The sequence below is a fragment of the Lepidochelys kempii genome, chromosome 1 (assembly GCF_965140285.1).
Source record: "Lepidochelys kempii isolate rLepKem1 chromosome 1, rLepKem1.hap1, whole genome shotgun sequence".
In the NCBI taxonomy this organism is placed as follows: Eukaryota; Metazoa; Chordata; order Testudines; family Cheloniidae; genus Lepidochelys; species Lepidochelys kempii.
In genome coordinates this window covers 243698095-243817040 of record NC_136380.1, presented here as the reverse complement: position 1 = coordinate 243817040, position 118946 = coordinate 243698095, and the positions used below count along the sequence as shown (strand labels likewise).

Sequence of the window (118946 nt, the reverse complement as noted above, 5' to 3'; positions counted from 1 at the left end):
CACACTGAAAGGTGTGCAGGGGCCATGTTACTAGCTGACTCAGACAGACTATCCTCTGGTGTTCCCTAGGTGCACTTGCTGGAACAGCACCCCTACAACCCATAGAGAGGGTGCCAGCTGTTCCTCATTCCATGCTGGTCAGTGCTAGGGAAGGAGTTGAGACCATAGCCTGAGTCTCACCTTACCTCTCCCTCAATGCCTTAAAGGCAGTTAGCACTCACAGTTGGTGCTAGTAAGAAGCAGGTGTTGTGCTCCTCAATGGGAACCTGTGCGACCCTTTCATAAGGGTGCAAAGACAGAGATGTTCCTTGCATTCTTCCCCCCTGTGCAGAATCTGGCCCTCTGAGACCACAGGGGAACGGGATTCCTTCCTGACCCCAACAGCCCCGAACATGAAATCTGACCACCTATTACCTTAGCATGCAGAGCGCCGAAGGTTATTAATACTAGCCCCCTTTGAGCTCTATCTCCAATAGCAGCTCTCCAGTGCCTTTCGCACTGCGGACTGCTTCAGGCCAGGAGACGCTTGTAAGATGCACTGCACTGCATGACTGGCGCTATATAAATAACTAAAGCGATGGCTGGCTACATCAGACAGATTTTGAGAAGCGTTCCACGCTGTGAAAAAGGCTGAGATCGACTCCCTCCCAATCCTGATTCTGCACTTTCCCTGAAGCAACTTCAGTGCTCGGTTACATGAAAAATTAACATTAGCACAGTATTAAGGAGACAAGATGTAAATAAACTTGCTTTAATATGACAGGTGCAGCTGTTTTGTTTCTCTCCATCTCCTCCTCCCATTCCATTCCCCCCCTCCCCATTTTGTATCTGCACAGTTTATTCTCTCTCTCTCTCTGGGTCTCAGTCCTGACATTGCTTATTACCCAACCTCCTTCTGTTATCTGCAGCCCCCAACTGCTCTAATCTCTCTAGGTCACTTTGCTATTTAGCTCCACCTTCAAGTTGGTTTGCTGACCCTCCAATGTTAGTGTCATGCTCTCATTTGATACTGGTCAAATTTATTCCAAAGAAAACACCCGGCTAAGAAAGAGAGGGAGGGTGCAGAGAAGTGGCGGTGGTTTAAGTTTAGTCAGGCAAACAAATCATCAAGAAATTCTAAGAGAAGCCTGCTATAGGACTGACTGATGCTAATTGAAGCAGATCCGGGTACATGTAAAACGCAATGCCACAGCTCACCTGGGTCAGCTGACTCTGGCTTTCAGGGCTTGGGCTGCATGGCTAAAAATTGCAGTGTAGATGTTTGGGCTCAGGCTCACACCCCTCACTTGTGGGGAGTGTCTCAGAGCCTGGGCTCTGGCCTGAGCTAGAACTACTACAGTGCTATTTTTAACTCTGTAGCCTGAGCCCCCTGAGCCCAAGTCAATTGACCCAGGCTCTGAGACTCGGTACTGTGGGGTTTTCTATTGCCATGTAGATGCACCCTACCTGGAAGTGCTACTGGGGCTGCCAGTGGCCCAGAGAAGACAGCCCAAGAACCACAGAACTATCATTTTTGACTCCAGGATGTCCTGTGGGAGTCTCAGAATTCCACAGGATGATGTACCGTGGGAGGACTAACCGTTAATCCTTTGTTCTAAGTTCACCGCCCAGTAACTGCATAAAGTGATTCCCTAATTCTCATATTACGTAAAAAGAAGGAACTTCTCTTTAGACCCTCCATATTTTTGTACATCATTCAAATCCCTACAAACTCTTCTCCTTTCAGGGGAGACACCCTGGGCAGACACCTTCATTGACCCTACATCTTTTTCCTTCAGAGAATCGTCAGGTTCAGAATCCAGCGGCATACAGGAGATGTGGAGGCTACCATTCCCGAGGGTGTTACCTTGCCTTTCTCTAGGGGAATGCACCAGACTTGGTAAACATAAACCATATTACTCAAGTATCAGGGTTCAGGAGTGTCACTGGCAGGGCATGGTCATTTTCAGGGAAGGGTCACTCACTGCATACTTGCAAAGACTCCCAATGGCAACAGTAGTATGTGGTAGGCACAGCTGCACTAGGATTATAAAAGACCTTTCTGGCAATGTAAGAAACATCTCTCACTGTAAAACAACATTACCAGAATGTTGACTTTTTTTTAAAATAAAAAGGGGGGGGTAAATGAAGAAATTGAGCAGTAAGATTTTTAAAATATAAATGTCTGACAGGAAATTAGAAGCTTGTAGACATTAAAAGGCTGGGAATAGCTAAGATTCCAACACCAACCTTAACTCTGCCCCCTTGACTTTACTTAATCTTCCCATGCTGGTGGGAGAATGTAGGAGTTGTCAGTTGAATGAAACACGGGCATTCCCTAAGGTATACTGGAACTACAATAGTATAGTCTTGTTGCCTTAGCATAATCTGCACCCTTGATTCCAGTCTATGTAAAGTAAATTGGGAGTGTCTTAAGTCTATCCGACTATGGTTTGTAGGGTAGTGTGTGCCTCTAGCTTTAGTGGCCTGTACGCTTAGGGATGAAATGGGAAAAATTGATCTGTACCTTATATCTAGAGAATGGAATTGTCTGTTAAATGCTGGGAGGGTGAATGGGTGCAGAGGGTATCCAGACCATAGTGCGGCTGTGGCTAAGGTCATGTCATGGACCACAACCTTTTCGTAGCATTATCTATAGAAGAGATGGGTCCAGTGAAGGTCTGTAGCCAGGTCTACCCTTAAGGTCTTTAATGAAGGGAGATACCCATACCTGTGAACAATCAGTCCAGATCGCCTCAGGTTCCCCTACCCACCAAAACAAACACACCACCAAAACCCTCATCTCTCCAAAGATTACACAAGAGAAATTTCAGACAGAAAGATTTTTTTTGAGGAAGCTAAAGGACAGGTGGCAGATCAAAATTGGGGTTGTAGTGGAAAATTACAACCTTAACTGTTGTGGTTTAATAATGGAACAGTGAAGGATCAGAGACTTCACGGGGAAAATGACAACTAGAAGAAAGAAAGGCTGGAAAAGTGGGAGGTGACAACCCAAAGATTGATCCATGATGGTTAAAGCCTCAAGGAAGTGAGTTCTTCTTCCCTTACATGGCACAAGAATAAACGTAATGGCTGATATTTATCTCCCAAAGGGTTCCATAAAACTTTACGTACAGGGATCACTTTGCCCACCACTGGGATGAGGCAATTGTTTAGCAGTATACAGGATCACTGCATCACTGTTCAGGGTGGGGAGGGAAGAACACTGGATGAAGTTTGCAAAGCAGCACAGTTAATTTAGCCTCACAACGTCCGTCTCTTTCCATGGAAGGTGTGTGGCTATATCTCCTGCACTGCCTTGAAAGGCCTAACCACTGAAACGGCAAGGTGGAATTTAGGGAGGCAGAATGTAATTGCCTCGGAATTTGGGCTTAATATTCTGTCTCTCACAAAAAGGTCTATGGAATTTTTAATAACCACGCATAGGACCAGGATCTCATTCAAATGATAAAACCGACTTATACCATATGAGTGCATTGATTCAGTTCTGAGTATAAGTGAAGCCTACTGAATTCTGTAGCTATAGCCCTGGACAGGCACTGAGGGGACTTGTATTCTCCTTTCAGCCACAAATTGCTTCATTCTCCTCCTCTGTGAAATGGAGGTGATGATGATTCTCCTCCCTCCTCAGGGTCTTGTGAGGCTTCATTTACTCCTGTTTTGAAAGCTCTTTGGAAGAACGAAATGCCCCAGCACAAAGCACAGTTCCTCTGCAGGAATCACAAGTGAACAGTGCTAGATAGTGGTGCCTCTGTTATGTGCAAGCCAGAGAGATGGATCCCTTGGTCAGAGATTTCCCTTGACTGTCTCAGGAAAAGCTTTCATTCACACATATCCAAAAGGGCAACATTTCGCACTGTCTGGGACTTGCCTGTAAGTGTCAAGATATTAAATGAATTATTATTTCTATTCCTGTAGCACCAAGAGGCTTCCACTGAGAAAGGGCCCTTGTTTTGCTAGGCACTGTACACACACAGTGAGAAACAGCACCTGCTCCAAAGAGTTTACAATCTAACCAGATAAGACAGGCAAAAGGTGGGGGAAAGGAAGGATTATCATTCCCAGTTCACTGCTAGGGAAGAGAGACACAGAGAGACGTGACCAAAGTCACACAAGCAGTCTGTAACAGAGCCAGGAACTGCACTCGGATCTCAGGAGTCTAAGTCCAGGGCCTTCACCATGAGATCATCTCCCGCAGGGGTGTCACTGCAGACCTTGAATCACTGGCTCTCTGCTTCTCCAATGTATGGGTCCTGGCTCTGTGAGATGATGAGAGGAGTGCGCAGGTCGGCATTCCGTAATGGGAAATCAGACATTAGCTCCTGGTATCCATTAAGTTGCTCAAGAAAAAAAATGTATTTGTAGGTAGATAGAGTGGTGACGTTTGCCCCTGGCTCCGTGACAAAAGGAGTCTCAAAGTGTGCCAGACCTTTGGAGCGGGGGTATTTAACACAGGTCAGAGAGCTGCACCAAACACGGATACAATCTGAGCAAGGACCCCAGTGGAATGAAAAGCAACCACCAGGACTTTAGAGCAACTATTAGTGGCCAGAGAAAGGCAGCAGAGAGATCTAGGGATGGAGCTGTCCTCAGTCATACCCCACTCGTGGGGGTGGAGGGTGGAAAGGGGGGTAGGAAAGGAGGATCAGGAAACTAAAGGACTTTACCTGCAGAGCGATAAATCTCCCGGGGGGATGGCTCTCTCTCAGACTGTGGGGTGGGGTGCCATGAGGGTGGATTTGTACATTTGGCAGAGACAACCCCTCAAAATGCACATCCTGCAAACCCAGTGGCTGAGGTAGAGACTGTCAGAGCCATGGAAAGTTTGTGGAGGCTTCTCTTCCCTCACCAAAAGGTCTTGAGAGGCAGGGAAAGGCCACAGTGCATCTCCTCACTGGGAGTCCAAAGGAGGACAGCCACCTTTAAGTAAGGTTTGTTTCTGCTCCCCCTCTCCTCTACCCCTTTTCCTCTCACTCTCTCTGTCTTACAATGATCAGGTTCCTGAGGGGAACAGTGGTAACTCAGTTACTGAGCACAGGAGGGCAGGGAGCGGAGACCCCAAGCGCCCACTGGCCATCGATGCTGCAGCATTGGCAGGAAGTGAGAGACCATGGCCTGAGCCCCCTGCTGAGCGAGCTCCTGTGACAAGATAATCCCAAGGGTGTGTTCTGAGTGTGTCACGGGTTTTCTCAAAGGACAGAATGTTGCAAAGGCCCAAAGAGAAATGCTACCATTGAGAAAAGGCCTGGACCCTAAATCCCTGAATAAGGACCCCAGATCTCCCACCGAACCTTTCCAAATATTTGTCCCTGCTCTCTGCCCAGCTCCCCCATTTCCAACCCTTCTGCTGTATTATTCCACTTCTCACCAGGTATCCATTTAATTATAGTTCTTCACTACAGCAGGGATTTTTTTTCTCACTGCCTTTAGCTGCCGTTTGCAGAGGATTTTTGGGGCAATGGGATGATATCAGTTTGGGAGAGGTGCTTTCTTTCCAGTGAGACCAGCCGGCTGTCTCCTTCCTTCCCCGGGGGGCGCTCACAGTCAGAATGGCAAATGGGTGAGGAAATGTCAACTGAACACTGTTGGAGACCAGAGTCCGTCCCTTCCTTCCTGGTCCCGTGGGTGCAGAGCACTTTCAGCTCCCATCAAGTTCAACAAGAGTTAAGGCTGCTCAGTACCCAGCAGCCCTGGGCCCTCACATGACCCCAGCCCAGATTTGTTTTACTGCTCTTTAGCTAATCTTGGATAGGCAGCTGTTCCCTCTTCTCTGCTCAAATGCCCTCTTTGCTGTCGGATCCCAGAGGTCTGTACCCCTGCTGTAGACCATCACCACACCAGAAGGTCCCTGGGACTCACACTCACATACCAGAAGAGAAACCTACCTCATGGAGCTTCTTGGTCCTTAAGGATGGCTGCAACCCTCGGAGCAGCTCAAGGGGACACTGGACCAGAAGAGCACATACTGGAAAGCCCCGGCGCTGACAGGAGAGCTTTGAGCCCCTCCTGCCACATGCCCTCCTCCCTATGACTTGCCCCGCACAACTTCTCATTACCAATATTGACAAGTGGCTAATGAGCTTTGAGCTCACGTCTGATCAAATCAACTCTCCGCATGTCGGGGGGCTTAGATGCCGCTGGAAAAACACATGTTCCCATGGAAGTAGCCTGGAGAGAAAAGGATTCAAGGACATGGACACATGGGATGGGGGTGGGGAGGGAGAGCAAGCCAGTGCCCAGGGCTCATCGTTCTAACAGGCAGGGAGCTGGTAGATCCATGATAAGAAGGAGGTGGGTGAATGGAATGCAAAGGGATCCCCAAAGACACTGGTGCTGAGGCAGCCCTGGTGGGCTGGCTGTAGCATAGCTGGAGAGGAGGTGGGGGTGAGATCAACAATGCAGGCACTCTAGCTAGTGTTGGCTCTAGGCACTTGCGTGCCCTGTGGTTAGAGTGGTGCTCTTCAGATATCTGGGGCCCTCGGAGGATGTGGAGCTCAAGGTGGATGTAGTTCTCGTGGTCTTGTGGATGATGCGACGCCCAGCATGGAGCACACATGAGGGCAGTTCTCTGCTCAGTAGCCTTCCCCTGCTCTGGATTGCCTCTCCTGTTTTGTGACAGTGGACATATCTTGGGCTTTGAGACATAAACTGATCACTGCAGGGGTTAGGAAGGAGTGTGCCCTAATGTACAACATTGCAGGTAGCCAACGGCATTGTTGGCTCTTGGTTTGATTTTGTATTTGGGGGAGGAGAGGGAGAGTATTGCTTTTCACTGGAGCATCATGTATTGGCCACTGCCAGAGGTAGGGCTGGTGGATGTAAAAGACCAGTTGTCTGATATTGCAGATCCAATGTTTCTCCCAGTGGGGATAGCCAGAAATCATGATTTTTCCTTTTTCAGGACCTGCAACAATTGGCATCTACTGGGAATGCTGAGTTGTCTCTCAAAGGAATTGTAAGCAACTGACTGCAGTGCAAATGCCTCCTCCTCATTAGGGATGGTATTTTCAGAGACACAGACGCACTCAAGGGAGTTAACATGATTCTACTCAGAAAGTGCCCGTAAAAATGACACCTTTTTACTTAGCTGATCTGCTCCTTGTGGGAATGCAGAGCTGCATAGGCTCAAATTAGTGACAAAAATACACTTAACAGCTCTTGCCCTGCAATAGGCACAGCTAAAATTGACCTGGATTTGATTCTTTCTGGTGCATCATCAACAGAATGGTTTGCTTCGTTCCAATCCGTTACACCTGTGCAAACCCACTTGAGGTAATGGGGCTGCACTGGTGCTGCTGAGGGCATACCATGGCTTTGAGACACTTTATAACTGCTGATGATACCCAAGAAGGAAAGAACTAAGATCTCAGGTTGAGTTCGCAGAGCGGACAGCTAGGGGGAAAAGAAATCTTTCCCCAGGTGAGTGCAGCACCTCTGATCTGGAGTCACCCAGACACAAACATGGAGTCCCAGGATGCCGTATTAAGTGCGATTTTCAGAGTAGAACCACACTTGAACGCGCACCACTACATAACTGAGAGGAGCATGTCAAAGGCTATATGAACCCTCCTTAGCGCCTCCTTTATTAAAGGAAAGCTGTGCTAGCCCCATTCCACTGAGCTATGTTCAATGACAATTCATGCCCAGAAGGGCCCATCCGTATAAATAAGTGTTTTACTAAATCATAACACGGACTAAGAGAGGTCAGGGAAGTGCAGAAGAGATAACAGGCCATTCGTGGCCACTGGGCAAAGGAGACAGATGCCAGTGTCAGAGCTGATATAAGGAGCTGGCCAGGCTGAAAATAGGGAACCCACTGCCTGCCTGTGCGGAGAATGGGAAAGGGGAGAAGAGCCCACAGATGTGTGGGTATGGTCCAGCCTCTGCGAGCCAAATGCCAAAGCTTAATGTGCAGCATTTGCTGTTGAAGCAATATGCTGGATCTGAGGCCCTGGCTCACCTGCAGGGCATCCTGAGGTAATGGCACTTGATCTGAGCTGAGGTAGGCCCTGAGACTCCGAGCTGCACCCCCGCCCTCGCACCACACAAACCAGCAAGAGTTCTCCGGGGCTTCCCGCTGGGAGTAGGCAGGTGACAGTCATGTCTCTGCTCGCCAGCCTGGCCTCCCTTAGGACACTGACTGATTCTCCCCCCAGATGCTGATCGTCTCCTTTCCCTGCCCAGGAGCAGTATCATGCCTCCTTACCAGCTCCTCTCTTACCACCAGCTTCACACGTAAGGAGAGAGGTGGAGCTGGTAGGAGAGCAAGCTGCTTTCTGCTGACAGGCTCCTGCCAGTCAGCCCATCCCAGGGTCATTCAGGGGATTAGACACCATCTCCCTGCTTTGAGCGGCTCTAAAAGCAGTTGCCCAACCAGTCGTCCTCCTCCTTCCCTCATCGTCTCTTCTTGCTTTGCCTAAGCAATTCCCTCATGCCACCTGCCCTGACTACTGCAGACACACAGCCCCTCTCCCTCTGGCATGGAGTCTCTGCATCAGTCACCCGTCCACCCTCCTGGCCTCTTTATAGGGATAGGGGCAGTTGAGAAACATTTCTTTTACCTTGTGCAGGGTGTCCCAGCCGAGCAACAGGGATACTGTCTGCTCTGTCCTGCTGGTGGTGTGGTCAGAGGAGTGATACCAACTCTTCCTTTCAACCAGGAAATGGAGATGGACCAGCATTGCAGAAAGCCAATCTAAAATGTAAGCAGTTATTTCAGAGAGGACTCTTTAAAACACATGCACACAGACACACACACACACTTGAGGGTTTGCTCTACAAGACCTGCCAATGGTCGCTATGTTGGTTTGGGATGGGACATGCCTACCCCTTAATTAGATTGGCACTTGATAAGATTAAAGGAAAAGAATACTACACATAATGTCCTGGAGATCTCTCCTCTGGACTCCAACCAGGACTTTGAAACAACCAACAAGGAGTCTGTGTTCCCTACCGTCTAAGGAATCCATCTCAAGTTTTAGAGTGAGCCCAGTACAGGCTAGCTCAGAACTGTGGGCATTTAGTTAGTACAGTATGGATACAAGCAGAGCAGAAAAGGGGAATAGTTCTTCTCTCACACTGGGATAACTCCGCTGGAATTATTCCTAGTTTGTACTGGCATAGGGGAGATCGGAATTTGGCCCCACTAGACTGGGACTCAGGACACCTGGGTTCTAGTCCCAGCTCCACTGAGTGACTTTGATCAAGTCACATCCCTCCCTGTACCTCGGTTTCCCCACCTGTAAAATGGTGATAATGAGACTGACCCCATTTGTAAAGTGCTTGGGGATGTACGACTGAAAAGCTCGATGTAAGAGCTAGGTGCTGTTATTATCTTTGAATCTCATCACTTATACACCTTGCTGTCAAGTCTCAGTGTCTTGATTTAAGGAGATCCCTAGTCACCTGGGAGGTCATACTGTGTTAGGTAGGCAAGGTTTACTTGGGCAAAACCAGGTTGGCAGAGAAGTGGCCAATGGCTGCAGTTCACAGTGCGTGCAAATAGCATGTTTGGTGGGAAGCTTGTACCCAGCCCCTAGTCCTCCAGCTCTCAAATCAAAAATTAACATAAAGCCAACTCTGCAGCAAGGCTTCAGGCTCACCGACTTCATGAATACTCCATTCCTGGTGACAGTTCATTGCAGTTCCCTCTCTGTCTTCAGATCTCTCCTCAAGACCATCTCTGACGAGACTCCTATAACAATGAAATCAGATAGTCAGTGGTGGCTGGTGTGAGGGGCAGATGGGAATAGCCTCCCTTGACTTTGTCTAGTTATAATAATGTCCAAAAAACAAATGTATCCAGGCATATATAAACTGTATATATTTATTGGCCCCCTCTCTCCTGACCCATGTCACTTGCCCTCTCAGCCCTAGTTCAGCAAGATGTTTAAGCATGCGTCTAACTTTAAGCCCACGGGTAGTCCCACTTAAGTCAATGTGAGTACTCACATGTTTCAAGGTAGGCAGGTGCTTAAGTACCTTGGTGAACTGAAGCTGTAGATTGTAAACACTTTGGGGCATGGCCCATGTCTTTCTGTGTATTTGTACAGCTCCTTGCACAATCCCAATTGGGGCCTCTGGGTGCTACCACAATATAAATATTAAACAACACTAACAGAAATGGCAATGACATGTGCGCTGTGCGAACTTCATGGGAGAGGCAGTCCCTTTACTGGGAACGGCACAGGCATCCGTCCAAGCAATATTCTTCACAGACGTGCAGAGAAAGCAGAGCACAAAGCAGCTGCTCTTGCTGAAGGAATGAGAAAGGAGCTTGAGATGAACTCCTGTGTTATAACAAAAATTAACACACTGTGGATGTCCAGACACTGGATTCCACAGTACCAAGGACTCTCCACAACATGGCATCAAACTGGGTAAATTCTATATTGTCCAACCCAAAGGAAAGTGGGATCGAGAAGAAAAGAGGGCAGGGGAGGAATGTGCCGTGCCAGGTTATGACTAGGCCAGCGCCAATAATACAGAATGCATTTGGGAACATGCCTGAGAGCAAGACTTGAGAATTTACTTTGATGGATGGCACTTGGAACCCCTTTATTGGTTGTCCTCCACAGACATTCATGTAAGTGAATTTTCATTCACTAAAGCACTTGCCAAAAGTGTTGCAAAGACTCACGCAAGTGTGTATTTGCAACAGACGTGCTCAGGTAGCCACCTGCAAAGCTCTTTGTGGCTTGGGGAGTTACCCAACCTGGGAGCAATAACATACTACATGATCTGGGTGACCAATCACACAGTGTAGAGAGCAAGTTATGAATAAATCGACATTCGATGCAGTAATAATGGTAAAAGAGTTTGTGAGCAACCTATTAGTTTGAAATTCATTTGCATAAACAATTAGTTAAATGGTTTTAAAATAATAAAAAGGCATACAAATTTAAGCCTCGTCATGGATAATTTGGGAACAATAGAAAGGGTTATGTGCCTTGAATGAATTGGTTGCTGCTGTTAGCATGACCAGCTCTAGAGCTGATTGACACTGAAAACTTGCTTTGACATAGCTATATCTCTCAGGGGTGTGAAAAATCCACACACCCCGAGGCCTGGTCTACACTAGAAAATGAAAAACCCACACCCCCGAGTGACGTAGCTAAGCCGACCTAAATCCCCGAATACACAGTGCTAGGTCACTGGAAGAATTCTTCCATCCACCAAGCTACTGCCTCTGGGGGAGGTGAGAGGGGATTACCAACACAGACAGGAAAATCCCTCCCGACAGCATGGGTAGTATGGACACTGAAGCGGTGCAGCTGTGCCCCTGTAGCATTTCAAGTGCAGACATATCCCACAAACTTCAGAGGCTGGGGCATTAAGCACCACGCACCTGGCAGCAATTGCCTTAGACAAAAGACTTCCTAAGGTTTTCAGCTCAGCTCAGAGCCAAGCTGGCTACATTGTTCACCATGATTAGACCAGCTGGGCTTGATTACCAGCTCATCCCAAGCTCTGCTCAGCACAAGAATGGAGGTGGGGGCCCAGGGTGGGTTTGTGCCAACCTTTGTGTTTCTCCTGTTCTTAGAGTTTGCTCAGCCATACGCATGAATTAGAGAAGTCTCAGAGCTATCAGCGTACGCCTACTCTACGAGCACTGCAGCTGCACTGCTGTAGCATAGACACTTGCGACAGTGACAGAAGGGGTTTTGCCAGAGCTATAGTTAGTCCACCCCCTCAAGAGGTGGCAGCATAGGCATTGACTTTTGTTTTTGCCAGTGGGTGCCTGTAGCGAGGCAGTTGCCCCGCTCCTGAAAAAGGTAGGCTGATTGGGTGTGGCTGCAGCTGTGACCGCTTCACCAATCAGGCCACAGCTGGCCCTGATAAAAGGGCTGAGGGCAGAGCTGGGTCAGAGTCTCTTTTGCCCTCTGGAGAGAGAAGGACCTAGCTCTCTGAAGAGCAAGGGTACCTGAGTCCGAGCAGTGCTGGGGAAGGGCAAAGGAGCTAGGGAGCTCCAGCCTGGCAACTCCCCAGGCTGAGGCCTTGGTTAAGGCTTAAGACGGTACCGGGGCCCTAGAGGGGCAGCCCGGGGATACGCAGAGGCAGCTGGTCCAACCCCCTTGCCAATGATGAGTGGCCATTACAGACTGGAGTCTGCCCCAGTGAGCAGGGGCTAGATGACAACTGGCAGTAGCCACTGAGGCACGGTGGGGATAGAGGGTTGGGGGTTCTGCAGGGAGGGGAGACCCAGAGAGTGGGAGTACTGCAGTGGGCAGAACCCCAGGATAAGGGGCACCAGGGTCCAGAAGGGACACAGGGGGCCTGAGGCAGGTGAGACCTGGCAGAAGAGGGCACTCCAAAGCTGAAGAAGAGCTAATTCCCAAGACGACCAGCAGGAGGTGCTGTGCCAGTGAGTGCTTGATCTGCTACAGTGCCCCACACCAGCTCTGCCCCCTCCCCTGAGACCCCCACTCCAACTCTTCCTGCCCCAGCTCTGCACACTTTCCCCAAGACCTCCCTCCTCCTCCCCTGAGCACCTCCCACCCACTGCCCACTCCTTTCTGCCCCATCCTGCCTTAAGGGCAGTGAGGAGAGGAGCGAGTAGCAGGGCAGCCCTGCTCAACACCTGATGGGTGGGGCAGCCACTGAAGAGCTGATGGGGGCGCAGGGCCAGCTTCTGAACAACTGATTGGTGGCCAGCTCCAGGGACGCCAGAGTAGCAGCTCCATACAGCCCCGGGGGTGCTGAGCACCCCTATTTTTTCTCTGTGGGTGCTTGAGCCCTTGAGCACCCACATCTATGGCAGTAGCAAGGTCAATGGAAGAATTCTTCCCTCAATCTAGCAGTGACTAAACTGGGGGTTAAGTCACCTTACCTGCATCTCTTGGCAGGGGGATTTTTCACACCCGAGCGACATAGCTAAAGCGTTTTAGGTGTAAACCAGGCCTCAGTTTCTTAGGCCCCCTTGCATCTGCTCTCCTGAGCTGTGCTGTGCAGTCCTTGGCAGTCAACAGGAATCTGGGTCTCAGCTCTACTAACACTTAGTGCTTATTTTGTCCACAAATCTTAAAGCACTTCACAAAGGTGGACAAGTATCATTAATACCAGTTTACAGACAGGAACATTTAGTACAGAGACAGTCTTGCCCGAAGTCACACAGTAAGCTACTGCCAGGCTCCTAATTTCCACTGGACCCTGCTGCCCTCTTGTCTTTTCAGAGATTCTCAGAGTCTGGGTTCCTTTCTATCCCTACCACAGGACATCTCCTATAATCTTCACCTATCTACTTGGCCTCGGGGGTTAATACAGTGCATGGCCAGGTTCTGCCCTCTCATTTTCAGTCACTCACAAATTTCCAACCACACTGCAAGGCCCCACACAGAGCTTCCAAACAAAGCCTGTCAAAAAGATCAGCAGCCAGCAATTTTATCTTCAGTCACCCACTACTCTCAACACACAATTGATGCTATTTGCCCATGCAGCTCCTCTGAGCCCTGGGGAACAATTCTCGCAGGAAATTATCTGTGTCAAAGAGTGGGCGTTCTTAAGCACCTTCACGTCACTGTCAGCAGCACAAACAGAATGGCGCAAAGTGAAAGGCAAGGCAAGGAAAGAAAAGACAGTCCAATAACAAAAGAGACAGGTTTCAGAGTAGCAGCCGTGTTAGTCTGTATTTGCAAAAAGAAAAGGAGTACTTGTGGTACCTCAGAGACTTCCAACCTGGATCAAGGTTAAATGTGACCTGCAAAAGAAAAAAGATAGGGATGGTGCCCTTTGATTGCTCCTTTTATGATGTATAAAGGAAGTCTGAAAGGTTTTGCTCAATTAAAGTTTTTTCCCTGCTTGTTTTTTACACCAGAAATTTGGGGCTTGTCTACTCTATTTATCCTGAAGGACTCGAGGGATGACTGGAGAACCAGTGAGTTAATCACTTCAGAGACACTGTGCAAGTGAAACTTTTTCAGCTGAAAAAAAGTCAGACTGTTTAAAACTTGGTGCATATTTCGGTGTGGTTGGTTGGTTTTGTTAACAGCAATTTCACAAGTGTGCCTGAGAATCACTTGGGAGAAGAGAGATCTTTGCTGAAGATTCAATGTCTTTCCCCTTCAGGTAAAGGCTGAGAACATTCATAATCCACATCCGAGATCTCCAAGACTCCTCCAGCAAAACTGATAAAAACTAGACTTGACATTCCTGATATTTCTAGATGCAGGGAAGAGGGGAGAAAAAAAACTTAAAAAAAAAATCCTTGACCTTCTCTATGTATCCAAAAAGGACACAATGACCGCTTTTTCCCTTCTCTGCACAACTCTATCTTTCTTTTCTTTGAATGAAAGCCTCATCCCATCCTTTGGCATGATACTTCTGGGTGAGTTCTTTTACCCTTAAAAAGCAAAGGAGTACTTGTGGCACCCTAGAGACTAACCAATTTATTTGAGTATAAGCTTTCGTGAGCTACAGCTCACTTCATCGGATGCTCCCAAAAGCTTATGCTCAAATAAATTGGTTAGTCTCTAAGGTGCCACAAGTCCTCCTTTGCTTTTTGCAAATACAGACTAACAGGGCTGCTCCTCTGAAACCTGTCCTTCTACCCTTACTCATTCCTGTTGATGATATGGGTGAGACACTCTGAAAGGAGGAAAATAGACATTGATACATGATAATTGCTGCAAAAGTAACAACTTGCAGCCTATGGACTCTATTAATGGTTGATTGGAGGAGGAACACATGGACGTCAGGAGGACCAAGACAGTGTCCTTTTGCTAATGGGAGCATAACCTGGCAGAATTGCATATGAGGATGGCACTAAAGTAAGGATGTCCCAAGCTATTGGTACAACGTAGTTAGTGACTGAGAGGCTACTTACCCAGTTTGCCATAAGGGCATAGTCAGATGCTTTGGTTTCATGCTGATCAAGGAAGGACCCATGTTGCATTTCAAAAGCAGCAAAGCCAAATAGCTGCAGCCAGTAAAGTGTGAAATTTAATTATCGATGCCTGCCCTCCATGAACTGCCAGAAAGCTTTGTAACTGTCACTTGGTTAATTCCAAGTAAGAGCTGGCCGTTGCAGGTCACCCGAGTGTGAGAATTTAACTTCTGCCAAGAAGGATGTTTGTTAATGCAGCAGCCCCAAGAGACTGTGCGTCTGGGATACAGTGTGGTTTTAGCATCCCCATGGAGAATACGGCACTTGAACATCCTACTACCTAGAGTACAGGGAGCCTGCAGATGTGCTTTCTGTTTACCCCCTGTATAATACCCCCCACCATCCGTCCCTAGTGCCTGTCACAGTTGTGCGTGACTTGGGACATCAGAGTATGGGTTTCAGAGTAACAGCCGTGTTAGTCTGTATTCGCAAAAAGAAAAGGAGGACTTGTGGCACCTTAGAGACTAACCAATTTATTTGAGCATGAGCTTTCGTGAGCTACAGCTCACTTCATCGGATGCATACCGTGGAAACTGCAGCAGACATTATATACACACAGAGATCATGAAACAATACCTCCTCCCACCCCACTGTCCTGCTGGTAATAGCTTATCTAAAGTGATCATCAAGTTGGGCCATTTCCAGCACAAATCCAGGTTTTCTCACCCTCCGCCCCCCCACACACAAACTCACTCTCCTGCTGGTAATAGCTCATCCAAAGTGAACACTCTCCCTACAATGTGCATGATAATCAAGGTGGGCCATTTCCAGCACAAATCCAGGTTTTCTCACCCCCCAACCCCCATACACACACAAACTCACTCTCCTGCTGGTAATAGCTCATCCAAAGTGACCACTCTCCCTACAATGTGCATGGTAATCAAGGTGGGCCATTTCCAGCACAAATCCAGGCTCTCTCACCCCCCCACCCTTTCCCGGGGACACACACACACAAACTCACTCTCCTGCTGGCAATAGCTCATCCAAACTGACCACTCTCCAAGTTTAAATCCAAGTTTAACCAGAACGTTGGGGGCGGGGGTAGGAAAAAACAAGGGGAAATAGGCTACCTTGCATAATGACTTAGCCACTCCCAGTCTCTATTTAAGCCTAAATTAATAGTATCCAATTTGCAAATGAATTCCAATTCAGCAGTTTCTCGCTGGAGTCTGGATTTGAAGTTCAGAACAGATCAGTGGCACTGCTATGGGTACCCGCATGACCCCACAGTATGCCAACATTTTTATGGCTGATTTAGAACAACGCTTCCTCAGCTCTTGTCCCCTAAAGCCCCTACTCTACTTGCGCTATATTGATGACATCTTCATCATCTGGACCCATGGAAAAGAAGCCCTTGAGGAATTCCACCATGATTTCAACAACTTCCATCCCACCATCAACCTCAGCCTGGTCCAGTCCACACAAGAGATCCACTTCCTGGACACTACAGTGCTAATAAACAATGGTCACATAAACACCACCCTATACCGGAAATCTACTGACTGCTATTCCTATCTACATGCCTCCAGCTTTCACCCTGACCACACCACACGATCCATCGTCTACAGCCAAGCTCTGCGATACAACCGCATTTGCTCCAACCCCTCAGACAGAGACAAACACCTACAAGATCTCTGTCAAGCTTTCTTACAACTACAATACCCACCTGCGGAAGTGAAGAAACAGATTGATAGAGCCAGAAGAGTTCCCAGAAGTCACCTACTACAGGACAGGCCTAACAAAGAAAATAACATAAAATACATAAAAAAACAAAGAAAATAAAGAAAAGAACGCCACTAGCCGTCACCTTCAGCCCCCAACTAAAACCCCTCCAACGCATTATTAAGGATCTACAACCTATCCTGAAGGATGACCCAACACTCTCACAAATCTTGGGAGACAGGCCAGTCCTTGCCTACAGACAGGCCCGCAACCTGAAGCAAATACTCACCAACAACCACATACCACACATCAGAACCACTAACCCAGGAACTTATCCTTGCAACAAAGCCCGTTGCCAACTGTGCCCACATATCTATTCAGGGGACACCATCACAGGGCCTAATAACATCAGCCACACTATCAGAGGCTCGTTCACCTGCACATCCACCAATGTGATATATGCCATCATGTGCCAGCAATGCCCCTCTGCCATTTACATTGGTCAAACTGGACAGTCTCTACGTAAAAGAATAAATGGACACAAATCAGATGTCAAGAATTATAACATTCATAAACCAGTCAGAGAACACTTCAATCTCTCTGGTCACGCAATCACAGACATGAAGGTCGCTATCTTAAAACAAAAAAACTTCAAATCCAGACTCCAGCGAGAAACTGCTGAATTGGAATTCATTTGCAAATTGGATACTATTAATTTAGGCTTAAATAGAGACTGGGAGTGGCTAAGTCATTATGCAAGGTAGCCTATTTCCCCTTGTTTTTTCCTACCCCCCCTCCCCAGACGTTCTGGTTAAACTTGGATTTAAACTTGGAGAGTGGTCAGTTTGGATGAGCTATTGCCAGCAGGAGAGTGAGTTTGTGTGTGTGTGTGTGTGTGTGTCCCCGGGAAAGGGGGGGGGGGTGAGAAAGCCTGGATTTGTGCTGGAAATGGCCCAACTTGATTATCATGCCCATTGTAGGGAGAGTGGTCACTTTGGATAAGCTATTACCAGCAGGAGAGAGAGTTTGTGTGTGTGGTTTTTGGAGGTGGGTGAGAGAACCTGGATTTGTGCAGAAAATGGCCCACCTTGATTATCATACACATTGTGAAGAGAGTTGTCACTTTGGATGGGCTATTACCAGCAGGAGAGTGAGTTTGTGTGTGGGGGGGCAGAGGGTGAGAAAACCTGGATTTGTGCTGGAAATGGCCCAACTTGATGATCACTTTAGATAAGCTATTACCAGTAGGACAGTGGGGTGGGAGGAGGTATTGTTTCATGATCTCTGTGTGTATATAATGTCTGCTGCAGTTTCCACAGTATGCATCCGATGAAGTGAGCTGTAGCTCACGAAAGCTCATGCTCAGAGTATGGGGTTTCTCTAACTGTACTACTGTGATGGCTACCATCCTGGCTGAATCACCGGGGACTGACTCAGGTGCCTCCAGAGCTAAACACAGAAACTGCTACAGCTTGAGCTAAAGAGGCAAAGTTCCCTAGCAGAGGCTATAACAGACTCAAATCCTTTGTGGATTGGGCACAGAGGACCTGTAACACACACTCACCAGTGGATTACATTACTCACAAATTGTGTTAAACCAGATTAGTTAATCCAGTACAAACCTCTAGTGCAGACACTCTTATTCTGCTTTAAGACTATTTCAGGGATGGTCTACACACCATCTCTGCACCGATTTATAGCAATATAATTAAATCAGGGCAATCCCTAGCGTGGGTGCAGTTTATCAATATAAAGGAGTTCCTATCAGAATGCATCCGATGAAGTTATGCCAGGATGGGGTGTGATTTTTATTTTTTTAAACAAATGCAACTATGCTGGTAAAAGATCTAGCGAAGATGCTGTTTTACTGGTATAAGTATGGTTATATTGGTATAACTCAGGGCCGGGGTTCTCAAAGTGGGGGTTGGGACCCCTCAGGGGGTCATGAAGTTACTACATGGGGGGGGGGTCATGAGCTGTCAGCCTCCACTCCAAACCCCACTTTGCCTCCAGCATTTATAATGGTGTAAAATATATAAAAATGTGTTTTTAATTTATAAGTGGGGGGTCGCACTTAGAAGCTTGCTATGTGAAAGGGGTCAGCAGTACAAACGTTTGAGAACCACTGGTATAACTTGTGCTGGTTCCCTGGGTATAACCATCCTGGCAAAACCCTCATAGTGTAGAGAAGGCCTGAGTGTGAGACACTTGAACTGGCTGTTGGAATCTAACCTTGTGAGCACTTGGGTGTGGGAAAAGAGGATGGGAGAGGGGAATAGTGGGGGAAAAAGAATAGCAGATTTGGGGAGGAAACATGAGGAGGACAATGGCTATGCAAAGTGGAGAGGAGAGATATTACAGGAGGAATAATAATCCATCTGAGATGCCACCGTGATGATGGTGGTATCTGAACCTGAAGAACAAAGAAGAGACAGAGACACAGCAAAAGAGATAAAAATGTAACACAAACACATGATGCCTGTCAATCACAGATCAGACACACTGCCTCCTCCTGAGGGAAGAGTAACGAGGAAGAGCCAAACCTTTTGATGTAAAGGAAGAAAAATAGTGGGGCATGACCCTCATTTTTAATTTTTTGAACCTTACTTTTTGTTATTGGGAGGGCACTCTCCCACTGGCACACATTTCTGGCTATTTTTACACTGAGTGACTGTGGCAAAAAGTCTAGTTCCCCAGAAAAATTATATCCTTGAAAGAGTAATACTACTTCTACCACTACTGCTAATATTGCCTTTGAGAGGCTGGTATCTTCAACTACAGGTTTCCTAAGGGTGTGGCCTTTTGGAAATGGCCCTTAGTGCAAGTTGTGAGTGAGCAAGTGAGGAAAAGAAGAAAACCAGAGCTACCTCAGAACCTGGGAAGGGCAAAGACCTGAATCTGCCTTGAAATCTACGTTCGATTGGACAGTGCCAGGCAGATGCAACTTACCAGTTTAGTGCTTGGACACTGCAGTGGTGGGATGGATAGATAGATCTGTTTGTGTCTGTGCATGAGAGAAAGAAAAACTGTGTGAGAGAGAAAATGTATCCTGCTACTGTTTGCTCATGTGACATGCTGGCAGGAAATGAGCTCTTGGTTTCATTAATAGGGTTTCGTCCCCGGTGGGGGAGTTGCTGCTGTCAATAGAATTGGACAGTTTGAAATTGTTTTACAGTCGTTCGATGGGCCGTACGTCAGCCCTTTGGCAGGACTCTTGCCAGAATGACCTGAAAGTGCTGCTGACAAGTCTGCCCAGGGTAAATGCAGCACACATCGCCTCCCTCTCCTCCAAAAAGGGAGGGAGACTTCAGAAAGGTTTGCCAAGGTTATAAACACCTCTATTTATAGCTGTGAACCAGTCTCACAAACTAGAATCCCAGCAGTGATGTATTTATTCAAAAGGATTCTGTCAGTACTCTGAAACCGTACATCAGATTGGCGCTATTAAAATATTGAAAATAAAAGGGCATAATTCTCTCTCAGGCTATCTGACTTACACACACACACACCAGTGAATGCTAAAACTTACCACAGAGGTGGATACACAGAATTTTGATCACACATAACTAACTAAATAGGTGTTAACTCTGCATGCTTAATAACAGTCAGTGAAAGAGAGAGGCACAAAAATCTACCTGGGGAAAAGCAAGAGACAATTCTTTTAGAAACAATGCACATTATTTATAGCTCAGCATCCATGTCTGCAAGCTGAAGGTAGATGAATTCAGACTAGAATTAATGTCCTAATTTTTAACAATGAAGGCAGTTAACCATCGGAACAACTTACCATGGGTGGTGGATTCTCCATCACTGACCATTTTTAAAGCCAGTTTGGATGTATTTCTATAAGATATGCCCTAGTTCATTAGCTCTCAACCATTCCAGACTACTGTACCCCTTTCAGGAGTCTGATTTGTGTTGCGTACCCCAAGTTTCACCTCACTTATGTCTGATTTTGTAAGCAAGTAGTTTTTAAAAATACAAGTGTCACTGCACACTATTACTGAAAAATTGCTTATGTTCTCATTTTTATCATATAATTATAAAATAAATCAATTGGAATATAAATATTGTACATACATTTCAGTGTACATTACTTAGAGCAGTATAAACAAGTCATTGTATTTATGATATTTTAGTTTGTACTGACTGCTCGTGCTTTCTATGTAGCCTGTTGTACATCTAGGTAAATATCTAGATGAGTTGACATACCCCCTGGAAGACCTCTGCTCTAGTTCAGCCACAGCTATTGGACTTGGAGCAGGAATTAATTCAGGGACAGCCTATGGCCTGCGTTATCTAGAGGATCAGACAACACAATCACAATGGTCCCTTCTGATCTTAAAAATTTGTGAACAGGAGCCCCGCTCATGGAGGCTGCCGGGGTGCTGTGCTGAATGAGCTCATTACTTAGCCACACTCCATTCCTGGGCAGCATCAGCCTCTGTTTTTGGTCTGCTCTGGAGTCTTATGCCCCAACTCACAATTGAAAGGGAGGTTGCAGTCAGAATGCTCTGCCCCACATCCCTGAAGACTTTGTGCCAGACTTATAGAGGCATTTAAGCACTAAAGATGCTCAGAGGTGCCTAATAGAACTTTTAAAAGCACCTTACATGCTTTTGAAAATCTTTAGGCACCTAAATACCTTATAAAATCGGGCCCTTTCTGCCACCATACAGGCTCCCCAGGCCTCAGCATATAGCAGTGAAAACCTGCCTAGACGGGGTTACCATCTTTTGTGATTTTGTTGTGTCTCATGAGATTTGGAGTTTTTATTGATGCCCCAGCTGTATGAATCAAGAGAGAGCATGAAATCTCAGCTTCCATTTAAAAGAAATAGAGCGAGAGTCTAACCCTCCTGGTTGCAGAGAAAAGCTTGAAAACATTCAGAGGCTGCACCACAAAGACTCTCAGACCAGAAGCAAAGAAAAAGAATCCCAATGTGTTGGGTTTTTTTTTAAATCATGCTTTTGTGGGGAGGAATACATGATTTTTGTAATGGCAATGCTGTAAATGCAGGTTCAATTTAGTTCCCAGCCCATCAATCACCCATGTGTGAAAAGGCCCAGTGCCTATTAAAAGGGTCATTTTTGCAGACCCCTACTGATTAGGCTTTGGAGGTTGTCAGCATAGAAATGTTAGAAGTAACCATTTTAAAATAGTTTTCCCCCTCATCTATGAAATCTTCTTACTTTCTGGTCTGCTAAAGGTATCTGAGCATCCATCATTCCATGACATTACAAATAACATGGTTTGCAATGGTATTTCTAGGGATATCTGTAATGAGCGAAAAACTATGATATGCAATGTGTTTTCAGAGGGAGACTTATATTTTTAAAAAAATAATAGGTTTGTTAAAGTGCATTTGTGTGTTGGATTCTGCCGGCAGCCTGGACAAGGAAGTGTTCAGCATAGACGTTATCAAGGTTCCTTCCCCACTCTGAACTCTAGAGTACAGATGTGGGGACCTGCATGAAAGACCCCCTAAGCTTATTCTTACCAGCTTAGGTTAAAAACTTCCTCAAGGTACAAACTTTGCCTTGTCCTTGAATCCTATGCTGCCACCACCAAGCATGTTAAATAAAGAACAGGGAAAGAGCCCACTTGGAGACGTCTCCCCCCCCTCAAAATATCCCTCCAAGCCCTACACCCCCTTTCCTGGGGAAGGCTTGATAAAAATCCTCACCAATTTGCATAGGTGAACACAGACCCAAACCCTTGGATCTTAAGAACAATGAAAAAAACAATCAGGATCTTAAAAGAAGAATTTTAATTAAAGAAAAAAAGTAAAAGAATCACCTATGTAAAATCAGGATGGTAAATACCTTACAGGGTAATCAGATTCAAAACATAGAGAATCCCTCTAGGCAAAACCTTAAGTTTCAAAAAGACACAAAAACAGGAATATACATTCCATTCAGCACAGCTTATTTACCAGCCATTTAAACAAAAGGAAATCTAACACATTTCTAGCTATATTGCTTACTAACTTTGTACAAAGAAAAGGAGTACTTGTGGCACCTTAGAGACTAACCAATTTATTTGAGCATGAGCTTTCGTGAGCTACAGCTCACTTCATCCGATGAAGTGAGCTCATGAAAGCTCATGCTCAAATAAATTGGTTAGTCTCTAAGGTGCCACAAGTACTCCTTCTCTTTTTGCGAATACAGACTAACACGGCTGTTACTCTGAAACCTAACTTTGTACAGGAGTTCTGAAGAGCATTCCTGATCTGTTCCTGGCAAAAGCATCACACAGACAGACAGACCCTTTGTTCCCCCCCTGCCCCCTGCAGCTTTGAAAGTATCTTGTCTCCTCATTGGTCATTTTGGTCAGGTGCCTGCGAGGTTATCTTAGCTTCTTAACCCTTTACAGGTGAAAGGGTTTTGCCTCTGGCCAGGAGGGATTTTATAGCACTGTATACAGAAAGGTGGTTACCCTTCCCTTTATATTTATGACAGATGTGTATGCTTAGCTCACATTTCATGCTCGCTTTGCAGTTCTTTATTAGTTGGGCCTTAAGCACAACTGTAATAAAGGTGATTAAAAATAACACTGCCTGCCTGGACCACAGAGATCCCATTTCCTCCACTAATACTCAGGCCTCATCTACTCTAGAGATATTTGGTGCATTGATCAACATGTGGCTTCCTTTGAACACCTGGAACACAGCTCATGTCCACACACAAGGGATAGCAGTGGTGCCCATGGTGGGGGCAGTCACAGTGTAAATTAGACTTGCTTCCAGCAAATTCCCAACATGGACCATTAAAACAGGTCTTGAGTCCCTCCCATTATCTAGATTCACCCCAAAATGGGGATATTTTTCTGGTTTATTTTTTAAAATTTAATTAATGTGATGTTAATTTTTTTCAAACTTGATAAGAGCAATCTGGAGGGGGAAAGAATAGGGCTGGCTGAGAAATCACAGAGAATATTCTTGGGTTTCACTATTTTTCTGTGTGGGTAGTTTTGACTGTTGCCTGCCATCAGCACCCATCTGTCTCTCTAGGAGTCCACCTCAGTTTCAAGCAGCTGCTGAATGACTCAGCAAAAAGGGAAAGGAATCCCACAGAGATGTCCCCCGCTCCTTGCTTCATAAATACAAATACCAATGCAAATGCTGTTCCAAAGCACCTTCTGAATACCCTGCCAAGCGCTTGGCATCCACACATGGAGCTCAGAGCCCCTTATAAAAAAGAAACAAGAAATCTCTCACACATACACACACACACCCTTACCCTCCCATCTGTGGATATCACAGCTCCTTGGAACTGGTGGTTTATCAACAGCAACATTGAAATGCCAATAGTGATTCTGTGGAACCCTTTGCTCCCTTGCTTCATCAAGTCATACTTTGGCCACCTCAGTAGCACCGAGGGAAGATTCGACAACCAAGCTGGTGCAGAATGACAGATTGATGTGCTTTTGGTAGATTGAAGGGATGCTGGCAGTGTTTAGTTACTAGACTGCATCTCAGTGAGAAAAATATCTGTGATCAGGTGCCTGGAATGGACCTCACAGAGAATGCCACACTCAGGGCAGACTGCAAGAAACAGGGCAAACAATCCCTCAAAACTGGAGGTTAATTCTATAATTAGATTCACCAAACCAGTAACAAAGCACTTCTGTAGTACCCACTGGTTAACAAGAAGCCATACACAGTCCCCTTTAAGCACTCCAGCCCTTGGCTCCCATCCAGACAAACTGGTCTAATAGAGTGAGAAGTTACTGTGAGGTTCTACCATTCCCAAAGGATCAGACACTTACCATCTGGTCAATATATATCTTGGGTTTTACCCAATTTTCGTGCTGTCAGCCAATCTTTAATAAACTAACTCAGAATTTATTAATTAAGGGAAAGAATAAAGTTATAAATTGTTAAAAGATCATATACTCACCAATGTTTGTGAAGTCCTTAAATCAGGTTTGTAGCAGTGAAGGAATAGTCTGCTGGTTTTCAAAAGTCCCTCTGGTAACTTTCAAAAGATTGGAAGGTCCTCAGTCCATAGTTCAAAACACTCCTTTAAGTTGTAAATCCAGTCCAGAGAACTGGAGCAGGAAAGAGGCAAAATGGAGATATCTCAGGTGTCTTTTATATTCTCTGCCATGTGCATGGAAATTTAACTATCCCAAACAAAGCCCACAGCCCTTGTATATGGAAAGTTACTAACAAAGAGGGAGTCTGAAGTCACATGTCCACATCAAATGCCCCTATATGTTTTGCTAAATCATAGGGGTGGCTATTGGCTCCTTGCTGTCTGAGACGTCCTCAGGAACAGCTATCTGGAGAGCTGATTCTTTTTAGTGGCCCATCAAGCTTTACTAGTCCATTCACAATGGACTGGTGAGACTGGATATAGACTACCCTGTGGGTGTCACCCCAAGAACAAACACATCTGAGACACAAATACATCACCAATAGTCAGAACGTCAGATTCAGTGATGATACATGGATTTAACCAGAATAATCATACTTGACAGACTAACTTTTCCATTGATACCTTACATGATATACTTTGTACAAGATTTGTTGCAATTATATAATAAAGAGATCAATAATATTATAAATGGTCACCTATCTTTTATACAGTGTCACAATATCCCCACGGTTATAGCTGCCTGTTGTGTCCTGCATAATATCTGTGAGGCAAAGCGGGGAAAGTTGCTGCCAGTGGGGAAGTGGTGCAGCTTTTGGCTGACTCTGAACAGCCAGGCACAAAGGCCATTACAAGAGCCCAACATGAAGCTATGCAACTAAGGGAGGCTTTGAATGAGCACTTTAAGGTCATTCTCAGCAGTGTGCACTCTTGGAGTGTTCACATGTCTGAATATTAGGGTGCTGTTAGGAATTGTCTGTGCTGTACTTTTATAAATAGGACTAGGTATTTTAGTAAGCCTGTGAATTATGTGGCGCTTGCTGTACGTTTACAAGTACTCTTTGCTTCCTCAAAGGAAATCTGCGCAACCCTCAAAAGGCTAGCCTGGGAATTAAATTCATAATGTTGCTAGACACTTAAAACCATGGACTCAACAGGGACACCAGTTCTATGGCTCATTATAACAATTTGTAACATACCCCACTGCTTGCTAACCTTTAATTGCCTACTTCAAACCCCTTATGCATAACAATGTAACCCTCAATTGCCCACTTCTTTTCAAGTGGCCTCCTACAACTTGCATTACCCCTTTTACTTCTCAATCTGTTCCAACTTGTATTTAGCTCAGGCACTCTAATTTCCTTCCCCACACCTGAAGAGCACCTCTGTGGAGCTTGAATGCTTGTACTTTCCATCAACAGATGATGGTCCAATAAAAGATATTACCCTACCTACCTTGTATCTTCAATAGCTGTGTTTTGTTAACGTGTGGATGAGCTGGGTGCCATGATTACATGTAAAGACTGTAGGGAAAATGCATGTACACACTTACCCAAATTCTCTTCCTCATCCTCAGGCTCATTCATGTTTACCTGGCAGGACTGTCTTCTGTGATGGAGTCTCAAACAAGTCCTGGCTCACAGCCTCGCTGGAGTTCCTTGCTAAGTCTCTCCACTCCTTCTCCTCACTTTTCACGGGTGGGGTCTCTATCTCAAGGTCCTCTGAGGTATCCACAGTGGCCTATGGGTTTCTGGTGGGGTCTATTTCAAGTATGACAGGCAGTTCAATAAAAAAGCAGCAGATCTGCAGGGCACCACCAGATCTATTATTGGCCTCTCTGGCCTTTTGGTATTCCTGGCAAAGTTCCTTTGTTCTCACGCGGCACTGCTGCTGATCCCTGTAATACCCCTTCATCCCCTGTGCAATCTGCTTGTAGATGTCCATGGTGCTATGGCTGTGCTTGCAAAGCCTCTTCTTCCTACAGGCCCAGGAGATCCACCGTCTCTTGTCTACTCCATGCAGGATTGCGTCTAGTGTGTGGAGCCAGCATGGTTGGTTGTGCCATTGCACACAACCAGGGGGAGCTGCTAGGTGTGTTCACCAAGGTGGGCAAACAGGAAAAGGCATTTCAAAAACACACAGGGAACTTCCAGGTGGGGGGCATTGGAGTTTAAAATTGTGATCAGAATGCTCCCTGTCACAGTGGAGCTTTGTGGGACAGTTGCTGGGGGACTATTAGGGTTGACACAGATCATACAGTTTACACTTGCACTGCATTGACCTAAGCAGGTCAACCATGGCTGCACGCTGTTGGGGGAGGTAATTTTACTGAATCAACCAGAGACAAATTTGAGCATGGACACAAGTATAAAGAGATCAATGCAAGACAACTTACATCAACCTCACTTTGTAATACAGACCAGGCCTGGGACACAGAAAGGAGAGGTAGCCTCAGAAGAGACCAATGAGAGCGTAACTGGCACCTTCAACAAAGCATGGGAGTTCAGATTTTTGGACATTTAATTGCTAGAGCTAAAACTTTGTGTCAGCTACTAATAAAGCATGAGCTTGCAAACACGACCAAACTGAATCTACTCAGTAGCTAGCTGACCCATTGCAGCCAGTGGCACTGAGTTTAGTCAGAGCAGTGGTGTGCCATGCTCTCACATACTACAATACATCTTCTCTGTAGCATCTGGTGCTGGTCACTGTCAGAGACTGGCTCATGGACTAGATGGACCACTGTTCTGCTCCAGCCTGGAAATTTCTATGTTCCTAAAAGGTGGTAACCCCGCACATGCACACACTTTCCCCTGCATTGGATGCAACCAAGCCTTATAGTGGAAACTACTGTAGTTCTGAGAGTCTGCAGGAGGGGAAAGTACAGCGACTGCCTTTCATAAGCACGTTCACAGCTTCTACAGAAGTGGTCACCAACCAGTAGATCGCGATCAACTGGTTGATCCTGGAGCCTCTGACAGTCTATCGTGATCTCCAACCACTAAAAGTCCAGCAGTGCAGCGGGGCTAAGGCAGGCTCCCTGCCTGCCCCCAGCCCCACACTGCTCCCAGAACTGGCCAGCACGTCCCTGCAGCCCTTGGTGGGGGCAGGGGTCTCCGCGTGCTGCTCCTGCCTGCAAGCACCAGCCCTGCAGCTCTCATTGGCTGGGAAGGGAGAACTGCGGCCAATGGGAGCTGTGGGGGCTGTGCTTGCAGGCAGGAGCAGTGCGCTGAGCCATGTGCCCCCACTCCAGGGGCTGCTGGGACATGCTGGCCACTTCCGGGAGTGACATGGGGCCAGGGCAAGCAGGGAGCCTGCCTTAGCCCCACTGCACCCCCGACCAGGAGCTGCCTGAGGTAAGTGCCTCCAGGCGGGACCCCGCACCTTTCCCAAACCCCAGCCCCTCCAGGACCCAGCACCCCGTACCCCCTCCTGTACCCCAAACTCCCTCCTGCACTCCTCCCCCTGCCCCAGCCCTGAGCCCCCTCCCAGACCCAGCATCCCATACCCCCTCCTTCACTCCAACACTCTGCCCCATCCCAGAGCCCCCTCCTGCACCCAACCCCCCTCCCAGAGCTTCCACCTCACCCCCTCCTGCACTCCAACCCCTTGCCCCAGGCTCAGCCCAGAGCCCCCTCCCAAACTCCAAACCCCTTGGCCCCAGCCCAGAGCCTGCACCCCCTCCAAAACCCCAACCCCTTGCCCCAGCCCAGTGAAAGTGAGTGAGGGAGAAGAGCGAGCAATGGAGGGAGGGGGGGATTGAGTGAGTGGGACGGGCCCTCGGGGAAGGGGTGGGGCAGATCCTAGGTTGCACTTAAATTCAAAAAGTGATATTGTGCATAAAAAGGTTGGAGACTAACCTTCTACAGCATGTCACAAGGGAGGGTAACACTGAGCAGCCCATGGCTGACTCTGCATGGGAACTGCATCCATATCTCTGGGGGAATTCCTTTTCTTTCTACATGACTCTCCATGCTGAGGCTTGACAAACCAGAACAGACAGCTCCCAAAATAAATGTCCTCCTTTGCAGAAAAGGCTTGCAGGTAGGGGATACAGAATGGTGCCAGTACTCCAAAGTAATTGAGGGTTTAGGATATATTGGTTTATTTTTTTAAAAAAGTGTTGCAAGAATTGGTCCTGCTGCCCCCTTCTCCCCAGGGTGAATTCTGCTTCCTTGACAACTGGCACTATGGCAAACGAAGCATAAAATGACAGAAAAATTCAGTAGGAAACCAGAAACAGGAATTAGTAAAAGGTCACACCTCCTTCCAGTGCCCAGGACAATGAACTGCAGGTTTCTTCATAGGCTGAGGAGAGAAGTCTCATCTATAGGTTGTCCCCTATGGCCAGTGAAGAGTGGCTAATAAAAACGAACTTAAAACTCAACCAATCAGGCATTTCACCAACTGGAGATTAACCTTAACCCCTCTGATTGTCACTCAGGGGTTGCACCAACTACGGGTATTGAGCCCAGGCCTCCCGGCTAACTCCTGGTGCCGGATCAGCTAGGGACTGAACTCAGCTCCCCACCCATCTCCATCGAGTTCTATCAGCAGGGCATCCAGCTGGATTACCGAACAGGAGCTCCACTAGCTGGAGATTAAACCCTTCCACTCACCTACCTATTGGCACAGACAAGAACAGGCTGACGAAACACCTTTATTTTTTAAGAGTATTGTTCAGTACAAAGTCTTCCAAAATATACACACGTCTATGAGAAACAAGTAAAAATATTGCACATGGGGGCGTATTCTGTGCATACAAGTGCTGTAAACCAACTTTTAAGGAGGGAACTTACTGCTAACAAACACCCCTCCCTCCGAACTCTGAAATTAGGGCACTTTCCCCAACACTTCTGAAGTAACTGGATGGAAAGGAGGAGTAGCCAGCTTCCTGATGGGTGGATCCCTACCAAACAGCCTGCTCTGTCACTGTGTTCCTCTCTCTCCATGGTCCCCTCCGACAGCAGAGCACAGTAATTTGTGCTGATGGACTCGGAACTCCCTACATTCAACAGAGGATATGTCAAATGTACAGCTGAGTGTCCACCTCTCCCTCTGCTGCCCCTGCCAATGGATCCTTGCCTTCTGCTGCAGAATACCCTGTTAGCTGGGTCCCTAGACTTACAGGATCCATCTTTACAGTAGGAAGAAAGGTGTTAACTCAAGTCAGCTAACAGGTGATAACTAACACATGGTAATAGCCTGGTGAATGCAAGCCAGTTTGCAGTTTTCACACGAGTCAGAAGGTCTAGGTAAAGACTATAGGGGAGGTTAGTTTTTAACTTAACCTGCTAGCTCATGGGAATACCACAGACTTCTTTGTCCACACTAGGATTTTACCTTGAGTTAGTTCACTCGAGTTAAGAACACACCTTTTTCTCATGGTGAAGACAAGACCCCAGATGTAACCTCATAACAGATCTCCCATGAACAGATGAATGTGTGAGGATGCTGGCTGAGGGAAGTTTTTCCAATCCTATAAAAGCCCATCCCCTTTTCTGATTCAGTACCCATCTCTACTAATGCAGGGGAAATGGGGCGTTAACTCCTTCCAGCACTGCCACAAAGTAGATCTGGTCAACAAACAAACAAAACACTTTTGAAAATTTCACTAACATTTTAGTTTAGAAGTTGGGTGTATTGTTTGTGGGGTTGGTTTGGTTTTAGAAGAACTGTTTTTGGTTTTTTGTTTATTTCTTGAAAATGTTGGTGAATTTTTTTAAGCAAAAATTTATGGGGTTTGGCTTTTCAGTTTCTCTTTTAACCCCCGTTTCACCTCCTTTCCTTCCTCTTTTCCATTTTGCCACTGGAATGGGAAAAGGAGGGGGAAAGAGAAATAAAGGATGAAAAAGGAAGGAAAGGGGAAAAGGAAAAACTAAACACTTTTTGGTTTTAATAAAAAAATCAAAATTTTATTTAAACACAAAAGAGATCATTTTCATTTCACCCTCTGACTTCTTAAACCGGAGCTGCCTGAACTTGAAAGTGGAGCACCAAGGTCTGCCTACTGGTGAGCAGAGAAGAACCATTTCCTCACAGGTGATATTTCTGTTAATACAACCCCACACTTATGCCAACAAGACTCAGCTCAGAATCTGACCCTTGGTCTCTGTGCAAAGATGATCATTTATCAAGTGTTTCCACAGCCCCCTCACCATGGGATCTGAGCACCTCACATACATGAATGAATTTATCCTCCCAACACACCAGGGAGATTGTAAGTATTATTATCCCTAGTATTTTACAAAATGAAGCACAGAGACTTTTAAGTGACTTCCCCCCGGACACAGAAGGAGTCTGTGTCACAGCCTGGAAGTGAACTCCAATAGCCTGAGTCTCACCCCAGTGCCTGAGCTACAAAACCAACCTTCTCCTTCTGCCACTTGAATTAGTGGCGAGAGAGTAAAATACACGCTACCCTCTCTAAAACTGTACCACAGTCTTTCAAGCAAGGATGCAAGAAAAACTGCTGAAGCCTAAAACTTGGAATTAAAAAACAAATCTGTCCTAGGGATAATCCTGCGAGCACTTGTGCTCTGCTGGGAGGGGGCGGGAGAGAGGTAGTAGTGGAAATAACAATAGAGCCGTTATAAGCAATTGAAACGTTCACTTCTGAGCATGCTCAGTGGGCATCTGCTCAAATTTTAGCAGTCTGATAAAGCTCTGCTGCCTTTGACATTGCACATTGGCACAGTCTTCCAGGCTGGCCACAGCTGCTGCGCTCAGACTGTTGTTAGGGCAATCTGTATGAGGAACATTTGTCTTATTGAAACTCACACAGCAACCCTGCAAGTAAAAGCCAAATCAGTATAAACACAAGGGAAGGAGAAAATAATGAACACAGGAAACAACTGATCTCATAATTTTCAGGCCATTCCACAACTTTCCTGCCTTCTGCACATTCTAAAGTTTCTTTTTTACAAAAACCTGCTTTCATTGCAAAAAGTACAGCCATCACAATGACCCAGATGTGATGCTGGCCTGCTGTCCACCCGGACTTGCCAAAAATTGTCTCCAACCAAATTTCCACATCTTCCAACCACTCATCTCTATGAAGTGTGAATGTTGACACTTAACTGGGGCCATTTAAATGTTACTTGCACCAGCAATCAATCTTTCTTTCTTTTTTAAAAGAAAGGAAACTAAACACAAAAAACTCTGCTAATTCAGCAATAAGGCTGCACAGTGACATTCACAAGAAAAGCAAAAGCTAAGGCCCCAACGGCAATATAAATGTAACTGCATTGCACACAAGAGGCATGGATTTTCCACTCACATTCATCAGTGTTAGTGTTTTACGCCCACTCAGCACAGGTGTCGATGACTACACAGGTTATGTCTACGTGGTTGCTGGGAGTGAACCTCCCAGACAGACCTCATACTAGAGCATTAAAAATAGCAGTGTGGATGTTACTGCACGGGCAGAGACTCAGGCTAGCCAGCCAAGCTTGGGCAGGAATGAAATAGGATCCAAGGTTGGCTGGCTAGCCTGAGCCTCCGCCAGTACAGCAATGTCCACACTGCTATTTTTAGCGCACTAGCTTCAGCCCCACCAGCATGAGGTCTCTCCCCTTGGGCTGTGAGCCTCGCTCCCAGCTGCAGTGTAGACATATTCACAAAGTGCAGTGCAATGGAGAACCAGTCCCACAGTGTGTAGTATTTGCTCTTCTTTTTCCGGTTAAGTGTGTGCTTCAGTTTAATAGGCTATTATGTCACACGGTCTATATACCAATATTCATGCCATGGAGCTGAAGTAATGTGGCTGATGGGCCCTTAGCTTCAGCTTTTCCTGTGATTTTAGCTGTGCAGCCTTGATATACAACTATGTAGTTTTTGGCATTTCAGTTTATAGCTGTTCCGTTTGAATTCACAGTATCCATAGGAGACGGTCATGTGAAACTGTATCAAATGCCTTATTCAAGTTGAAATACCTCCAGTCCCCTGCATTCCCTTTGGGCATTATCTTGTCAAAGAAAGAGATTAAGATACTTTGGTATTACTTTTTTCTGATTAATTCATCTTGGCTATTTGTCACCTTACTATTTATCATGTATTTGCCTGGAGGCGCTCAGGTTTTGAGCCTGATCGTACTTTGTGCAGTCATTTACACCAGGGCAAAGTGGTGTAAAAGGCTGTCATTCTGATGTGGTATCACTTGCCCTGGTGTAAATGATGCCACAAAGTGCAGTATAGCAGGGAATCAGGCTTCTATTCATTCTTCTAGCCAGCTGCAGGTAATGCAGTTTAAACCTTCTCGTGTGTAATTCCTGGAGCCCCTTTTGGCCCCTATGTGCTATGTTTACTCTCGATCAGTATTGTGGGACCTCCCCTGCACTCCAGGCTCTCCCCAAAAGAATTGTCAGCTCTCTGCTAGCCTCACACTCTTTAGTATGAATTTCACCAGCCCATTTCAATTTGAATTAGCACGAGTTACCCAGATATCCTTCAGCCTGTTCCATCCTGAGTCTGCCTTGTGGTCTCTCCCTTTCCTCATTAACTATGATTATGTTAAGTATCCTGTCACTCACCCTTTGAGTGACAGCTGAAGCCAAATACCTACTCAGCACTGCAGCCTCTTTAGTATGTGATTGGCTCTCTCTCCCTGGTATGTAGGTGACTTACCGGCGCACTTTCCTATGTCAGCCTCCTGCTTTTCATGTACTTATAAACCATTTTACTTGTTCCTTTTGCTCACACCCCCTCATTTTGGGCCTTTGCCTTCCTGACTTTACTTCTGAACCTCTCTACTGCTTGCAATTTCTTTTCCCCATTATTTTATATCTACTGTTCCTTTTTTTAGTGTCAGGGCTCTAAAGCGCCTCTGGTGAAGCCACATTGCTCTTTCCCAGGTGCAAAAGGAGAGAGCTGTCCTAGGGGTGTCAAAAGAACTGCCATCCCAAGTCTGTGTAGTTAACTACCTGATAAACTTGGGGAAGGTGAAGGATGTCCCAGAATCACTGACTAGGATGGCTCTGTCTCAGGTGTGCAGGGGAGAAATGAAGAGTACATTGTCCCAGGTGTGAAGAGAAGCCATCTCAGGAATGAGAGGGGGAATCACTCCAGAATGCAAAGGCGAAATCATTTCCCATATTCTTTACAAGTGGGCTTCCTTCTCTGTGGTTATGAGCACTTCCTTCGCTGACGGGGATGAGATCCTGTATTCTGCTTTGGGGCTCTCCCATGGTTCAGACACACTAGCCCGGTGCTTCTTTGGCTGAGGCAAGTCCTCTGCTGGGGAAGTGAGTTGCTTTAGCCTCTGCAGAGAGACAGGCAGACAGAGGGAATCTCTGTTAATTAAACTGGTAAACAAACTGACACCCAATAGGAATCCACAGTAATTGCTGTGGGCAAAGGCATTTTAGAGAGCTAATCCTCTCCACTTTCCATTCGTCTCCTCCATCTTCTCTCTCTCTCACAAACACACACAACTTTTCTGATCTTTAGCCATTTCTCATCTATGATTATTCAACCTCCAGGCTTACAATGTTGCTCTTTGTTTACATTTTGGGACACGTATCACAAGATGCACTAGAGGTATATTTATGGGAGGAGGAACGGTCTTCTGTTTAAGGCACAGGAATGGGAATCAGTACACAAGGGTTCTATTCCTGGTTCTGTCTCACATCTTCAGTGGCCTCAGACAAGCCCCTTATGACTTAATTTTTCTGTGGTGCTGAGTAGTCACACCTTACGCTGACTGCAGTGGGAGTTGTGGCTCCTCTGAACTCATCCAATTCTGAGGGCTGATAATAAAGAAGTGCTGCTCAGTCAAAGATCCAGTTCAAATCAATAGAAAATCAACATCTTCCACTCTTTGTAACCATGTCATCAACTGTAAAACAGGGTTACTAATACTACCCTCCTTTCAGGGGTCCTGGGAGGCTTTCATTAGAGGCTGTGCCATGCTTTGCGATGATTGGACAGAAGACACTAGGTAATATCATCCCACTGCACATACCTACCCACAGAGCAGTTCCATAAAGGTTATGCTTTTAGTTATTGATCTCCCCCAGTCCATGTTTCTAGCATTCGTCTCACACCCTATACCCTCCTGAGACCCTGAACTCCCTGGGACTACCACAAAGAAGTGTTTCTCAGTGGTTTCCACAGACTCATTGAGCATCAAAACATTTCTCTAACAGATACTGATATTCATAGCTACATGTATCTTTCTACTCAGACTGACTGGCTCAGCACACACCACTCATCTGATCACATACTTACAGACCATACCACAAACAGGGCTGAGCAATTAACTCATTTATGTAACTAATTTTGATGCTCTCTCTGTTTGTGAATTGCCTGCCAACAGATTGTTATTTTCTCTAATTTATTCAAAAATATTCATCCAGTAATTTCTGGCATAGTTCTTGGCCTGTAGCTTGTTTGTGATTCCATGTTTTGAGCTGTTTTTAACTGGACACATAATGTAACAATGTGTTCCCCGATTGGCCCAGTGGAACTCTGGGGGTCAGCTTGCTGGTGTGAATAGTCACAATTACCAATTAGAAATTTGCTTTCCATGAATATACTGCAATATTCACTTTAAATAGAGTATGCTGTTCCTTGGAGCTCTGCTGCCAGTACATTCATTTCTTAAAATATTCATAGGCAGTGAATTAAAGAGGGGCACAAACACAGTCAGGTAGACTCCATTTCAAAATTGGAACAAATATTCATAGAGGATTTTTCTTTCTCTCTTTTATTGGGAGGTGTGGGAAAGGAGGTTGACAGAATATGCTCAGTTTTAATCACAGACCCCTTCCTGCATTTCCAAACCATGTCCTTGGAAGCTTCTTTATAAAGATGCAGTTAAAAAGTCCATGGAAGTTATATCTGACATTATATAAAGTGAGAGGTAAACAAAAAATCCCTCATCTGTACTTGACTAAATCAGTCACCTGAGCACATCATTAATTAGCACTAATGCATCATAATAAAATACTTGGCACCTACAGGAACCTTTTGGCTGTAGATTTCAAAATGCTTACTAAAGGGGGGTAAGTATCATTTCCATTTTACATCTGGGGAAGTTAAGGCACAAAGGCCCCATCTACCTTTAATATCAGACAGTTTAACATCTTTCATGTGTAAGCTGGTTGTGTTGTAGACTAGGTAGCTGAAGTCTTGTCTATACACAAGTTTTACCACTTTAATTATATCGGTCTCATTAATGCAATAACCACCCCTCAAGTGTGAGGACAGCTATAGTTTCCACAGGGATTGCACCTTGATGTGGTGCATATGCTTGTGTGCTCCAGGTACCCTGAGAGCTATGCTGGCAGGTGCAGAACTCCTGGTAGGGTCATCCAAGATAGAAAGATGAAAGGGTATGAGCCAAACTAAAATCAATCCACTGGTCCTCACCAAAAATGCTCTCTGTTACAGAAACAGCCTGAAGACAAGATGAATCTGTCACAGATTTGCAAATACACATATCAACTGTGGAGAACCATGATGTGCTGGATGTAAGACAAAATAGTACTGATCAACCAGCAAATCCGGCTGACATTCTGATGCTGGAGAATCAAATCTGCAAGGGAGTTTTTAAACTGAAATGGGGTATCTTCACAGCTAAAACTAAGTCAAGAATTGGGAGCTGGAATGTTAGATCACTTCGGAGCACAGGTAGACTGACACAAGTTATCAGGGAAATGAAAATCTTTGGCCTAAGTATACCTGGACTAACTGAGATGAGGTGGACTGGACCTATCTAATTATCATTGGAAAGCATGATTGAAGAGATGATAAACATTGGGAAGGTTAAGTTTAGCAAGGAAGCTTCTACAGCACGGAAGGAATGGGTACCTGCATATTCAAGAATACTGGCCGCTCGCTTTATGACAAACCAAGCAAAAGTCACACTTGTTCAGTGTTATGCACCTAACAAATGATTGCGATGAACAAAGCAAAGATTGTTTCTGTGAAAGGTTGCAGAGCATCCTTGGCAAGATCAATAAATACGATATTGTTATCTCTATGGAAGATCTAAATACACAGGTTGGTGATGATAATACTGGATCTGAGCATGTTATGGGCAGACATGGCATATTAGAACAGGACTGATAATGGAAATTTTTTTTTAGTTCTGTGCATTCAATCTATGCATTTTCACACAAGGAAAGAAAAACTGATGTGGAGATGAAATGATAGCTTCACCCAGAAACAGCTTGATCATGGTTCCTTTAGTAGGTGCTAGAGATCATAGTTGGACACCAGGCTGTATATGAGTGCTAGTATCAGAAGTGACCACCATCTTGTTATTGGGACAATCAAAATGAAACCAAAGAAAGTAGCACCACTCAAGGCAGAAGGTATGTATGATACTAGAAAGTTAGTATATCCAACAGTGAAGGCACATTTCAAGATGCAATTTAGCAATAGATTTGAAGAGTTAAAGACACAGATGGATGACACAGAAAAACAATGGCAGTTTTTCGAAGAAGCAAGTGAGGATGCATCCAGGACTACCATGCGGGATGAGACTATCTAAGAAAGAAGAATGGCTCCAACTAAATACATGGAAGCTAGTTGAACAGAGGAAAGAATTAAAGAAGAGAAATTAACAATGAGACAGCAGTAAAAGAACTATTCTACAACAAGAATATGCGGACAAGAGACAAGGAAGATTAGCCAGAAGAGATCATAGAGAATGGATGGAAAATAATGCAAGAGACACTGAGGAGGCACATAGGAGAGAAAAAATAATGAGGAGTCCTTGTGGCACCTTAGAGACTAACAAATTTATTTGGGCATAAGCTTTCGTGGGTTAGAACCCACTTCATCAGGTGCAGAATGGTCTGGAGAAAGGACACCCGTCCAAAAATTGGAGAAGAGGTGTTATCTGCAAAATCCCTGAAAAGGTAGAACAGCTTATTTGCGATAAGTAGAGAAGGGTGACACTCCTAGCTGTACCTGGGAAAGTGTTTTGTATTATCATTTTGAATAAGATGAAAACTGCTATTGATAAAGTACTCAGGGAAGAACAGGTTGGATTTCAATCTGGTAGGTCATGTTTGGAACAGATTTTCACCTTGAGAAGACTCATTGCGAAAGGCTTAGAATACCAGAAGATGATACTTTTTAACATCCTTGATTTTATGAAAGTATTTGATAGCATGCACAGGGAAGCCCTCTGGAAGATCTTGAGACACTATGAAATTCCAGCAAAGACTGTTAATTTGATAAAAGCTTTGTATGACGAGGCTGCATCAGGACTGAAAGTAGAGAGACAGAATGGTTTAAGAGTGTTACTGACAGGTTGCATATTAATACTGCATATTAAGGCCAGGTTGCATATTTTCCCCAATTGTCTTCTGTATTGTCATAGACTTTGTGATGATAAGACTAACAGCTACTGACGAGAACACTGGTATTGTTTAGGCAAGAAATAGGCTGCAAGACTTAGATTTTGCAGACAATATAGTCATGCTGGATACCAACTGGGATAGAATGAAAAGACTCTTTATGAACCTAAAAGCAGAAGCAGCCAAAGTGGGACTTCATATCTGTATGCAGAAGACCAAAATCATGGAGATAGGTGAGAATGCTACCAACACAGGCAGATGTCAGAGTAGCAGCCATGTTAGTCTGTATTCGCAAAAAGAAAAGGAGTACTTGTGGCACCTTACAGACTAACCAATTTATTTGAGCATAAGCTTTCGTGAGCTACAGCTCACTTCATCAGCTGCATGAAGATGCAGGCAGATGTGTGATTGATGGAGAAGAAGAGTTAATGACTTAATCTATTTTGGAAGTACAATATCTGCTAATGGCCATCTCACTACAGATGTGAAGGCAACAATCTGCAAAGCCAGTGGATCATTTTCCCATGTGTCCAACATCTGGAAGAGTAAGACACATCTACACACGAAAATGAGATTGTACAATTCTATTGTGCACCCAGAAACATGGCAGATTGCAGAAGTACACAAGAGGATGCTGAAAGCACTCCACAAACATTGCTTAAAAAGAATCTAAGGAACTCACTAGAAAGATCATGTAACCAATGTGGAAGTATTGCATCGCATGGGTCAGCAGACTGAGGACTCAGTGATTCATGGATGCTAAGGCCAGAAGGGACCATTATGACCATCTAGTCTGACCTCCTGTATAACACAGGCCATAGAACTTCCTAGAATTTATATTTTAGAAAAACATTCAATCTTGAATTAAAAATTATCAGTGATGGAGAATCCACCAGGACCTTTGTGATCAGACAGAGACCGCTGTGGTGGTTTGGCCATACCATCAAGCTACCCCATGGCAGAAGCACAAGGTATGTCTTAAATTGGATTCTTTCTGGGGGGGGAAAGAAGGCATGTAGGACAATGAATGACTTATTGCAGGATGACTGAAAATGATGTTGCCATCATGGAGACTACACATGATTGAGTCAAATATCTTGCTCTGGACAGAAGGCAGTGGGGAAAATGGCTTGCCTCCTGTGCCACTTGGCTCAGGTGTTAAAGCTAAAAGCCAAGAATAGTTACACGAGTATAAGAGTGCTTATACAGTCTAGCTTATTTCCGTGTGGGAAGGGGATCAAGGTATACCCACAAAAGGCACCTTTATACCAATATAACTGCATTCACATTAAGGGTTGTACCAGTATAACAACCCTAACCGAAATAGCTATACTGCTATAAAATCAGCGTAGACTAGGCCCAGGCGTTAAGGGCCTTTCCAACTGCATAAAGCTGGTTCAGCAGATAAAAGCACCCCTGTGCAGAGAGGGCCAGTAAAGCCAAGGCACTTGCCTAAGAACACAGATGTAGTCAATACTGGAAGGCAGGTCTCCTGACTCCCAGTGCTGTTTCCAATCCAGGAGGCTGCATTCCTTGACTGTCTTCTCTGCCTTCCTCCCTTCCCCATTTGCTCAAGGCTTTTCCCCCCTTCTCCTCTGAACAGGGCTTTGCCTTGTAACTCATTAGGCACTTGAGGGGGGCACTAATCAGCACTGCCACACAGCCTGTCACTTCTAATTAAGTTACAGTTCCTAGCCAGTAAATAAGAGCCTCATGGGCACAGATTCACCTTCCCTGAGGTGACAGAGCTGGAAAGGACATTGTGAGCCCAGTTTTTTCCCTGATGCAATAGTACTGCAGGGTTCTCCTCTCCACTCATCTCATGTAGCGAGATTTGAATAACTCCCCCCAGCTCCCTGGAGTTACATTCCATCCTCCCCAATTCATTTACGTTTCCATCAGCCTGAGCTGTCATTCAAACTGGGACAAACAGGGGGAGAGATTGTGGTTCCCCTGGTCTACACAAGGAAGTAACCCAGTGTGTATGGACCTTGGAATAGGGGGTGGCCGTCTCCATGGCCCCATTCCCCTGACACATGCACATCTTAGAACCTTGCATAAGGCTCTCCACAGGCTCAGGATCCCTGTGTTGGAAGAAGAGGGGATTGGGCAGGGAAAAGGCAGCTTTGTATAGACTGGGAACAAGTCATATATCCTGCCCATACTGACCCTGGAGAGACTGCAAGCTAGGGCAGGGTTAGGTAATATACCTTGTGAAGAATTATCTGGGGCAGCCTTGGCCAAGGGAGACACTGGTAAGGAGTAAGGGGGAGATCAGAGGTAAAGAGCCAGAGTCTGGTCCAGGACTTGCACTTGGCACAGCTCAGGAGCGTGCTCTATGCCACCTTCACTCCCCCTGATCCTGTGGCCAGCTGATCTCCAGTGGAAATTAAGCCCAGAAGCCTGTGTCCTCAGGGGGCCTTTCTGGGAGCCAGGGATTGACGGATTATAGAGTTGCCTCAGTCAAACTCCCTTTTCCATCGACATTCTCTGCACCAGGGAATGGGAGGGGTAGAGATAGATGCTACTATGACAGCTCTGTGCCACACTGGGGGAATCCTCCATGAGCCGGTTAAGTCAGCATTATGGTTGCCTTGCACCACCATAGTCATGCATATCAGTTGCACATAGAACTGTGGATCTGGCCCCCTCCAGGAAGGCCAGAGTGCTTGTTGGTCCCCTGGGAGCTGAGCAAATTCATGAGAACCTTCCCAGTGTAGAGACAGCCGCTGCAGGCCATTCTGTAGTAGGCAAACGCCAGGCCACCCAGACTGAATGATCAGAGGAGGACTTAGCCAAGGAGGTCCTCGCTGAGATGTCCTCTGAGCCCCACCTTGTGAGTTTTACCATAGGAGGTGGGAGGCGATCCTGACCATTGTTTTGTGTATCGCCCATTGATCATGGACCCATAACTCCTTATACAGGCAAATCTTCCAATGAAGTCACCGTGAGTAAGGGCTTCAAGATTTGGACTCCTATAAACTGGCAGCTACCAAACAGTACCGGGTTTTCAATGGTGCCATGCCGCCGGGCCCAGGCTCCAAAGGGGCCACGGCCTGGCCCACTCTGCTTGAGCTGCAGTCTAAGGCCCCGCCAGCTCTTCTCCGCCCCCCCGCCTCTGTCCCGCACCCACCAGCAGCCAAGCTCCCTCCTCCCCCACCTCTTCTCCACCTCCTCCCTCAGCGTGCCATGTTCCTTCTCCTCCGTACCAAATTAAAGTACCTATGTCCCATGGAGCCTGACCACATCACCTTCAGCCTCAACGTCAAATGACCCTGCTGCTTCCCCACTTTCTCCAGCATCCGGTCCAAAATGTTCCTCTTTCTTTTTAAAACTCTCTATAGACTTTTTCCAGCCAAATGCACAATTCTGGTTTCTCTCTGCACCCCTTCCCAATCCCTCCATTCATCTACACTGGCCTCTTCCCTGTCCTTTCATGGTCTCAAATGATATTGGCAAGAGAGCCTTCTCTTACACAGCTCCTTTCATTCTCATCACATTACAACACTCAGCTAGAGAACCAAAGAGCTGACAGGAAAAGGGATGCATTGGAAAGAACTGACAGATATGGTCACATGCCTAGAGAGGAGATGTAGCTGTTAGGAGACATTTCAACTTGGTCACCCCATTGATTCACTATATTCTTTTTGAAGCACTTCCAAACACTTCGGGCCAGATTCTCCTTTTCCCCACATCTCGTGTCATCATTTTACACTAGTGCAAATTGCTCCCATTCTGACTTATGCCCACTTTACACAGATGTAACCAGTGAATACAGTGCAAGGCCTCAGTGAACCAGACCCTCCTCTATGTCTATCCCTTTAAAGAAATGTTATGCACTGAATTGTTTGAATGACATTCACCATCATGAAAACTGCGGTACTGACAGCGCCACAGATTAAGGACAGGCAGCAGAAGGGCTAACTTCATCCCCGCTGTCCCACTCATGTGTCTCAAATGTGATCCACAGTGACCACCTCTGGGAGCAGGAGGGTACTTTACTCCCCACACCTCTATTCATCCATGGCCTCTCTTCTAAGCCTGTCAACAAGAGGTTCAATTAGGGCCAGTTGCCAAGATGGTTTCGTACTAGTACAGTAGAACCTCAGAATTACAAACATCAGAGTTATGAACTGACCCATCAGCCACACACCTCATTTGGAACTGGAAGTACACAACCAGGCAGCAGCAGAGACAAAAAAACCGAAAACCCAAATACAGTACAGTTCTGTGTTAAACGTAAACTACTAAAAAATAAAGGGAAAGCAGCATTCTTCTTCTGCATAGTAAACTTTCAAAGTTGTATTAAGTCAATGCTCAGTTGTAATCTTTTGAAAAAACCACCACAATGTTTTGTTCAGAGTTACGAACATTTCAGAATTACGAACAACCTCCATTCCTAAGGGTTCATAACTCTGAGGTTTTATTGTACTGGATGGAGACCATCTATTCATTTCACACAAGCCAATGGGAAGTACTCACAGTCTTTATTCACTGCTGACCTGGGCTGGATTTGAATCTGGGACCTAGAAGTTCTAGACCTTCTTTTACCTTCTTTAGTGATCCTCTGGTCTTCAGCAGGATGAAAATGACGAAGAGTGGAATGCAGATCATGGAAGAGAGAGCCATCAACCAGCCCAGAGCATAGCCCCAGGGAGGGTACATGTAGGAGTTGTTGTATTTGAGGGGAGTGTACTTGATCAGTGAAAATAGGAAGGTCACCTGAGGAATGAAGAACATAGAAGTCAGAACAGCAGGTGGGTACATGGTGAGTCAGAAACAGGTGGTGAGAGATTGTTCCTGACAAGGGATATATAAGCAGTGGAAGATTTGTGACCTCCTTACCTAGTTATATCCTTGTTCCTAAGTGTTTGGGAGTTGGAAGTATTGTGATGGGTATGTACACTGCTGTTACTTACCAGCCTTAACTGAGTTTTGAAACATTTTTTGGTTTTGGAATTTTCCCTCTCCCTTTGTGCTGTTTTCCATTCACCAGCCCCTCCCCTCCCCTGGGATGTGAGTATCAACGCTCTTCTACCTCCTATCCTCCATCTTTCCAGCCCCTACCAAAATCCTTGCCTCTCCCTCTCTAACATGGATCCTCTAAACCTCCAGGAAATTCCCTCTCTCTCCAATGTATGTGTAGGAGGAAGGTCTTTATTTGTAAGCTCCCTGTAGTCAGGGTGCAGAAACTCTGGAACAGCCAGCCAGGGGCTGCAGTTTGGGCACCTTCTCTGGTGACTCCTGGCTTAGTCATGCCTCTGACAGGACTGACTTTTGAGCTCTGAGAACAGCCCTGGGGCACCCAAGGCTGTCTCTGAAAATACTCTTTGAAAGATGATCTCTCAGCCTGCACCCAGACTTATAGAGCACTCAAACCATTCAGCTTTCAGAAACTCATGCATGACCAAGCAGCAGCTCTGAAAACTCCCTGATGGTTTTCAGCTCCCACTGGAGCCCTCAGGTGGCAGCTCCACAGGCTATTTGTGCCTACCCAAGCTGTTGAAGATTTTGGCCATAGTGTCTGATCCTGAGGTCACTGACAAACAAATGCCATGACGTTCACGGGAGCAGGATTAGACCCATACCTTCTGTTGAAATCAATGGAAACAGAACTGGGCATGAGACAAAAATAGTTAATATTTTCCTTAATTATAAACTGTTTTCTTCAAACATAGTCAGTGGGTGCATTTTCAAGGTGATTTGACTTTATGGAAAGCGAGGGGCAGGAACAAGATTTTTTGAACTAGAGGGAGTCATAGAAATGGAGACAGAAGAGAACATTTCATAACAAGGTAATTCTTTAATGGGCTGAAATTCAAAAATGATTTGATCAATTCCCTTAAGCCTTTGCAGATACATTCTCCTTTGCCTGAAGAATAAATATGCCAATTTTCAGGCTAAATGAAATTTCCAGACCTAAGACAAGGCTTTACAATGGAAATTGATTCCAGCTTCAACTACAGAGAAGCTACTGCTCCTCCACAGCAATTCTATAAAACAATAGTGCCCCTCTCAAATTCTCTTCTTCACTCAGATTCTAGGATCCCTGTACAAACATGCCTTACCATAGTTTGTACCTACCACGCAAACACCAGGGGTGACAACCTTCCAGCACATCTTAATCAGCGGCGACGGCCGATAACCAATCATGTCCTCGATGTTGTCATAGAAATGGTCTGCACCTTGACCACCAGAGGAAGGGACAGAGAAAGAGAGAGGTAAGGGGGGTGAGAATTTTTGTTCTTTAGAAATTACTCATGCCAAGTCCAGGTTAGTTATGTTTTACTAAAATGGAAGCTCTAATTCCATACAGCAGGGATGTATTTGGTCCTTCAGGTGCTCAGAATTTCTGGAATTCAGGCCACTTATTTAGATGCCTAAATATGGAGTTAGGTGCAGGGGCGTTATTTGGTATGGGGCAAGAGGGACAGTTGTCCCTTGCTAGACCTTGGTTTGCACCCTCATCCATGCTCCATTATGTCTTTCACTTTTTGCTCTCCCCTTTATGCTTATTCATAAAATCATAGATATGTGGGGCGGGAAGGGACCTCAAGAGGTAATAGAGTTCAGCCCCTGATCAGAGGCAGTACCAAGCGAACCTAGACCATCCCTGACAGGTGTTTGTCTAACCTGTTCTTAAAAACCTCCAGTGATGGGGATTCCACAACCTCCCTTGGAAGCCTATTCCAGTGCTTAACTACTATTTATAGTTAAGGAGGACTTGTGGCACCTTAGAGACTAACAAATTTATTTGAGCATAAGCTTTCATGAGCTACAGCTCACTTCATCGGATGCATTCAGCTCACAAAAGCTTATGCTCAAATAAATTTGTTAGTCTCTAAGGTGCCACAAGTACTCCTTTTCTTTTTGCGACTACAGACTAACACGGCTGCTACTCTGAAACCTATTTATAGTTAGAAAGTTTTCCTCATATCTAACCTAAATCTTCCTTATTTTACATTAAGCCAATTACGTCTTGTCTGACCTTCAGTGGACCTGGATTACAATTGATCCCCGACTTCTTTAGAACAGCCCTTAATATATTTGAAGACTGTTCTCATCCCTCCCAATCTTCTTTTCTTAAGACTAAACATACCTAGTTTTGTTTTGGTTTTTTAACATTTTCTCATAGGTCAGGTCAGGACAATACATGTTGTGATTGTAACGGCTTTACTCTAATTTGCACTTGCTGGCTTCATTTCTGAGAGTGTTGAAATGGAGTCAGTAGAAAAAAATGGGGGAGTTAGTTAAAAAAAAATGTGACTAATGCCAGTTAATGGGTTTTCCCATGCCTATGGGTTGGCAGCACCGATTCCTTGGCTTACACTGCAAAGTATTACAGCAGTGGCGTTAACACAAACACACATTCCAAGCGTGCCTATTGCCAGCAATTATGATGCCATCCACCACTAGGTAGCTTCCTCCTGCCTGTCAGCCCGGCACTGTTACAAGGATCTGAGATTTCCGGTGCACAGCTTTATTGCTGTAAACAGACCAGGCTGCGTCAAACCCACTGATGGCATTTGTCAAAGGGGAAACACTAATGTAATTTTTTCCCAGCTCTGAAAACCGAGCGCAGAATAAGTTGATACGTTTTTGGAGCTCTGGATTTGAAGGCTGAGGCCACAACAACATGCTGCAGGGAGCATTCTCCAAACAATATAGTGTACACACTGGGATTAACTGTTCCAGAAGAGAGCTCACATACAGTCCTGTCGCTGCATCAGCGCTGAGACTGAAACCATGAGGACTGTTTTAGATAACCAGAGCAGGCACGAAGTGTGATGGCCTAAGGCAGCATTTTGGGTGGTCCTGCAATGAATGCTCTGTTTTCTGCATGTGTATAAATCTCTCTCACACAGACACATGCACACACAGAAGGAGCAGGCACAAGAAATTTGTGCTTTTGGAGTCCAACCTTGCTCCTCTTGAAGTCATTGGCAGATTTGCTATCGATTTCACTGGGCACTACATCAGACCTTTAATTTCATTTGTAACTGTGGCCAGATACTCTGCAAATGAGTTTTATGCATGCTAATTTACAGTGTGTGTGTCTATGGAATTTCAGATTAAATAAACTGTCAGGATTAAATTAACAGAAAGACATAGGGAGATCGCATAACAGGTCAGCCATAAAATGGCAGCCACTGCCACTCCTACGTGGAGAATCCTCTTCTGCTCTAAGTAAGTATAGTCTGTGTCAGCTAGAAAGGCCTAGAGGTCCACTGGCAGACCAGCACAGAGCATGGGAGACAGAACCTATGCCTGAATGAGCAGGAAGACTGAATTCACTTCTTTTCCTGGGAAAATCCCTTTCAGAGCAGAGATAAGAATCATTCCAACACTAAGTGTATGGGGACTGAGGAATCCCATGGGTGAACAGATTAAATCAGAAGCACGAGGCACTCCTGCTTTTCCCTGGGGCTGACACGGCTATTCCCATCCCTCCACAACAGCCTGCATCCTTGTGTTACACTTACCATACACCCAGCCAATAGAGATGACTTCAAAAATGGCCAGGAACAGTAGGCACATACCGCTGGCAGCATAATAATCAAACAGCTGGAAGATGTACATTCCACCCTGTGTCAGGCAGAGAAAGAGGAGACATGGAGGGTTCAGCAAAAGGGAATGTGCAAGAGAAAATGGCTTGAATGGAATTTGTACAAATATAAAAATAAGGCTGAGGGACAGGGGAACTGCGCACAGAGCAAAGGGGCATAGGAGGAGGTTTCTGTCTCTCAGCCTGTCCACACTAGGAAACTAACTATGCTAGGTACCACCATGCCCTAATGATCGTCAGGCATGAGTCCAGAATGAGGTTTCCCAATCATTTCATAGCATGATTTCAGTATCCACAGAGAACAGGGGTTTGGATGTTTTTAAACACTGCTATAGACCATTCTCCCTGGCAAGTTTCTAGCACTGTTTCTGAATGTGGTCCTTGGCTATGTTGAGCTTCAGGCATACGCCATAAAGTTTAGATCCAGGTATGAACTACTCTGAAGTTCAGTATGTTTAGATGCCAGGTTTCTAGTTTGAGCCCATCTCTACATGTTGCAAGGGTCCCAAGCACAGTTGGAAGCCCTGTGGGGGCAACGGCCTCTGGCTCTCTGTTGTGCAATGACAGTATGGTGGCCTGAGCCCTTGTTCTACTCCCAGGAGAACTATTTGTAGCATCTGACTCTCTCTCATATTCTCACACCTTGTCTTGACAAGAAAATAGCACCTCCAATAAAAGAAAAACGTGGAGCAGATACATTCAAAAATTATCAACCCCTTGAATGGCCACTGAGACAGAAAAAAAGCTTTCCTATTAATCCCACCGAACACTGGGCCACCTTTGTGCAATGTTTAGATTATCCCTCAGTGATGGGCACTGTGTAAAAGCCTCAGGGAAGTTAGATAGGTCCTGAAGTCCTGATGCAGTTTTCACCCAGTCCTTACTCAGGCAAAGCTCCTATTGCCTTCTGCGAGAATTCTCCCAAGTAAAATCTCAGCAAGGACCTCTGACTTTTCAGATGACTGCAGGAATGCCATCTAAGAGAGATTACGGGTTGTATCAAATAGCAAGATCCTGGTGTCTCCAGAGTGTGGGGAGCAGCTATCAGTGACTTCTTTCCTCTAAATCAGTGGTTCTCAACCAGGGGTACACTTACCTCTGGGGATACTCTGAGGTTTTCCAGGGGGTACATCAACTCATCTAGATATTTGCCTAGTTTTACAACAGGCTACATATAAAAGCACTTGCGAAGTCAGTACAAACTAAAATTTCACACAGACAATGACTTGTTTATACTGCTCTATATACTATACACTGAAATGTAAGTATAATATTTATATTCCAATTGATTTATTTTATAATTGTATGGTAAAAATGAGAACGTAAGCTATTTTTCAGTAACAGCATGCTGTGACACTTGTGTATTTTTATGTCTGATTTTGTAAGCAAGTAGTTTTTAAGTGAGGTGAAACTTGTGGGTAGGTAAGACAAATCAGACTCCTGAAAGGGGTACAGTGGTCTGGAAAAGTTGAGCGCCATTGCTCTAACTTAGTCTAGGACCTGCTATCAACAGCCTTCGTACCCTCAGTCCTGTTTTCCACAGATGATGGCCAGCCAACTGTGCCTTCCCTTGGAAGACCTCCATCATGGCAAAGACTGGCAGCATTCACATCTCATGTGTAGCTCATCTACTTTTGATCTGAGAGCCATCAGGACTGGAGTTTGGATACAAAGTTCCTTTCAGGTGGCCCTTCCCTGGTGCTAGGTTATCTCTGAGACATACTCCAGAGGAAGGCTCAGCTATAGAGTAGGACAACATCTCAACTGGCACTATATAAGAAAGAAGAACTACTGGTTCTGATATGCACCAGCTAATAAACTAAGCTAAAGAGAGAGAGAATAACTAACAGTGTGAAATACAAACTTACTGCACATAATACTGTTCCAGACAAGTCCACATCCCTCTTCCCCCACCATGTACTTCCCTTCTTACCTCAGTGACTAGCATCAGGCCAAGCAGGTAGCATATGACTGCAACGGCCAGGATCAGCAACTCCCGGTGCCCTTTCTTCTGGAGAACTTCTGGGTAAATGTCAACAATGGCTGTCACCAGGCTCTCAACACAGACGAACTGCAGAAGAATTCATGTCAAGAAACCAAAGACCTAAATGTCTCTCTTTCCCCACCCATCCTTTTCCCACTTCTATTCTTCCACTCAGTTAGTCTCTCTCCTCTTTTTCCTACACCTGAAGCATGAACTTCTTGGAAACAGGGAGGCATAGCTGTGTCTGAGTCCCAAAGGAAGTGGAATTACCACAGGTGCAACATCAGGAATTGAGCACCCCAGAGGAATGACAGGAACCACATCTGGAATTGAGTGAGATTATCACAAGCCTTGCACCTGGAGTAGAGAGGATGTTGAGGTACAACAGAAATGACACACGGAACATGGAGACAAGAAGGGAATTGCACCTCGCTACAAAGGGTTATCAAGAAATGAATTATGTGTCACAAGGAACCACTGTGGTAGAAAAGAAGTTACTGCCAGGAACCAGCTACTCCGGAGCCAGGAGACAGTACTGCAGGTCACAAGTCACACCTGGAATCGAGAACACTCGTCGTACAGTCGGAGCTGCCATCAAACTACAGTTACCGAACGGGATTGTCACAGTACAAAAGGAGGCCTCGTGAACTTAGAGGATATTTATGCAAAATTTGTAGTAAAGTGCCTGGTTCATGAGGGATGACTGCTATCCCCTAAGGGCAGACTTGGTGGGAAGGACAAAGAAGTGCGGCTGCTGATTGTCACTGGATTGTCAGAGGCTTATGCTGGAAGGTTCAGGTGCTGCAGGTCACTGTTAAGGAGTAACACCTGACACCAGCTGGCTGCTGGGATGTACTGGTCAGCTCTAGGTATTATCCTTCTGAAGTAGTAACATGGATGTGTGACAGGTGTTTCAGATGGCTGAGAGACACATCACCATTTCCCACCCACGAGCTATGAACTACACAAGGCTCTTAAATATGTGACAGACACTTTGGAGTTAGAGGGAAAGAGGAGGGTTATTTACTGTACCTGGCTGTCCAGTCCCAGGAAGATCAGCATCAGGAAGAATAGGCAGGACCAGAGCTGAGGCCCAGGCATCAGCGTTACAGCCTTTGGATACGCAATGAATGCTAGGCCGGGACCTGCCAATCAGACAGCTGAGTAAGAATGAGGTTTCCCCAACAATACAACCCAGCAACACAGAGACCAGTTTGATGTGCTGTTTAAAAAACTTAGCCTGCCAAGACCTCACCTCCCCAGCATGTATTGTGCAATGGTCACTGACACACAGGATAATGACTGCTGACACGGGTTGAGCGGCTGGTTTTGGAAAGAAGAATCAAGGATTTCAAAACAACAGGGAATGCAGCTCTGGCTCTGGACAGGGGAACTAAGTGCATCAGGATAGCAGAGAATAAAGCAGTGGTTCTGGACGACAGAAGCCAGGGCCTCTGAGTCTGCAGAATAGGCAGAGGCTCTTTCTGGGCAACTGGACTGGGGACACTAGCAATTACAGAGGATTTAGGGTTGGTTCAAGGTAGCAGCACTGATAACCTCATGGGTTGGCTTCATATTCAAAGATGTCAGTTCCTAAAAAGTCCACTCATGCTTTAAGTTTTCCTTTTGGCCCTGCCACATTTAGAAAGCACCTACCTGACTCGGCCACTTCTGAAATGGGCACGCCCTGTTCTTGTGCCATGAAGCCCAGCACAGAAAAGATAGCAAAGCCAGCCACAAAGCTGGTGGCGCTATTTAGGAAACATAGCATGAAGCAGTCCCTGTTGGAGAAGAACCAAAGAGAGACACAGAGACGGCATTGTTTTCCTCTGCAAATTTACCACTTTGGGCAATTGCTTTTGTGCTCAGCTTTCTGAATGGGACAGGAATCCATTCATTTGCTTACACTAACACTAGCCTGAGACTCCTCCAGAGGCCAACAGCCCAAAACAGAACTTGACAGCCTACAGCCTTGACCCATGGCACTACAAGAGCTATATGATTATACTTGGCAATAAAAATGACAGAAGGCTGCAGCAAGATATTGTAAGCTGGATGTCCCAGTGAAGTCACTAGGGACTTGGCACAACAAGGGGCAACAGGAATCATCATATGAGGGTAGAGCAATGGAACAAATATTGAGAGAAAAAAGATCCTTAAATAACAAGGGTCCCGATCCAAAGCCCTCTGAAACCAATGGAAAGACTCCCATTGACTTGAATGGGCTGGGGATCAGGCCCGAGAGGAAAAGGGAACTAGGAGCAATAAGCACTGGATGAAAAAGAACCTGTCATCCCAGACAAGCCTTTCTGTTGCTCTTTCTGATAGAATTAAAACACACACAGGGCACACTAAAGGGCCCGGGATTTTAATAAGGCATTTGATGCCATGGGCCAGATTCTCCTCTTCTTTAGACCACTGTGAATTTGGTGTGATTCCCCCGAGATCAGACCCAGACCCAAACTGAACTGAATTTGGCCACATGCATCACTAAATCTTATTTCCATATCAGGTAACATTTTACAATACCCATATCAACACAACAATGGCACCTCCAGGAGCCCCGTGCCCTCTGTCCCTGACCCAGATGGAAGAGTGCCACCAGCAGAGCCACCAAAGGCATTTCTTGTAGCCCCTGGGTTTTCCTGGGTAGTCTCCTATCCAGTCGCTTAGCCCTGCCTAGCTTGTGAGAGCTGACAAGAGCATAGGACGAAATGGCCTAGGCCCCACCCTTGATTGTGCCACAGCTCCAACTACAGTCTGCTCAGCTGCCCACAGGGCCCTCAGCTGGATGTGAGAGGGAGAGAAAGGGGCACAGGCTGCTCCTACCTGTAACAGTTGTTATTGTACTTATTGTAGCTGCCCAAGGCTGTCAGGCACCCCTGGCAGATAGCATAAGAGAAGAAGATCTGAGTGCCTGCATCCATCCACACCTAGAACAGAAATGGACAGGGATTTCCAGCCATGGCTAAGGAAATAAATGGTTAAGTCCTATCAGAGTACACACACTTTGGGGAATCACCCTGTCAGACATGGAGAAATCCACATCAGGCAGAGAAGGGAAGAATCCATACGAGGTGTGACATGTCTCTGGATTGATCGTCCCAGCTTGGGAGACTGGAATGAAGGTTTCACCATGAAAAGGGAGGATTTTCCTTCTGGACCCCAACAGCTTCTCTCAAATAGTCCAAGGAAGAATGGATTTGAGTAGGGAACGGAGAGTGATTTTTAAGCCCTCAGGCTGGGGTAGTCAATAGACAGACCATGGGCCAAATCTGGACTGCCAGACACTTTTGAACAGACAACATATTTTTATTTACTTATTATCATCATTATTGTTATTGAGGTGTGAAAATATTTCTCTGGAGTCTGGACCTTGACCAAGAAATTTGGACCTTGACAAAAAATAATTGACTACCCTTGGGTGTCTGTTGCATAATCTGTCCTTCACCAGCTACCCTGACAGAGGGCATATTCCAAGAGGGCTGTCATCATCCATTCCCCCAGAGGCACTGATTCAGGGGGCTAGATCACCATTCATTTTTTCTAAGCTAAAGTGCCCACAGACTGTACAGAGAGGGTGTGTGGGGATGTGGCATGGTATGAAGTCTGTACCAGCACAAGTTGGAGGTCACTTAGCTGCTTGGGAGTGAAAAAACCATGAGTAGCTCACAAAGCCATCCCAAACAAGTGCCAATAGAACCTTTATATGACACCACACCACCGGGGGTATTCACTACACATCAGGGTGGAGGAAGATCAGGACAACGGGAGCAGCCAGGAGATGTTGGGTTCATAGTATCTCATCACCACCATGGTTTTCATTAACTCATCCTGGCACCCAACGAGAGCAGCAGAGTTTGTCGTTTATTTCAGCCTTCAGCCACTGGCTCCTCCTCCACTATCACTGTATTGATAGCACTTTCTCTCACTTTGTGTGATGCTAGTACACAGAGCCACAAAAGATGGGCTGCAGTGCTCAGCATCTTCCAAACAGCCAGGGAAGGACCTTAATAGCAAGTTAACAGCCAGGAAAGAAAACCTTGTCCAGTATCCTTGCTGTCCCCTAAACGGTAGGGGGCAGTTGGGCCTTTTGCCATCCTGGAAGAGGCGGAAGGCAGTTTGAGATTGTGGGAAAAGCACATTAGCTGAATGCTTCTGCTACAATGATCAGCAGTGAAATAAATAACATTTAAATACTCACCGTTAGGTCTCAGAATTAACATCCCATTGGGATGCATTGGGCAGTTCACACTTCTCGAAACTATCATTTCAGGCTATCTGCAAACTCGGGGAACTAACACTGAATGCAAGTTACACAGTTTCAAGTTTTTTTCCCCCAATACGGATCAGGATTAGAAACATAATGTTTTTTTTAAATTAAAGCAGAGATTCCGGAGCACAATTCTGCAAGAAGGTGCTGATTTCACAGCAAATGCCAGAAATGCCAAATCTCAGAATAAAGGGACTCCTGTTTATAAAAACCAACCATTTATAGCTCTGATAGTTACCTACACACCTACTGCAGTTTCTCTTATACTAAGAAGCTGGTCTCCCTGAGAAAGCTCCAGCCTCTTACAAGAAAAGCTCAAGCTGAGCCAGAGAGAATGAAGAGAGAGATTTTTTCCCCTTTTGTTCATCATCATTTCACTTAAGGCTCAACAAAACCATCTGTCATACACTGAATATTTAATAGATGCTTCTGCATTTGCCAGGCCCCTAAATGGCAATGACCTAACACATCCATATGTTTAAAATACACTGACAAAAAGGCAGTATTTGTGCTGGGCCGAGATTCCCCCATCAACCCTTTTAAAGAGGCCTCAATATTTTGTCAGTCCAACCTGATCTAGATAGCCATCAATTAAGGCCTGATCCTGCAAGGTGCTGGACCCCTGCTTTTCCCATCACTACCACTTTGTTGGAGTCTCTCCACACCCTACTTTATCAGGCTGTATTCACTCACCTGCGGGTCTGCAAGCCTGGAAATGTCTGGCTTCAGATAGAACATGATCCCCTCAGCAGCACCAGGCAGGCTGACCCCTCGAATCAGCAAGACAAAAAGCATCAAGTAGGGAAATGTGGCGGTGAAGTAAACAACCTGGAAGCAGAGAGAAGGATAAAAAGGGGACCTTGTCACCCTATAGGTTATACATCCAAAGCAAATCCCCTAACTCTATTATTAACAACACCTGAGCTTTTAAAAACCCAAAGCTTCTGCTGTCACTGAATTCTAATTAAAGGCCATGAAAATATTTTTATTCGTGGCCAAGATTTCCAAAAGTGAGCAGTGAATTTGAGGGGCGCAGGGCAGGAATTTGAGACACCCGGCAGAGGCCTGATTTTCAAAGAGTGATTGCTCACTACACTGAAAAATTGAGCCTCTTTAAGGCATCTCAACTTGAATCTGACAGCCCCCAAAATCTTGACGTGTTTTTGAAAGCCTTGACCACAGTTTTTGTAAAGCCCTCCTGTCCCCTTTTTTGTTTTGAAAATGAAATGGATTGGTTTTGAGAACTGTTGGAGTCATTCATCATTAAGCTAAGCCCCTTTTTCTGCTTGTGGAACTGAATATCAGTGAGCAAGCTGCAATTTCCCTAAATGTATTCATTATTCAGATTCACTCAAATAATATCCTTTTGAATTTTTGTTTATGCTATGGATTGATAGCAAATATTCAAACGTCAAACTATGTTATTTGACTGTGATTGGTCAAATAAGTCAGATGGTACTGTTTCTGTTCCCTAATTGGAGGAACATACAAGAACTGCTGGCACTGAAATTTGTCTCTGAAATTCACTTTTTGTGAACATTTATGCTAGTAAACCAGATTTATTCCAAGTATGAGGAAAGTAAACACAAAAGGAAAACAAATGTGGCCAAAGTGAACTGGTTTTAAAAAAACTACTCATTCAGACTTTTCATATGAATTATTCTCCCACCTCTAGTAACCATTAAGGTACTGGTACCGGGCCTTTAAGTATTGACTATTAAAAATGAACTTTCAGTCAAGAGTTGACTTTCTGTTGACTACAAAGTTCTGTAGGTGATCTCTGCAAATAATCTTACACCACTGCAAATATTAAACCAAGGTATGTACTTTTGAAGAGATTCTGTGAACTCTCCACTGCTTGTTCATAATATGCCAACGCACAACTTTTTCTGACAGTGAGAAACAGAGCAGAACAGTTAAATTACTTGACAGCATCCCATCAGATTAGTAGATTTTAAGGCAAAGGGACCATTACAATCATCTAGTCTGACCTCGTGCATAGCACAGGTCATAGAATTTCACACAGTAATTTCTTCATTAAGCTCATAACTTCTGACTGAGGTAGAACATTTATTGTAGAAAAACACCTAGTCTTGATTTAAAGACTTGGAATGATGGAGAATCCACCACATTCCTCTAGGTATATTGCTCCAATGGTTAATTACTCTCACTGTTAAACATTTGCACCTTATTTCTTGTCTGAATTGGTCAAACTTCAGCTGACAACCGTGGGATCTTGCTATGGCTTTGCTAGATTAAGGAGCCATCTCCTGTCAGAAATATTCTGCCCATGTAAATACTTATGACTGATCAAGTCACCTCTTAACATTCTCTTTGTTAAGATAAATAGCTTGAGCTTTTTTTAGTCTTTCACTGTCAATAGATATGGTTGGAAATTTTTTGATCAAACTATTTTTGCCCATCAAAATATGCGGATTTGCCAAAACCAAAACTTTTCATGGAAAAGGGTCGGTTTCCACAAATCTCTACTCAAAATGTTTTTTTATATAAAAAGTATCAAAATTGCCAACATGACAAATTCTGGCTTACCAGTTCAAAACAATTTTCGGGTTAGAAAGCTAAACTAATGGAAGTAAAAAAAAAATTTGAAAACTTGTAATAGAAATGAAACATTGCAAAATTATTGAAACTAGTGTTTCAATTGACCCAAATTGAATTTTTTTTTCTCAGTTTGTGAAAATTTTTACTATTTTGATCTTTTGTCCTGATTCAGGATGGGAAAAGTTTTTTGAAATCTCAAAAATTGTCACAGGACAGGAAAACCGTTTCCTGGTCAGCTTTAACTGTAAGACAGATTTTCCAGGCACCAGATCATTCTTGTAGCTCTTCTGAAACCTTTCCAATTTTTCAACATCATTTTAAATCTGTATATTTATACTTCACTATTTGATTGTTTTCTTAAGTGCAAAGAGAGACGAGTGGGCAGGAGACATGGATTTTAATTGAGTTCTCTGTGTCTCCACACATATGCAGCAAGCAGGAGAGAGCAATTCAGTACATTTCCATTAAAGGCAAAGAGTCTTGCAGGCTCCACACGTTCCCATATGAAAGTTGAGCCAAGGAGCACAGTGGTAAAAAGATTGTAAATATGGGAGATGAAGACAGCCCTGTGGACTCAGCAGCTCACTGATGCAGAACTAAAGAGATGTGTCTATTGTGAAGGATGTGTCCCAATACCTGTACCGGCAAAAAAGGTGAGAGTGATGGGAGCTTCGTGGATGGAGAGAGAGCAAATAGTGGGAAACATCTTTTATGGAAGAAGGGGATTGAAGAAACTGGTCACTCACACCTCAGTGATTGTCACACGTCCTCTAGAAATGTGCAAGACCAACCCTCAGTAGTATAACCCTCACCACTGCTCAGGGGGTTATATTCCAGCCCTGCACCATTAAAGCCCAAGTGGCTTCTTTAGGCCTCCCATGTGAAATATGTTATGCTCATCCAATCCAGGAATAGAAACAATAACATGTGACTTATGCAATCACAACCAGCCAGGCCAGCTCAAATTTTCAATATCGAGTGTGGAATGCTCACAGCAGCACCCTGTTTGTGAGCAATCCATTGAGTTAAAGAAAAAAAAAAGACAAAAAACCCCAAACTGAGCAATTACAAATAATGAGGAAATGGGAAGTAACTGAGTAGAATCCCCTAAGGAGATTATTTCTAGTGGGTTATTCACTCAGCTCTGGTATTTATTATTGGTGATTGGAGATTTGACAGTAAAACAAGCTAATGTTGCAAAAGCCACCAGACCACTTGGGAACTGTGCATCAGCAACTGGATGATTGTGTGTTGCGAATGGTGAAGCAGCATCTTTCATAAAATTTCACCTTTACAGTGGACAGTGCTGGTCTAGGATTTCACCATTTCTTCTAAGCACTTTCCCTTGTCTCCTCTCTGTTTGATTGACTTTCTTTGCTCTTCTCATAATGGAGTAAATTCAGACCCAGCATAAGCAGCTGTGACTTCAATGCAGTTGCACCCACCCATGCCAATCTGAGTATGGCCCTATGTCTTGTGTGGTCCCTGCCTCCTTTCTTCTTCTCTCTCTGTATCATGGAGAAGGCTAAGAAGGTGGAGAAGAGATATAATGGCAGCTAGGAGGAGGTTTAGGGACTAAGGGGACAGAGTTTGCTCTTACTTTGCCTGTGGACTTGACTCCTTTCCAGATGCAGAAGTAGCAGATGACCCAGGCGAGCAAGAGGCAGAGAGCCAGCTCCCAGCGCAGAGTGCCCAGATTGTGAATACCGTCTGAGAGTCCCAGGACTCGATTCCTGCCAGTGCAGGAGGAGAGAGAAAGGTTAACATCCCAGACTTGACTCTTCCAACAGCCTCCAGCCCAGAATTTTCATACACATCCCATAGCACGGCTGCCCAATCTCCCCCATCACTGCTGCTTCCAATCACCCTAGTCCTCACAGCAAGACTGTATTCTTGGTCACCATAATGCCTCAGGTCTCTCTGGAATCCCCAAGGAGCCTGGCCCCCGCAGTCCCACCTCCCCTTTAGTCAGCCTGGGCTCTCCAACTCTCCCAAAGCCCTCAATAGCCCCATTGCAGCCCCCAAGCATTCACAGCACAGTCACTCCCATTCTCACATCACTGCAATCCCTTTGGCTGCCTCGCAGGACACACTCCATCAGCAGCCTCCCCTGCAGCCCCCCGGTATCATCAATGGCTCCCATTCACCTGCTGGCTACTTTGTTTCCTCCAACCACCCCATGTTCTGTGGCTCCCTCTAGGAACACTTATGGTTATGGCCTATGCTACCATGGCTACACTACTATTTTAAGCATGCTAGCTCCAATGAGAGCTTGCACCAGTATATCTACAAGAGCTGGGACCACACCCCTCGCTCATAGTGTAAACATAGCCTAACGGGGACCATGTGAGAGCCGACCACCATGTCCAGACAGCTCCCCTGCAGCCTCTCACTACCCTAATATCTATGACAACTCTGTGCCTTCCGGGCCAAAACCGCCCCAAAACTCAGTGGGTCCCTGGTAGCTGGCAACATTGTACTGAAATCACAATGGTTTCTGTAGCTATTGATGGATGGGCCCAGAGCACAGGAGCCTGACACTGAAGTCCCAGCTCTTCCTCTGACTCCTCTTGTGGCATTTTACAAGTCACTTCACCAATGGGGAAGCTGAGACACAGCAAAGAAAAACCTGCAGCTGGCCCGTGCCAACTGACTCAGGCTCGAAAGGCTTTGGCTGCAGGTAGGGTGACCAGAATGCAAATGTGAAAAATTGGGATAGGTGGTGGTGGGGGAGGAGGGGGTAATAAGAGCCTATATAAGAAAAAGACCCAAAAATCAGGACTGTCCCTTTAAAAATCAGGACATCTGGTCACCCTAGCTGCAGGGCTGTTTCACTGCAATGTAGATTCCTGGACTCGGACTGGAGCCCAGACTCAGGGACCCTCCCACTCTGCAGAGTTCTAGAACACAGGCTCCAGCCCAAACCTGGATGTCTACACAGCAATGAAACAGCCCCACAAGTCCGAGTCACCTGGCACAGGCCAGCCGTGGGTGTCTAGTTGCTGTGTAGACATACCCAGACAGGCTAAGTGGGATAATGGATACGGATCACCTTTGCAAAGCACTTTGAAAGAGATGGATGAAAACGTGCTATTGTGATTGAGCCCCTGATTCCCACTTGCTTCCTGTGACTTCTCTAGATTGGGTGGGGGCACGGTTGTGAGCGCGAGTCCTTTGAATTACAAGTCCCATATTGTTCACGCCCTCTTAGGGCCAGTGCCGGATGATTCCCTGCAGTGTATTCTGCTGCATTTCTCCTTGCAGCACTCCTCCCAGGTGCTATGTCTGTTTGCTCTCTGGGTGTTTTCACACGGTACATAAGTGCCCAGCAGTAAAGAATCACAGAAAAAGTTGCTTTCCTCTAACACTGAACAAGGAACTCAATTAGAATAAGGGGAAAAGCTACTTTGTCTCTTCCTGCTTCACCGCAGAGCATCTTTGCAGAATGTCTTCCAGCCCTCTCCCACCTGGCCTCCTGCTCTAGATAGATCATCACACTTGGTGTGCGTACATGCGTGCCCACTAGGTGTCTGTCAGGGTGGCCCTACCAACATGTGTTCAGGCCCTGTGTATCCACAACCTGCGGGTGTTGAGTGCATCTGCCATGTCAGAAAGAACGTGTCCGTGTGCGTACGTGCAAGCGTTCTCGGCTAGGGTCAACGTCTGACCTCTGGGGCTGTGTGGTGCATGGGGTGAGACAGCGTGTGTCCAGGGAGTGCCCACGTGCCCCATGGATTTCTGTCAATCAGTATGCCCAGTCCGTGTGCAAGTTTGCGTGTGCAGTGAGAGTGCTCATGTGCCCCATGACGTGCGCCGTGCCATAGGTCTGGGTTCCGAGATGTGGCACTTGCACATCTTTTTTGGCCTTACAGAGACTCCATTTGGAGTATTCACACTGCTGTGACCTCTTCAGGAGAGAGGAGTCTGAATCCGGGGTACGTACTCCCAGAACTCAGTAACTGGGGAGGTGGCATTAGCAGGCGCTGTCCAGTTCTCCAAGTTAGAGTGATTCAGAAAGTCCACGCAGCAATCTACAAAGGAGGAAACAAGTTGGTGAGCCCGGAAAATTCTCATGCTTCTCAGCCTTGTGCTCCCTCCTGCCTCCTCCCTGTTCACTCCAGCTGCACACAAACACTTCAAGCTGCCCTGTAAAACATCACTCACCCCCCACCCCTGCCAGAATCCTAGTCCAGGAACAGCCAGAGGGATGCAGGAAGAGGATGCTCTCTACCGAACAGAACCCAGATGGTGGTGGAATGCAGGGTATTGTGGGACAGCAACTATGGTTACCCAGGCTGGAAAGTTACTTAATGTTAAGAGATAGCTCAGAGAGTAATTTCCTTGGCTTTCCCCACAAATAAAGCTCTGCATGTGGAGCTGCGAGAGTTGGATCCCCCTTTGGGGAAGGCAGTGAGCCCTGTCAGGGGTACGTCAAGGACTGTGAGTCGAAAGAACGTGGAGAGGGGAACTTGCATAGATTCACAGATTCCACAGCCAGAAGGGACCACTGCAACCATCCAGTCTAGCTTCCTGGATGACACAGGCCATAGATCTTCCCCAAAATAATCCCCAGAGCAAATCTTTCAGAAAAACATTCAACCTTGATTTGAGACTAAGAGTTTTGCCAGCATAGCTTATTTTACTTAGGGAATGAGAGGGCGGGCCAGAATAAGCTACACTGGAAAAAGCACAATTTTGCCAGTATAAGCTGCAACCATATGAGAAGTGCTTTGCCTGTACAGTACACTGGTGCAGCTATAATGACAGTGCACTCCTAGCAGAGACCTGGCCTGAGTGAGCCAAAGACTGATTGAACAAACAGTTCTCTGCTGTGATGGAGGCTGCCCAGATGCTTGAGGGTCTGAGGTGCAGTGAGTTGGTTGTGCTGTACCCTGTTACACTAGATAAGGGGAGAGCCAGCTCCAGTGAAAAGCTCCTTCCATGGCTTAGAGTGGGGTGAGGACTCCAGACTAAAGCTGCTTTGAAAATGGGCTTTTTTTCCCCGCTGAAAATTTTGAAAAATCGAAAACCAAAACATTTTGATTCAGAAATGCTGCCATAAGAGTTGTAGTTTGGATGCCGCATGCTCCCACTATGAGCCGAGTTCCCTGGTCAGACTAGCTAACCCATGATGCACCATGGTCTCTCCTCATGGTGACAGAAGGCTGTTGCATCCTGACCATGGTGCATCATGGGAGAAGTAGTCTAGCTGGGGAACTCAGCCCATAGAGAAGAATGGGCACATGAGCAGGGCTGGATTTCCCATTAGGCACATGACTAGGGATGCCTAAAAATTCAATTTTTGCCACTCCCAGGTCCCAGCAGGGGTGGGGCCAGGGCCGGCTGAGTGGCAGATGGCCCCATGCAGCCCTGCTGGAGCACTCCTCACCCAGCCCAGCAGACACAGTCACCTCCCAGTGGGGCTGGTGAGTGCAGCCAGGGGGCAGAGCACAGGAGAGTAGGTCTCTGGGGAGGCTTTGGGCAATGGGGGGTTTGTGGAGGGGCGCTGGGCAGTGGGACGTGGGGAAGGTATGTGTGTGTTGGGGCAGTGGGGGGTCTGTGGGTGGAGGAGGTTGGGTGGCGGGATGCCTAAAAGTTAAAAATGGCAGTACCCTCGCCGCCCGCAATGGTTAGGAGCTCCAAGCTGCTGTGGGTGTACCCCACAGTTCCTGACTGCTGCCAGGCAGCGGGGACCCCTAGAGCTCCCGGCCAGAGGCGGATATAAGGGGTTTGTGGGGCTCTGGGCCAGAGCAAGTGGGGGCCCCTCCCCTCCGCTTCCATCTGCAGTCCCTCCGACACCCGCCCCCTGCCACCACATTCCTGCTGGGGAAATGGGGTCAGAGCACGGGGGCTTGCCCCGCCACCCCCTCCCTCCCACACACACACACACTACTCCTGCTGGGGAGAGGGGTCAGGGCATGGGGGGCTTCTCTCCCTCCCCATCAGGAGCGCCAGGTGGGTGAGGGGAGTGGGGCAAGTCCCCGCACCCTGATGCCGCTCCTGGGCAGGAGCGCCGGGGCGGGCAGCAGAGCACCCATTTTTCCGGGGGCCCCCAATTGACAAGGACCCCTGGGCATGGGCCCCATTGGCCCAGTGGCTAATCTGCCACAGTTCCCAGCTGCTGCGGGTGGCTGGGGATCACCCCACAGTTCCCGGGTGCTGCGGGGCAATGGGGCCCCCGGATCTCCGAGCTGCCACAAACCATGGGGGGACCCTGCAGGTCCTGGCTGCCACGCGTGGCAGGGGGCCCTCCGCTGCTCCCAGCCTCCATAGGCAGTGAGGGGCCCCAGAGCTCCGAGTCACGGGTGGCAGGAGACTCTGGAGCTCTAAGCCCCTGCGGGCACGGGTGGGGAGCTTGGAGATGGGAGCCCCGCAGCTGCCTAGACACGAGGGAAGGTGTGGGGAGCTGCCTAGGGGCATGCAAGGTGTAAATCCAGCCCTGCACATGAGGAAACCAAACACCACCTATTTGGCCCACAACTGCATATTGAAAAAAAAATATTTTAGTTTTCAGCTGAATATTTCAATGAAATTTCAAAATTTTCCACATAAAGCAAGCAGTGCAAAAAAATTTGTTTAATCAAATACCCAATTTTCTGTCAAAAAGCAGTTTTGATGGAAAGTTTTCAAACCCAGATCCTCTTTCCAGAAGCAGACTAGCTGAAGTTGTACCTGAGTTCCAAGGATTATCACAGGTGGCCCAGGGAAGCACAGCAGTAAAGGAGCTGAACAGGTAGAAGATAGCCCAAGATAGGATGACGATGTAGTAGATATTCAGATAGGATTCAATGACTTGTGAGGCATATCCAATTCCTAAGAGGGAAAGTGACAGGGGTTAGGAAATGGCCCCAGGCTAGCCCCAAATATAGCAGACTTTAGCTTCAAATAGTGCCATAAACCATCCCACTGGAGCTGGGGGCATGGCAGATTAATGAGCAATTTGGTTCACCAAAGAATCCTGTAAGATTCAGGTTGGGGGTGGGAGATCCAGATGTGTTTCATCATGGGGGAGAAATCAGAAATAAAAAGGGTTTTCACTGCTAACTACATCCCATGCCCAAAGAATGAGGCCAGAGAAAAAGCATAGGGTCAGGAAGGTGGTGGAATCTCCATCATTTTGGTTTTTAAAGCCCAGCTTGACAAAGCCCTGGCTGGGATGATTTAGTTGGGGTTGGTCCTGCTTTGAGCAGGGGGTTGGACTAGATGACCTCCTGAGGTCTCTTCCAACCCTAATCTTCTATGATTGTAGGAGGTAGCTTCTAATCCTGGCTCTGCCAATATCAGCAAATGCCAATATGAGCAAATCACTTAATCTTTCTCTGCCTCAGTTTCCCCCTCTGTAAAATGGGGATCATAAAACTTCAGAATAGTTGTGAGGTCAATTCTCTGTGGTTTTAAAGGGCTGTCCAGAAAACTAGAATTCCATTTAACAAAAAAAGTCAAGGTTTTGGTCATTTGTTTTTATTCTGCTTCAGAACAAGAACTAGACCTTTTGAAATTTTTCATACAAAAGCCTATGAGACCCAGAAATTCCATCATGGACCTGAGAAACCCATTCATTGACTCACCTTCAAAGAGAGGGCAGATCTTCCTCCAGGCAGTGATCCCTCCCTGGCTGGTGTACTGTCCTAGAGCTGTCTCCAGGAAGAACACTGGGATCCCACAACTAAAGAGGAAGATAAGGTAGGGGATGAAGAAGGCACCTGCAGAGAGAGAGAGAGTGGGTGGGTGGGTGGCAAATGGAGGAATCTTTACTACTCTACATTATCATAACCACTCATTACCAGCTACACAAACAAGCGAGATGTACCATCAAGGCTCAGGTAAACACCCTTGAATGTAGATGCCTATCTGAACTAAATGGACCTGTTGGGCCTGCAAAACTGTGTAGATCTTGCAAGAGAACAGCCTCTCGGCTTTCTTCTTCTTGTCCTGGAAATATCACAAGCACCACCGTCCTCATGCTATTTCAGCACTTCTGCATCTGGTCCTGGCCAGAACCTGGAAGAGCAGAAAGGCAAGAAGATAAGAAAAGCCCACAGAAAATAAACATTGACTATACTTTTCAACCTTTAAAACCGGTTTGAGCAAAGGTTTGGGAAGGTAAGAGGAAATCTTATTGTATCCAAACTGGGTCCTCCTTACCTAGCAGTAACAGCACAGCTCTCTCAAGTTGATTCTAAATTGCTGCCAGGATCTTGGTTTAGTCTCCAGCCTTTCCTTCTCCCATCTCCTAATTTGCCTTTCCAAAGAGAGCAGCTGGATTCCACACTTAAGAACCCACCCACCTCAGTCTAAGGGCAGACACAAGGCAGGCAAATGCCATTCCCTCCTGGTTGAAACAACAGCCCTCAGGGCTTCATCAGACACAGGAAACAAATGGTATATATTCCCATCCTTTGCCCCCGTCCTCTGATAAAAAACACAGATGTTTGGAACAAAGATTTGGGCTCCTTCTCTCAAAGGCAAATCTGGTTCTTCTTAGATCAGTTTCTCCCTTGCCAGAATCAGTCTTGCAGACCCACATTCCTTCCTATGATGGATAATTAACAATTGGGTCTAAATAAAGTGCATTTCCCCTTGTTCTTATGCCAATAATGTTAAAATAAAGAGCAACATCAAAATATTCCCTAAACACAGATGTACTATAGCTGCAGGGGACCTAGGGCGAGCAGACCCGTCACATCCAGGCAGGATCAGTCCAAGTTCATGAAGTAGGAAACATAGATCCTGTACATATTCAGCTAAAGGCAGCTGCTCCTTTCACAGCCTGTAGAGAGGTTAGCCGGGGCTCATCTCTCCTGGGCGGCAGGGAACCACACCGCCTCATTAAACTCGGGAAGATGGGGAATTAGTTCGGCCGCGGGAATCTGCCTCTGCGGCCTTTGTGAGGGCAGAAATAAACACAGTAAACCCACGCTCTAGGTCAGGGCGAGGCAACGGTGAGTCAGGTGCTCAGGCCTTCAGGCAGGGGCTGAGCGACAACAGTATAAACAGTAAGCCCAGGCCCTAGGTCAGGGCGGGGCAATGGTGAGTCAGGCCCTCAGGCCGGGGCTGAGCAACATCAGTAGATACACAGTGAGCCCAGGCCCTAGGTTCCAAAGGGCCTAGGAGAGGGGGAGACTGCCACCCGCAGGGCCTCCCACTCCGCTGCGTCCCAGCCTGGGGCCCTAGCAGCAAGCAGAAGACACACTGCTGCATCAGTGGGGATCCTGGCCGCAACACACGGACATGGGTTCTGGCAGGGTCGCAGCCAGACTAGGGTCGGCTGTCCCTGGGCTACTTCCAGACTCCCCCTCTTGAGGTACCTGGGTCAGGGTGGTGTCCTCAGGGGGGTCCAGCACCAGGGGTTCCTCGGGATAGCTGGCGAGGGGTAGGCTCAGCAACTCCTCCGGGTAGCTGGCGCGGGGCAGGTCGGGCCAGTCCTCAGGTATACTGCAGGCCGCTGGGGTTTCCCAATTGTGAGCTAGGCCAGAGGTGTCTGGCCTCCCCGGCGGCTGCTCTCCCAGTGAGCCCTGAGGTTGGAACTTTATACTTCTGGGGCAACGCCTGACCCCCTGGGAGGACAGGCTCAGAGCGCCCTGGCTCCACCAATTCTGGTGTCTGGAGGGACTCGTCTCTCTCCGGGGCGATGGGGAACCACACCGCCCCACTACACACACATCCCCTCAAATCCGGCTCCCACTCATTGAGGCCAGGCTCTTCCATCCCTCCTAGGCAGGAGAGGAAGTCGGCATTTGCATGGTCTTTGCCGGCCCTGTGCCGGATGGCGAAAGCATAGGGCTGTAATGCCAGGTATCAGCACTTTACTCTACTGTTTTTCATTCAGGTTAACCACTGGAGTGGGGCATGGTTCGTGACTAGTGTAAATGGGGCCCTGAGAAGGTAGTACCGCAAGTTGTCACAGGCCCATTTAGAGAAAGAAGCACTTGCAGCTATTACCGCGTAGTTCTTCTCGCGGGGGAATAATTTAATACAAGACCGGATGGTCTTCTTGGGACAGGACGGTCCCAAGCCCTACCTCTGAGGTAGGATGGAAGGAGGTCCGTGTGGAGGATGAAGTCACAGTCAAATTGTGGGCTATATAGGACCGGCTCCTGGCAGAGGCACTCCTTGAGTGTCTGGAAGGCGTCTTCATATTCTTGGGTCCACAGCACGCACCGGGGGCTGTCCTTAGTCAAAAGTCCCATTAAGGGGGCTGCGATGGAAGCAAACGGGGGGGATGAATCGCCGATAGTAGCCGGCGAGCCCCAGGAATTGCCGCACTTGGCGTTTCGCGGTCGGTGGCGGCCAGGCTGCCAGAGCTTGAACCTTTCCCATAAGGGATTTCACTCATCCTCCCCCTATGGTGTATCCGAGGTACATTGCCTCTTGCCATCCAATGCGACACTTTTTTGGATTGGCCATTAGTCCCACCTTTCACCAGGATCTCAGGACCGCGGCTACACATTCCAGGTGGTCCCCCCACTGGCAGCTGTAGACTACATCATCCAAATACGCCGCAGCATAGTTTTGATGGGGCCATAGAAGGTGATCCATTAGTTGTTGGAACGTCACCAAGGAGGCAGAAGGGCATTCGGGTAAATTGGTAAAGTCCTGTTGGGGTGGCGAATGCCGTCTTCTCCTTGGAGATGAAGTCGAGCGGGATCTGCCAGTACTCCTTACTGAGGTCGAGGGTGGTGATGAAACAGGCCTCCCCTAGGCGGCCAAGCAGTTCATCCACACGGGGCAGAGGATATGCATCAAACCTTGAGATGGTGTTGACTCCCCGGAAGTCTATACAGGAGTACCGTGTTGCATCAGGTTTGGGAACCAAGACCACTGGACTGCGCCACTCACTCTGCAGCGGCTCGATGACTCCTAGGGCTAGCCTGGCCTGTACTTCCTCCTCGACCTCCTGCCGCATTCGGTGCAGCAGATTACCTTCCCTGGCTTGGTCTGGGATGGCATGATGGACCAGGGTCATGTAACCAGGTAGGACCATAAAGGTTCTCCTGAAAGCCTGCAGGAGGCATTGGGCCTGCTTTCGCTGCTCCTCTGTGAGTGTGTCGCCGAGCTGGGGGCCTGCAGGGTCTTCTGTCAGGGGCGCACTGGGCCGTAACTCTGGTTCTGGCGGGTAAGGGTTAATTAATAGGCCCTCCCGCTTTCGCCATGGTTTCAATAGATTCACATGATATTGCTGGGTCTTCTTGCGCCGGTCGGGCTGGTGGACCTCATAGGTGACGGGCCCGACCTTCCGGGCCACCTCATAGGGTCCCTGCCCAAGGGCCAGTAGGTTCGATTCGCTCGACGGTAGGAGGAGCAGGACCTGATCACCTGGCTCAAAGGCATGGACCCGTGCTTCCTGGTTATAGGTTCGTGCCTGGACTTCCTGCGCAGCTTTTACGTTTTTGTGTGCTAGGGTTCCAGCCTGAACAAGGTGCTCCTGGAGCTGGAGACCATACTTCAGGAGGCCCTGGGTTGGAGATGGAGATTGCTCCCATGTCTCCTACATTAAATCTAACAGGCCCCATGGGCGGTGGCCATATAGTAGCTCGAACAAGGAAAATTTTGTTGATGACTGGGGTACCTTGCAGATTGCCAGCAGTAAGGGTGGGAGTATCTGGTCCCAGGCGTCGCTCCTCTGGGGGAAACTTGCACAACATCTCCTTCAGGGTCCGATTGAATCGTTCCACCAGCCTGTCAATCTGTGGTGGTAGACGGAAGTGTGTAACTGTTTAAATCCCAGGAGCTCGCATACCTGCTGCAACAGCCAGGAGGTGAAATTGGTGCCCTGGTCCGTTAGGATTTCCCAGGGCAGGCCCACTCGAGAGAAGATCTTCACTAGTTCATCAGCAATGGTTCAGGCAGTAGTGCTCCGCAGTGGCACAGCCTAGGGGAAAATGGGCAGCATAATCAATGATGACCAGCACATAGTGGAATCCCGCGGCACTTCTCGGGAGCGGGCCCACCAGGCCCATGGCCACCCACTCAAATGGCATCTCCACTATGGACATGGAAACCAAAGGGGCATTGGGCACCCGTGGGGGAAGGCGCTAACTGGCACTCTGGGCAGGAGCTACAATAGTTCCTCACCTCCTGCTGAACGCTGGGCCAGAAGAACCATGTCAAAATCCGGGCAAGGGTCTTTTCATGGCCCAAGTGCCCTGCGGCAGGGATGTCGTGTGCGAGCTTCATTACTGCTCGTCGGTGGCACCGAGGCACCAGCAGCTGCGTCCATGGTTCTTCCGTGTGTGGATCCCGTTCCGCCTGGTAAAGACGGTCATGACATAGCTCGAAACAGGGCCACTGATATGCACAATGTGGGTCGATCACGGCTCCATCAACAGCGGCTAGTCATTTGTAGACCCAACTAAGAGTGGGGTCTGCTCTTTGATCATGGCAAAAGTTGGTGTTAAGTCGGGGTTCAACAGTCGGCCCAGGCAGGGGGTCCTCAGTTTCCTCGGTCCCTCCCTCAGGGTCCGGGGTCTCCTCCTCCAATTGGGCCTCGGGGCAATCTCCTTCCAGTGCAGGGGTCGAGCGGAGGATCTCCTCGAACACAGGCCAGTCCCGCCCCAGAATCACCTGGTAGGCTAGTCGAGGAGCCAGGCTGACAACCATCTGTTGTGTGACCGAGGACACCGTTAGCGGGATCCAGGCACTGGGGGAGGGCCGCACACTGCCATGGATGCATTGCAGCCAGATCGTCCCCAGGTGGGGGTTGGCCCGGGGCCCCAAGGTCTGACGGATTAGCATCTGGCCACAGCCTGAATTGATCAGGGCCAGGGTTAGGTGGTCCCCGACAACTACCAGAACCGTGATCTTGGGGACCTGTGACAGCCGGGCCCGGGTCTCTCCCGCACAGACGTGGCCGAAGCTGCAGTCCATCTCAGTGCAGTCACACTGCAAGTGGCCATATTTCCCGATTTCCGGGCGACCACCCTAGGTGGGGGCTCCTGTTGGGCCCCTGGTGGACTCCGATTGGTCCTCAGAACATTCGATACGGTGGGCATGGATCCTTGTTGAGGTGGGAGTTTAGGGCATTTGGCCCAAAGCCCCGAGCTAGCCTCTTGCCCGCATGGGAGACTCCGCACTTCGGTCTGAATGCCCCCTTTCTTTTTTGGTTTAGGGTGCTCTGGCCCTGGGGGTGGGCTCTGGTAGCTGGCCCCACCGGCGCTTCAACCACGAGGAAGCTGCCACTCCTGACTCTCAGTCAGGAACTTGATAAGTTTGTCCATATCCATGGCTTTTTCTGGGGTACGTTCCCCCCGAGACCCCTTCTCACAGGGGTCGAGTGATCATGCCCATGTTCTCCACCACGTGTAGACAGATTAGCCAGGGCTCATCTCTTTCCGGGGCGGCGGGGAACCATACCACCTCACTAAACTCGGGAAGATGTCTTGTGGGGAATTAGTTCGGGCACGGGAGTCTTCCTCTGCGGCCTTTGTGAGGGCAGAAATAAACACAGTAAGCCCAGACCCTAGGTCAGGGCGAGGCAATGGTGAGTCAGGCCCTCAGGCCGGGGCTGAGCAACAACAGTAGATACACAGTGAGCCCAGGCCCTAGGTTCCAAAGGGCCTGGGAGAGGGGGAGACTGCCACCCGCGAGTTGGGTGGCAGGGGGGATGCAGGCCCTCCCACTCCACTGCGTCCCAACCCGGGGCCCTACCAGCAGCAGCTGCATCAGTGGGGATCCTGGCTGCAACACACGGACATGGGTTCTGGCAGTGTCGCAGCCAGACTAGGGTCAGCTGCCTCCGTGCTACTTCCAGACTCCCCCTCTTGAGGAACCTGCATCAGGGTGGTGTCCTCAGGGGGGTCCAGCACCATGGGTTCCTTGGGATAGCTGGCGAGGGGTAGACTCGGCAGCTCCTCCTGGTAGCTGGCGTGGGACAGACTCAGCTACTCCTCCGGGTAGCTGGCACGGGGCAGGTCAGGCCAGTCCTCGGGTTTACTGCATGCCGCTGGGGTTTCCCAGTTGTGAGCTGGGCCGGAGGCATCAGACCTCCCCGGCAGCTGCTCTCCCAGTGAGCTCTGAGGTCGGGCCTTTATACTTCCGGGGCAACGCCTGACCCCCTTGGGGGCGGTCTTAGAGCTCCCTGGCTCCGCCCACTCTGGTGCCCGGAGTGACTCGTCTCTCTCCAGGGTGGCAGGGAGCCACACCACCTCACTGCACAGCCACATAAAAGACCTTCAGTCAGAGTTCTTGTGAGGCAACAGTATTATCCAGTACTTGATTAGATGAATCCATAGGGAGATCCCATACCCTGTTTTCTGATTCTGATTGTCCTGGGCTGATCAATTTAATCAATAATCATTTATAAGAGTGCCACCTTACATTTATAAAGCTTCTTTCCATTCTGAAGTTCCCAAAGTGCTGGCCAGGACACCAGGGTTAACATCTACTTTTGCAAAAAATGACATGGAAGCTCTCATGACTGTACAAGTGGTCAGCCGACCCCCTCCTCCCCCCAACACAGTTCTGAGCCATTGGTTCTCAACGGGAAGGGTGCTTTGTACTAAAACATGAAAGCCACTTTCTGCAGCATCTTGAATTTTCTGTGGTAGTCTCCCAGCCAAGTTTTGCCCAGACCCAGCTGTGTTCAGTTTGAGAGATCTAATAAGATCACAGCCTGATATGTTACAGCTACATTAGAAAAAATCACTGAGGCAAATAATTCAGTAATTTTTAATGCAACAGAAAGTATGCAAGTAGTCTTTTCAGTTACACTGGTCACGATAGAGACTGCAAGGATTATCAATCCTGATACTCCTGCTTCACCTGGGAAAAGAGATCCAAATGCAAGGTCACTGTGACCTGGCCTTTACTGAATGGGAAGTCAAAGGGAGAGTGGTATATATGATTGTAAACATTATCTCAGGACCTGACCATGGAATGGAAGCACAAGGTGTGTTCTTAATACCTTACAGGACTATGTTCTTTCAGTTTTAGTTTTCCTTAATAAATCAAAATCCAACCATTTTTATAAACAAACTGCTGACGTTCAATTATCTCCCACCACCCGCTGCTCTGTGTTTCATTTTATGGTCACTAGAAAAATCTCATTTTTAACCATGTTAAAGATCTTACTGCAGTTTTACTGGACTAAGGAATTAAGCAAGTCATGCAAGAAGCAGCAGTGAAGGGGGATGGACTCTTTCTGTGGGAATGTTTCCCCGGGCCAGGAGTTGGCTACTTATAGATCTATTACTGGGAAAGAAGTAGAGGTATCCTTTCCTTGCTCATCGTCCCAGGCACACCTTCCTGAAGCTCCTCAAATTCATCTTTACCACTGTCAAGGTTCCTCCCCCACTCTGAACTCTAGGGTACAGATGTGGGGACCTGCATGAAAAAACCTCCTAAGCTTATCTTTACCAGCTTAGGTCAAAACTTCCCCAAGGTACAAAATATTCCCCCCGTTGTCCTTGGACTGGCCGCTACCACCACCAAACTAATACTGGTTACTGGGGAAGAGCTGTTTGGACGCGTCTTTCCCCCCAAAATACTTCCCAAAACCCTGCACCCCACTTCCTGGACAAGGTTTGGTAAAAAGCCTCACCAATTTGCCTAGGTGACTACAGACCCAGACCCTTGGATCTTAAGAACAATGAACAATCCTCCCAACACTTGCACCCCCCCTTTCCTGGGAAATGTTGGATAAAAAGCCTCACCAATTTGCATAGGTGACCACAGACCCAAACCCTTGGATCTGAGAACAATGAAAAAGCATTCAGTTTTTTACAAGAAGACTTTTAATAAAAAATAGAAGTAAATAGAAATAAAGAAATCCCCCCTGTAAAATCAGGATGGTAGATATCTTACAGGGTAATTAGATTCAAAAACATAGAGAACCCCTCTAGGCAAAACCTTAAGTTACAAAAAAGATACACAGACAGAAATAGTTATTCTATTCAGCACAATTCCTTTCTCAGCCATTTAAAGAAATCATAATCTAACACATACCTAGCTAGATTACTTACTAAAAGTTCTAAGACTCCATTCCTGTTCTGTCCCTAGCAAGAACAGCATACAGACAGACACAGACCCTTTGTTTCTCTCCCTCCTCCCAGCTTTTGAAAGTATCTTGTCTCCTCATTGGTCATTTTGGTCAGGTGCCAGCGAGGTTACCTTTAGCTTCTTAACCCTTTACAGGTGAGAGGAGCTTTCCCCTGGCCAGGAGGGATTTCAAAGGGGTTTACCCTTCCCTTTATATTTATGACACGCCCCCCAAATCTCAGCTAGGGTGAAACACTGGCTGGGATTTCTTCCTGGAGCTCTAGGAAAAACAGAGTTAATAAGACACATGCATCTCTAAATATACTACCAAGTACATAAAGACTAACAATATTTTCCACATCTCAAGGACGATTTTAACCAGTTGATTCTGGGAAACTTTCACGGGAGAGTGCATCAGCCACTTTGTTAGAAGCTCCTGAGATGTGTTGGATGTCGAAATCAAAATCTTGGAGAGCTAAACTCCACCGAAGAAGTTTTTTGTTAGTTTCCTTGACGGTGTGAAGCCACTTCAGTGCAGCATGGTCGGTTTGCAGGTGGAAACGCCGTCCCCAAACATATGGGCGTAGCTTTTCCAGAGCGTAGACAATGGCATAACATTCTTTTTCAGTGACTGACCAGTTGCTTTCCCTCTCAGACAGTTTTTTGCTGAGAAACACTACAGGGTGGAATTCTTGATCAGGTCCTTTCTGCATTAAAACTGCTCCCACACCACGCTCGGACGCATCTGTGGTTACTAGGAACGGTTTGTCAAAGTCTGGGGCCCTTAGTACAGGGTCAGACATGAGTGTCGCTTTAAGCTTGTTAAAGGCCTTCTGACACTTTTCGGTCCACTGAACAGCATTTGGCTGTTTCTTTTTGGTTAGGTCTGTCAGTGGGGCAGCGATTTGGCTGTAGTGCGGTACAAATCGTCTGTAATAACCAGCCAAGCCTAAGAAGGATTGAACCTGTTTCTTTGACTTTGGGACAGGCCACTTTTGGATAGCATCCACTTTGGCCTGTAGGGGGCTGATAGTTCCTTGACCCACCTGGTGTCCAAGGTAAGTCACTCTGTTTAGGCCTATTTGACACTTCTTAGCCTTAACAGTTAGTCCTGCCTCCCTTATGCGCTCAAGGACTTTTTGTAGATGTTCCAGGTGGTCTGCCCAGGAATCCAAAAATATGGCCACGTCGTCAAGGTAGGCGACTGCATATTCTCCTAATCCCGCTAGGAGACCATCTACAAGTCTTTGGAAAGTGGCGGGTGCATTTCGCAGCCCGAAAGGGAGTACATTAAATTCATACAGCCCGAGATGTGTGATGAAGGCTGACCTTTCCTTGGCAGATTCATCTAGCGGTACCTGCCAGTACCCCTTGGTTAAGTCCAAGGTAGAGATGAACTGGGCCCGTCCCAGTTTCTCTAATAGTTCATCTGTGCGTGGCATTGGATAGTTGTCTGGGCGAGTTACAGCATTTAGCTTACGGTAGTCCACGCAAAAACGTATTTCCCCATCTGGTTTGGGAACTAGAACCACTGGAGATGCCCATGCACTTTCAGAGGGGCGGATTACACCCATCTGTAACATATCCTGGATCTCCCGTTCTATAGCAGTTTTAGCTTGAGGAGACACCCGGTAAGGTTGAACCCTAATTGGGTGAGCATTACCTGTGTCAATGGAGTGGTATGCCCGTTCAGTCAGTCCTGGGGTGGCTGAGAACGTTGGCGCGTAGCTAGTGCACAGCTCCTGGATCTGCTGTCGCTGCATACGCCCAAGGGTCATGGAGAGGTTCACCTCTTCCACACCACCAGCACATTTCCCTTCGTAGTAAACACCTTCAGGCCACTCAGCGTCGTCTCCTCCCTGGGCTGTAAACTGACAAACCTTTAATTCTCTGGAATAAAAGGGCTTTAGAGAATTAATATGGTACACCTTAGGCTTTCGGTTGGAGGTGGGGAATGCTATGAGATAATTAACAGCTCCCAGGCGCTCCTGGACCATGAATGGCCCTTCCCACGATGCTTCCATTTTATGGGCCTGGAGCGCCTTTAAGACCATGACCTGGTCCCCTACTTTGAAGGAACGCTCTCTGGCATGTTTATCATACCAGGCTTTTTGCTCTTTTTGAGCATCCTGTAAGTTTTCTTTAGCAAGGGCTAAAGAGGTTCGGAGGGTGTTTTGTAGGTTGGTTACAAAGTCCAGAATGTTAGTTCCTGGAGAAGGTGTAAATCCCTCCCATTGCTGCTTCACCAACTGCAATGGCCCCTTAACCTCACGGCCATATACAAGTTCAAATGGGGAAAACCCTAAACTGGGATGTGGTACAGCTCTGTAGGCAAAGAGCAACTGCTGCAATACTAGGTCCCAATCATTGGAGTGCTCATTTACGAATTTACGTATCATGGCCCCCAAAGTTCCATTAAACTTCTCCACCATGCCATTTGTTTGATGGTGGTAAGGAATGGCAACCAAGTGATTTACCCCATGAGCTTCCCAAAGGTTTTTCATAGTTCCTGCCAGGAAATTAGTCCCTGCATCTGTGAGGATGTCGGAGGGCCAACCTACCCTGGCAAAAATGTCTGCTAGTGCCTGGCACACACTTTTAGCCCTGGTGTTGCTTAGAGCTACTGCTTCCGGCCATCGGGTGGCAAAATCCATGAAAGTCAGTATGTACTGCTTTCCTCTGGGTGTCTTTTTCGGAAAAGGACCCAGAATATCCACAGCTACTCACTGAAATGGAACTTCAATGATGGGGAGTGGCTGGAGAGGGGCTTTGACCTGGTCTTGGGGTTTTCCCACTCTTTGGCACACCTCACAAGACTGGACATAGGTAGAAACATCCTTGCCCATTCCCTCCCAGTGGAATGACCCCCCCAAACGGTCTTTGGTCCTGTTCACCCCAGCATGGCCACTAGGGTGATCGTGGGCTAAGCTCAAGAGCTTGGCCCGGTATTTAGTTGGAACTACCAACTGTCTCTGAGGATGCCAGTCTTCCTGGTGTCCACCAGAAAGAGTTTCCTTGTATAAAAGTCCTCTTTCTATAACAAACCTGGATCGATTAGAAGAGCTGAGAGGCGGTGGGTTGCTCCGTGCCGCCGTCCAAGCTCTCTGGAGGCTTTCATCTGCTTCCTGTTTGGTCTGGAACTGTTCCCTTGATGCTGGAGACATCAGTTCCTCGTGGGATTGTGGACCTAGGCTTGGTCCCTCTGGAAGCGATATAGGGGATGGAGCTGTTTCTGTTGACTGTGAACCGCTCTCCGCTGGTGCACTATGTTGGGATTCAGGCTCCGGCTGAGCCTCTTGTGTAGGGTTATCGGCTGCTGCCAGTTCAGGTTCGGTGGGGCCCTCTGGTGTTGAGGTTGCAAGTACTGGATTCAGTGCTGACACGGGGTCTGGTGTTGGTTGTTCGGCTGGTTCCGGTTCTAGGACTGGTTCCGTCTGGGTCTCTGGGACTGGATCCACTACTGCTGTTGTAGACATTGGCCTGGGGTCCGGGTCCATCACCTCTGACCAGGTCCTGATAGAAGTTCCCGGAACAGAGCTAGGCCTCACGGCTCGTTTAGCCTGGCTGCGGGTGACCGTTCCCACCCTCTTGGCCTGCTTCACATGATTGGCCAAGTCTTCCCCCAACAGCATGGGGATGGGATAATCATCATAGACTGCAAAAGTCCACATTCCTGACCAGCACTTGTACTGGACAGGCAACTTGGCTGTAGGCAAATTGAAAGAGTTGGACTTGAAGGGTTGAATCGTCACTTGGATCTCTGGGTTGATTAAATTGGGGTCCACTAAGGAAGCATGGATAGCTGACACTTGTGCTCCGGTGTCCCTCCACGCGGTGACCTTCTTCCCGCCCACACTCACAGTTTCCCTCCGCTCCAAGGGTATCTGGGAGGTATCTGGGCCTGTGGACCTCTGGTGTGATTCCGGTGCAATGAACTGTAATCTGTTGGGGTTCTTGGGGCAGTTGGCCTTTACATGCCCCAGCTCGTTACACTTAAAACATCGTCCAGCTGACGGGTCACTGGGGCGAGGAGGGTTGCTGGAGAACGGGGTGGTGGGACGATAAGGGGTCTGGAGGGTTCTTTGGGAGGTAGGTGGGGCTTTGGGCGGCCCCCGGTAATAGGGTGTGGTCTGGGGTGGTCCCTTCTGGTCTCCGCTCCAACTGCGACCAGTTTTCTTCTTCTCTGCCACCTCCACCCATCTGGCTCCAATCTCTCCTGCCTCGATTACAGTTTTGGGCTTCCCGTCTAGGATGTATCTTTCTATTTCCTCAGGAACACCCTCTAAGAATTGTTCCATTTGCATTAGGAAGGGCAAATTTACTGGAGATTCAACACTTGCTCCTGATATCCAGGCATCCCAATGTTTCACAATGTGGTAGGCATGTCGGGTAAATGACATGTCTGGTTTCCACCTTAGGGCTCGGAACCTCCGACGAGACTGCTCGGGTGTTATCCCCATTCTGACTCTCGCCTTGGATTTAAACAGTTCATACTTGTTCATGTGTTCTTTAGGCATTTCAGCCGCCACCTCAGCTAAGGGTCCACTGAGCTGTGGCCTCAGCTCTACCATGTATTGGTCAGTAGAGATGTTGTACCCAAGGCAGGCCCTTTCGAAGTTTTCTAGGAAGGCCTCAGTATCATCGCCTGCCTTGTAGGTGGGGAACTTTCTGGGATGGGAAGTGGTACTTGGAGAAGGATTACTAGGATTTGTTGGGATATTCTGCTGAGCCTTTATCTTCTCCATCTCCTCCACATACTTCCTCTCTTTTTCCTTCTCCTCCAGTTCTTTGTCCCTCGCTTCCATAGCTCTCCTGTGAGCAGCCACTTGGTGTTGTTCTGCTTCTCTCGCTGCCTCCCTTTCTTGTTCCTTCTTCAGCCACATGAGTTCTATCTGTCTTTCATGTTCCCTTTGTCTTTCCTCAGCCTGAAATTTGGCTAATTCGAGCTGTAGTCGAGCCGCGGATTTTGCCATTCTAACCTCTCTGTTTTTAACTAACTTTACACCCGAGGTTTAGAAATAAAACAACAAAACTTGGCTGTAAAATTTTGCTGTGCTGGAATAGAATACCTATTCTCTGATAGTGACTGTCAGCCTACAGAAAAAGACAATTCCCTTGTCTCTGCTCTGGGCCCAAATTAAAGCAAAAAACCTCCAACTACTTGGAAACCTGCTTACCCAGCCCAAAGAAAAAGCAAATGGGTAGAACACACACCCCCTATTTACTTTTAGGAAGAAAAGAAAAAAAAACCTCTGGGTTGGAAGACTGTGAATTTCCCTGTAGGAGTTAAGTACCCTGCCTCCAGGCAAAGAAAACCTGCAATTCACAAGATAATCCCCTTTTGTCTCTGCTTGGCCACAAAGCAGAGAAAAAACAATCTGCTTTCAGTTTCAACTGCTTTCTGGACTTCCTTTCCAAAGGAAAAAAAAATTTCCTTTTTAAAATCTGTATTTCTAGTTCAAAAAATCTCAACTGGATCTCAAAATGATTTCAGGTTAATCCCACCACTGTGCCACCATGTCAAGGTTCCTCCGCCACTCTGAACTCTAGGGTACAGATGTGGGGACCTGCATGAAAAAACCTCCTAAGCTTATCTTTACCAGCTTAGGTCAAAACTTCCCCAAGGTACAAAATATTCCCCCCGTTGTCCTTGGACTGGCCGCTACCACCACCAAACTAATACTGGTTACTGGGGAAGAGCTGTTTGGACGCGTCTTTCCCCCCAAAATACTTCCCAAAACCCTGCACCCCACTTCCTGGACAAGGTTTGGTAAAAAGCCTCACCAATTTGCCTAGGTGACTACAGACCCAGACCCTTGGATCTTAAGAACAATGAACAATCCTCCCAACACTTGCACCCCCCCCTTTCCTGGGAAATGTTGGATAAAAAGCCTCACCAATTTGCATAGGTGACCACAGACCCAAACCCTTGGATCTGAGAACAATGAAAAAGCATTCAGTTTTTTACAAGAAGACTTTTAATAAAAAATAGAAGTAAATAGAAATAAAGAAATCCCCCCTGTAAAATCAGGATGGTAGATATCTTACAGGGTAATTAGATTCAAAAACATAGAGAACCCCTCTAGGCAAAACCTTAAGTTACAAAAAAGATACACAGACAGAAATAGTTATTCTATTCAGCACAATTCCTTTCTCAGCCATTTAAAGAAATCATAATCTAACACATACCTAGCTAGATTACTTACTAAAAGTTCTAAGACTCCATTCCTGTTCTGTCCCTAGCAAGAACAGCATACAGACAGACACAGACCCTTTGTTTCTCTCCCTCCTCCCAGCTTTTGAAAGTATCTTGTCTCCTCATTGGTCATTTTGGTCAGGTGCCAGCGAGGTTACCTTTAGCTTCTTAACCCTTTACAGGTGAGAGGAGCTTTCCCCTGGCCAGGAGGGATTTCAAAGGGGTTTACCCTTCCCTTTATATTTATGACAACCACCAGGACAAGTGCCTTGCCCTTTGGCTTTGAAAATCTGGTGACCTTACTCAGCTTTAGAATTCATTGGGGACAACACACCTCTGTTGGAATAAGTGTTTTTCCTGTCAGGGATTTCCAAAAATACCAAAGTACTGTGAGAAAGGCTACAATCATGGGCCAGTCAGGCCTGAAGGGTGAGTTTCGTGGGGACAGGAGCACCAGCTGGGTCACAGAACATACAGGATAGGGGAACAGTTGTCCAGGTGCCCTTGAGGAGGAGCCCAGGCCCTGAAGGAGATAACAGCAACAAAGCATTTTCCCCTGCCAGAAGATCAGCTATGATCAGAGAGAGCTTAGGAATAGCTGGGAGGAGGGGGAATGCATTGGGGCTGGGGAGGAAGGGTCCCAGGGACTGTTGGGTGGGGGAACTGTCAGGGTGGGTTCCCTGGGAGTGGGAGCCCCCAAAGGTTCTGATAATTCAGCTGTGGTTTTAGATAAGCATCTCACCTGTTGGCTGCCTCTACAAATGGCAAACCTAGAGGTTCATCCATTATTAAGATGGGGAGCCTACTGAAAGCTGGATTGCTCCTCTCTGTCTGGCAGAGCTACTCTGAGCATCCACCCATGGAGTGAGATTTGTCTCCCACAGCTCATTTTACCTCACTGCGTGATTGCTTCATTAAAGGCATGGGGGTGGGCTTGGTCTCTATGTATGGGCTGTGACATTACTGACACAAACTGGGACCATATAGGTCATTGTTGCAACCCAGGTCCTGTAGTGGCACCAAATCTTGTATAAAGGGAGTCAAATAAGGTGTCTAAGACAAGGTTATGGTTTGCTTGTTATGATTATGCTATCTGTTTGCACGCATCATTTTGGTATTTAAAGTTATAAGTATTGGCTTTATACTGTCTGTATTTCAAAATTGTGCTATTCTTCTGGGTGGCACCCCAGACAATTTGGCATCAGCACAGCCTAGCTTCCTTGATGCCCATTAAGGACCATCAGCTACACAAGTGACCCATTGAGAGAAGGCAGATACACCTTGTGACTCAGCAAGGCATGCAGGGACACACCTATAGACAGAACTCCAAGGTTTTTCCATGCCATGAGCTAGACAGCTTGTTTTTAGGACAAAGAAAGCAGAGGCCACATGGCAAGAGACTATAAAAGGCTGCTGCAGCTCCTCCATCTTGTCTTCAATCCTGCTTCTAACCTCTAGAGGAACTGTGCTACACTGAAGCTCTGAACAAAGGACTGATTGACCCATCCAAGCTGTGGATGTATTCCAGAGACTTGATTTGAACCTGCAATTTATTCCATCACTGCTACAAGCCTGAACCAAGAACTTTGCCATTACTGTATGTAATTGATTCCATTTAACCAATTTTAGCTCTCATCTATATTTCTTTCTTTTTATGAATAAACCTTTAGATTTTAGATTCTAAAGGATTGGCAACAGCATGATTTGTCGGTAAGGTCTAACTGGTATATTGACCTGGGTCTGGGGCTTGGTCCTTTGGGATTGGGAGAACCTTTTTTCTTTTACTGGGGTATTGGTTTTCGTAACCATTCATCCCCATAACGAGTGACACTGGTGGTGATTCTGGGAAACTGGAGTGTCTAAGGGAATTGTATGACTTATGGTTAGCCAGTGGGGTGAGACCAAAGCCCTCTCTGTTTGGCTGGCTTGGCGTGCCTTAGTAGTGAAGAACTTACTGCAGTTTTACTGGACTAAGGAATTAAGCAAGTCATGCAAGAAGCAGCAGTGAAGGGGGATGTAACTGCCATGCTCTTAGCAATTTGTCCTGCATTGATACTCTCAGTTGTGTCCCACCAAAGGCAGCATCGTGTATATATGAACGGATGAAAGCGCTGTATATATGGGCATGTATATATGAACGGATGAAATGCCTGCTCTGGTGCTCATATTCCTCGGCCAACATCTCACGTAGCCTGCACTTTTATGGACTTACCACCTCCATTTTTGTAACAGAGATAAGGGAATCTCCAGACATTGCCCAGGCCGATGATCTCCCCAGCCACGGATAGCATAAACTCTATTTTATTACTCCACTGGCCTCTTGCCTCCATTTCAGGCTTCTCTTCTTTGAGCAGCACCATGCCCCCATTTGGCTCAGCCTCCACAGCTGCTTTACTCTCCATGGCCCAACTGAGCAGGGGAAACTGGGAGGGAAAACAGAGAACATACTGTAAGAAGCTGTTACAGAACACACAGGTGAAATGAGCTGGGAAGGGACTCAGCCACCCAAATTCGTATTGTGACAGAAGCCTCAGCTCAGGGCAATTCCCAGCATAGTCCAGGGAAACTCCATCTGAGAACTAGTTGCACCATACAAGGGGCTGTTTCTTAAAAGACAGAAGCCAACTGATTCGTCAGCTGAAACAGAGTCCTGGCCCCACCTTCATCTCCACCTCCCTTTGACTAGACCCACCTCCTCCCCATCCTCTTATTCCCAATAGCCTCCCTGTCACTGATGACAAAACCTTTTTAAAATGTCCGGTGTGACGGTTTGGGTCACAGAGACCCCCTTGGGACTGCCACCTGATGTCCTGAGACTACCTCTGAGCCCGTTTTCCCTGCCAGCTTGGGACTTCAGTACCCTGTCTTGAAGAGCAAGACATGCTAACCTACTGCAAACACAGACCCAGGCCTGAACCACGTCCCCCAAAACTGCATACTTAACTGAAAACAGCTTAAGAAGTGCTCCTGTCTCTAGCACCCAGATCCCAATCCAAACCCCAAATAAATCCATTTTACTCTGTATAAAGCTTATACAGGGTAAACTCATAAATTGTCCGCCTTTATAACACTGATAGAGAGATATGCACAGAGTAATGGGATGGACATTAGCAACATATCTCGAAGAACAACAGTTACAAAAGATAGGTAACTGTTTTTTCTTCTTCAAGTGCTTACTCATGTAGATTCCATTCTAGGAGACTCACAAGCAGAATGAACGGAGGTGGACTCAGAGTTTAGAGTCTCACAGCTTGCAGCATGCTCTGCCAAAGCCAGCATCATCTCGCACTTGCTGGGTCAGCGCATATTGTGTGACACGAACGTGTGAACGGATGACCAGGTCCCAGCCTGACAGATCTCTTGGATCAGCACCTGCTCCAGGAAGGCAGCTGATGACACCTGTGCCCTAGTCAAATGAGCCATCACGATCACCAGCGGGGGCACCCTTGCCAGCTCGTAGCAATAGCGGATGCAGGCCATGATCCAAGATGAGATTTTCTGGGCTAACTCTGGGCAACCTTCCATCTTGTCAGCGACAGCAACAAACAACTGTGTTGACTTACAGAATGGCCTTGATCTATCAATGTAGAAGGCCAATGCCCTTCTGACATCCAAGGTATGCAGCCTGCTCTCCTCATACTTTGCATGAGGCTTTGGACAAAGAACTGGTAAATAAATGTCCTGACCAGTGTGGAACTGGGAGACAACCTTGGGCAGAAAGGCCGGGTGTCGACGCAGCTGGATCTTGTCCTTGTAGAAGATTGTCTAGGGCAGCTTTGACATGAGCGTCCTGGTCTCGGACACCCTACAGGCCGAAGTTATAGCAACCAAGACAGACACCTTCCAAGAGAGAAGCAGAAGGGAGCAAGAGTTTGAAGGTGGGCCCCATGAGCCTGGACAGCACAAGATTCAGGTCCCAAGGGGGGACCGGGTCTCATACATGCGGGTAAAGGTGCTACAACCCCTTCAGGAAGCTCCCCGTCATGGGATGGGTGAAGACTGACCTGCCTCGAAGCGGAGGGTGGAACGCCAAAATGGCCACTAGGTGTACCTTGATCGAAGATAGCGACAGACCCTGGTGCTTAAAGTGCAGTAAATAGTCCAGGATGTCCTGCAGCGGGGCCTCATCCACATGAATGTGTTGGTCTGTGGCCCAACACATGAACTGCTTCCACTTTTCCTCATATGTAGCCCTGGTGGACGGTTTTCTGCTGCACAGTAAGACCTGCTGGACACCAGTGGAACACCCCCATTCGTCTGCACTTAGCCATGCAGCAGCCAAGCTGCCAAGTGCAGCGACTCTAGGTTCGGGTGCAGCAGGTTGCTGTGGTTCTGTGATAGCAGATCCAGTCGAAGAGGCAGCTGCAGCAGGGTGGCTGCCAAGAGACTCAGCAGCATGCTGAACCAGTGATGATGAGACCACGCCAGAGCTATGAGAATGATCAATGCTTTGTGTTACTTTACCTTGTGTATTTGCGGCACTGGCGGGAAGGTGTACATCTGCGCTCCTGACCATGGAATCAAGAAGGCATCCGACAGGGAGCCCTTGTCCCTGCCCTGCAGAGAACAGAACATGTGGCACTTCCTGTTCTGTCTGGACGTAAACAGGTATACCTGGGGAGTCCCCCACCTGTGGAAGATCAGGCTGACCACCTCTGGATGAAGCGACAACTCGTGGCGAGACGAGAAGGTCTTGCTGAGGCGATATACCAAGATATTCTTGGCTCCGGACAGGTGGGCGGCTACCAGATGAATGGCATGTCGCACACAAAAATCCCGGAGACTGAGAGCTTCCTGACAAAGGGCCGAAGACCTGGCTCCGCCCTGCCTGTTGATGTAGTACATCGCGATTGAATTGTCCATCAGGACCTGCATCACCCTGCCCTTCAGGTGAAGCAAAAATGCCTGGCAGGCCAGGTGAACCGCTTCGAGCTTCCTAACATTGATATGAACGGCCAGATCGCTGTGAAGCCAACAGCCCTGGGTGCTGAGCTCACCCAGATGGGCTCCCCAGCCCAGGTCAAATGTGTCTGAAACCAGAGTAAGCGACGGAGTCGGGAACATGAAGGGAACCCCCTGCAACACCAACGCCCAATCCAATCACCAGTCCAAGGATGAAAGGACGTGGCTCGGCACGGGAATATAGACTGAGGCCAGCCATGTCTGCAGAGTTCATAGATGAAGATGGGCATGGTGGACCACGTATGTGCACGCAGCCATGTGGCCCATCAGTTGCAGGCATGTGTGGGCTGTGGTAGGTGGATGGCTCTTTACGTGGGCAATCAAGTCCGACATGGCCTGGAAGCATGCCTCCAGAAGGAAGGCCCTGGCTTGTGTGGAGTCGAGAACTGCTCCGATAAACAATATGCATTGGACTGGTGTTAATGTGGACTCTTCTGTGTTTATTAACAAGCCCAGATCATCGCAGATGGATTGCACCAGGTCGAGGCTCCATTGGACCAGCCCTTGATGAGCCAGTTGTCAAGATACGGGAAGATCTGGACCCCCTGACGTCTCAGGTAAGCTGCAACCAGCACCACGCATTTTGTGAACACCCTGGGGGCCTAGGACAGGCCAAAGGGTAATGCCATGAACTGGAAGCAACACCCAGCCACTATGAATCACAGAAAGCGCCTGTGGCCCGGGAATATGGAGACATGGAAGTAAGCGTCCTTTAAGTCGAGAGCGGCATACCAGTCCCCCCGGATCCATGGAGCGGATGATGGAGGCCAGGGAAACCATGTAGAACTTCAAGTTCTTGAGAGACTTGTTGAGGCCACGCAGGTCCAGGATGGGCCTGAGGCCCCCTTTGGCCTTCTTCCTTCAGGATTAGGAAGTAGCGGAAGAAGAATCCTTTGCCTTATATGTCCCCAGGGCCGGTGCAACCACGAGGCGAACTAGGCGATTGCCTAGGGCACCAAGTGGTTGGGGGCGCCAAAAAGCGGTGCCCTGGCTCGGCAGGGAGAAGCCGCCTTCTGGAGGCACCAGAAAGCCAGAGCATCAGCTTGTGGGGGTGGCGAGCCCCAGCCATGGAGGAGCTGGTACAGCGCTGGGTGGGGGGTGGGGGGAGTGGAGCAGCCCTGCAAAGGCAGCAGCGCTGCTAGTGGGAAACAGCCGTGCCCCCCGCCCCTCCTGCCCAGGCTGCGGACCGGCGCCCCCCCACCCCCCACCCCAGGTGGCTCCTGCAGGAGATGCATGTGGGCAGCGGCCCCTGTGCACCCTCCGGCTCCCCCCTCACCGTGCTTGGGCTCTGCGGCTCCTGGGAGTGTGAGCCTCCAGAGCAGGCTCAGGGCCCCATGCCCCGGCAGTCGCGGCAGCTCACATGCCTGGGAGCCTCAGAGCCCGAGTGTGGCAAGGTTAGCCAGGGGGTGCACGGGAGCCGGCGCATAAATGCTTATTTAGGGTTCTTCAATAACTTGATATCCCATCACATTGCATTTTTGGCCTTTTGTGTTTTGTGTTTGAAAAGCAGATTCTGTATTCACCATTGAAAAATCTTGGTTACATTCCAGAACAATGGTACAGAATTCAGAAGAAGCCCTGCCTAGATTATAGCTAATCATGCAAGATGGGAATATTCTTCAAATTTCAGATAAAAAAAAGACCAATTACATGGTTGAGGAGTAAATATAAAGTATTTTAATGTGTTTATACACAGTGAGTTTGTTTATACTTGGACCATCACATCTTTAAAAAAGTCTTGTTTTACTAACTTTAATATTGTTAAAAATTCACAAAGAAAGAAAATGATTTTGAAAGTTGAGTATGGAAAAAACAACCTTCCCCTCCCCTTTTCTGCCTTTTGAGGTATTGTTACTCAAATATTTGCACAGCATATTTTGAAAGTCAAATGAAAAACAATGAACTCATATCAGCTAAGCCACCAGGTAGTTAGGTTTCCAGAGGATGGGGAGAGAGAAATACATATTTTTTTATCTAAGAGATAAATATGGTAGCATGTCCTCTAGGGATGGTGTGCCATGCACACGCCCTATTCCTGCTCGCTGGAGTTCTTGGGAGGCAATGTGCCTATTCAATTGAAAATGAGGCATATGGGTGTCATGTTGGCCCAAGGATGTGTCTATTTAAGAGCTAGCTCTTCTAGATGTTCCTCTGAGTTGCCTTGCAAGGGAGAAGAATGTGTGTGTTGCAGGAATTCTGAGGAAAAGCTGGGAATAGAACATGGATCTGCTCACTCCCAGGCATGTGACTCATACACAAGACCTTCCTTCTTAGCAGCGTGTATGATTTACATTGTAAGAGGAAAAAGATTTATAACCCAAGAATATAATATCCCCTCTGCCCTTGTATTGTATGGCTGTATTCATGACTGATCATTAAGAAATATCTTTTTAATAATCAAGAGGTAACAGGTGCAGGCTGAGGCACTTGGTGCGACCTGCCCAGCTGACTCAAAAGCCAGGCGAAGGGTGGACTCCATCAGGAGAGCCCTGAGGCGGATGCCCTGCTCCTTCTGGGTGTGGGGCCAAAAGCTTTTGCAGATCTGGCACCATTCCTTAACGTGCGACTCCCCCAGGCACTTAAGGCAGTTGCTGTGGAGTTCACTCACAGGCATGGGCCTGCTGCAGTCTGAACAGGGCTTGAACCCGGGAGACCAGGGCATGCCCCGCCTGTGGCGAAATCCCACTGGGACCCTAACTACAGCTGGCACTGCAGGTACCACTAAAGGCAAAAATCTCTGACGGCCGCACACATGGGCGCACGCACAGCTAGAATGGAACTGACATGAGCAAGCGCTCAAAGAAGAACAAACCTTCACACTAGGATCCAACCTCGCAAACAAACAAACCAAAAGACACAAAGTCCCTGAAATTAGAGAGAGAGAGAGAGAGAGAAATTTTTACATACACTTCTATAAATGTGTGAAATGCTCAGATACTTTAATGAAGGGCAGGATATAATAAGATTAGACAGGCAAGATATGGCCACATGACAATTAAACATCCATGGCTGGCCCACGCCCGCAGACTCAGGCTTGCAGGGTTCAAGCTGCAGGGCTGTAAAAGTGTGGTATAGACATTTGGGCTCAGGCTGGAGCCAGAGCTCTGCAGTGCTGATTTTTCAATTCAGGAGACAAAAGAAAATCTGGGAGAGAAAATTAGGTTTGGTTCTAACTGAAATAATTTTCCCCACTGCTGAAATGGAAAAAAAAAATAGTTTCAACTTGAAATGATTTGGAAGAGGGAGTTCATTTCAGGTGATTTCCAGGCGCTCTTTACCCTTTTTGTGTGTGTGTATTTTATTTAGCTAAACTTCTAACTGAAATATCCTCTTAAAATGAAAAGTCAAAAACAAAACATTTCAAAATGGTCAAAATGTTTCATTTTGAAACAAAACGTTGAAACATTTCATTTTGAAATGGCAAAAGACCGGTTTTGATTCTTTCAAAACTTTTCCATTTCTTTTTTTTGGCCAAAACTATTTGCCAAATTTCACCCAATTTCATGAATAGTTTCAGTGTCCCCCACAGATGCATTTTTCATCAAATTTACTATTTGCTGAAAAAATTTAATCTGTACAAATAATGACCAGCTAACAGGTTTTAACCATGACTTCTCTCTTTCTACAGTACGTCCTAAATTGCGTTGAACATCCTATTCATTAAAAAGTATTAGAGAGCACTCACTTGATGCATTTCCCCAGCATACCCATGGTCTTTTTGATTGGCTAATGAGTTTAAACCTAGCCCAAACCCACATGAATGGGTCCCATTAACATCAACACCTTCACACTAGTAGCTGACATTTGAGAGTGGTAAAGAAAAGTCAGGGGTAAGGTAGAAAGCCATGACTCAGCTGAAGGTGCCATCTTAACTTCTGCACAGGAGAATGGCAGGGCCGTCCTTAGGCATACACAGCACACGCAGCTGCGTAGGGCACCACCAGGACCATAGGCGCCAACTTCTCATCTTGCCATGAGGTGCTTGACCCCCATCCCTGCTCCAGGCCCCGCCCCACCTCTTTCCGCCCCTGCTCCACCCCCTTCCCCAAGCGTGCCCCATCCCCACTCCTCCCCCTCCCTTCCAGAGCTTGAACACCGCAAATCAGCTTTTCACGGCGCTCCAGAAACACTGGGAGGAGGGGGGAGGAGTTGGTAAGCATGGGGCCGCCAGCACGCAAGAGGCGCTGGGGGCAGAAGAGTGGGCGGGGGAGCTTGGCACCAGTGGGTGCTCTGTTACACCCACTACATTTTCCCTGTGGGTGCTCCAGCCCCAGAGAACCCACCCACAGAGTCCACGCCTGTCATAAATATAAAGGGAAGGGTAACCACCTTTCTGTATACAGTGCTATAAAATCCCTCCTGGCCAGAGGCAACATCCTGTTACCTGTAAAGGATTAAGGAACTTAGGTAACCTGGCTGGCACCTGACCCAAAGGACAAATAAGGGGACAGGATACTTTCAAATCTTGGTGGGGGGGGCGGGGAGGAGGGAAGGCTTTTGTTTGTGCTCTTTGTTTATGTGGTTGTTCTCTCTTGGGACTGAGAGAGGCCAGACAGAAATCCATTTTACTCCAACCCATCCTAATCCAAGTCTCCAATATTGCAACCAGTATAGGTAACCCAGGCAAGGTGGAATAGTTTATCTTTTGTTTTATGTGAATTTTCCTTGTGTTAAGAGGGAGGTTTATTCCTGTTTTCTGTAACTTTAAGGTTTTGCCCAGAGGGGGATCCTCTGTGTTTTGAATCTGAATACCCTGTAAGGTACTTACCATCCTGATTTTACAGAGGTGATTCTTTTACCTTTTCTTTAATTAAAATTCTTCTTTAAAGAACCTGCTTGATTTTTCATTGTTCATAAGATCCAAGGGTTTGGGTCTGTGTTCACCTGTACAAATTGGTGAGGATTATTATCAAGCCTTCCCCAGAAAAGGGGGTGTAGGGCTTGGGGGTATATTTTGGGGAAAGACATCTCCAAGTGGGCTCTTTCCCTGTTCTTTGTTTAAAACGCTTGGTGGTAGCAGCATACTGTTCAAAGACAAGGCAAAGTTTGTACCCTGGGGAAGTTTTTAACCTAAGCTGGTAAGAATAAGCTTAGGGGGTCTTTCGTGCAGGTCCCCACATCTGTACCCTAGAGTTCAGAGTGGGGAAGGAACCCTGACAGCACCTATGACCAGAACAGCAGGTAAGAGCGGGTCAGCTCCCGCACGCCCAGCACGCGCTGGAGTCTCCTCACTAGGCAGAAGGCAGGGGCCATATTCACAGAGCCGAATGCACCATTCTGCATGAGGGAAGAGATATGGGGGTAAGGTCTCTGTGGGGAACTGTGACCTTCCACTGGGCGGCTCAGTAGACTCTTTGCTGCCTCGTCCCTCCCCTCCACGCTGCAAGTCCAGGCTGCCGCTCGGTGCGTATCAGCCATGGGTGGTGGCTGTGCCCCAAGTCGGGCAGAGGGGCACCAGTTTAATAATACTGTGTAAGGCCCCATATATTCTAAGGACAGCTCCGAGGGTGGGGAGATCCTTACATGACTTACGTTAAGCATTGATCTCTACACAGAGATTCACCTGCGACTGGTCACGGGAAAAGTGTCAGCTAATGAATTATTCCAGTGAAATCCTAGTCGTGGCTAAAGTTCATTTGTGGAACCATGGAATAGACTTTGGTCTCTTGGCACCAGAGATGGGTCCAAGTTGCAAAGTTAGGTTCAGGAATCATATTTAGGGTTTCCACTATTGCCGGGCACAAAAATCAGGAATCAGGCCAGGTCAAAAACTCATGATATTAGCATAAAAAACATGATTTTTTAAAAAAAATACATTTGGGGATTTTTTGTATTTACTCTTTGGTTTGTTAGTCTTTAGCGTGCAATCGGGTCACATTTTCAAGCTTTTCTCCACAACTATGAGAATTTGAGAATTACATGAGAATTAAGATCTTTCTTTCTCGCTCTCTTAGTTATTTATTTTTTAAAACCACAGCACCTCCAGGAGCATTAAGAAAAGAAACAGATATCACAAGACTCATGAGAAAATCATGGGGGTTGGAAAACGTGTCATGGTTTGGCCCACTAGAGACAGGCCTGAGCCAGAAAGCTCAGACCTACAGTTGGATCTCAACGTCCCCAAAGTTAAGAGAGGCTCTGGTTAGGGGCCATTTCTACTTTGTACCTACTTTCTGAGCCAAATCAAGCCCTGGTGTAAGTTCTTGCTTATAGCAAGCTGAATTTCACCCACGGTCTTCATTACCCCTACAAGACTAATTATAGAGCACAGTGAAACTGGATAACTATGGGCTTTATTATTTTTTGGGGCTGCTCTAACAGGTGGTGTCTTAATAGTTTGTTAACCAGGTAATGCTACAAACGTCAATCATTCTCCATGCATTTTAATGGAGAAATGCACACCAGGGTGAAGATGAAGCAGAATTTTGCTTGGAGGGGGAAGGGAGGTGGGAAATGGGCAGGGGAAGAGGGGAAGCTGACACAGTACTGTGCAGTACAGAACATTATCATCACTGTCTTATTTGCATCTATAGGTAGCACAATGCAAATAAAATGATCTGATAAACGCTAACTCTCTGTACATAATAGGCCAAGGGCAAAGAAAGGAGCAGACAGCTGAGAAGGATACTTTTATCTAAGTTTCATAACAAAACTCTCAGGGATAATGCATCTTATCTCTACATTTCAAACAAATAAAGAAATCACAGCATAAATTGTGGGGCAATGTGTTTTCTCCTACGGGCATGCATAGCAAAGCAAGGACTGCGTTCACTTCTGCAACTGGTTGGGGGCTAGAAGGCCCCATCGTGACCTGCTGTCTTTGACATCAATATGCAAAACCCCCATTGACTTAAACGCAAAGGGGATTGGGCCCTGAGCAAAGCAGGTGATCCTGTCTTTTCTAAGAGAGATTGCAGCAACAAGAGTAAAAGCATGGGTGGTAGAAGAGTTTAATAGAATTCTACCCTACCGTAGAACTCTTTAGGTTGGCTTAAAAAACTCCTTCGTGTAGCTCTCACTCCCTGTTGAATTCTAGAGTAATTTAGAATTTCTGCAGACTTCTAGTAAGGGCTTGATCCTGCAAGGTGTGGAGTATAGCACTTAAGCATGTGCTTAACTTTAAGCTTGTGAGCGGTCCCATGGTTATGTGCTATGCTGGATCAGAGCCCATATGTCTAGCAACATACAGGATCCAGCCCCACATTTCTCTAGAACAAAATATTTCTCTCTGCCTAGTGGACAGAGCACTGGACTGGGATCCAGGAGACCTGGTTTCTACTCCAGGCCACTGACCTGATGGCAATCTTTGGTAAGTCACTTCCTGCCCTGTACCTCAGTTTCCCCATCTGTGAAATGTGGATAATGATACTGACCTCCTTTGTAAAGTGTTTTGAGATCAGCTGATGAAAAGTATTATATAAAATCTAGTATGATTCTTATTAGGCACAGAGATCCCTTAAAGTTTTGTTATCTACAGAAATCCCTAAATTGTCCCAGGTTGTTGACTGCTGAAGCACAAGTGCATTTCCCTCTGGCTCAGCGGGGTGGGGAACCTGTCAGACAGCACACTGTCACCGTCAGTCAGATCTCCTACCAACATGTCATTCTGAATTCTAGCCACTTCTGAGAGCTTTCTCTTGACAGCCTTCTCTAAGCTTCCCAAGTGGGCAAAGCATCTTTCATTGCCACCTCATCTGCAGCATATAGGCCACCCAGCTAATGATTTCATCGCAATGCTTCTGCACAAGAGCAAAGAAGGAGAGAGGAAGTTTAGATGCCTCGTTTGATCTGTCACAGTCTTCACTACACGCCGATTTGCTGTAGCCCAGTGCACATCATCACTCAGGATGATGCTTTTGTCTGTGCTGACTGGAGATGTTGTTCGATGCTGGGAGCAGAAGGTTTAACTTCATTTATTTGAGATGGACCTGAAGCAAAACCACAGAGTCAGCCTCCTTTTATTCATATCTCTTTGTATTATAGAAGTCCCTAGGGGACTCTGGTTAAATCAGGGCCCCATTATGTTAGGTGCTACACATACACCAGAGAGAGAGAAAGTCCCTAAATGGACAAGGCCATGGGTGAGAGAAAAGGCAGCTTATCTCCATTCTAGAGATTGTGAACTGAGGCAGAGAGAGATTCAGTCCCTTGCTGAAGATCTCACACAAAAATCTGCGGTAGAACCAGGATTGGAACTCAGATCTCCTGAGTCACAGTCCAGTACCTTAACCTTGCAGAGAGTCAAACTGGTATTTATTTTGGTTTGGTTCAGGTTCGGGACCAACTGTATTCAATGTGTTCGGGTTCAGCTTCGGTTCCAGCCACTCAAAAAAAATCACCAGTTCAGATCAAATTTCAATCTTAGTGAAGTAAATTAGAAAAAAGGGGAGTTGAAACTTAAAATTGAAACTATTTTTATTTTTCACCATTTATTTAACTTGACATGAGTTGTCCTCGTGGTTTGGTGTTGTCAAACACATTTTTTTATTTGTTTGCGCGGACTAAACTAACATCTAATATTTGCTACATAATATTGGACTTCTGCAGTGACAGGATACATTTGAGTTTGGGGCCTGGGCTTTAGTTCAGGGAGAGCAAATGGAGGGAGAGGCTGCCCCAGGGGTTGGGGATGGGAGGGAGGAGGTCCATCTAAGGGGGAGAAGGGTTGGGGTGCCAATACCTTTGCCTGTGGGCTTGACACGTTATTGTTAACTTCTGGGACAAGGGAGCATTCCACCTCTTCTCTCCCCAGGGGGAAGTTGTAAGATTTTGCCATATGGTTGTTATTGAAATATGTTGTAAGGCTGGGAGACGCCTACAGTTAGCTCTCCAGTGGCAACAAAAGAGGGGACCCACACCCAGGTGAGCGTTAAATGACTATCACCAGCCATTGAACAGCAAGGGAACTGTAAACAAGGGATTTACAATTCAATAAGACACAGTGTGCAAGCACCACACAATAGGGATGACTCTGTGACTCAGCAAGGGCCTACCAGGACATGCTTGGGCCAGTATCTTCCCTGGTTTCAGAGTAGCAGCCATGTTAGTCTGTATTCACAAAAAGAAAAGGAGTACTTGTGGCACCTTAGAGACTAACCCATTTATTTGAGCCGGGCACTGCCCTGCCCAGCTCGCTTCATGAGGCCATTCGGGGTCTAGCCCCAAAGGGCCTCAGAAAATGGGTCCAGGCTCTGGTCCTAGACAAAGAGGGGGGCAGCAAGGCAGGGACAACTGACAGCCATGTACCCCTAACCCCAGGGATGGAGGGCAGGCCTGGAGAGCTTTCCTGCTCTTCTCGCAGGCAGTTATGATCACTAGATGGGTTTACAGGGACACAGTGCCTCCAGCAAGCACCTTGCCATGTTGGAAAGCCCGACTCCTGGTACCGAGTTTATGGGAAATGCTCATGGGACATGAACTGAGAATAAAAAATACAGGATGGTGGCGTCATGACATCTCCTCTCTCCTCCCCCACTTGCACTGAAGGCAACAGGAACACGAGAAAGACAAAGACTTTGAACTGGGGAGACGGGTCTCAGGCTGAACAGAGAATTCAGCCTGTGTATTAAGAACTATAACCTGTCTGCAACATCTAGTGGGGCAAGAAAAGCTGCTTGATTCAAAACTTACTGAGTCTGATAACATTTAGGATTTGGAATGCGTGTTTATTTTTATTTCTTGGGTAACTATTTCTGGCCTTTATGCCTACCACTTATCACTTATAACCTATCTTTCTGTAGTTAAGAAACTTATTTTAATGTTTTATCTTAACCAGGGGTTTGCTGCTTGTCATTAGCAAAGCATTGTGAGCAACAGCCCAGGCTGGAGAGTTAAGGGGGCACAGCAGTCCCACCGTCCCAAGCTGCATGCCGGGGGTCCCATTATACCTATTCCCCCTCACCCAGCTGCCATCCTGATTTTTCACACTTGCTATCCGCTCACCCTACTCCAGTTCTGGTTCAGGTTCAGTCGGTAGAACAAAATTATGGATCAGGTTCAATTCCAGTTCAGATAAAAATAGCGGTTCAAAGTGGTTCTCTGGTTTCAGTTAGTTCTGGTTCCTCTCCCAGTGGCGCTGGAACATTTTGAATAGGGGGGGCGGAAAAAGCCAGGCCCCTAACCCCTGAGCTGAGGCTGGGAGCAGGGCTGTCTCTCCAGGAAGGGGGGACTCAGACAGGGGTAAGGGGGCTGAGTCTGGGGCCAGCAGCCAAGACCCTGTGTGGGGGGCCAGGAGTGGAGCCTGGGCACAGGGCTGGGAGCCAGGACTCTGCATGCGGAGCCAGTAGCGGAGCCCCACGTAAAACCTGGGGGTGCTGCAGCACCCGCCCATACTCTTAGTTCCCACCCCTGTGCCCACTCCCTGACCACAAACTACCCTGAACCTCAGAGACATCAGAACATGGATGTGGACTTTGCAGACGGCCCTTCTCTCTATAATAGGCCAAATGAAACTGCAGTGACTCTGAGGTAGTGTATACAATAGCAAGCATGGGATAAACACCTAGACAGACAGATGGCAAGGAGTGCTGTCTAATAACAGCAAGTCACGGTGCTTTTGTAGCCTAATTTTCCTATAAAAAAAAGATGTGATTGAAAATGTACCCGTTATGTCAGATGGCATCCAGGCTCTCTTCTTGGGCCCCCAAGTAACTGGCAGGGCTGCAATTGAAACAGATGCTCAGGGTTGTGTTGCTTACTCAGTAACAGCTTCTCTCTCTCTACCACCCAGCACAACAGTTATGCTGCCTTTGGTCAGTTCACCACCTTTGCTTTGCCTGTTGCTTCTAAGAAAAAAATCTCTGCACAACCCACAGCCGTGAGGCCCTATTTCATTCCTTTCCCTCGTGCTTTCAGGTCAGAGGAAATCCTGGATGGTTTCTGGTTTCCTTTGAACACTGTCCATGCTCAGGGACCAGCAGCAGCCTCGCTGCATCATTTTTAGACACAACGCGGGATGCATTCTCCATCTCCGCAGAGGTGAGTTTTTCCCATCTCCACCTGTTTTGCGATCTCAAATACAGCGGTGCAGGCAGACCTCATTTCTTGCTGGGAGGGACACAAAGGGGTGACACGTAACCTCCCCACGCTCTCCCCGTCCGTCCCCTTCCCATGATACGCATCATGGGCCACATTGCCGGGGAGGGTGGCTCTGTTCTCCTCCCACTGCCCTGGAGCCTTCTGCTGTACAGACCCCAGGCAGGATTCAGGAGATGCAGCTGTGTGGAAGGACTGGGGGCTACCAGCGTGGAGCCGCCTGGCAGTCCACGTTCTGCTCCTTTACCACTGCTGATCAGGGCTCTCTGGAACCGCAGCGGGGAAAGGAGCAGAATGTGGGGCCACCGGGCAGCCCCACGCCGGCAGCTCCTCCGGCACAGCTGCTGTACCGCTGTCAGCCGCACCCCCCACCAGCCCTGTCCTCTGGCCGTGCTGCTGTACAGACCCCAGGCAGGAGGACTCAGGAGATGCCGCTGCGAGGAAGGGCTGGGGGCGGGCTCCTCCTGTGTCTTTCCGGTACACCATGCCAGCTATAAATACCTTACTCATATGGTGTACTGTACCGTACCACCGTTCTTGCACCACCGCTCAAATACCTCAAACTGGAGTAAAAGTCACTTGATAGGAGCATTCTGCAGTCTATTAACATAAAGATGCTCCCAGTCCGTACTTCTTGGAGACCATCATTCTCAGACTCTTTCCTTCTTCAGAACGCACTTTCACCAGTAAAGTTTTCCTCCCGTTTACATGAAAAAGATTCTATGCTCCGTAAAAATATCCTGGATCTGTGTTACAGCTACCTTTTCTGTTCTGTTCCTGATTCTCTGACCACGCTCACTGATGCCTTTTATTGCAGCTTTCCAAACTCAACACTTCTGTCTGGTGCCTTTATCTGCATCTGTAGGCAGCTTGTCTGTGTGCAACAACACTTTGTCAGCTTCCAGGGCAGGTGGGCGGTTTCCTATCTGGCTGCTTTAACACATGACACTGCACAAAAGAACTGCAGCTGGGTGGGTCAGCATGCGGCCTGAAACACTGTTTGCAGGTGGCCACCTTTCACAGGAGGGACTTAATGTGGGAGAAATAGGGAACCATATGGGGACTGAAATTCAGACAGCCACTAAAACCAACGACCACAACCTGGAGGTAGCAGTAAGTACAGGCTACACCATTCAGCACTTGGCACTTCTATACAGCTTCTCTTCTTCAAAGTCCAATACTAGAATGAGCTGTTCTGTTCTCTCACTGGCCATATTTTGTTCTGTATGTGTACAGCCCCTAGCACAATGGGGCCCTAGTCCTAGGCACTATTGCAATAATAACCACCACCCCACGCAGAACTGAACAAAGCTTACCTCTCCCAGACCAGACACTGCAGGGTGCATCTAAAAAGAACTAAGAAATTATTACATACATTTATAACAGTGCCTGTTGTTGTAGCATTTGATATCACGCTATTTAATAAACCCTTCATTAGATTTACTTATAGGATAATGGGGAAGTAGGAAGGTCATTCATAAGTACCTAAGAGCCACAAAGTGGAAAACTGGTTTAATCATCTCTATAAACTTGTGTCCAATTCTCTCCTCCTTTTCCTCAATGTTTCTAAAGCTTTTCTTTCTGTAAGGGGACTGTTGCCCCCTTACTAACATTCAGTGGGGTGTTTTAGTTGCTAGCTCCCAGTACTAAAAGGGGAAGGGTCGATGGGGAATCAGGACCCTGAGACTGCCAGTCCCTAGGAGCAATGGGGAGAGACCAATGCTCCAGGTCAGCCTGAATGACAGGGCGAGCAGGCTATCAGGGAGTCACGAGGCCAGGGAGGTCCCGTCCTCCATGTGAGCTGGAATTGCCTGGGTCAGACAGAGTGGGGCCGAGCTAAGGAGAAAGCAGAGGCCCAAGCTGAGCTGGGGAGCAGAGCTGGGCCAGATCCAGAGGGACCAGAAAAGCAGCCCAGAGAGAGCAGACCCTGTCCTGGGAGCAGAGCTGCAGCCCCAAAGCCAGAGGCGCAGCCCAGAGAGAGCAGACTTGCCCTGGGAGGAGAGCTGCAGCAACCAGAGCCAGAGGGGCCAGAAAAGCAGCCCAGGAAGCAGGTCAGTGCTGGGAGCAGAGCGACAGAAGCAGCCTGCAGAACAGACCTGTCCTGGGAGCAGAGCTGTAGCAACCAGAGGCAGAGGGGCCAAAGAAGCAGCCCAGGGAGCTGGAGGCAGAGCAGCAGCAGCAGTGCTGAGACCGAGTGGTGGAGCTGGGGCTGAAGCAGTCCGGAGCTGGGTGGGGTGAGCAGCTGGCGAGAGCGAGGGGGACCCTGGGCAGCAGGCCCAGCACAGGGAGACGTCTCAGCCAGGAGGCTCTGCAGGCCAGGCTTGGATCGTAACCCCGACAGGGCGGGGGCGACACTGGGAAGGAGGGTCCTCCCACTGAGAGCGTGTGGCCACCACCAGAGCGAGTGTCCAACCCACAGCATCCCTGCAGCACAGCCAGGGCCTGAGAAGGAGGCCTGGGACTTACAAGGAACAGACTGTGAACTGCCCTGACATTCCAGAGACACTGTGATGTTCCCACCCACAGAGCGGGTTGATGTGTTTCCTTTCACCTTTCCCATTATTCCTTATTCTTTTTAAAATTAATTGTTGATTAAATAACTTGCATTTGTATGTATGTATGTATGTAATGGTCAGTGGGTCAGAGAAGTGGCCAGTGCATAGAGTGTACCCTGGAGTGGGGACTCCCTAGCCCGTCTTGGGTGACCACAGCAGGGTTGGGGGTCGAGCCCCCCAGGAATCCTGGGCCCAGCCTTGTTGGGGTTACGAGGACTCTGCCAGACAGGAGAGAGGAAGGGGAGTCCTCAAGAGCAGGGAGGCCACTGGGTAAAGGAAGTGGGAGCGAGGACTCAGATCCTTTCACTAGCCCACTTCACCAGGGTAGTGCAGAAGCCAGGAAAGTTCCCCAAAATAGCGGGACTATTCCCCCGCTTACATATCCATTCAAGTGCTGACAAAGTGGTTGTACTGTCCCAGCAAGCTGCCATGGGCAGTGGGTAGAAGAGGCTTGGGGAGGCTGAGCCTCCCCAAATAAGGCAAGAAATGCCAGATGCAACACACTTCTCTTTAGAGGCAAGCCAGCCCACTGTCTTTGGAGCACCACCACCGGAAGCTCCTGAAAAGGTGTGGGGCCGCTGGTGACCAGACTGAGGCTCCACTCCCATTTGGCCTCTTCCCCCGTGGCCCTGCCCATGCTGCGCCAGTTCTCCCTATCATTGTGCCCTCGCTCCCCCGAGGCCTTCCCCGCCCACTCCTCTCAACCCTCTGCCCCAAGGCCCTCCCCACCCATCACTCACTCTTCTCCGCCCCTTCCCCCGCCTCCCGTTGCTCGCCCTTAACTCAGGAAAAAAGGGGGAGGGCAAAAAAAGGGGCAAAGAGGAGCGAGCGGCGGTCAGGAGGGTCTCAGGGGAAGAGGTCAAGCCAGAGCAGGGCCTCAGGGCAGAGCGGAGGTGGAGCACGGGCAGGGCCTCGGGGGGGGGGGGGGGTCGAGCAAGGCTGGGGCCTAGGGCGGAGCAGGGGGCAGAGCCACAGTCCAGCTGCCGATGGCCCCCCCTGCCACTTCTAGAGATCTTCCGGCGCTCACGCCACCTATGAATAGAAGCTTCTATAGTGAGCAAGCTCTATATGTCCTTTTGGTCTGACCCAGGCTGAGCACTGGGGCTCTTCTGCTTATGCTTAAAACTTCTTGCTGCTCACCCTCCAAGCAGCATAATAATACAGTTCCTCCTTGTTAGGGGTTTTTCCTCCCTACCCTCTTCTGCTTCAAGTTGCAAATTTAGCTGATGGGTAGAATTCACTTGCATGTCTGCTCTTCACAGGGGCTGCAGGGTGGGGGGAGAGCCAGCAGCAATATTTTTTGTGGTCTGATAGTTTGCCTGATATCGATGGGACTTCTTCGTCCGGCAGGACATTGTCCTTTCTGTTGGAGACTAGTATTTCACACTAGTTAATGCTTCTATCCCGGCTGTTACAAAGGCTTACAATGCAAATGTTCAATTATCACCTTACGACATGGGACAGAGAGGTTAGACGTGAGATTGATACATGCAGGAACTTACAAACATTCAGTACAGCCTAAACAAAGCACATTTGTATTAATCTAATACCAATTTGACCAATAGTAACACCCAGGTTGGCCAGACCGGTTTCAGCTATGGATTTGTCAGTGTTCCACTGAGGCATGGAGTCCTTAGCATAAGCTGGCACCTGACTGGCCAGCATCACAAGGGCAACAACAATGGGGAGAGATACCGGGGGAAGGAAGTGCATAGAAGGAAATATTAAAAAACAGGATTATTTAGTGCTGGCCTACACACAGATTTTGCACCACTAGTACTGTATTGGTTTAGAAAGCAGTATAGTTAAAGCGGTACAAATGTGCCTCTGCTGGTACAGTTTATGCCTGTAAATTTACAGGAAAGCTACAGCAATGGAAGTGTCTTTTTACCCATATAACTACATCCACACTAGGGGGTTGTACTGCTTTAACTATATCTGTTTCTAAAGCAATATATTTTGAGCCATACCAAGCTGTGCAGACCAGCTCCCAGTGTAGAAAGGAGAACGGCAAAGAGGTATGGGGGTGGGGAGGGAAAGCATGCGCTCAACATACCTATTTACCCTAGCCTACAAGACAGCACTCAAAATTAAAGAGCTGCTTATTTGAAATTGAAAAGGGCAAATTATTTTTTTGTTGTACTCCTCTTATAATTAACTCATGATACTTGCTGTCGCAGGGTATTTTCAAGGTGTACGCTCAGTGAGATTCATGGAGGCCAGTGGCAGGAATGAGAAGTTGAACAATGGACCAGATGTTGCTCTCATAGCCCTGGTCTACACTAGGACTTTAGGTCGAATTTAGCAGCATTAAATCGATTTAAACCTGCACCCGTCCACACAATGAAGCCCTTTATTTCAACTTAAAGGGCTCTTAAAATCGATTTCCTTACTCCACCCCTGACAAGTGGATTAGCGCTTAAATTGACGTTGCCGGCGCGAATTTGGGGTACTGTGGACACAATTTGATGGTATTGGCCTCCGGGAGCTATCCCAGAGTGCTCCATTCTGACCGCTCTGGACAGCACTCTCAACTCAGATGCACTGGCCAGGTAGACAGGAAAAGAACCGTGAACTTTTGAATCTCATTTCCTGTTTGGCCAGCGTGGCAAGCTGCAGGTGACCATGCAGAGCTCATCAGCACAGGTGACCATGATGGAGTCCCAGAATCGCAAAAGAGCTCCAGCATGGACCGAACGGGAGGTACGGGATCTGATCGCTGTTTGGGGAGAGGAATCCGTGCTATCAGAACTCCGTTCCAGTTTTCGAAATGCCAAAACCTTTGTGAAAATCTCCCAGGGCATGAAGGACAGAGGCCATAACAGGGACCCAAAGCAGTGCCGCGTGAAACTGAAGGAGCTGAGGCAAGCCTACCAGAAAACCAGAGAGGCGAACAGCCGCTCTGGGTCAGAGCCCCAAACATGCCGCTTCTATGATGAGCTGCATGCCATTTTAGGGGGTTCAGCCACCACTACCCCAGCCGTGTTGTTTGACTCCTTCAATGGAGATGGAGGCAGTACAGAAGTAGGTTTTGGGGATGAAGAAGATGAGGAGGAGGAGGAGGTTGTAGATAGCTCACAGCAAGCAAGCGGAGAAACCGGTTTTCCCGACAGCCAGGAACTGTTTCTCACCCTAGACCTGGAGCCAGTACCCCCCGAACCCACCCAAGGCTGCCTCCTGGACCCAGCAGGCGGAGAAGGGACCTCTGGTGAGTGTACCTTTTAAAATGCTATACATGGTTTAAAAGCAAGCATGTGAAAAGATTACTTTGCCCTGGCATTTGCGGTTCTCCTAGATGTAGTCCTAAAGCCTTTGCAAAAGGTTTCTGGGGAGGGCAGCCTTATTTCATCCTTCATGGTAGGACACTTTACCACTCCAGGCCAGTAACACGTACTCGGGAATCACTGTAGAACAAAGCATTGCAGTGTATGTTTGCTGGCATTCAACCAAAATCCGTTCTTTATCTCTCTGTGTTATCCTCAGGAGAGTGAGATATAATTCATGGTCACCTGGTTGAAATAGAGTGCTTTTCTTCAGGGGACACTCAGAGGAGCCCATTCCTGCTGGGCTGTTTGCCTGTGGCTAAACAGAAATGTTCCCCGCTGTTAGCCACAGGGAGGGGGGAAGGTTGAGGGGGTAGTCACGCGGTGGGAGGAGGCAAAATGCGACCTTGTAACGAAAGCACATGTGCTATGTATGTAATGTTAACAGCAAGGTTTACCCTGAAAGAGTGTAGCGACTGTTTTATAAAATGTGTCTTTTTAAATACCGCTGTCCCTTTTTTTTTCTTCACCAGCTGCATGTGTTTCAATGATCACAGGATCTTCTCCTTCCCAGAGGCTAGTGAAGCTTAGAAAGAAAAAAAAAACGCACTCGCGATGAAATGTTCTCCGAGCTCATGCTGTCCTCCCACACTGACAGAGCACAGACGAATGCGTGGAGGCAAATAATGTCAGAGTGCAGGAAAGCACAAAATGACCGGGAGGAGAGGTGGAGGGCTGAAGAGAGTAAGTGGCGGGCTGAAGAGAGTAAGTGGCGGGCTGAAGAGAGGGCTGAAGCTCAAATGTGGCGGCAGCGTGATGAGAGGAGGCAGGATTCAATGCTGAGGCTGCTGCAGGACCAAACCAGTATGCTCCAGTGTATGGTTGAGCTGCAGCAAAGGCAGCTGGAGCACAGACTGCCACTGCTGCCCCTCTGTAACCAACCGCCCTCCTCCCCAAGTTCCATAGTCTCCACACCCAGACGCCCAAGAACGCGGTGGGGGGGCCTCCGGCCAACCAGCCACTCCACCACAGAGGATTGCCCAAAAAAAAGAAGGCTGTCATTCAATAAATTTTAAAGTTGTAAACTTTTAAAGTGCTGTGCTTAAAGTGCTGTGTGGCATTTTCCTTCCCTCCTCCACCACCCCTCCTGGGCTACCTTGGTAGTCATCTCCCTATTTGTGTGATGAATGAATAACGAATGCATGACTGTGAATGCATGACTTATGTACTCGGTGTGAAGCAGCAATGACTTTATTGCCTCTGCAAGCAATGATTAAAGGGAGGAGGGGAGGGTGGTTAGCTTACAGGGAAGTAGAGTGAACCAAGGGACGGGGGGTTTCATCAAGGAGAAACAAACAGAACTTTCACACCGTAGCCTGGCCAGTCATGAAACTGGTTTTCAAAGCTTCTCTGATGCGTACCGCGCCCTCCTGTGCTCTTCTAACCGCCCTGGTGTCTGGCTGCGCGTAACCAGCAGCTAGGCGATTTGCCTCAACCTCCCACCTCGCCATAAACGTCTCCCCCTTACTCTCACAGATATTGTGGAGCACACAGCAAGCAGTAATAACAGTGGGAATATTGGTTTCGCTGAGGTCTAAGCGAGTCAGTAAACTGCGCCAGCGCGCCTTTAAACGTCCAAATGCACATTCTACCACCATTCTGCACTTGCTCAGCCTGTAGTTGAACAGCTCCTGACTACTGTCCAGGCTGCCTGTGTACGGCTTCATGAGCCATGGCATTAAGGGGTAGGCTGGGTCCCCAAGGATACATATAGGCATTTCAACATCCCCAACAGTTATTTTCTGGTCTGGGAATAAAGTCCCTTCCTGCAGCTTTTGAAACAGACCAGAGTTCCTGAAGATGCCAGCATCATCACCTTTCCCAGCCATCCCACGTTGATGTTGGTGAAACGTCCCTTGTGATCCACCAGAGCTTGCAGCACTATCGAAAAGTACCCCTTGCGGTTTATGTACTCGGCGGCTTGGTGCTCCGGTGCCAAGATAGGGATATGGGTTCCGTCTATAGCCCCACCACAGTTAGGGAATCCCATTGCAGCAAAGCCATCCACTATGACCTGCACATTTCCCAGGGTCACTACCCTTGATATCAGCAGATCTTTGATTGCGTGGGCTACTTGCATCACAGCAGCCCCCACAGTAGATTTGCCCACTCCAAATTGATTCCCAACTGACCGGTAGCTGTCTGGCGTTGCAAGCTTCCACAGGGCTATTGCCACTCACTTCTCAACTGTGAGGGCTACTCTCATCTTGGTATTCATGCGCTTCAGGGCAGGGGAAAGCAAGTCACAAAGTTCCATGAAAGTGCCCCTACGCATGCGAAAGTTTCGCAGCCACTGGGAATCGTCCCAGACCTGCAACACTATGCGGTCCCACCAGTCTGTGCTTGTTTCCCGAGCCCAGAATCGGCGTTCCACAGCATGAACCTGCCCCATTAGCACCATGATGCATGCATTGTCAGGGCCCATGCTTTCAGAGAAATCTGTGTCCATGTCCTGATCACTCACGGGACCGCGCTGACGTCGCCTCCTCGCCCGGTATCGCGTTGCCATGTTCTGGTGCTGCATATACTGCTGGATAATGCGTGTGGTGGTTAATGTGCTCCTAATTGCCAAAGTGAGCTGAGCGGCCTCCATGCTTGCCTTGGTATGGCGTCCGCACAGAAAAAAGGCGCGGAACGATTGTCTGCCGTTGCTCTGACGGAGGGAGGGGCGACTGACGACACGGCTTACAGGGTTGGCTTCAGGGAGCTAAAATCAACAAAGGGTGTGCCTGTACATCAAGGAGTATTTCAGGCAGAACTGCACGGAGGGTTCCAATAAGAAATGGTGCACCTAAGTTATCGTTGTTATTGGAACAAGGAGGTTAGCCTGGCCTCTGATTGATACATGGCTAGATTTACCTCGCTGCACCTTCTCTGTGAGTGACTGCAGTGTGATCTAGACAGGGGAGGAGGCAAATGAGTACAAAACAAATCTGGTCTATTTCTTGTTCTGACCCACTCCATCTATCTTTTACATCTTTGGCTGGCAGCAGACGGTGCAGAAGGACTGCATGCCATCCACATCTCATGGCTGCTCGGCAGAAGATGGTACAGTACGACGGCTAGCCATCTTCATCTCTTGCCTGCCTGGCATAAGATGGTACAATACGACTGCTAGCAATCCTCATCTCTTGCCTGCCTGGCAGAAGATGGTACAGTACGACTGCTAGCAGTCTGTATCGCCTGCCCGCTCACCATAAGACGGTTCAATAGGACTGCAGGACTAAAGAGAATGACCTGGTCAAGTCACTCCAAATTTAGTCCCTGCGCCCATGTCTGCCCAGGCGCTCCCAGCCGACGTGGCCAGGAGCACCTCGGACACGACGAGGACGACTACCAATCGTATTGCACCGTCTGCTGCCAGAAGGCAATGGGTTGCTGCTACTGTGCAGCAAAGCCGTACCGCGTTTGCCAGCACCCAGGAGACATAGGGTGACGGTTACCTGAGCGGGCTCCATGCTTGCCGTGGTATGGCGTCTGCACAGGTAACTCAGGAAAAAAGGCGCGAAATGATTGTCTGCCCTTGCTTTCACGGGGGGAGGGAGGGAACGGGGGCCTGACGATATGTACCCAGAACCACCCGCGACAATGTTTTAGCCCCATCAGGCATTGGGATCTCAACCCAGAATTCCAATGGGCAGCGGAGACTGCGGGAACTGTGGGATAGCTACCCACAGTGCAACGCTCCGGAAGTCGACGCTTGCCTCGGTACTGTGGAAGCGCTCCGCCGAGTTAATGCACTTAATGCACTTAGAGCATTTTCTGTGGGGACACACACACTCGAATATATAAAACATTTCTAAAAAACCGACTTCTATAAATTCGACCTAATTTCGTAGTGTAGACATACCCATAGTACTAGTGGTAAACCATAGTAACTCTACTGAAATCAGTTTAGTGGTTTTGGATTTACACACATGTGGGTGAGATCAAAATCTGACTCTGCATCTGCCAACACAGTGAACTAGGATTTTAATTACAAGGATTATTGATCCTCACGCTTCAGGGAACAAGCACCCTGCTGAATTTAGGAAGGAGCTTCTCCTGCCCTGCCCCTTTTGCTTCGTTATGGCACACATTGTATCTACTGGTCAGGCAAGGTTCACGTTGTATCTACTGTACAGAGAGAGAGAGAGAGAGCGCGAGCCAGATTCTGCTCTCACATAGACCAGGGTAAATCAGGAGGAACTGGTAAAGTCACCAGCATTACACTGGTGTAAGGAAGAGCAGAATCAGCTCCCTCTGCCTTTGTATTAAAGAAAAGTAACTGTTTTGATCCAAGTAAGTTAAAGAAACAATTACTGCTCAACTCCCAGGCTGGTTCTACTTGCTACCAGAGAACAAAGAGCTCCCAGCATGTTCCGAAGGAATAGGGAGCTGCACCTCACAGAAACACCACGGCTCACATTCTTCCAGGTACGTGCCACACACAAATACGCCCCCCTGAGCAACATAAGTTTCACTGGCATAAGCACCCGTGTGCACAGCACTATGTTAGTGGCAGATGCTTTCCCACCAACATAGCTACCGCCGCTTGTTAGGTGGTTTTATTTATGTCAATGGGAGAGCTCTCTCCCATCGGCATAGAGCAGCTACATGAGCAATCTTACAGTGGCATAGCTGTATCAGTACAGCTGTGCCGCAGTAAGCTTGCTAGTGTAGACATGGAGACTTCAAGAGAGACAAGAAGGTGAATAGCAAGAACCTTAGCTCAGAGATGGCATAAATATATACTTGTGACTCACCAGCCACTCAAACCCAGACACCATCTGAAATATACCAGGATGGGAGAGGAAGGCCAATGAGTGACAAAGGGGAGAGCACTCCTGCCTGGAATTACATCAACTTGGCTGCTTTCCACTGATCCAGGCCATCATCTAACAGGAGGCTGCACACACCAGTGCTGGAACTAGGGGTACTGGGGGTGCACCTGCACCCCTGACTTGAAGTGGTTTTCATCATATAAAGGGTTTGCAGTTTGATTCAATGGCTCTCAGCACCGCCACTATACGAATTGTTGAATGGGTTCTTGAAGACTGGCTGGAGATTAGAGGGACTATACTGCCAAGTCAGAGATGGGCCCAAATCAGAAATTCCCAGATCCCAACCAGGGGCCAGTGCAAGGATATTTTGCACCCTAGGCGAAACTTCCCACCCCCCGGCACATCGGTTCATTGAGGGGCAAATCCCAACAAGCCTTTATAGCTCTAACTGCACCTGTTACCTCTTGATTATTAAAAAGATATTTCTTAATGATCAATAATGAATACAATCATAATATACAAGGGCAGAGGGGATATTTTATTCTTGGGTTATAAATCTTTTTCCTCTTACAATATAAATCATACATGCTGCTAAGAAGGAAGGTCTTGTGTGAGAGTCACGTGCCTGGGAGTGAGCAGATCCATGTTCTATTCCCAGCTTTTCCTCAGAATTCCTGCAACACACACATTCTTCTCCCTTGCAAGGCAACTCAGAGGAACATCTAGAAGAGCTAGCTCTTAAATAGACACATCCTTGGGCCAACATGACACCCATATGCCTCATTTTCAATTGAATAGGCACATTGCCTCCCAAGAACTCCAGCGAGCAGGGATAGGGCGTGTGCATGGCACACCATCCCTAGAGGACATGCTACCATATTTGCAACCAATGTGGAGAAAGGTGTAAGGGGAACATGACCAAGTCTGCGGCCCAGCACATTTTGAGGGAATTTGTGCACCAAGGGTCCCCAGAGTGAGTCCCTGAAGCAGGGGTACTTGCAACCATGTACTATGTGTCCTAGGGTGTAGGACAACACATATCTGTCAGTTTGTGGTTCAAGAGCACTTCAAATGCCATTGCATCTACTAACTGATTAGACAATACAGCACTGAAGCACTTGCATAACTTCAACCATGTGAGTAATCCTGCTATGTTTAAAGTTACTCACATGCTTCAGTGCCTGGAAGCACTGCCACTCTGGTAGTGGAGTTATGTATTACCCTTCCCATGGCGCGGTGTTTCAAAAATATTAATATTAAAGATTTATATTGCCAGAGGCGTCAACCATGTTGGGGCCCCATTGTGCTAGGAACTAAATTGATACATAGTAAATGATAGTCCCCAGGTGTTTACAGTCTAAAGACATGATATAACAGGTGCATAGGCAAACACCTGTGCAGGTTGTCCGTGGTGCATATGGCTGTGGGATGTTTCTTTTAGGATGAAATCCAAATTAATAAACAAAGTCACTTGGCATAGCCTACCAAGAATCAACTTTGCAGTTGACAAATCCCACTCAGTTAATTGCTCATCTAACTTTCAGCAACTTTCATGAAAATCTAGGCTCTTTATCTCTTAGATAAAAAAATATGTATTTCTCTCCCTGCATCCTCTGGAAACCTAACTACTTGTTGGCTTAGTTGATATGGAGTTCATTGTTTTTCAGTTGACTTTCAAAATGTGCCGTGCAAATATTTGAGTAACAGTACCTCAAAAGGCAGAAGGGGGGGGGGGAGGTGGTTTTTCCATACTCAACTTTCAAAATCATTTTCTCTCTCTGTGAATTTTTAACAATACTAAAGTTAGTAAAACAAGACTTTTTTTTAAGATGTGATGGTCCAAGTATAAACAAACAAAACTCCCTCTTCCTATAGACATCTTAGCTCCACACATTCTCTCTCGCTCTCAGCAAGGGATTCAATTAGAGCTTGGCACATTTTTTCAGGTGAATCGTTTTTCTGATGAACACCATTCAGTCAACCTGAAACTACTCATGAATCTAATACAAATTTGCTGAATAGTTTCAGCGAGAGAGAGACATTTCCAGACTAGATTCACAAAACAGCCAGAGAAGGCAGAGGTTGGGTACTTTATAGCTTTTAGCACAGTGCACTCACCAGGGATATGGGAGACCTAGGTCTGAGTTCCTCCCCTGGAGCAGGGACTTAAATCCAGGTGTCCCCCAAGCTCTGGAACAAGGATTTGAACCCAACTCTGCCCTAACCAGCAGGCTCTTAGCTCTTCTGGGGTGGGTCTCTCTCTCCATCTCTCCTGTTGAAATTGTTGTGCTTTGTATGAAATACTTGAATAGTCATTGGGCCAGAGAGCAAGACACAATGAGAATAACTCTATAGTCTGGAGATTAGGGCACTCCCCTGGAATGTGGGAGATCCAACTTCAAGTCCCCGTGCCAATGAACCTTTAATGCCTTAAATACTGGTCTAAGGCTATGTCTACACCAGCACTTTTGTCAGTAAAATTTTGTCTGTCAGGGGGTGTGAAAAAACACACCCCGACTGACATAAGTTACACTGAAAGAAGTGTCAGTGTGGACAGAGCTATTTTGGTGGGAGAGCTTCTCCCACCGACATACCTAATGCCACTTGTTGGGGGTGGTTTAATTATGCCAAGGGGAGAGCTCTCTTCTGTCAACATAGAGCGGCTACATGGGAGACCTTACAGCAGCGCACCTACATCAGTACATCTGTGCCGCATTAAGGTGTCTAATGTAGATGTAGCCTAAAAGTTACAAGGGGGCCTACCATCTTCATTCAACCTAGCACAGACTTCTTCAGTTCACTGATATTTTCCACAATGTGTAGATCCGGGTCAACCAAAACCAAATATTTTTTCCAATACCAGCAAACCAAAAAAAAAAGTGGTTAGTTTTCACACTGCCCTATTCACAGTGCTTCCCCACGCCCCTCTGCAGAATCCTCAGATCAGGACATTCCCCAACACACAGACAAACGCGCACACCAGGAGACCGGTAAAGTTCTTCTCACAGAGCAGCGCCTGCAGGCACCCAGTATATGTCAGAACGCTGTTCTCCCCGGGGAGAGAAGAGAAGGAATTTCTATACTTTGCTTACAGCAAATGAAATTCCTGCAGCCTATCCCACTGTGTGCTCCCTCCCACTCCACCCATCCCTGCTTTACAACCCCATCACTGCCTGCTCCTCTCAGCGTGTGTCCTTCTCACAGCCCGTAACTGTCTCTGCCCATCCCTTTTGCTACCTGGCCCATGCACTCCTTAACCCTAACAGTACCTGTTGCCTGTCCCTCTCTCAGCCCTGTGCTCTCCACCCCCCTAGCAATCCCTCGGTGCCCATTCCCTTTGCTATCCATCCACCTCTTTGCCAATCTCTCTAGCATCCCTTGCTGCCAAGTCCCCTCACTACCCATTTCCCCCTCTGGTGTCCCTACCTTCTCACCTCAGAATTTCCATTGGAAATCAATAAGGAAAGTTCCCTTCAGTTGGTCCCTCAAAATGAATTCATTTACTTTCTTCAGGTCCCTCTTCCTAGCCTAACAGCGGTGGGGGCTTCTCCCTCTTTCAAACTCCTTTGCCCACCCATCAAAATACTCCAGGCACCCCTGGACTCCAGCAAGCAGTTCTGTTGAAATGTTCGTGAAGCCTGCAAGGTGACTGCCTCAGTGACAATCAGGGGCTGTGGAGTCCCCTGCGGCCCCAGCACTGGCAGCATGACGTACAGACTCAAACAGACACAGGGACAGAACAGTTACCCAGCTTACCTGAATCCAGCTCAAGTCTCCGCAGGCAGTGAAGTGCAGTACTGTCCCACTGAGTCACCAACAGGCAATTCACTATACACAAGAAGAGGCAAGTCAAGGTGCCTACAATTCTGAGAGAAATGGGGTTGGGCAAAAGATTCTTCCCTCCCACCCCCCTCCATCAGATCTCCCTGTTAAATGATTATCAAGTTCACTGGTGGGTGGAGTGGGAGAGAGGGGGAATGTGTGTGAGCAATGGAAATTTCTCCTCACCTCCCTTCCAATACTTCCCTCTCCAGACCTTGACCTATAATAAGAGGCACTGGCAGAGAGAGAAGGAGGGAAAGAGGCCATGCCAGGCAGAACTAAGGTCAGAAGTTTGCAGGCAACAGTTACAACATTCAGTGGAACTAATCCAAGTCCCTTTACACTCACTGGAACGAAACAAGCTCTCCTCTCACACACAGTTTGATAAAGCCTAACCAGACTGCCTCACATTCCCAGCTCTTTAAACTGTGGAATCCCCTTACAGTGCCCTGGGACATGGAACGAATCACCTCAAACTCCACCAGGAATGATTATGCTAAACCTGCTTCAGTGCTGGAGCTCAGAACAGAACAACAAGAATGAAGAATCCAGCTGTCAACCTGCAGAATGCAATGGAGGAACTGGGAGCTGTGCGAGGGGGATATTTATTCTACTGCACTCAGGGCAAAATATTGAAATGTCTGTGTTTTTACCACGCACATACACGTACACCCAGTCTGAGTTCACGGCTGGTGTAACACTATAGTTGTGGGCCAGTGTCAGCATGCCCAAAGCCTTTATTTTGACACATGCCAATTGACCCCTTTGTTTTCACGTGAGGACGGGTCTTATTTAAAGGAACACTCCCCATGTGCGTTTCAGAAATGCTCCGATTTCCTCTTTAGAGCAACATCTCTGTAGCTGTATTTGTACCTCTTTCTGTAGTGATTTTGGCAGGGCTACTCACATGATCAGCTGCAGGACCCAGGATGCCAGTGCCTCCAGTTTTCTCATTAGCATTCAGTATCTTCCCCTCTCTTTGGCGCCCATCCTGCAGACACAGACCCATGTGCTAAAGCGATGTGTTTGCAGGATCAGGGCCTATACAGTCACACAGGGCTCCAGCACATTTCCTGATCCATTTATTTGGGTTGGACACTACTGGGTGCCCAGCACCCTCAGTTGCCATCAGCGGTAGCCCATTAGGTGGAAGTTGAGGGCACTTGGGGAGCAGCAGGAAGCACCCAGCTCCGGGCTGTGCTGGGCCTTCTGAGAGACTCTGTGGGCTCTTTTATATCAATTCCCAACAAAATCCTGCTTAGACTCCAAAAGGGAGCTGGTAAATCTGCAAATGCTCAGTGACTCCTGATGGAGGCAAGGAGCTCAGGGACGTCTGGGCAGCGTTTAGATGGTCACCTGTGAATGGTAGTTCCACCAGCATGAGCCATAAGACAGCCACTCAGGATTGCGTTTTACGAAGCAGGGGGAAAGGGCCTATGTTCTGTTTTGGACTGCACTTGTCTCCATACAACCACTGAACTGTAGGGCCAGAGCCTGATCCACTCTACCAGTCCCCTGAGCCGCCAGTGCCACATAAAGACACTTTAAAGCTGCTTTAATTGGGCTGCTGGGAAGTCCTCCAAATTGGGGAAAAGCTGCATGCTGCCCCTTCCCAGCCCCAGTGCTCCCAGTATAGGGGACAGATTCAGGCTGGGACTAGAGGGCTGCTCTGTTCTGCTGATCTCTGGCTGGTGGAACAATCCCTTGGCGCTATTACAGCCAGTATAAGTTGAATGAAGAATCCATTCACTGAGAACCAAACTGGCCTACAACACCCCTGGGACTTAGGGGAGCATAAAGTAGGGTGGTCACCTTTCCAATGGATAACCAGACCACGGAGGCTCCACCCCCTGCCCCACATCTTCCCCCCAAGGTTCCACCTCTGCTCTGCCTCTTCCTCCCAAGGTCCCACCCCTGCCCCCACCTTTTCCTCCCAGAGCCCCACCTCTGCACCCTGCCAGCTGCACAAGCAGCCTGGCCCCAGAGGCGGCTGCTGCTGCGCTGCCTCCTTCCCTCTGCTTAGAGTTGCCACGGATTAAAAAAGAACGGACATCGGGGCTTGTCAAATGGCACCCAGACACACAAGCCAAACTCCAGACTGTTCGGGTGAAAATCAGACGGGTGGCAATTTATTTCAAAATACCTATCAGCAAGTATGTCTGTGACAATACCGACACACACAAAAATTCCACATTGCGCAGTGGCACAGAATTCCCCCAGGAGTATAGAATTATGGGATGAGGGGAGACTCAGAGCATTCATTTAAAAACTTTCTAGTTCCATGGGTTGCAGAGAAAAGCTTGGCAGCGTGACCTGAGTGCACCCAAAATGTCCAGAAACCAGAAGGCAAAGAAAAAGAACCCCAACTTAGTTACTTTTAAAGTCTCATGATTCTGGGAGACCAGCTCATGATTTCTGAAGGCTTGTGGGGTGGCATATTGATAATGCATGGACCGCGGCTATTCCTCTCCCTGGGACCACGTGAACTTCACAATCATTAGCAGGGATAGAACCCAGATCCTTCTGCTGAAAAGGGCCCTCTAAGAGTATGTCTACACTTCACGCAGGAGGTATATATTCCAGCTTGAGGAGACATACCCAAACCAGCTCCGACTGAGCTATCACGCTAAATATGGAGCGTAGCCACAGTGGCACACGGTGGGGTGCTAGCCGCCCCAGATACAGGCCTAGTGTCTTGGATGATCACATACTCACCCGGCTAGCCTCTCCCATGGCTTGCATTAGTGTGGCTACTCTTCTATATTTAGCATGCTAGCTCGCTCATTGCTAGCTTGGGGTATGTGCTCTCGGGCTGGATTTACACCTCCAGCTCCATGTGCAGCTGAGCTAACGTGAGTTAAAGACAACTCTGGTAACTGTGCTAGCGTTAGGTCTTATTGCCACCGTGGGCCTCAAGGACAATGCACTCCCCCACCCCCACCCCCACACACACGAGCATGCCCAATGCTCTAGCTAGCAGAGGGCACACACCAACCAGGCCATCCAGGCGTGCCCACAGACACCCTGCAGCACCGCCCTAGCAACAACAGCAATTGCTAGGAGCCCCTCTCCTGGCATGGCGGGCACAGCTCTCTCCCCATCAGCCACGCTGCCTCCAGAGATAGTAGAGTACCTACCGAGGTCCTGGAAATAAGGTCAATTTCAGACAGCGCCCCTCACCCCGTAGTTAGTGTCACTCTTGATCCACCAGCAGAGCAAACGCTGGGGATGCAAACAGTGGCTCTCAAATACTATTGATGCAATCTAAGAAATTACTGCATTCAAACAGCCAGTGCTGATATAAGGGTATGTTTCTCCCATGTGTTCTTTAGCACCCGTGCTGCCTCCTCCAATCAAGTGGGGCTATCAAGGGACAACTCTAATATTTCCCCTCCCCCATCTTTGCACCATTGGATGGCTGGGCACAGCTCTCAAGACTCTCTGTTGGTGGTCTAAGCTTCCTGACTCACCTGCACCTAGACTTCAGCCAACCTCTGGGAAAGTGCTCCATGAGCGAGGCGCACTCATGCACCTGTGTGGAACCAGATAGGCAAGCATGCACACAGGCATGCATGTTCACACACAGACCTTTGCAAACACACACAAGCACACTCATATACAGATGCAGCAGAACCTGGGGATTAAGAGGGGCATTCTGATTTTCTACACTGCAGCGAGGAGATAAGTTAATAATCAGCAAATGCTTACACTACACCCAAATAAAGTCCATAGTGCAGCAAGAGACGTCTGAAATTGTGACCGCTCCACACAGTTGTGTTGCAACCCTTTGTTATGGTGCATTACGGTGCCTTTAAGAGAAGGCTGGGAACAATTCAGCCTCCTTTCCAGAAGGAAGGGGGCAGTTCTCTTGGGAGTGAAGCCACAGCCAAAACCAGCCAGATGTTGCTGGCAGCTGATGGTCACCCGTGGGGAGCACAGGAGGCTGTTCTGGGGTACTAGGAACCCTAATGGGGAGAATCAGGGCCAACTGTTCCTGTATTTCACAGAACACTGCCTGACAAACAGACATTCCCCAGCTAAACAGTCACCTGCTAAGAACCGAAATGCAGCTGTATCATTTTCCCTGCCCCAAGATCTGCTCCCCCTGAAGCCAATGCACCCACCCACACACACACGTCCCCTGCCATAATTCCCTCCTTCAAGAAGAGCTGCCATTGCAATCCATTATCAAGAGTCCTGCATTTATGGATGTAAGCAGTGTCAGGATGAGCTCCATCCTGACATCTGGTGGTGAGGTGTGGCAAATTGTGGAAAAGAACTTCAGGGGCCGATCTCATTTGCATAGGCACACCCGCCCCGCCTACAATGAGGCCATAGCTGCCCAAATGGTCACTTTGGCTGCTGTGGGATCCCCAGTGTCTCTGTTATTGGGGCAGGAAGAATAAATTGTTATTACCCTGATTATGGGAACTGTGCTGGGAACTGTACTTGGTGAATCTCTCCATCATAACAAAAGGCCATCAATTAAGTAGCACTCGCTAGGCAAGGGTCATGGGTTCCAAAACTCTGTGAATTGAGAGAGGCTGGGGACAAGTATTAATACTTGGTGGCATGGGCTCCTTGGTGAGGGCCTTACATGCTAATTGCACTTCCTCCTCTCTCCACTGTGGAATATCAGAGCTAATTTTGATTCCATTAGGAGTCTAGTTACAGGCTGCTGAGCTCACTTTGGGCTAATGGTATACCAGCACTGAGGCTCCCCTACTGCAAGCTGAATTCACCAAAGAGCTGAACTGACTAAGAGCTGAAATCACTGAGTGTTGTGTTAAGTAGTGGGGGAGCCTGAAGATATATTGTGGAGCAGTTTGCGGGACAGCTGGAGTGCCTTGTGGACAGGCTGGTGGAGCAGTTTGTGGGATGGCGGGAGCTGCTGGTGGGCAGCGGAGCCGAGCCGAGCGAAGCAGTTCGTGGGGCGGCTGGTGGAGCGGAGCAAAGGCCTATGGAGTTGTGGGGTGGTCAGCTTCAGATCATGTAAGGTGCCCCTTACCTCTCTTCCCCCTCTTCCCCCATCTCCACCCAGGCTGGGAGGTAAAGCTCTGCAGATAAACTTTCGAACTCTGGGGCTCCCCTGACCAGGGAAAGAGACTTTTGGGTCATTGGACTTTTGGGACTTTGGGTGATTTAGGGTTGCTGGACTCAAGAACCAAAGGGAAAGAGCATGCCCCAATTTGCTTGGGGTGGGTTTTTGCTCATGGGTTGTGTTACGAATCCTGTTGGTGGTGTTTCCCCAACATAATGCCACATTGTTTCTCTCTGTTATTAAAAGGCTTTTGCTACACTCAGACTATGTGCTTGGGAGAGGGGAAGTATTGCCTCTTGGAGGCACCCAGCGGGGGTGGTATATATTTGTCCCAGGTCACTGGGTGGGGGCTCGGGCTGGTTTGCATTGTGTTATTGGAATGAATCCCCTAGATATTGAACCCGGCCCTTGTTGCTGCCAACTCTGACGGGCAGAAGGGTTACATGCTTTTTCTAATAAAGCTGGGGAAATAATGGTTCACCGGCGGAGTAACACAGCTGGTCGCCCAATTGCTTTGGTCCACAAGGCAAGAGATATTGGGGTCATTCATGATATTTCCCAGGAATTTGCTTTTTTCCATATCATCTTATCTGCTAGCAATTCTGACAGTGCCACAAAGTGCAGAAGCTTATTTTTGAATATGCTGCATCTTCTTCCCCTTCCCCCAGACTCATACCCTTAATAAAAGCCTTCTAGATTTTGAGATCAAGTGGTAACACACACACACGGCTTCCAAAACCATGACAGCTCTAGAGTTGAGTGTTCCTAGTATTTCTTTCCAGCCTGAATCAAGGGACACAACAAGTAGTGAAATCTCAGTGAGAGAGCACAGTGCAAATCTCCCATAGAACATGCTACATCTACTCTGCCTCACAAAATGGCAGCTGTGCACACAGATAGGCTGATGCCTTAGAAGTTCAGCAGCACAGTACCAAGTCACAAAGCTATATCCCCAACAATTCCACACAGCTCAGTGCAGGCCTTTCGCTTCCTTTCCCCAAGATGTCCAACATCCCATTAGATGAGGATGAATTCTGTCTGATCTCACCTCCCTGGGGACTCCCGTCTTCCTGAAACACCACATCTGCCCTAAATTCGTAAGCAGGGAAAAGAGACTAATGACATCATCTATCACCCCAATGCACTAATTAAGTTAAACTAAAAAATCCTAGCCAAAAATCTTGGCAATGTCCTTCCAGCCTCAGTTCCTACCAAAATTGTAACTTAGTCCACAATGTTGCTATTTGGGCTTCCATACAACTGAAAACAGGCTTGGTCTTTCCTTATGCAGTGAAAACTATAATTGGATATACTGGCCACGCCTTGTTGAAGTGACAGACAGATTTGTGGTAGATTCACATTTATCATCCTAAACTCTCCATCCCTCCTACGAGGTTTTGGTTTTTTTGTTGGGGGTTGTTGCTCACTATATCCCAGAAGCTAGCTGTGTGATTGGCTCACATCTTCCATGCGTCCATCAACAGTCATCCTGAATACTGGCCAGGAGATGTCGCAAAGTCCACAAAAGATTCACGAGCTGGGATTCCCTGCCAGTGCTTTCCCCTATGGCAGAACATCATTCCTAGCCCTCTGCACTAGTTTGGATGGAGAAGGGCTGTCAAGGTGTCTCTGCTTCAGGGTGGATGTGATGTGGTGAATCATCTATTGCGCTGCCCCAAAAAGTAGGGACACAGACTGAGATGGAGAGCAGTCAGAAGGGGCCTCATCATAAAGATCTCAGTCGTAGCAGTAGAAGAGGTGTCTGTACGCAGGGGCATGTAGGTAATGGAGACATCTGCTGACAGTTGGCCTTTGTGATTCTGTAACAGAGACATTTGCTCTGCTAGGGACAGTGGCAAAGAGGGCCCCAGAAGAAAGAATATGGCAAAGTCTTGGACATCTGTTCTCCCCATGCTCGGGTGGCTGACTGGACAGGAGATGAACCTGTTGGAACAGGACATAGGTTCAGGAGACCAACAGATACCTGGACTACACAGGCTGTGAGGGTGCAAAGAGCAATGTGGATCTGGGAGGACAGGCAAATTGGGGTTGGTTGTGGCACCTGCTGGCAAAGTGGTGGGACTGTGAACAGCTACGGTGAAACAACGGAGGGGGTGGAGACTGAGTCACCTGGTACAGCCCCTTCACAAGTAGTTATACCATAACTCCCCCAGATACGCAACCCCCTACAACTGCTGTGCCCAGTGCTCCAAAAGGAGGCTGGTATAGAGACTTCCTGGATGCCAGGTCAGCGACGCATTGTCTGGGTTTTCAAACACCCATCATTTTCTCCACTGAAATGCTCATTCACACAGGCATCTAGGAGAGAGTCTTAACAACACTGCGGTGGCTCTCTGTCTGAGAGGATCCTGCAATGTTGCCAAGCAGTTCATCCTTACCCTCCCACTCAGGACTCTGCATTTTTAAAATTTCTTCTTAGTGTTGCCTAAGAAGGTGCCCCATCTAATGCCGGGGGGTGGGGGGGAGGGGAGGGTAGAAGAGAAAGAAAGGAGAGATTTATTTTTAAGATCAGATGGAAAAGAAGAGTCTGACCTCTTTCCAGGGATTGCTGAGGCAATTCACAATCTCATAAGCCTCTTAATTTTTTATGCAAGAACGCAAAACAGAACAGATGTGGCTCTCTCTACTCACCCCATCTTCCCAAACTATTAGATTCACTTTTCAGAGTAGGTGGCCTCTGAGCTAATGTAACATACGAGTCTCCCCAAGTGGACCAGGCAGGAGTAATGGTAAAGTTCCCATTGATTTCAATGGCAGCAGAGCTGAGCCAACATGAGTGCTTGAAAATTGCACATGCTAAATTCTGGTGCATATTCCTGCCCTGCTCCAGCTGGGAGATTCTTAAGTTGCCTTAGAGAAGAGCCATGCAAAGACTTTTGGAACTGGAGGTCTGGAGAGAGAATTTCAAATATAATCAGTTCAAACTCTTGGTTTCCAAGAATTATCCTAAATTCACAGCCTTGTTTTACTGGTTGTTTTGTAATGACCCTGTAGATTGATTTCAGCTCTGGGAGTCCTGATCAAGAGCACTCACATTTACCTTACCTGTTGCATCGTTGGTTTGCAGCTAGGACATTTCACCCCATCAATGAGCTGACTTTGTCCATGCGTCCTAGTCACTGGTTAATTAAGCAGACTGAAAGAACCCTTTCAATGGATCTCTGGGCTCCCTCTTTGATTAACTACAACTCACTGGACATTCCACAGCGGTAATATTTATATTAATAGTAATTTGCACTGGAAAATCCTACACAGATGAATGGAAAATCAAAATCTCTATAGATTTTTTGGAACAATCCTATAAAATTCAGTGGAGAACAGTAGCCCTGCTACTGCATTCTTCAGCAGATTGCAAAACAAAACAAAAAAACCCAGGAACCCAATGGAAAGGATTTCATTGTCTATTAAATTCCATTGGTTTTCAATGTCATTTTTATAGTTCTGTACTAACTTCATATGGAATCCTACTGGTAACATCTCTATTAAATTCTATGGGATTTTTCCATAAGGGCCTTTCCATAGATTTCAAAGTACTTTCAAATATGGACTCTCATACCACCACTGCAATATAGGGAAGTATTACTCTCTCTCTGTCACAAATGGGGGAAACTAAGGGACAGTAAGGTTACAAGACTTGCTCGAGGCCACACAAAATCCGTGCCAAAAACAGGAACTGAATGCAGGTCACCTACCTCCCAGGCCCGTGCTTGAACCTCCAGACCAGCCTTTCGCCCATATACAGGAACAGTAACTGAGTCTTTTCAGAAATCCAAGTAATTGATTGGGCCTTTAAATGGCACCGTGCCGGGGATGACAGCAGAGGTCTGGCCATGGGTCCCACACGCCACTAAAATCCTTTAAATGAATCAAAATGCTCAATTCTAGGAAATGGAAAATTGGCCCTTTTGCTCTGGATGCCAGAAATCAGGCTTCCCGGGCCCACCTCTTGCAACCTGCCACCTTGGAAGGGGTGAATGCTGCCACACATGCTGATAAGTTATAGGCCTTTTCCTTGCACATGACCACTCCAGGGACTTCAATCAGAGGACCCTGACCTTGTTGTTAAAGTGCTCGCAGACTGACAACTTCATAAGAATCCTTCTGAACAAAAGATTTGCTCAGCCCTTTGGAATTTACCAGAGATTCAGGCGAGAAAGGACCACCAAGTCACCCAGTCTGATCTCCCGTATATCACAGGCCACTATAGTTCACCCAGATTCCTCTTTGTTGAGCCTAATGACTTCGGTCCTCAGGAGAGCACACTGCTGTGTGTCACAGGCACAGAACAGCTGATACGGAGGTGCCTGAGGCCCTTGTGAGGGGAGGGAATTGATTGGAGGAGACATGGCCAAATGCTGCTATGAGGTGATCCACACCCCATGTTGCAGAGGAAGGCAAAACCCCTCAAGGGTCCCTGCCAGTCTGACCTTCCCAACCCCAATTCTGGTGATCAGTGTGACCCTAAGTATGTGAGCAAGAACCAGCCATGCACCTAAGAAGATCTCTACACTGCAGGTAGAGGTGATATTGCAGCTTGGACAGACATACCCATGCTAGCTGTAATCTACCTAGCACAGCTAAAACTAGCAGTATGGGCTCCAGGGAGGGCTAGCAACAAGCGGAACAACCCATGCCACTGCATCCTCACTGCTAGTTCTAGCTGTGCTAGGTAGATTGCAGCTTGTGCAGTTATGTCTGCCTGAGCAGCAATCACAGACAACGTATCCAACAAAAGAGGCTTCTGTGCACCACCTCAGCGCACTGGTCCACCCTCTCTGGTGTCCGGTCTCCAGCTGTGACCAACTGCTGATAGCTCAATTGTGTAAAAATCCTTCTTGTCCCCTGTAGGCAACCATATATAGCACCTTGCATAAAGTCACAGCTGACACTGTTCCAGAGGAAAGGAATTTTAATTACCATTCTGCCCACTTCTTATAGCACCAGCTCTGACCACAACAGACCCAAGTTAACATCCAAGTCCCGCCATGGGGATCAGGATCCTGCTGCCTGGGGAGGCCGGGAATGAGAAGCCGAACACTAGTGGAGCCGGACTGTAGTTCCTCCTTGCACTAGGAATGTGATTTCCAGGATGTGAATCCAGCTGCCTTCACAAACTGGGAGCTTCCCAAGCCTCTGGCCAGCTTAGCTGTAAATTCACCCAAATGACATTTTTTTGCAGTGGTTGCTCATATCTTAGCAGGATCTAAAGCAGCGAGGCCACCTTGTGACTACCAGCAGCAATTGCACCTTTCCTGTTTTGTTTTTCATTAAACACCCAATTGGGATATCCTGAGCAGCCCTAGTGAGAGCTCACAGTAAGGACTCAGGGGACTGAATCATGCAGCAATGTATTCAAGGATTCAGCTACAATCCAGAAATTGCCGGGAGCCTGGGCTCAACTTCTTGTGTGTTCCTGCTTTGGAACACATGACGTGAGGAGAGCAAAAAGAGCACCTGACCTCTGGGGCCAGGGACACATTAGGATCTGCACCCACCCTGAATATTTACGTGGGAACTTACTGCTTAAAGATACCACCTAAACAATATTCACAGAGAACGATTACTTTTAAATTGGGCTGCACAGCTTTGCCTGGGCTCCCCAGTTCTGTCCTCCTAATACATCAGTTACTAGCTGCTATTCCAGTCCTAGGGTCCCAATGCAGATCTGCTAATGCACCTCCATGCTGGCCTGCAGCATCCCCTGCTACTCCAGTTCTCCCTCCCATCTGCCCTGCAAAGCACCTGAGCTGCAGAAACCTCCAGACCTGCCTGAACACCATAGTCCTGACCTGCAAAAACTTCCTTAGTCCTAAAATCAACCCCCTCCCCAGGAAAAAAACACAGACCCTCTGCCAATGCATTACTCTACTCCTGCTCTTACTGCATCTCCTGCTCTTCCAGTCCTGCATCCCCACACAGCTTGGCCAGCACACCTCACTCCTGCCTTGCAGCAGCCTCTGCTCTTGGGTTTTAGAGTCACGGATCTGAGCTCCTACATTCCTTTGGGTTTACCAGCACTGTTCAGGGCCTGATGAAGGAGGAGGCATCTGTGTGGCCCTCCTTGGGATGGTTGTTATAGGTTGGATGTAAGTGCCGCCCTTCCTTTAAAATAATTGTAAGAAACATTTAAGCTCCT

At 47.6% G+C, this 118946-nt stretch overlaps 1 protein-coding gene across 1 annotated transcript; it reads right to left on the bottom strand.

Annotated features, from left to right (window-relative positions):
* Positions 1–29070: 29070 nt before the first annotated feature.
* LOC140901698 (sodium- and chloride-dependent betaine transporter) lies at positions 29071–107798 on the bottom strand. Its single transcript, XM_073320977.2, has 15 exons — positions 107683–107798; positions 79502–79712; positions 62687–62821; positions 61791–61931; positions 59062–59149; positions 56719–56851; positions 53250–53384; positions 51113–51216; positions 49940–50064; positions 49316–49428; positions 48233–48370; positions 46217–46319; positions 43818–43918; positions 42285–42455; positions 29071–33682 (listed from the first exon to the last, which is right to left on the bottom strand). The coding sequence occupies exons 2-15, from the start codon at positions 79689–79691 to the stop codon at positions 33521–33523; spliced, it is 1839 nt and encodes a 612-aa protein (XP_073177078.1). The 5' UTR covers positions 79692–79712; positions 107683–107798; the 3' UTR covers positions 29071–33520.
* Positions 107799–118946: the final 11148 nt, after the last annotated feature.

Bases quoted from the DNA above. Each gene is read 5' to 3' on its own strand.
- LOC140901698 (XM_073320977.2), bottom strand. From the start codon at position 79,691: ATGGAGAGTAAAGCAGCTGTGGAGGCTGAGCCAAATGGGGGCATGGTG. The intron at 50,065-51,112 runs GTAGGAGCAGCC...CTTCTCCAACAG, and splicing joins TACAATAACAACTGTTACAG to GGACTGCTTCATGCTATGTT. The intron at 43,919-46,216 runs GTAAGTGTAACA...CTGGTGGTCAAG, and splicing joins CTCTATTGGCTGGGTGTATG to GTGCAGACCATTTCTATGAC.